This window comes from Thalassophryne amazonica, chromosome 13 (assembly GCF_902500255.1).
Source record: "Thalassophryne amazonica chromosome 13, fThaAma1.1, whole genome shotgun sequence".
Taxonomy (NCBI): Eukaryota; Metazoa; Chordata; class Actinopteri; order Batrachoidiformes; family Batrachoididae; genus Thalassophryne; species Thalassophryne amazonica.
The window spans coordinates 913,635-1,055,318 of record NC_047115.1 but is presented as its reverse complement, the minus strand read 5'-3'; the positions used below and the strand labels follow the sequence as shown (position 1 = coordinate 1,055,318).

General features: G+C 42.4%; 3 protein-coding genes and 1 long non-coding RNA gene across 6 annotated transcripts in view; 2 read left to right on the top strand and 2 right to left on the bottom strand.

Moving 5' to 3' along the window:
* slc22a15 (solute carrier family 22 member 15) overlaps window positions 1-7,878 on the top strand; it is a 58,081-nt gene extending 50,203 nt beyond the window's left edge. For both annotated transcript variants that reach the window (XM_034185152.1, XM_034185154.1), the window contains exons 10-14: window positions 3,199-3,284; window positions 3,755-3,863; window positions 3,944-4,016; window positions 6,053-6,211; window positions 6,900-7,878. In XM_034185152.1, the coding sequence (XP_034041043.1) occupies window positions 3,199-3,284; window positions 3,755-3,863; window positions 3,944-4,016; window positions 6,053-6,211; window positions 6,900-6,944 (472 nt within the window). In that variant the 3' untranslated portion in view covers window positions 6,945-7,878. The remainder of the gene's footprint in view (window positions 1-3,198; window positions 3,285-3,754; window positions 3,864-3,943; window positions 4,017-6,052; window positions 6,212-6,899) is intronic.
* A 5,814-nt stretch (window positions 7,879-13,692) lies between these two features.
* LOC117523589 lies at window positions 13,693-24,080 on the bottom strand. Its single transcript, XR_004564550.1, has 3 exons — window positions 24,069-24,080; window positions 21,098-21,100; window positions 13,693-13,909 (listed from the first exon to the last, which is right to left on the bottom strand). It is a non-coding gene; the product is annotated as an uncharacterized LOC117523589 (long non-coding RNA).
* Window positions 24,081-45,400: 21,320 nt separating this feature from the next.
* Window positions 45,401-45,999, bottom strand: LOC117523597 (solute carrier family 22 member 15-like). Its single transcript, XM_034185162.1, has 2 exons — window positions 45,821-45,999; window positions 45,401-45,610 (listed from the first exon to the last, which is right to left on the bottom strand). The coding sequence occupies exons 1-2, from the start codon at window positions 45,947-45,949 to the stop codon at window positions 45,416-45,418; spliced, it is 324 nt and encodes a 107-aa protein (XP_034041053.1). The 5' UTR covers window positions 45,950-45,999; the 3' UTR covers window positions 45,401-45,415.
* Window positions 46,000-52,320: 6,321 nt separating this feature from the next.
* Window positions 52,321-103,963, top strand: tbc1d12a (TBC1 domain family, member 12a). Of its 2 annotated transcripts, XR_004564467.1 has the most exons (14): window positions 52,321-53,505; window positions 66,793-66,934; window positions 76,996-77,120; window positions 78,908-78,990; window positions 82,704-82,821; window positions 82,905-83,011; window positions 86,254-86,337; window positions 86,434-86,528; window positions 86,601-86,672; window positions 94,044-94,172; window positions 96,386-96,495; window positions 96,599-96,857; window positions 100,058-101,565; window positions 101,652-103,963. XR_004564467.1 is itself a non-coding variant. In XM_034184787.1 (13 exons), the coding sequence occupies exons 1-13, from the start codon at window positions 52,610-52,612 to the stop codon at window positions 100,127-100,129; spliced, it is 2,292 nt and encodes a 763-aa protein (XP_034040678.1). In that variant the 5' UTR covers window positions 52,321-52,609; the 3' UTR covers window positions 100,130-103,963. The 2 variants fall into 2 exon arrangements, 1 of the variants encoding a protein (XP_034040678.1); XM_034184787.1 differs by having other exon boundaries at window positions 100,058-103,963.
* The last annotated feature ends 37,721 nt before the right edge of the window (window positions 103,964-141,684 follow it).

Here is a 141,684-nt window from a genome sequence, read left to right as displayed (position 1 = left end):
AAGGCCAACTATTATCATGAATAGCTCTGAAGACAAATATACAGGTCAGGAAAATATTTATATGATAGATATTTAAGAGCTGCAATTTAAAAAAAAAAACAAAGGTGCACTAGGAGCGATTGTGCCTTTTGAACCAATTGGAGAGCCCTAATGCTGGACTGCGGTAAACCAGAAAATAGAACATTGCAGTAGTCCAATGTAGAAGAGACAAATGCTTGAATCAGGGTCTCACCATCAGCCATAGACAGGATGGGACGAATCTTCGCTATATTTCGCAGGTGGAAGAAAGCAGTCCTCGTAATATTTCTAATGTGGAGGTCAACGGGCATTCTAGGATCAAAAATTGCCCCAAGGTTCCTCACTTTGTCAGTGTGATGTATGACACACGAGCCTAGGCTGAGCGTTAACTGGTCAAATTGATGCCGATGTCTCACTGGACCAAGAACCATCATTTCAGTCTTATCAGAGTTTAAAAGTAGGAGACATCCAGCTTCTCACTGATGCAAGGCAATCTTCTAAGGAGTTTATGTGAACGAGATTACCAGCAGTTATCGGCATGTATAACTGAGTATCATCTGCATAGCAGTGAAAGGTAATCCCAAAACTCCGCAATATGTGCCCAAGGGGTGCTATATAAAGGGAGAAAAGCAGCGGGTCTAAGACAGACCCCTGTGGAACCCCAAATTTCATGTCACTAAGGTTAGAGGTAGAGTTACTCTACAAAACACAGTGAGAACGACTGGTCAAGTATGATGTCAACCATGCAAGGGCACTTCCAGTAATCCTAAAATGATTCTCCAGCCTATCAAGTAGAATATGATGATCCACTGTATCAAATGCAGCACTGAGATCTAACAGCAACAGAACCGTAGTGGTGTCCGAATCCATTGTAAGCAGAAGATCATTCACCATTTTAGTGAGAGCCGTCTCTGTGGAATGATATTTTCTAAAAGCAGACTGCAGTGGCTCAAAAATATTATTCTTAGTAAGATAGTCTACGAGCTGCTGTGACACCACTTTTTCTAGAATGTTAGAGCAAAATGATAGATTTGATATCGGACTACAGTTTTTCAATACACTAGGGTCAAGATTAGGTTTCTTAAGTAATGGTTTAATCACTGCAGATATGAAACATTTAGGAACAGATCCAGAAGTTAATGAGAGATTAATAATTTCCAGCACAGTCGGCCCAAGAGTGGGCCACAGGTCCTTAAACAGTTTTGTTGGTATAGGATTAAATAAACAGGTTGTGCTTTTTGTTGACATTACGAGTTTCGTGAGCATGCCTAGTGAGATACTATTACATTCTGTAAATCTAGGTAATACCTCAGTAGTGGTGCCCACCTCAATAGCAGGGTGTAGTGGCTGGATTAAGGCATGCTGGGATATGTTTAACCTAATGTCTTCTATTTTCTTCTCAAAGTAATCCAAGAAATCTTGTGCTGTAAAAGGAGAGCGAACTGCAGGTGGTTGTCCATGAATAAGTGTTGCCACCGTGTCAAACAAGAACTTTGAGTTATGCTTGTTTTTGTTGATCAAATCAGAGTAGTAAGTCCACTTTGTAGCCAATAATGCATGCTTATAGTCTAAGATAGTATCACACCACGCAAGGTGAAATACTTCTCATTTTGAACAATGCCATTTCCGTTCTAGACCTCTTGCCTTATGCTTGAGGTCACGCAGGTAATCATTGAACCAAGGTGACTGTGTTTTGGGGGGCGCGGTTTTAACACAGGTGGTGCAATCATGTCTATTATAGTTTTGAGCACTGAGTTTAAACTATCCACAAGTCTGTCTACTGATTGGGTATTTGCCAAATGTGAAGCTAAGGCATCAGGCAGTCTCGCGAGTTCAGTCTTAGTTGAGGAGTTGATGCATCGCCGTAATGATATATAAGGTTGTTGTTCCACTAAACATGGCAGCGAAACTGTAAACTTAATAAGTGAACATTAAAGTCACCAATGATCAGAATGTTATCTGCACTAGTTGACAAGTTAGAGATGAACACACCAAATTCATCTAAGAATTCAGAATATGGGCCATGAGGTCTATATACAGCGACAAAGTAATACGGCTGATTTTTATTCTTCTGACCATGGTAATGCGTAATATCCTGAGCAGAGCAGAGAATCAGATGTTCAAGCGAGTTATATTTGTGACCCCCAACAGCTAATAAGCTCAACCTAAATAAACCTAGCAGCACCCCGCCTTACTTCGCATCACAAGGGACGTGACTAAATGTATATGCTGGTGAGCAGGCCTCATTCAAGGGGAGGACAGCGGTAGGATTAAGCCAGGTTTCACATAACCCAATCATATCTAAGTGATGATCAATAATTAGATCATTAATCAACAGTGATTTTGAGGACAGTGATCTTATCTTAATGAGACCCAGACTCAGGACCTCAGTGGGGTTGACAGTTGAACTGTTTGGGTTTTGGGGTGGTTCCAGAGTAGCATATATAAGATGCCTAGAAGTAGGTTTAGGTTTGAGACATTCCATGCGCGTTGTAGGTAGCAGACACAAAATCTTTGATCTTGCTGGAACAACCACTGGGCCATCCTCAATTTTAACATCATCCAGTGTTGTAATAGGTATTAAGTTTTCAAAGCATATCCCCTTATGATTTTTATGGACACGTCTACAGAAACAGGCCACAGTCTCAACTTGTTGAATTTCCCTCCCTGGCAGATAAACTGCACTATCTCCATAGTGGATTTTCTGCATTAATTTCCATGTTAAGATAATGGATTCCACATCCACATTTGTCATAAGCCTTACAGGGTCTCTAATCACCTGCTCCATGGCCTGCTATAGATTCCTAATGTTACCCTCCCTGTAGAGCTCTATCTATGTTCGCAGACAAGATGGTGGTGCCTTCCCCAGTAGGGTGGAGGCCGTCCAGCATCAACGAGCCACGGCGGCCCCAGAACAAAGGCCAGTTATCAGTAAAGCTAAAGCCTTGCTGTCTATAAAATTGCACCATCCACCTATTTAATGATGTCAGCCTGCTAAACGCCTCATCAATTAATGAAAGACTGGCTCGTGGGCCTTGACCAGCTCCCGAGTCACCAGTTTGTGACCACTGGTTTTTGTGTTAGTTGACTGATTGTTAGTGGTGTGTGATGTCACGAGGTGTGCACCATGTGGCGCAGAGGAATTGTGGGTAACATATGTGCTGTATTGTTGTGTTTCAGGGCTGGCAGGAGAAAAAGCATGGCAGGTTTTCTGTGTCTGGCGGGATCCGCCTGCCTGGGTACCATTTTGATCCCAGAGAACACGGGTGAGAACGCCCGAGGAGCTCAGTGATGGGGTGGATTAATACAGTGTGAACAAGGACACCAAAAAAGTGTTCCAAAAAACAGTTTCCTAAAGTGTGGACTGTGTCCCTCTTGTGGACCTTGAAGGTACTGCATGTGGGCCATGAGTTATTAAAAATAAATGAATAAAAGTTTTCTGTTTTGTAATACAGATTAAAATTATACAAAAAGTTTGATTATTTTTTTAATGTTATTAAATGTAATAACAGTCATGGGGAAAATGAATTAATTAATCAGGATCATTGTGGTTATGGATTAGCGATCGTTGATCAGATCTTTTGCATTCCAAATCACATTTTTTATTGAGTTTTCTTAATATTCATCTCTGCTCATTAGAATAAAAATTTTCATGTCTGTTCTGCCAGTCAGTCTTTGTTTTTGTTTTTTTTGTTTTTCTTTTTCTTTTGGCTTCATAATTAAATTTCATTTTCAGGGATGTTGCTGAGTGTTACATCTTTGGCGTTGCTGGGAAAACTGATGGTCAGTGCAGCGTTCAACATCGCCTACGTCTACACCTCTGAGCTTTACCCCACAGTTATCCGGTAAGCTAACACCGTTAGCACAAGCAACGCCAGCAGGAAGTGTTTGAGTTTTGAAATTCGTCAGGGTTTTTGTGTTTCAGGAATGCTGGTTTGGGGGTGTGTTCCATGTCGTGCAGAGTTGGAGGAATCCTTGCGCCGTTTATCCCCTCCATGGTTAGTGGCTGTGTGTGTCCTCGTTGCTTCACAATAAAAGCTTGGCCGTGCCTGTCCTCGTCGCTTCACAATAAAAGCTTGGCCGTGCCTGTCCTCGTCGCTTCACAATAAAAGCTTGGCCGTGCGTGTCCCCTTCCCTTCACAATAAAAGCCTCCTGAATGAATGTCGTTGACAAACTCTACCTGTATTAATTGCACCTGTTTGAACTTGTTACCTGTATAAAAGACACCTGTTCACACACTCAATCACACTCCAACCTGTCCACCACAGCCAAGACCAAAGAGCTGTCTAAGGACACCAGGGACAAAACTGTAGACCTGCACAAGGCTGGGATGGACTACAGGACAACAGGCAAGCAGCTTGGTAGAAGACAACAACTGTTATGATTATTTATTAGAAAGTGGAAGAAACACAAGATGACTGTCAATCTCACTCAGTCTGGGATTCCATGCAAGATCTCACTTTGTGGGGTAAGGATGATTCTGAGAAAGCTCAGAACTACACAGGAGGACCTGGTCAATGACCTGAAGAGAGCTGGGACCACAGTCACAAAGATTACATTAATAACACATGATGCTGTCATGGTTTAAAATCCTGCAGGGCAGCAAGGTCCCCCTGCTCAAGCCAGCACATGTCCAGGCCCGTTTGAAGTTCACCAGTGACCATCTGGATGATCCAGAGGAGGCATGGGAGAATGTCATGTGGTCAGATGAGACCAGAATAGAGCTTTTTGGAATCAACTCCACTTACCATGTTTAGAGGATGAGAACAACCCCAAGAAAACCATCCCAACCGTGAAGCATGGGGGTGGAAACATCATACTCTGGGGGTGCTCTTCTGCAAAGGGGACAGGACGACTGCACCGTATTGAAGGGAGGATGGATGGGGTCATGTATTGCGAGATTTTGGCAAACAACCTCCTTCCCTCAGTAAGAACATTGAAGATGGGTCATGGCTGGGTCTTCAGCATGACAATGACCCCAAACACACAGCCAGGGCAACTAAGGAGGGGCGCCGTAAGAAGCATTTCAAGATCCTGGAGTGGCCTGGCCAGTCTCCAGACCTGAACTCAATAGAAAATCTTTGGAGGGAGCTGAAACTCCAAACCTGAAAGATCTAGAGAAGATCTGTATGGAGGAGTGGACCAAAATCCCTGCTGCAGTGTGTGAAAACCTGGTGAAAAACTACAGGAAACATTTGACCTCTGTAATGGCAGACAAATGTTTCTGTACCAATTGTTAAGCTCTGTTTTTGGGGTCAAATACTTATTTTATGCAATAAAATGCAAATTAATTATTTAAAAATCATACAATGTGATTTACTACATTTTTTTTTTTTTTTTTTTTTTAGATTCTGTCTCTCACACTTAAAGTGAACCTATGATAAAAATTATAGACCTCTACATTCTTTGTAGATGGGAAAACCTACAAAACTGACAGGGGGTCAAATACTTATTTTCCCCACTGTATTTTTTTTAGCACCTCAAAGGAACCGGCCGAAGTCACTGACGATGAGTTTCAGAACTTCAGATTGTGATCGGCACCGACAGTGTCATTATTTCAGAACCTTCAAAGACAAAATAATAATCCAGATTACAGATTAGATTAATCAATGAGACGTCATCAGATGGGGGATCAAAGCGCCCCCCAACTGTGCCTGTCTGCACGTACCTGTGAACATGCATGTTGATTTAGTGCGCACAGGAAAAACTCTGGCTTCAGACTTGATGTGGACAGGAATCTGATGACTACATGAACAGAAAATGTGAGGGTGCGGCTCTTTATGATGTCATCGGGCATTCCCTTTAGAGCTTTTTCTTCTATCTCAGTGTTCAAGAAATTAAAACATTCTCTTCAGAGTTGAGTCAGTCTGTTTGAGGTTGAGGTCATGTGACCTTTGACCCACTGCTTGTGGCCATAACTACACAGGCTGAGCGGTTCTGGAATTTTATATTTTTATTTTTTGTGACTAACATTTTTTGATGTTTATAGCTTTAACCAACCTCAGAGGACTTTTGTCCGTTTGTCCGTTGCAGCGCGCTCTGCACAGCTCAGCGCCCTTCACCGTCTTCTGTCTGAGTGGTCTGACCGCAGGCTGCGTCGGCCTCCTGCTGCCCGAAACCCTGGACGGACCCACAGCTGAAACTCTGGAGGAGCTCAACAGCGCCACCTGCAGCCGGGTGCTGGAGAACAAGGTGTTAAACTGTAACACTGCAGTGTTAAAGTCCTTTTGGAAAACAAAAAAACAAAAACCTTTTTTTGGTGCATAAACCTATTATTTTGAATATCGTGACACTTATTTTTGAAAGTGAACCACATTTTTAAAAAATGTTTCTATATCCTCCACATTTTTCCACTTATTTAGAATTTTTTAACTTGATTGTATTTCATGGTATATGAAACATGCCATGAATCCTGTTTATTTTTGACTACAAACATTTTTAAACTACGCTGCCATACGTTGTTTTGATGGTGATGAGTAAAATCAGTGCTTGTCAGTGTTTGACTTAGATTTATTTGTGTCCCAGAATTTAACTAGCAGCGCGCTGTAATTGAACCTGCACTTTAAACACACTTGCCCCTCTGTCAGCCATAAGGGGTGTGACTGTGGCACGCTTTACTGGGTACGAGCTGGGTACCTGAGCAGTGCCCGGGTGCGAGATCTTGTCGACATTTGATAATGTGCCAGTCAAACATGGATATACCCGCGTACGGGGGCTGTGTGTTGCTTAGCAACAGGCAAGTCATAGACACACACAAACATCTGACTTTTAGATGTCTGATTCCTGCGTTCTGAGTCCGATGCCTCATTTTGGAGCTGCTGTAGCGTGTCGGTGTTTCTGAGTTGTGTTTTACTTTTTCTTTCTTTTTTTTGTCCTCCAGGCTTTGCTTTATGGAGACAAATGGAAGAAACTGAACCACAAATGAAGTCTCACCTTTAACATAATGCAGCTCATAGCAGCGAGACAGTGGAGAGGCCACGCCTTCATCTTCACTGTCTGTGAACTTTGAACTCTTTAGATGCAGCACAGAAACAGTGGAAGATGGCAGCTTGAAGGTTGGGGTGAAGTGGGTTATCCTCCAACCAAAAGGTCAGGTGACTGAATGTCAGCGTTTTTTTTTTTTAAGAGTAATCTGTATCTGATGTGAATCCTATTTTATAAAATAATCCTGCAGAAGCGGTGATGGAAACATTTACTCAGCTCAAAACCACCAGTATGCGGTGCTGCTGCTACGGCGTTGTCCTTTAGCAACAGAATAACATGCTGTTTGGTGCACGCTTCTCACAAAAATGAGACATGACACTTTAGTGATTTGCTGGAATGGACTTTTATTTTATAAATCAGCTTTTCCAGCCGCAGTTAAATATTCCTGGAAAAAATAATCCAAACAACACGCCTATGTGGTGGAATTCACTTTAAACATTTCATTCTCAAAATGTGTTTTATGTTGTAATTTTTAATGAGCTGCAGTATTTTTTTGGGGAGTGTGTGAGCGGAGTTCATGTTCATCAACCCTGGGTGACCTGAAAACTGATTGAAAGGTGACAACACAAAATAAGGTGAACTTTAAAAAAGAAGTCTGAATTTATGTTTCTAAATTTGTTCAGTAATATTTGGGAGATTATGATGTGAACGTGATGAAACTGGACAGAAGGGATTTTTGGTTTGAGTTTCGTAGTCGGCCTGCCACGGCCCCGGCTCCTTCAGAAGGATAGGTTACCATGGGTACTTAGTGGGGGATTCCTGTTAACCGCAATGATGGAACCCAGCTCTCACGTGCATAAGTTAGACATAGCAAAGTAAGCCGGGACTTCACTTGAACCATGCGGATGGAATACCCCCCCCCCCCCCCCCCCCCCGTGTATGTGTTACTGTGAACATGAATGCTAAAAAAAAAAAAAAAAAGCAACCGTGTGTGTGTGTCTGTAAAGCAAGAGCACTTGACAAAATACAGGCTGCTGTGGGACATAATGGCGATCCAGTTACTCATTGTTGCCAATAATCAGGTGGCCTGATTTAAAAATGCAGTTGTATATAAATGTTTGGTCACCCCTGATAATTTTCATGATTTTCTTTTATAAATGTCTGGATCAGAACTTTCAGTTTAACATATCATATAGCAGATGATACACACTAATATTTGAGAATTGAAATGAAGTTTCTCATATTTACAGAAAGTGTGCAATAATTATTTAAACAAAATTGGGCAGGTGCATAAATTTGGGCACCCTGGTCATTTTATTGATTTGAATACATTTAGCAGTAATTATTGGAACACAGAATTGGTTTGTTAAGCTCATTGACCCTTGACCTCCTTACACAGGTGAATCCAATCATGAGAAAGGGTATTTAAGGTGGCCATTTGCAAATGTTTCTTCTCTTTGCATCTCTTCTAATGAGTGGCAACATGGGAGCCTCTAAACAACTCTCAAATGACCTGAAAACGAAGATTATTCAACATCCTGGTTTAGGGGAAGGATACAAAAACCTATCTTAGAGATTTTAGCTGTCAGTTCCACTGTGTGGAACATAGTGAGGAAATGGAAGACCACAGGCACAGTACTAGTTAAGGCCCGAAGTGGCAGGCCAAGAAAAATCTCAGATAAGATGAAGCGAAGGATGGTGAGAACAGTCATAGTCAACCCACAGACCTGCTCTAAAGACCTACAGCATGATCTTGCTGCAGATAGTGTCTCTGTGCATTGTTCAACTATATAGTGCACTTTGCACAAAGAGATGTTCGATGATGCTGTAATGCAGAGGAAGCCTTTTAAGGTGCTGTGGACTGATGAAACTAAAATTAAGTTATTTAGACATAAGGGGTGGTATGCATGGCTGAAAAAGAACACAGCATTTCAAGAAAAACACTTGCTACCTACAGTAAAATTTGGAGATGGTTCCATCATGCTGTGGGGCTGTGTGGCCAGTTCAGGTTCTGGGAATCTTGTTGAAGTTGAGGGTCACATGGATTCCAGTCAATATCAGCAGATTCTTGAGAACAGTGTTCATGAATCAGTGACAAAGTTGAAATTGTGCCGGGGCTGGATCTTTCAACAACACAACGACCGTAAACACTGCTCAAAATCTACTAAAGCATTCATGCAGAGGAACAAGTCCAACGTTCTGGAATGACCATCTCAGTCCCCAGACCTCAATATTATTGAAAATCTGTGGTGTGATTTTAAGTGGGCTGTCCATGCTCGGAAACCAACAAACCTGATATGTTTTGTAAAGAAGAATGGTCCAAAATACGTTCAACCAGAATCCAGACTCTCATTGGAAACTATAGGAAGCATTTAGAGGCTGTTATTTCTACAAAAGGAGGATCTACTAAATATTGATGTATTTGTTCTGTTGGGGTGCCCAAATGTATGCACCCGCCTAATTTTGTTTGCACACTTTCTGTAAATCCTATAAACTTCATTTCACTTCTCAAATATCACTGTTTTTGTCTGCTATATGATATAATTAACTGAAATTGCTGATCCAAACAACCAGTGATTTATAAAGGGAAAATCATGGAAAACATCAGGGGGCACAAACTTTCACATACAACTGTACATAAAGTGTAACTTTTTAGCACTCTGGTCATCCGTTTAAACTGCTGGACTTTGAACATTCCACATTAAAAATACAAGTTTGTGTTTTTTTCTTTAACCAATTGCCCCTGCAGTGCCCCGCCCTCAAATTATCACAAGTGGGAATATGGTTGTAATTTTCTGTTGAAGTTTATGTGTTATTGAGTACTGGTGGGAAAATAGTAATCAGTTAACATTGTGTTCAACCCCCCCCCCCCCTTTTTTTTTAATACAGAAACATTACACTAGCGGGGGGTGGGGGGGGGGTGCATCACGAGGGGGTTAAAAGTCTTTTTCAGTTTTGTCTAAAATGGTACATTCCAAAGCATTGCTTTAATTTGTTCATGTAAATATCAAGTTAATGCTTATGCACTTGATGATGTTGCTTTTTTTTGGGGATAATGTAATTCTGATTGACATGATTTGTGCTTTTTGAAATATTAAAATGTGCAGTATTATGTCATTTATTATGTATTATGTGAAAATTTAACAAGTTTTCAGTTCCTTGTTCAGCTGCCTGGGGTTGGTAAAAATATTTTTTTCTGATCTTAAAATGTTTTAAAATATCATTTTTGTTTGATCTATAACAGTTAATGGGAAGAAGCAAACATTCAACCTTCTGTGCCTAAAATATTGCCTTGCCTTAAATATTTCTGTCAGTCTAGTTCATGTGATTGTAAATTGTTGAAATGTTTAAGTTTTCTTTGAAATCACACGTAAATATGCTGTCAGTACAGAGGTGTCTGCAGACTATTAAAATATAATGGTGTGTGTGTGTGTGTGTGTGTGTGTGTGTGTGTGTGTGTGTGTGTGTGTGTGTGTGTGTGTGTGTGTGTGTGTGTGTGTGTGTGTGTGTGTGTGTGTGTGTGTGTGTGTGTTGTTTTTAAGCTGCCAGATCTCTTCAATGTGTAATTTCATGTATTTGGTCCTGTTTTTGGCATTTCTGATATTTTTTCATTTGTTGTTCAGGAGTGGTGCTCAGACATTCACAACAATAAGAAACTGAGTCAGAAAAATGTATCTGTTGTCCAGATGTTTCAGTATTCAGCTGCCCATAAACTAAAAAAATTTATGAAAATGGTAAATGGACTGCATTTATATAGCACTTTTCCATCTGCATCAGACACTCAAAGCGCTTTACGTCGGGACGCAGCCGGCGCGGTGTGGCGGCACAGGAAAAACACCTCCGTGTTGATAACCATTTGTAAAATCCAGGTGGTTTTTGATGGCTTTCAGTGGAGTGAGTATATGAGAAATTGTTTAACAGCTGGACATGTTCCAACTTGTCCTTAAGGCTTCCAGCAGAGGTGTTTTTCCTCTGGCGGAGCATTGCGTCGGCTGCGTCCCGACGCTGCAATCCGTCCGCACGTCTTTCATTAAAAAAATCTCCTTTAACAGTGGAATATCCGGATAAAATGCTGAAACCGACTTCTTCTGAAACTTCTCTGTTCTCTCACGACGTCCTGGATCAATAGAGCCTGAAATGTGGAGGTTTTCAGCTTGAAACAGGCTGACGACAGCGCCTGAGAGCGCTGTGCGACGTCTCGCACCGTGGGAAGTCCTTAAAGCGACAGTGTCACCTCAAAATCTCTCATCAGCCGTTAAAATTTTCACTGAAAACCAGCTTAATTTTTCAAACCGTGTCCACTTCAATGTGTCTCACAGGTTTAGAAAAAATTTTGATCAAACAAAGCGCCAGTCTCTCAGCAACTTCTCAGACAAAGGAATTCTGACGAGGGGCTGGACGACTCCTCCCACATGGAGTGCTCACAGGCGAATGACGTCACCGACAGGCGTGGAAAAACTCACGCATGCGCACGAGGGTTCAAGCATGTCTGACGTAAAAACATATGAATGAAATCCATATAGTTTTTGAAAAAAATAAAAAGAACCTATACTTTATGGACAGACCTTGTATATATATATATATATCCTAAAACTATATATATTCTGAATCCTCATGACACGGGGTACAAACTGGTACCATTTTTAAAAAGTTGAACGTAACCAATAATTTTTTGCTTTAATCTATTCTCTATCTATTTATCTTTTAAGGAATTACTGGGCAACCGGGTCAAGCTGCCCTGGTTGCCCAGGTCTATAGCTCTATAGACCAGGACCAGGGCCATAAAGGATAAATAGACCCCCCCCCCCCGTCTGTCTGTCTGTCTGTCCAAGATAAACTCCAAAACTATAATATGTAGCCCTAAAAACTATATATTCTGAATCCTCTTGACATGGGGAGCAAACTGGTACCATTTTTAAAAAAGTTGAACGTAACCAAAAAATTAATGCTTTAATGTATTCTCTTTATCTATTTATCTTTTATGGAATTACTGAGCAACCGGGTCAAGCTACCGTGGTTGCCCAGGTCTGTAGAGCTATAGATCTATCGACCTTTAATTATAGAACTACTGAGCAACCAGGGCCATAAAAGATAAATAGACTGAGGATGACGTCCAATCCTGAGGATGTCATGAAGAAAGCCTGAGTACAAAAAGTATAAAGCAGTCAGAATTCTAATTTTGATTAAAGTTCCCCATGTCATGTGTATTCAGAATATATATAGTTTTTAGGGCTACATATTATAGTTTGGGTGGGGTGTAATTAAAATTGACCACTTTATACCAACCAATAATTTAATGCCTTAATCTATTCTCTTTATCTATTACAGAATTCAGCTTTAATCATTATTGCTAGAAATCTTAGACAAAAAGAACTTTCACTTTAATTCTTTATGGTTACTGGACTAATGCAAAACAAAGTCTGCATGAAGGACTTCAAATGTGTTTGTCTTTTAACCAAGTATTTCCACTTAGTTTGGGGGGTCCACCTCTTATAGTTCTGCTGGACAAACTTTAGCCCTTTAACTATTGCATTTGTAAGACATCAGCATTACAAAAACAAATTTTTCGCAATTGTTTTGATTTAAATGATTGGCATTTGGCCTATGTCTAAAACAGGTGTGTGTGTGTGTGTGTGTGTATATATATATATATATATATATATGTATGTATATCTATATGTATATATATATATATATATATATAATATACTCGTACACACACACACACACACATGAGTGAGTGACACAGAATGCTGTAAGAATGCACTAAGATCACAACTGCTGGAGGAATGCAATCAATTTCCACACAATGTCTACAAGTCTGGATGGCAAACACAGGGAGAGGACGATGTGGCCCCACACATGATGGACCCTCTGCACTGTGACGGGACACAGCGCAGTGATGTGATGATTTGGGGCACATGAAGGGGCCGTGCATTGCATTGTCTGGTTGGATGGTGAACGTCACACCATGGGACAGCACGTCATATGGGATATATATCCCATACTCATTTAATGGATGAGGCATTTGTGTGCCGGTGGTGCCAGTTCACGGTGCAGCCAGGATGAGAAGGGAGTTCATCACAGGCTGCAGCTCCTGGCTGATGTTCAACCTGTACTGTGAGACACATCTGGAGCATTCTAAAGGTGTGTTTTTATTTTTATTTACATTGTAATCGCCTGGAAAAACAGTTACACCGTCAGTCCTCCCACAGAGTGACATAGTGTGTGTGTTATAATATGTGTATTACAGCTGGGGCACTCCGATCAGCTGTGTTGTGACGCACTGCACCAAGCCTCAGAAGTGCATTGATGCCCTGGGGGGCGCCAGTGCGACGCAGTGCTTTTGCAAGTGGTGTTACAGCAATGATGATGATTATATTTCATATACATCATCTAACCCCATGAGAGGGAATGCAGTGCATCTGTAATGTAAGGTTTATTATGGATATAACACCCCCTTGAGAAGTGGTTTGCTGGTCCGGGGCTGCGCAACACTTTGACTCGCAATGACAGATGGTGATTTCAGTGTAATTGTACAATGTTCACGTCTAGTGCACATAATGATTCTGTGCCACAGACTTTGTACAGTACAATATGTCCTTAGCACAACAAATGGGATGCACCAGGGTGCTGTCCGGCTCATCCATTGCACACTTGAGACGTGCCTGACCACGGTGAATGAGGCTGTCAGAACATTTAGAACACAGTCAGAATGGAAATGATGTTTAACTTTGGCAAGAGGACAGCACAGCACCTACCAGTCAGTATAGACAATGTGGGCATTGAGGTGGTCCACATACAAGTACCTCAGAGTCCACATTGACAATAGACTGGACTGGTCAGTGCAGCTAAATGCAGCGTATAAAAGGGGACAAAGCAGACTGTTCTTCCTCAGAAGACTGAAATCCTTTGATGTCTGTAACAATATGCTTTTCCTTTTTTATCAATCTGTGGTGGTCAGTGCTGTATTCAATTAATCAATCAATCAACATTTATTTATAGAGCGCTTTACAGCACTGACTGGTGTCCAGAGTGCTTAACATTAAAAACACAAATTCCCAAAAATAAAACATGTACAGTAGTGTTCAGAATAATAGTAGAGCTATGGGACTAAAAAGATTAATCCAGGTTTTGAGTATATTTCTTATTGTTTCATGGGAAACAAGTTACCAGTAGATTCAGTAGATTCTCACAAATCCAACAAGACCAAGCATTCATGATATGCACACTCTTAAGACTATGAAATTGGGCTATTAGTAAAAAAAAAAAAGTAGAAAAGGTGGTGTAAGGAGTATCTATCTATCTATCTATCTATCTATCTATCTATCTATCTATCTATCTATCTATCTATCAATCATTAGACTGCACTTCAACTGCTGTTTGTGCTTTCTCCACCTCAAACGCACCTCCACAGGTACATTCGGGCCGGCCGCGTGAATGTGCTCAAGTGTTTGGGCTGCACTCAGATTGCTGTCGGAGGCTTTCAAACGCACACCGACGTCGGCCTCTAGTGTGATGGAGGTATTAACGTGATAAGGAACCTTGAACATTTATTTTAGACAAAAAAGCATGAAAAGTAATGTATACATTTGTAAGTCTGGTAGATTCATTCATTCATATCTGCATTTCAACCTGGAAAAAAAAAACCCCACTGTAAATAAATATCAATATTTATTCTAAACACAGCAGGAGATGATGCAGCAGTGACTGCAGTGTGTCTTTTGTTAGGATTTCTCAATGTGGCGTCAGTTTTCAGAGACCACAGGTGAGCTGGACCCTCAGGACGCTGAACCAGATGAAGGTTTCCTCTGCAGTTTCAACTTCTTGAGTTTTGGGAGACACTTTCATCACATTTTGAAGAGCAGAGATGTTCTTTACTTCCTTCTGGACTTCAGGTTTAGGTGTTCAGCTCCATCACTGGAGGTTTTTGAAGGCTTAGTGTTCTTTGCATCAAGCTCTCCATGTTCATGTGAGGGTAGCTTCAATCACTTCCAGCTTTTGTGATCATGTGCCCCATGACAGACATCCCTTAAAGTTCCTCTGTCATGAGTAACCTGCTGACTCACGCCATCAAATAATCAATATCCTGTAATTAGGAACCGTGAAATACGAAACAAGGGAGTCATCAAACACCAGGGCTGCCGGTTCGTCTCGACAGTGTTCATCTTGTCTCCAATAACACAGATCTTTTGTGCTGTATTTTCTACTTCCTGCTTGATGGGTCTTTCCACCGACTTGCAGATAACTTCATGTTCTTCCTGCTGACACTTCAAATGCCTTTTGAGGGTCTTATTTTCTTCAGAAAGTGTTTCCTCCTTCGGATGAGCTTTGGGCTGTTCGATGTCAAAGAGCATTTTTTGAATATCCAGCTTTGCCTGTGCTGTATTTTCTACTTCCTGCTTCCTCCACTGGTAGATAAATTCATATTCTTCATGCAGGCACTTCAACTGCCTTTTGAGGGTCTCAATTTCTTGAGAAAATGTTTTCTCGTTCTGAAGAGCTGTGGCCCATTTAATGTCATGGAGCATTTTGACTTCCTTGAGCTCTTTTTGCAACTTTTCCTTGACCTCCTCAAGATCTTTTATCAGCTTATCCTTAACATCACTTTTCTGCCTTAACTGCTGAATCTCTTCTAGGAGGTCCTTTTCAGTTTGCTTTTGCAAATTGAAGTAGAGTTGGAATTGATCACATTCTTGAAGCTCCTGTTCCTTCTGATTATCATGCATTTCTTGATGGTATTGTCGTGGGTAGTTTTCCGTTTGCTTTTCAAAGTGATGCTGTTCTTTCTGAGTTCCATGGAGACAAGTAATCTCTTCTTTCATGGTGACGATGACACTGTTATATTCTTTGTTAGTGATGTGCAGCTGCTTGTCCTTTAGCTCCAGCATTTCACATAGTTCTTTAATGACCTCTTCTTGTTCAGAAACCTGCTTGTTTAGCTGCATAACTTTTCCTTTCAGGTCATCATTTTCTTTGATTAGAGCCTCTTCCCTTACTTGGCTCTGCTCCTGATCCATGCTTGTCTCCCTGTTATAGAGATCAAACACAGGTTGAGAAATGTTCTCATCCATCGTGCTTCGTGATAACGTCTGTTTCTCTGTGATGCCAAATGTCTTTTCCACTGCTGCTAAATGTCTTCCCCACTCTGCTTCTTCTTGTCGTTCAGACTACATAATAAGACATTAAAGTCAGGAGCTTCATCTTAGAAAAACATAAAAGAAAAAATTTAAGTAAAGATTATAAGATCTGTACTTTTATTCTTATTCCAAGATCAATACCAGGCAAAAACATAAAAAAGGTCCAAAATTCTAAAACTTGAATACAAAACAGGAAGTGATGTCATAACGGGGTTGTTTTTTTTTGTTTTGTTTTTTTGGTCATATATACTGCTTGTAGCAGCCACATGGGGTGTGCAGCCAGTACATTCTGAGTGCCGGTCCCAAGCCCGGATAAATGAGGAGGGTTGTGTCAGGAAGGGCATCCGGCGTAAAACAAGCCAACCTAACTATGCAGACTCAGAATCGAATTCCCATACCGGATCGGTCGAGCCCAGGTTTACAACGTCCGCCACCGGTGCTATTGCCCAACAGGGTGCCGGTGGAAATTGGGCTACTGCTGGGTGAAGACAATGAAGAAGAGGAGGAAAACGTTGCCACGAACAGCGGGAGAAGAAGAAAACTAGAAGGGTGGAAATGAGAGTGGGGACTTTGAATGTTGGTAGTCTGACTGGTAAAGGGAGAGAGCTGGCTGATATGATGGAGAGGAGAAAGGTAGACATATTGTGTGTGCAAGAGACCAAGTGGAAGGGAAGTAAGAGCAGGAGCATCGGCGGTGGGTACAAGTTGTTGTACCATGGTGAGGACAGGAAGAGAAATGGTGTTGGGGTCATTTTAAAGGAAGAGTATGTTAAAAGTGTGTTGGAGGTTAAGCGAGTGTCTGACAGGGTGATGAGTGTGAAGTTGGAAATTGAAGGGGTGATGATGAATATCATCAGTGCATATGCCCCACAGGTAGGTTGTGAGATGAAGGAAAAAGAAGATTTCTGGAGTGTGTTAGATGAGGTGGTGGAGAGTGAACCCAAGCATGAAAGAGTGGTGATAGGAGCAGACTTCAATGGGCATGTTGGTGAAGGGAACAGAGGTGATGAGGAAGTAATGGGTAGATATGGTATCAAGGATAGGAATGGGGAAGGACAGATGGTAGTTGATTTTGCAAAAAGGATGGAAATGGCTGTGGTGAATACCTACTTTAAGAAAAGGGAGGAGCACAGGGTAACATATAAGAGTGGAGGAAGGTGCACACAGGTGGACTACATTCTTTACAGGAGATGCAAGCTAAAAGAAATCACAGACTGTAAGGTGGTAGCAGGAGAGAGTGTCACTAGACAGCACAGGATGGTTGTTTGTAGGATGACTTTAGAGGTAAAGAAGAAGAAGAGAGTGAGAGCTCAACAAAGGATCAGATGGTGGAAGCTGAAGGAGGAAGACTGTTGTGTGAAATTTAACGAGCAGGTGAGAGAAGCACTAGTTGGAGGGGAAGCAGTTTTGGACAACTGGAAAAGTACTGCAGATGTGGTGAGGGAGACAGCTAGGGCAGTACTGGGTATGACATCTGGACAGTGGAAGGAAGACAAGGAGACTTGGTGGTGGAATGAAGAGGTCCAGGAAAGCATAAGGAGAAAGAGGTTGGTGAAAAAGTTTTGGGATAGTCAGAGAGATGAAGAAAGTAGACAGGAGTACAAGGAGATGCGGCGTAAGGCGAAAAGAGAAGTGGCAAAAGCAAAGGAAAAGGCATATTGCGAGCTGTACAAGAAGTTGCATAGTAAGGAAGGAGAAAAGGACTTGTACTGATTGGCCAGACAAAGGGACAGAGCTGGAAAGGATGTTCAGCAGGTTAGGGTGGTAAAAGATGCACATGGTAATGTGCTGACAAGTGAGGAGTGTATGCTGAGAAGGTGGAGGGAATATTTTGAAGAGCTGATGAATAAAGAAAATGAGTGAGAGAGAAAAGGCTGGATGATGTGGTGAGAGTAAATCAGGAAGTAAAAGAGATTAGCAAGGAAGAAGTGAGGGCTGCTATGAAGAGGATGAAGAGTGGAAAGGCAGTTGGTCCAGATGACATTCCAATGGAGGCATGGAAATGTCTAGGAGAGATGGCAGTAGAGTTTCTAACCAGATTGTTTAATAAAATCTTGGAAAGTGAGAGGATGCCTGAGGAGTGGAGACGAAGTGTGCTGGTTCCTATTTTCAAGAACAAGGGTGATGTGCAGAGCTGCAGTAACTACAGAGTCATAAAGCTGATCAGCCACAGCATGAATTTATGGGAAAGAGTAGTAGAAGCTAGGCTTAGAAAACAGGTGAAGATCTGTGAGCAGCAATATGGTTTCATGCCGAGAAAGAGCACTACAGATGCAATGTTTGCTCTGAGAATACTGTTGGAAAAGTACAGAGAAGGACAGAAAGAGTTACATTGTGTGTTTGTGGACTTAGAAAAAGCTTATGATAGGGTGCCAAGAGAAGAGTGGTGGTATTGTATGAGGAAGTCTGGAGTGGCAGAGAAGTATGTTAGGGTAGTGCAGGACATGTACAAGAATAGTGTGACAGCGGTGAGATGCGCAGTCGGAATGACAGACTCTTTCAAGGTGGAGGCGGGATTACACCAAGGATCAGCTCTGAGTCCTTTCTTGTTTGCAGTGGTGATGGACAGGTTGACGGATGAGATCAGACAGGAGTCCCCATGGACTATGATGTTTGCAGATGACATTGTAATCTGTAGTGAGAGTAGAGAGCAAGTTGAGTCTAGTCTGGAGAAGTGGAGATATGCTTTGGAGAGAAGGGGAATGAAAGTCAGTAGAAGCAAGACTGAGTACATGTGTGTGAATGAGAGGGAGCCCAGTGGAATAGTGCAGTTACAAGGAGTAGAAGTGGTGAAAGTAGATGAGTTTAAATATTTGGGGTCAACTGTTCAAAGTAATGGAGAGTGTGGTAGAGAGGTGAAGAAGAGAGTGCAGACAGGGTGGAGTGGGTGGAGAAAGGTGGCAGGAGTGATTTGTGACCGAAGAATATCAGCAAGAGTGAAGGAGAAAGTTTACAAGACAGTAGTGAGACCAGCTATGTTGTATGGTTTAGAGACGGTGGCACTAACAAAAAGACAGGAGGCAGAGCTGGAGGTGGCAGAGCTGAAGATGTTGAGATTCTCTTTGGGAGTGACAGAATGGACAAGATTAGGAATGAACATATCAGCTCAGGTGGGACGGTTTGGAGACAAAGTCAGAGAGGTGAAATTGAGATGGTTTGGACATGTGCAGAGGAGGGACCCAGGGTATATAGGGAGAAGGATGCTGAGGATGGAGCCACCAGGCAGGAGGAGAAGAGGGAGACCAAAGAGGAGGTTCATGGATGTGCTGAGGGAGGACATGCAGGTGGTTGGTGAGACAGAGGAAGATACAGAGGACAGGGTGAGATGGAAACGATTGATCTGCTGTGGAGACCCCTAACGGGAACAGCTGAAAGACAAAGAAGATATACTGCTTGTAGCAAATTGTGCTCCTGGTAAATGTCAACACAGACACATAAAAAAATAAAGAAATGACTCATTCAATCACTTACTTGTTTTTGTTTGTTATTAGCTATTTGTTAGTTGAATCAGTTATTTGTGCACGCATTATGTGATCAGCTATTTTATTTATTCAGCACCAAATCACAACATTGCTGGCTCAAGGTGCTACACACACAAGTAAGATCTAACCTTCCCAATCTCTCCCCACCGAGCAAGCACATAGGTGTAAGCGGTAAGGAAAAACTCCCTCTGGTGATAATGAGGAAGAAACCTCAAGCAGACCAGACTCAAACCGGTGACCCACTGTGTAGGCCATTCTAACACAAAGTTTTTACAAATTTTACAAGAATTTCCTTACAAACAGAAAAACTAGAAAACAAAAACAGAAAAAGTGAAGAGCAAGAAAAACAGAGTCTTTAATTGAAATAAAAAAAGCAGTCCATCATGGGTCTTCAGGAGGTTGAATAGGTAAGTCTTGGAAGTGTAGTCTCCTGGGTTCAGTCCAATGTCTTGGGGTGCAGGGCAGCATCGTTACTGTATAGTTACGTTACTGTAACAGTGGTCTAAAATATGTGCCCCCCTTGTGGGGAGTTTCACATGCTGATAATAGTTAGGTGAGACCGTTTTAAAGTTACTTTTATTAAAGTCCCCAGCCACAATAATCACTGAGTTTGGGTGAGAGTTTTCATAAGTATGTATGATGTCACTCAAATCACTAAGAGCATCAGAAGTGTCAGCCCGTGGATGGATGTAGACAGTGCATAAAAACATTACAGAAAACTCTCGGGGGAGATAAAAGGGGCGACATTTGATGACAAGGCACTCCAGGTTAGCTGTGCAAGTTTGATTCATTATAACGGTGTCCGTGCACCAGCGTTCATTAATAAAAAAACACACACCTCCTCCTTTTGACTTCCTGGTGCATTCTCTCACTCTGTTGGAGCGGTAAATAGAGAAGCCCGGCAGCTGAATGGCAGAGTCTGGCACCTCACTGCAGAGCCATGTCTCCGACAGGCAGTACACGGAGCAATCTGTGGCCTCGCGCTGGGTCTGGATGCGGCTCAGCAGATCATCCATCTTGTTTGGCAGAGACTGGACGTTCGCCAAATAAATAGACGGCAGCGGGACTTTGCAGGGGCATCCGCGGAGTTTAACGAGCAGACCTCCTCGCTTTCCCCTGTGCTTACGCTTCCTACGCTGATGGCTGTAGGCGTCCCCATCGTGGAGCTCAGGTCGGCAGCATACATGGCGTTGGCTGTAGGCGTCCCCATCGTGGAGCTCAGGTCGGCGGCATACACGGCATTGGCTCCGCCCGGTCCCCTCGCTCTGCTCTCGGCTTCCCTGACTTGACTCTTGGCCCCTGTAGCCTCGCATGAGGCAAACATTAATGTCAGCACACCTCAGTTCAGGGATTACATGGGATAGGCCACCAACTTTATCCCGGATCTGAATAAGTAATTCACGATCATACGTGACAGTGGCAAGTGTTCCAAAAACGAATAAAAACAACATAAAACACACAGCACACAAGTGAGCTCTTGCTCTTGCGACGGCGCCTTCCCTCAGTGCCATCTTGACACACCAAAACCACACCCGCTTGGCTGATGCAAAGCAGGGTGTTTGATCCCTCGATAGGAACAGGGTGCGTCATCCCTGATACCCAGGTGTTCGAACCTGGAAGGAGGGTGTTTGATCCCTCGATAGGGTGCATGATCCCTGATACCCAGGTGTTCGATCCTGGATGGAAGGTGTTTGATCCCTCGATAGGAACAGGGTGCGTGATCCCTGATACCCAGGTGTTCGATCCTGGAAGGAGGGTGTTTGATCCCTCGATAGGGTGCATGATCCCTGATACCCAGGTGTTCGATCCTGGATGGAAGGTGTTTGATCCCTCGATAGGAACAGGGTGCGTGATCCCTGATACCCAGGTGTTCGATCCTGGAAGGAGGGTGTTTGATCCCTCGACAGGAACAGGGTGTGTGATCCCTGATACCCAGGTGTTCGATCCTGGATGGAAGGTGTTTGATCCCTCGATAGGAACAGGGTGTGTGATCCCTGATACCCAGGTGTTCGATCCTGGAAGGAGGGTGTTTGATCCCTCGACAGGAACAGGGTGTGTGATCCCTGATACCCAGGTGTTCGATCCTGGAAGGAGGGTGTTTGATCCCTCGACAGGAACAGGGTGTGTGATCCCTGATACCCAGGTGTTCGATCCTGGATGGAAGGTGTTTGATCCCTCGACAGGAACAGGGTGTGTGATCCCTGATACCCAGGTGTTCGATCCTGGAAGGAGGGTGTTTGATCCCTCATTAAAAGTGCCTATCTGGTTTCATCACAAAGCTGAGTGTGTGTGATCTCTGACGAGTCTCTCTTAAATGTTTGTATGTCTCAAAAACAATTCTAGAATAGAGTAATAAGGTGCATAATAATTTATAATAGATTTAGTTATATATAATTAGTTTTATATATTTCATTCATTTATATATTTAGTTAATTATAATTAGGTTCAGAAAAACTAAAAGAGAACAAGTATCTGTTGATCCGTTGGTCCTGTGTTACAGTATAATTGCTATTTTGTTTGGGTTTGTATTTTCTGGTGGTACTTTGTGCTGGGCTGGTTCGCTCCTCAGTGATAAGTCCCCTAGATACCGAAGAGTGTCGTGTTGAGAGGTACCAAAGAAGAATTCAACATTCCTCCACGACTGAAGATTCCTGAAACAATAAAGGGCGCACTGAGGAGTTTCTGTGGGTATTTAGTGTGGGTGGTTGAATTGTCGGACTGTTCCCTTTGTTAAAACCAGATCAAGATTGTGAAGTAACAAGAACTGAAGAATTGATCCGCTGCAATCAGGGGTTCTCCCCGTTGCACGATTGTAGTAGAAGCTTGATCATTGATCTTGATCTGAGGCCACGGGAGCACAAGGGGGACATTACCGGCAACTGTTAAATTTTACGTGTGTTTCCGAGAGCAGTTTGTTTGTCTCCGTATCAGTGATATAACACTAAAATTGACAATGTCTGAACCCAGATCATTTATGGACCTTTGGTCCACTTTCAAGACATTCTATTTGAAATCTGTAGAACAGAAAAATCGTAAACCAGAAGAAAAAATTTTTTAGTGATAATTCTCAGTGACATGCAGGGAGGAGAAGAGTTAAAATGGCCTGAAATGAAAAATGCTCTCAGTACTCATCAAAAAATGCTGACTGCATTGGAACACCAGTACAGAGTAGGTCTGAATAAAAAATTATTAGAAGCACAAAAATTAAAAGCAGAAAATAAGGACCTGTTTAAAATAAAGACCAACAAATTGTGCAAAACAGCTGAGAAAAATCATATTCATTATCACAATGCTGTAATACAGCTTCATGCCTGTAAATCCTGGGAAGAAACTGTGGCTCAGTCAAAGATGATCAACACAGAGAAAACTGCAGAACAATCTGACACATCTGACACAAAATCTGAAAAAAATACCACTACCTCTAAAGGGTGAAGTGGCACCTGTGGTTCAGAGAATTTATCCTACATTGACAGACATCGACTCACCACCTTATAATAATGTTATGGTGATTCAAAATGACACACTGCCAATGAGTCCACAGCCTGTCCAAGCTCCAATTCTAGTGATCAAGTCTGGACTGATGGACTGTGAGGAGAATCCAGGATTTGACAGCATTGAGGGTCCTCTGGGTCCTCCACCGTCTCCCCAGGGAGATACTGCTGGTGACCTGAGGGGCGCCTCGGGTTCTATTAGAGGCTCAGTAAGATCCTCTACTCTACAGGGTCCATCAGCCCAAAGGAAACAGAAAGAGAAACAAGCAGGAAGGAGGATTCAGAAAGTCATGACGACAGATATGACTTCACAGGATGGGAAGGTGGAACATATGGGGGAGACTTGCTTGACCCTGACTCACATAAATTTCTCAGACAAGACAACACAATAAACATAAACGTGAGGAGAAATATGAAAAATGAGGAGTCATGAGTCATGAGTTTCATGAGGAGTACATGAAAAAATGTATCAGAAATTCGAAAAACATCTCAAACACATGAAACAATACAAAAATTAACTCAGACAGTGAGGATGTCGACCAATGTGGAAGTCCACCCCCTGTTTCTGGAGTGGTTAAAATAAAGCGTCCAAAGGTGTACAGATTATACAAACCACGAAGAGGGTTAGAAAAACTATCTAAAAGACTCAATGAGTTGTCTCTGGAGGACAAGAAACAGATACTCAGAGATACTGAAGAAGAAATATACCTCCAGAAGAAAGCAACAGACAGGGGGAGACAAGAGGAAAAGTTAAATCTCATACATCTAACAGATGAGGACAGTGAGGGGAAGGAAGCTGATCAAAATGAGTCTCAAAACATTAATGCTAGATCTCAAATGGCCGACTGCTGCTCCCTAGTGGTAAATAGTGATAAACACACCCATGAGACATTAGAGTCCAGCAAAAATTTTCATCACAGCTTGACAACTGTAAGCAATCCCATGGTGACTAGACAAAAGACTAAAAATAAAGCATTAAGTGAAATTGATTTACAAACTCCTCTGAATGCACCATTGTTTGAAGGAGTAGGAGGACGCCAGGTCTATCAAGCCTGGAAAACACGTGACATGTATGCAATCAAAGATAGGCTACCGCCCCTGTCTGGGGGTGCAGGTTCCTGGATCAGGCAATTGGAAGACCTCACAGGAGGTATGTATTTAGCATTGGGTGATGTGCGCGCTCTGGTGGCAGCCTGTGCATCCAGAAATGAAAGTGTGGTACTGGAAGAAACAGCTAAAATGACCACATTTCCTGATGATATGCCATTTGATAACGTAAGGCGCGAGTATTATGTTGCACTGAGAGATAAATACCCTTACAATATAACATCTGGCACAGCCTCTTACTCACCAAAAGAAGATGAGTCCCCTGAAGGATTAATACAAAGAGCCGTAAATCACTGGATTGACTTAACTGGCCGACATCCAGGTACAGGTGACGCTGGTGCACAGATCCTGTTTAAACAGGCTGTGTTTTCTGGCCTCCCTGCTCCTCTAAAGGCTAACTTGGACAACACACCTGAGATTTCTGTTATGCCGATGGATAGATGGAAGTTACATGTGATACACTTCTGAAAAATTGCAGTGTAAGGCGAGCAGAAGACCAGAGTGAGAAAACAAAAATGGAACTGAGCTGGCTCAAGTGCCACAACCTGTGGCTGGGGCCTTTGAACAGAACTGGCCATATCCACCCTATGTACCACCACCTCCATGGCCTGGCCAACAGCAATGGCCATCAGGCATGAATCAAAATAGGGGTGGAAAAGGTAGAGGCCGTTTCCGCCCGTGAACAGGACATGGGGGTCGAGGAGGTTCTATAAGCGGAAGAGGGACAGGTCAGGGTGGACCACAGCCCGGTGTGTGTTACAACAGTGGTCAACCAGGACACTGGGCTAAGAACAGCTCACAAGCTGCCCAGGATTATGTACAGCAACCCCAACTGTTATGTGTTGACGCGGGTTGAGGAGCGGACCTGCATCTGACTGAACCCAGCGCTAAAATAACCAGAAAGCGGTTTCAATAACAAAACAATTTATTTTCCCCCTTTTGTGCAATACTCGGTGTACAAACATAAAACGCGTCTGTCTGGCGGAGTGAAGGACGGCGCGCTCTCCAGCGCCCAAAGGGATCGAAGCCCGGCGCCTCTGGACCCACGTTCACCGCCAAACACCCCCCAGGTGGACACGACAAACCGACTCTGTGAAGGATAGAAAAGGTGAGGTAAGTCAGCAGCTACAACTAATATCCTTCAAAGGCACACACTATCAGCAACACATTCAGGTCTGAATTTAAGCTTTATGTAAATGAGCAGCTTCTCACAACAGGTGGAGGATCATCTGTCCGCACGCCACGGCCGTGAGAAGCAAGCTGCACAACTCTCATCAATATTCACATATACTGCGTAACAAAATACCAAATTACTGTTAACAATTATTCAGACAATCAAATCACCTCTGATGTGTGCTGACAGCATGTGTCCCTCACCCGTCCTCCTTCACAGGTGCGATGTGTCAAACCCAGGCGCGGTCCTCAGCGTCTCACAAACGAACATCACAAGGTCGAGTTCCCGGCAATTCTGCTTGAATCACACATGGCTTAAATGCAGAACGCCATCTCATTATCTGCTTCAGCTGAAAGTCTTTAAGGTTGCACGTGAGCACCATCCACAGGTGCTGCATATCACGTTGATGAGGGTGAAGGACTCTTCTGCCAGCACCCTCTCCACAGACAATAAATCAGTTTGCATACCACCTGGAGAGCAAAGAAAAGAAAAGAACACCCAAATGTCCAGCCAAACCCCCCCAACACACAACAGTACCCCCCCCTTTAACGGGAAGCCTCCCGGCGACCGAACAGACCAGGCCCGAGAACAGCACTTCCTTCTGGGGTCCTCGTCAGGAAGCAGACAGCGTAACGCTCCCAAGGTCCACCGCAGACAGCAGGACAGGGCACCGCATCTGGAAGGCCAGCTGGCATCAAACAAAAACCCCAAAACAGTCCCTAGTACAACCCAACATACAAGAAAAACATAACCCCCCCGCAAAACCTCCCCAGGGGACCGTCCCATCCAACCCCGGGAAGAAAAGAAAAACTCCCAAATGCAAAAACACAACACAGCCCCACAAACACAATACAAACATAAATGCACAAAGAAAAATAACAAACAACCCCCCCCAGAACGACTTGCAGAGCCCAACACCCCCCAGAAGGCCTTTACCACCAATTCCAGGAGAAATAGCCAAAGCCGGAATCCCACAGAGGTCCCCAGGTACACATGGAGCAACGGTGCCCCCCAGAGGACCGTACCATCAAACCCCAGGAGACACCCTCCCCACAACCCAGGAACCCCAGACCCGGCCACACTTGGCTAGTCGGCCCCACAAGCCAATTCCCCCCCAGAGGACCGTCCCATCAACCCTGGAGGTGGAACCTGGAAGGAAACAGAAGAAACACAAAATTCCAACCCCCGGTGGACTACATTAAACAACCCCGGGGGCAAATAAAACAACCGATAAACCCTGTTACCTTCCCCAGCACCCCGAAAGACCCCAGATCACTCCCAGAGCCCTCCGTCGGCTCAATTTTGGCGAACGGCAACAAAATTATCAAGCCGGGGAAGGGAACAGGAAAAACTAACCCGGCCCCAACTCCAAGGTGCAGCGGAAAACCGGAAATACGTCCGGTGCCCCAACCCGACCATACCACCAGCCTATCGGGAGGGGTGGAACTACCGAAATGGCGAACGGCAACAGATCGGCCCACCCCTCCGACTGAGGTATGTTCCCGCTGCACCACACCCCGACAACACCAATGACGAACGGTACAAAGGCCCACCGAGGCTGGAGTGGAACCGGGCCCTAACCAAACCAAAAAAAACGCCCCTGACAAGCCCCCCCTAGGTGCAGAGGTCTTCTGAGAACGCTCAGCGTGACCAACCTGCACCACCCCACAACCCACAAGACGAACGGTCTTGGGGCGAGTGAGGTTGGGGTTAGGGAAGCAGGGAAATAAAAAACAACAAAACAACCCCAGACCCAAACAGAAAATACCTAAATACAAATAATAAAAACCAACGATCAACTGAGTCCAGCTGAGCTCCGAACTGCCTGTCGTTCACTCCACCAGAACCGCCTCTGAATCCCCAAACAATTTATAATCCCTTTCAAAAAAACAACAAAAAAACAAAAAACATAACAGCCCAAATAATTTTTTTTTTTTTTTTTTTTTTTTTTGTGTGTATTATTTTGCCTGTCCCAGAACACCTGGAGATACGTCACCACTATTTTCTTGACGCTTCTATGACGGGGCAATATAGCGGCTTCAGCTCGTCTGAGCTGCATGGGCTCATCTGCAAGAGGAGCCAGAGGTCCCGTCGGAGGAGTCTCAGTGGGGCGAAGAAGAGGCAGCCCAGATCTGTGTCGGGGAAAGCCCCGAGACGAAAAGACCCGTTCTGATGGCCGCCCTCTCTCGCGTCCACGCTCCTTTATCTGATCTTCTAGACGAATCACCAAAGATATTAGCTCATCTAAATCGTTTGGTTCGTCACGGACTGCTAGTTCGTCTTTTAATGAATCATTTAAACCATCCACAAACACTCCTCGTAAAGCTGCGGCATTCCAACCGGACTGAGCAGAAAAAATTCGGAAATCCACGGAATACTCCGCCGCACTCCGCCTCCCCTGCCTGAGATTCAGCAACCGTTGGGCAACGGTATTCGTTTTCACCAGATGGTCAAAAACCAGTCGGAACTCCCGGGAGAAATCCTTAAAGGATCCTAACAATGGCGAGTTATTACTCCACAACGCAGTGACCCAAGCTAAGGCGTCACCTCGGAGCAAATTTGTCACATATGAGACACGGCTACCATCAGAAGAGAAGGAAGCCGGTCGTTGAGCAAATACCAGAGAACATTGCATCAAAAACGGAGCACAGGCTTCAACGTCTCCCGCATAAGGCTCCGGATGACAAATAATCGGTTCGGACGCCGAATCTCTGGGTGACGGAGTTATCTGCACCGGTATTGAAGGTGCTGCAGCTGGAGCAGCAGGAAGCGGAACGGCTTGCGCTGCAAGCTCTGTAACGCGGGCATCTGTTTGTTTAATTTGGTTTGCGAGATGCTGTAATTGCTCCCATATTTTCTCCAAGTGTTCTTGAACTCTTTCGGCAAATGGAACCGCCTCTGCCGCTGGGTCCATTTTGGAATGGCCGGGAACTACTGTTATGTGTCGACGCGGGTTGAGGAGCGGACCTGCGTCTGACTGAACCCAGCGCTAAAATAACCAGAAAGCGGTTCCAATAACAAAACAATTTATTTTCCCCCTTTTGTGCAATACTCGGTGTACAAACATAAAACGCGTCTGTCTGGTGGAGTGAAGGACGGCGCGCTCTCCAGCGCCCAAAGGGATCGAAGCCCGGCGCCTCTGGACCCACGTTCACCGCCAAACACCCCCCAGGTGGACACGACAAACCGACTTTGTGAAGGATAGAAAAGGTGAGGTAAGTCAGCAGCTACAACTAATATCCTTCAAAGGCACACACTATCAGCAACACATTCAGGTCTGAATTTAAGCTTTATGTAAATGAGCAGCTTCTCACAACAGGTGGAGGATCATCTGTCCGCACGCCACGGCCGTGAGAAGCAAGCTGCACAACTCTCATCAATATTCACATATACTGCGTAACAAAATACCAAATTACTGTTAACAATTATTCAGACAATCAAATCACCTCTGATGTGTGCTGACAGCATGTGTCCCTCACCCGTCCTCCTTCACAGGCGCGATGTGTCAAACCCTGGCGCGGTCCTCAGCGTCTCACAAACGAACATCACAAGGTCGAGTTCCCGGCAATTCTGCTTGAATCACACATGGCTTAAATGCAGAACGCCATCTCATTATCTGCTTCAGCTGAAAGTCTTTAAGGTTGCACGTGAGCACCATCCACAGGTGCTACATATCACGTTGATGAGGGTGAAGGACTCTTCTGCCAGCACCCTCTCCACAGACAATAAATCAGTTTGCATACCACCTGGAGAGCAAAGAAAAGAAAAGAACACCCAAATGTCCAGCCAAACCCCCCAACACACAACACCCAACAGGACATGGCACCATCAGCTGGAAATCCCTTCTGGTCACCACAAGGAGGCCAGTTTCCTCAATAGGGAGGCCCAGAGAACCCTACGCAGGGAGCCTTAGCCCCTCCCATGCTGACCGTGTCTGTGAATAACAGGGAAGTGGATTTCATGGTGGACACTGGTGCGACCTACTCCATGCTGACCAAGGCTGACTCCAATATTCCACTGTCCTCTACTGCTGTGAGGGTCAAGGGGTTCTCTGGGAAATCTGCGGCTATACCAAAAACTGTGCCAGTTCAAGTGACTATGGGAAGCCAGAGATTCATGCGTCACTTTCTGGCATCAACAGACTGTCCTGTCAATCTTTTGGGAAGAGACATCATGGTAAAGTGTGGTGTGGAAGTGTCCTGTTCAAAGGCTGGGACTATAGTGACTCTGAGAGATGGCAAAGTGTTGCCCTGCCACTCCCAGCTCAATGGAGGGATGATGTTGCTGCAACCTGACACTGCACCCACTATACCCAACGAACATGCTGAGATCTATTGGGAACTGCTTTGTTCAGAACCTGCCACGGCCACAGGCATATTGACTTTCTATCGTAAGTGGGAGCCCTGGATCAAGTCTCTCCAGCCTTATGTTCCTCCACCAGACCCTTTCCATGTCACCCTAAATTACACAAGGCAAACTGACCTTGTGTATGATGAAGCATCTCAAGAGCAGCTTGACCAGACACGTTGGTTCATTGTCTCTGATGGGTTGTTTGTCGGTCCTGAAGGTGTTGTTGCAGTGGTGGAACTAGATGCAGAACAAAATGAGTGGTTTGCACTCTCTGATGTTTCTTACCCTCATGTCTCGCTTGCATTGCATTCTGGACACCAAGCAAAAGAATTGGGTCCCATGACTAAGAGGCTAAAAGAAACTATGGACTGGCAGAACTCTCATTTACCTCAAGTCAAGTACTCACCGTCCCAGAAAGCCTACTACATTCCTTGGTCCTTACGTGATAGTGTATTTTTGGAGAAACAGTTTTTGGAACGACATCATGGTGCCGAACAAACTGACCATGAGAATACCATACCTCTGTTGGACAGCATGCCCCAGAAATTGCGGGCCACCTCTCCAACAGATGTTGGACGATGTTTGAGGTCAAACCTGGTCCACCTGTTTGGATTCCACAGTATCCCATTTCAGACACGGCTTCACAAGGCATAAAGACCACCATTGAAGGGCTAATTGACTCCGGTGTTTTGATCGAGACTGCCTCTGTCAGTTCAACTCCAAAGATTTTTTGCATTCACATATTTGGGAAAGCAATACACATACACTTCTCTGCCACAGGGATTTGTATTGTCTCCAGGTTTATTTAATCGTGCTCTCAAACAGCTGATTAAAGATGTCCAGCTCCCCTCTGGAGTGCTCCTTGTCCAGTATGTGGACGACATCCTTATTGCAGCTGAATCAGACAGCTCCTGTTTGGAAGCTACACGCATCGTCCTGCAAACATTAGCAGACAAAGGTTTCAAGGTCAGTAAGGCCAAACTACAAGTGGCAAGACCTCAGGTTTCATTCCTGGACAGAGTAATCTCTGCTGCTGGTAAATCAGTTTCCTCTGGACAGCTGGAAACTCTTCTGCATCACAAACGACCTGAAACAGTGACAGAGATACTGTCATTTTTAGGACTGATTGGATGCAGCAGAAATTATGTACCATCCTATGCGACAACACTGCACTCCTGAGGGGCCTGGTTAAAGAAAAAGGGCACAGAAACCTGAAAGCAGCTTTGAACTGGACTACAGAAGCAGAGCAACAGTTTATTCAGGTGAAACAACATTTAACAAAAGCAGCCTCGTTGGCTGAACCCAATTATGATGATCCCTTCTTCCTGAATGTTTCTGAAAAAGGGGGAGTTGTTAATGCTGCCCTATATCAGAAAAAAGGGGGTGAGAGAAAGGTACTAATGTACTACAGTTCAAAACTTGACTCAGTGGAAGAAGGACAACCTCCATGCACAAAACATGCAGCAGCAGTGGCTAAAGCAATCACAAAAACAGCACACGTCGTGACGTCTCCTACTGACCTCACATACGGTCGCATCATTTGTCTCATCCAAGGCTTTCACCATGACTAGCCTAAGACAAACCAGACTGCAAGCCATGTTGTTGCAGCCACACATCACCGACAGCACTGAAGGTGTAAATATGGCCGACACTATGGATCCTCTACCTGCACACAGATGTGAAGAAAAGGTGGAAGCAGATGTGAAATTAAGGCAGGATTTACAAGCAGAACCACTGTTGGGAGCAACAAGGGTTCTGTTCACAGATGGATGCTGCTGGAGAAGCCCAATGAAAGGGCTAAAGGCAGGATTCGCTGTAGTTGAACTCTACCCAAACTCAGGGACATTCAGGACAGTAGCATCAGGACAGATCCTCAACAAGCCATCCACAGCTGAAGCGCTAAAACATTCAAAAGGTGAAAATGTGACAATCTACACTGACTCTGCCTATGCTTATGGTGTAGTTCACTATGAGTTGGCAAGATGGTATAGGACTGACTTTCTGACAGCAGCAGGACAACCTGTAAAACATTATGACATAGTGACTCACCTGGCAGAAGCCATGATGGGACCTAACAAACTGGCTATAGTAAAATGCAGAGGACATTCAAAAGACCAAGCAGTAAATGTCTATGAAGGAAACAATCAGGCAGCAAAGGCAGCTGCAGGCTACCAAGGAGAGTTGATGATGTACTCAGAAGAGGAAGAAGCAGAGTTGCAAGGACACACATTAACAAAGTGGGATGTGCGTGAGATGCAAGATGATGCAGGAGCATATGAGAAATCATTGTGGAAACAATATGGAGCAATAGAAAAGGATAGACTTTGGAGATTTATTGATGGGAGAATCTGCCTACCATCAGCATTGGCACATATCATAAATGATGGAGCACATGGTCTGGCTCATTTGTCAAGAAGGCAGACAGACAAAATTGTGTCAGAACACTGGTGGCAGCCCAGACTGAACAGAATAAACATCATTTGGAAAACTGCAAGGTATGTCTGGAGTACAATGCGCGTCCAGGCATGACCCCCACAATGGGGTCATATCCGGTGCCAACTGCTCCTTTTCAGGACATAGTAATTGATTACACAGACATGGGCCCAGAAAACCGAACTCAAGGTTACAGGTACTTGCTGGTCATTGTCGATTGCTATACAAAGTGGGTAGAGGCCATCCCCACCAAAAAGGTGGGTAGAGGCCATCCCCGCCAAAAAGGAAGATGCTGCATCAGTGTGCAAATATCTGATCAATCAGTTCATACCTAGACATGGGTTTCCAAGATCAATCAGATCAGACAATGGTTCACATTTCAAAAATGAAGATTTGACTAGAGTCGAGAAAAGTATGGGCATTAAACACAGATTTGGCTCCAATTATCACCCACAGTCCCAAGGACTGGTGGAGAGAGCAAATCGGACACTAAAGGAGAAGCTGGCTAAAATTTGTGCTGACTCAAAACTGACCTGGGTACAGGCATTGCCAAATGCCTTGATGGCTATCAGGGCTTCTGTTAACTCATTGATGGGATTCTCCCCGCATGAACTTTGCACAGGAAGGACTTTTCCCAATCCAGCTGCCACTGGCTTAAGGGGGACACCCCTAGATGTCAACCAAATACAACACACTATCTATTACACTACGAGGTCTATTAGAAAAGCAACCGACCATTTTATTTTTTTCAAAAACTATATGGATTTGAATCACGTGCGATTGCATCAGACAAGCTTGAACCCTCGTGCGCATGCGTGAGTTTTTTCACACCTGTCGGTTGCGTCATTTGCCTGTGGGCAGGCTTTGAGTGAGCACTGGTCCACCCCCCTTGTCAGAATTCCTTTGTCTGACTTCTTCCTGAGAGACTGGCGCTTTGCTTGATCAAAATTTTTTCAGAAACTGTAAGGCACATCCAAGTGGACACCATTCGAGAAATTCAGACGGTTTTCGGTGAAAATTTTAACGGCTGATGAGAGATTAAGGAGTGTTACTATCGCTTTAAGGACAGCCCACAGCGCCGGACATCGCGCAGCACTCCGAGCCGCCGTCGTCAGCCTGTTTCGAGCTGAAAACTTCCAAATTTAAGCCTCTGTTGACCCAGGACGTTGTGAGAGAACAGAGAAGTTTCAGAAGAGGTCGGCATCAGCAGTTTATCTGGACATTCCACTGTTAAAGGAGATTTTGTAATGAAAGACGTGCGGACGGATTCGTGCGTCGCCACCCAGCCGCTCATGGCGTGGCGCCACAGCAAAACACCTCCGTGTTGATAACCGTTCGTAAGATTCAGGCAGTTTTCGATGGCTTTCAGTCGAGTGAGTATCCGAGAAATTGTTTAACAGCTGGGCATGTTAAAACTTGTCCTGTAATGCTTCCAGCGGAGGTGTTTTGCTGTGGTGCCGCGCGATGAGCGGCTGGGTGGCGACGCGCGAATCTGTCTGCACGTCTTTCATTACAAAATCTCCTTTAACAGTGGAATGTCCAGATAAACTGCTGATGCCAACCTCTTCTGAAACTTCTCTGTTCTCTCACGACGTCCTGTGTCAACAGAGGCTTAAATTTAGAAGTTTTCAGCTCGAAACAGGCTGACGACGGCGGCTCGGTGCGCGGTGCGCCGTCTGGCGCCGTGGGCTGTCCTTAAAGTGATAGTAACACTCTTTAATCTCTCATCAGCCGTTAAAATTTTCACCGAAAACCGTCTGAATTTCTCGAATGGTGTCCACTTGGATGTGCCTTACAGTTTCTGAAAAAATTTTGATCAAGCAAAGCGCCAGTCTCTCAGGAAGTTCTCAGACAAAGGAATTCCGACGAGGGGGGTGGACCAGTGCTCACTCAAAGCCTGCCCACAGGCGAATGACGCAACCGACAGGTGTGAAAAAACTCACGCATGCACACAAGGGTTCAAGCATGTCTGATGTAATCACACGTGATTCAAATACATATAGTTTTTGAAAAAATAAAAAGGTTGGTTTCTTTTCTAATAGACCTCGTATGTAACAAATTTTTATTTTTGTTTTGTTCCTGGGTACACAGTGTGTTTTCCTAACCTGTTCTGCCTTAAATAAATAGAAAATAGCTGTTATTCCACAGAAACTTTGCTTCTGTGATCAGGACAGTGATATTTTGAAATTTGTCTGTTTTCAAGAATATTCTCGATTCACCTTCACTACTACTGAGTAGTCTTCTAGAATATTCTTGAACTGCTAGAATTGTCCAGAATTTTCTAGAAGTTTCCAGAATTATCTAGAAATTTCAGGAAACTTTTAGAACTTTCTAGAATGTAAAAAAAAAAAAAAAAAAAAAAAAAAAATCAAAGTTCGTGCTGAATGTAGTCATTTTTCCATAAACTTTAGACATAAGCAGTTGAAATATAACACTTAGAAGCCAGGAACAAAAATTGTGTTACATAGTGTTATTTGCTGCTAACTGCATTGGTAGCCTTGGTCTTGTTCCAGGTGCAGCAACGAGAAGACAATCCTCCACAGGGACCTGTGGGGGATAAAGTAGATCCAGGAGATTGGATCTGGTTGAAGGTAAGTGTGGGACCTGACTGTTGTACATTCATTCCAGACAGTTCAGGCGACAGTGGTGTCACTGTTCAAGCCAAAGCTAATCTGACTCAAATTCGGGATGCAATTGAAAAGGGATATGTGCAACATGAAGGGGGATTTTTTAACTGGTTATTTTCAGGAGATTAGAGACAATGGATGATCAAGATGGCTATGATATTTTTGTTTGTGTTCTTAGTAATGACATTGATTGTATGTTGTGTTGTTCCATGCCTTAGAACTCTGATCACTGATACTCAGTTCATTGATAGTACGATTGTTAGTCAGCTACTTGTGTTGGGAATTAATCCTGGGGAAGTAGATGAATTATTAGAAGTTGATGAATGTCTATAAGGTGTTGTCCATAGTTTAACTGTGGACAAAAGGGGGAATTGTAAAGAATAAATGAAAATATATGCTATTTTACTCATAATTAGCTTTGCGTGCTAACAATGCTAAAAGTTACCAAACTGAATAAAAGGTTTTGTGTTCATTATTTTCAAAAAGTAACAAATGTTTAGAAGTATGTACATCATGCAGGTTTAAATGAACTAGATACTGTATTGAATGAATGAAGTTGAATAGAGTGTATTCTTGTGCCATAATGTGTTTAAGGGTTTTATCATGATGTCAAATGAATGAAAATGTGTATGTCTATGCTTTGACAGGTGTTCTACTGATTTATGATGGTTTTGAAATGATACAATATTATACAGTTTGATTAATGATTGAAATATGTGCTTATGATGAATTGTATTGAACATGTTGAACTGCTGACAGATTTGTTGACTCTCAAATTATTTAAAGTGTTTTGGTTTAAGGTTTTCATAAATAACATGTGCTTAAGTCGGGTGTAACATGTTGGTTTAAAACGTGTCAGACATTGACCATTTTAATAAAGTCATTTTTATGCCTGACATGATGTTTCAAGATATGTTCAAAGGTCATGAGGTCAAGATGTGAACTGCAAAATAATATTGTTGTTGCCTCTGTTTATAATCAAATGGTTTGTACATTTAAGATTGAACTATGCTGATCAATAATGAACAGTTGAATGACTGTATTGTTCAAAATGAATTGCTGCTTCTGCATTCTGTAAAATGTGAGTGATTTCATACTTTGACTGTGAAAGAACTTTGTTTCCAGAGAGAAACAATGACTGAGTTATTTGTTATCAGGGAGGCAACCTTGAAAGTGTCTGGAGAGACACAGCAACGCCACTGAACTGAACACACACTTGTTGTATGGCTGGGGGGGCCTGGCTGCCTTTTTGTTTCTGTCTTTTGTTTTTCCTTCCAGGTGGCTTGCATTTGGGACTGAGTGGCTGTGTAGCTGAGGTTATCAGGACCTCACCCTGATCACCTGCGGCTCATCAGGACTCACAGCTGAGGTGCATCTATATGGATTGGAACATGGTGGCATTTAAGACTGGAGTATACAGTGTTTATTTGCCAGAGACTCGACCTTGTGACCAGACGGGTGAGATCGTCGTCTCGGGAGCCATCTCATCATCAGTGGATGCAGAGAACGTCCAGGGTTTGATGCACGGTCTGTGAAAGAGGAGGGGGTGAGGTCTCACGCTCGTCAGCACACTTCCTGAGGTACGTTAGATTTTGTGACTAACATTTATACAGTCAGTAAATGTGGTGTCCCTCACACCTTTATTATATTGAGCTGTATGTTAGTCATGTATCGGCTTCCACTGCAGTGGAGTTTTGTGAACTGGATGTTCCATGCCTGCAGGTTGGGAAGCTGATTAGTAATCAAGCCAGGAAGTGTTTGCTGTTTGTACACCTTTGAGTGGTCTCTCTGTGTGTTGAGTGTGGACTCACATAATGGTTCCTTCTTTCACAGACTCGGTTTGTTGCGGCCACCTGGGGGGTGTCGGCGGGGTCCTTGAGTCCGAACAGCTTCTGGCTCCGGACCGTTAGCGCTGCTGGGAGCGCACCACGCCAGACCGCACTTTCTTTTGTTATTTTTTGTATCACTGTTATGTATTAAATTCAGTTAGCCTTTGTACCGTGCTGTGCTTATTTCATACTGGGTCCTTCAAACGCTGGTCAGTTCTCCGAGCTGCGTCCGACACATAACAACACTGTTCTCATACGGAGCTACATTATTAGTTACACTTTGCCACGAAGGCAGAGTGGGGGTGTATGTGCTGGCAACCTCTGCACCCAGGGCGATTATCAAATCACTTCCCATCACAATGTTGGATGATTAAGGATTAACAAAGCCTGCTTTATTTCTTCTTTCTACCATGGAGTTACATGTTTTGTGCTCAGACTGAGGACGTGTGGGACTGGGCGCCCCGCCCAGACAGATTTCTGAACTGCAAGCTTAAAAACTCTGTTTTTGAAAAGAAGAGTGTTCTTTTTGCTGCACATGCTGTGGGTATCGGTTTTGTGGCATTATTAAAGATGTGTATGCATTCTGGACCCATTTTTGCACAAAGATGAATGATTTTTGACAACTGATCTGCTCTGCTGTTTTAATAAACCCGGTAGGATTAACTTGAATTCAAATTATTGTTGTCTGTGTATTCTGTTTGCACTGCCCATGGACTCATGAGGGGAAACCTGAGATTTTCTATGTTTTGACAAAAGGTTATTTTTGTGTTTTTTTTCCCCAACAACTCAGACCGGTGGTCCACTGTGTAGGCCATTCTAACACTTACAGGTTTTTACAAGAATTTCCTTACAAACAGAAAAACCAGAAAACAAAAACAGAAAAAAGAGAAGAGCAAGAAAAACAGAGACTTGAATTGAAATAAAAAAGCAGTCCATCATGGGTCTTCAGGAGGTTGAATAGGTAAGTGTTGGAAGTGTAGTCTCCTGGGTTCAGTCCAACATCTTGGGGTGCAGGGCAGCATCCATTAAAGCAGGAGTTTTCAAAGTGTGGGAGAGTGAGCCCCCCACTGACACACATACCACATACACACAATTTCAACATTGTGTGTTTTACACGTTAAACACATTTTAAATATATTTATGTGTTTTTAAGGAACTGTCTATGCATTTACACATTTTACAGCCTTTGTAAACATTTTAAACATGTTTTTTTAAAACACTTTCTATTCTTTCACACATTTTACACCCTTTTCAGACATTTTGAACATGTTTTAAAAAAAACTTTCCTATTTTTACCTTTTGTCACATTTAAACATTTTTTTTTTTTTTTACATTTAAACATCTCTGTGTGTTTTTTAAACTCCTTTGACATAACTAACACATTTTAACATAAATAATATTAATTAAACTTTTAGACATATTTAGTCTCTCATCCAGTCTCACCTCTACTTTAGTGTGAGCAGTGACTCTGATGCACTATGGAGAGGAGCAAATGAAGATCCTCCTCTTCTTTTTTGGTTGCCCCAAACTCTGTCTTCTCACTGGTAGATTTACACACTAAAAATTGATCAATTTGACTCCTGGCATGTTAGCTAACAATGTTTTCTATTTCCTTTTTTCCCCTTCTTCTTTTGTTAGTTAACAGTTTACAGGGTTTTTTTTTTTTTTGCCCCCCCACGCCCCCGAAGCACTCTGGTGCCCCCAGAGGGAGCACGCCTCACAGTTTTAAAACCACTGCATTAAAAGTCTCATCAGTGGCTCGGGCAAAGAGAAAAAGAGCAAAATCATTTGTCCAGAAATAACTGCACCTGCGGCATTAGTTCACAGCAGTAAATCAACGGGGAAGTAGACGGATTACTAAGGTGATTGCTGACAGCTCGCCCTGTACTTCATGAACAGACCCAGAATTTACATATAATGAGACCAAGAGCTGTTCCATTGCTAATAATATGAATTAAAAGGAGAGGAAATATAATTCCATACTACACTGGTATGCTAGGCATACGAGAAGGAGAACAGATGTGTCAGATGTGTCTACGAATTCTGTTTTATCTCTGCAGGGAGATCATTCCACAAGATAGGCACATGATAACCGAAGGCTCTGTGGCCTGCTGACTTGTTTTTTTAATCTTAGCGACACAAAGCAGTCCTGCATCCTGAGATCACATGAGCACGGGGCGGTACGTAGGGTGTAATAAGGTCCGCTACGTAGGGAGGCACATTTTGAACCAATTGGCGACCCCTTAATGCTGGACTGTGGTAAGCCAGAGAATAGGACATTACAGCAGTCCAGTCTAGACGAGACAAATGCAAGGATCAGACTGCATCTGCATCAGCCATAGACAGGATGGGACGAATCCTCGCTGTGTTACGAAGGTGGAAGAAAGCAGTTTGTTATGTGCCAACGCGGGTTGAGGAGCGGACCTGCGTCTGACTGAACCCAGCGCTAAATAACCAGAAAGCGGTTCCAAAAACAAAACATTTATTTCCCTTTCTGTGCAATAATTGTGTACAACATAATATATGGTTTGTCTGGTGGAGTGAAGGACGGTGCGCTCTCCAGCGCCCAAAGGGATCGAAGCCCGGCGCTTCTGGACCAAACACCCCCCAGGTGGACATGACAAACCGACTCTGTGAAGGATAGAAAAGGTGAGGTAAGTCAGCAGCTACAACTAATATTCTTCAAAGGCACACACTATCAGCAACACATTCAGGTCTGAATTTAAGCTTTATGTAAATGAGCAGCTTCTCACAACAGGTGGAGGATCATCAGTCCGTACGCCACGGCCGTGAGAAGCGAGCTGCACAACTCTCATCAATGTTCAAATATACTGCATAACAAAATACCAAATTACTATTAACACTTATTCAGACAATCATCACCTCTGATGTGTGCTGACAGCATGTGTCCCTCACCCGTCCTCCTTCACAGGCTCGATGTGTCAAACCCAGGTGCGGTCCTCAGCGTCTCACAAACGAACGTTACAAGGTCGAGTTCCCGGCAATTCTGCTTGAATCACTCATGGCTTAAATGCAGAACGCCATCTCATTATCTGCTTCAGCTGAAAGTCTTTAAGTTTGCACGTGAGCATCATCCACAGGTGCTGCAAGTCATCAGGCCTGCACGTGACCATCCTCCACAAGTGCAGCCAATAATGCTGATGAGGGTGAAGGATTCTTCTGCCAGCACCGTCTCCACAGACAAAAACCAGTTTGCATACCACCTGGAGAGCAAAGAAAAGAAAACAACACCAAAATGTCCAGCCAAACCCCCCAACACACAACACAGTTCTTCTGATTTCTCTGATGTGTAGGTCAAGGACAACATTTTTGGACATCCTGCTACACACTAAATTTAATTTTTAACGATAAATAAAGTGAAACTTCAACTTAGACCAAAAATCACTCCAAGGTTCCTCACTATGTCAGTGTCAATTCAATTTATTTTCATTTATATAGCGCCAATTCACAACAGAGTTGCTTCAAGGTGCTTCATACAAGTAAGGTCTAAACTTACTAACCCCCAGAGCAACAGTGGTAAGAAAAAACTCCTTCTGAGGATGAAACCTCAAGCAGACCAGACTCAAAGGGGTGACCCTCTGCTTGGGCCATGATACAGACATAAATTACAGAACAATTCACAAAAAGAATATACAGGAAATGCTGTTGGTGCACAGGACAGGAGGGTCTCCAGCACAAATACCACACCCATCTCTGGATGGAGCTGCACCTTAAACAGAGAGAAAAAACAGAATCAGGCATCAGAAAGACAAGAAATACAGTATAATTTATCAGCATTAAACAACAAGAAAAACAGAAGAAATACTAAGGTGATCGCCGGTCACTAGCCCTAAGCTTCACTAAAAGACCCAAATATTATGTAAAGTTGAGGCCGCGGCCCGCTCCAATTACTAATAAATGAATTAAAAGAGTAAAAAGCGTAAAACAAAACTGTACCAGTATGCTAGCCGTATGAAAGGGAAAATAAGTGCGTCTTAAGTCTGGACATAAAAGTCTCCACAGAATCTGATTGTTTTATTGTTGCAGGGAGATCATTCCACAGAACAGGGGCACGATAAGAGAAAGCTCTGTGACCCACAGACTTCTTATTCATCTTAGGGACACAAAGTAGTCCTGCACCCTGAGAACGTAAAGCCCAGGCCGGTACGTAAGGTTTAATTAGGTCAGCTAGGTAGGGAGGTGCCAGTCTGTGAACAATTTTATAGACTAGTAGCAGAACCTTAAAATCTGATCTCACTGGGACAGGAAGCCAGTGAAGAGACGCCAAAATGGGTGTAATGTGGTCAAACTTTCAGCTTCGTGTCAAAAGTCTGGCTGCAGCATTTTGAACCAATTGGAGAGCCCTAATGCTGGACTGCAGTAAACCCGAAAATAAAACATTGCAGTAGTCCAATCTAGAAGAGATAAATGCATGGATCAGGATCTCAAAATCTGCAAATCATTGTATTCTGTTTTTATTTACATTTCACATAACGTCCCAAATTCATTGGAATTGGGGTTGTACGATGCAAAATTCTAGGTTAAGCATTAGCTGGCCAAGCTAATGTTGATGTCTCACTGGACTAAGAACCATCATTTCAGTCTTCTCAGAGTTTAAAATAAGAAATTACTCAACATCCAGCTTTGCACCGAAGCAAGGCAGTTCTCTAAAGTGTTTATGTGTATGAGATTACCAGCAGTTATTGGTATGTACAACTGAGTATCATCAGCATAGCAGTGAAAAGTAATCCCCTAACATCACAGTATATGCCCAAGGGGTGCTATATAAAGGGAGAAAAGCAGGGGACCTAAGGCGGACCCCTGTAAAACCCTGTATTTCAGGGGAACAAGGATTGAGGCGATGTTACTGTACAAGACACAGTGAGCGAGACATTTCCAGCAATCCCAAAGTGATTCTGCAGCCTATCATGTAATATACGATTGATTATCCAAAGTATCAAATGTAGCACTAAGATTTAACAGCACCAGAACTGTAGTGGTGTCTGAATCCATTGCAAGCAGATCTTTTACTACTTTAGGGCCCTGTCCCAGTGGGGAGAGGATTAATTGCGCATGAATTGAGTATACAAATTATGGGCGTTCGTTGTCGTCCGCAACAAAAATGGCCAAAAATGACAAATGTCCCAGTATGAATTATGGTTATATAAATAATATATAGTAAATATATGCTGAACAATCATGGTTATAAACAGATCCGACACATTGACATTATCACGGCAGTATTACGGGTGTATTATGAATGCATCGCGCACATGTTGCGCGTGCACGGCATCTGCATTGCGGTCATAAAAGAAGCACACTCAGGCCGTCGGCATCACTATTCACACCAACAATACAGCCTTTGGAGCATTTGCTGGACTCGGACAAGTTGATCACAGAGTTAATGTTCATTTTGTCATGCGAGGGTTAACTGTTCATGAGTTTGGGGAGCGGGAGGGGAGGAAGCCACTTGGGGTGTGAGACGGTGTTTTTTCTTTCTTTTTTTGATAACGTCACAGAAAACAGACTTCAGCGTGAGTTGTGGCTAAACAGCAACTCTTCCTTTTGTTGGTATTAAATAAAACTCCTGGATTGCAGCAGCTACGTCTTTGTGGATCTACACAGCCGCACCGGCACTGACTGGCAGGTATGTCGCTTTCTGCCACATATAGTACTTTACGTTATGTGTTTGTTATGCATTCACAGACTGTCTGCAAATCAGCTGCAAAGCAGATGTAATAAAAACGCTTTATTAGTGGCCAATCTGTATGCATTTGCTACAACATATTTTAGTTTGTGATGTGGACATGATGGGCATGATATATATCTGTTTTACACACTGTCCCGGTCCGCTGCCAAGCCGCAAATCCCCGTCAGTTGCGGATATCAGCGGTTAACAGCAGATATACAGCGCATAGAGTGAGTATGTATTGTGTATGAATTTAGTATATATGGAGTATGTGAGGTGGATGTTATCCGCATTCAGATTTTTGTGTTGGGAAAGTGTAATGACACAGACCCACAACAGGGGGCGTAAATGAATGGACAATAGATGAGCCAAAATACAACACTTTACTGTTGTGAAATGTGCACAACGAGAATACAGACAAACACAGAATTTGGGTTACAATCAAAATATACAAGGTGACGTGTGGGCAGGCTCGAGGATAGAAGACATCCATCCAGAGAGGAGTTGGCACCCACACGATTTCCACCGCCACTGAACCCGGAGAATACTGGAGCCGCCAAGTCCCGAGTCCCCAGGTGGTCACCAGCTCCGGCTGTCGGATCTGGTACTGCTGGCAGGAAGCAGAAACAATCAAGGGTGGGTGTGAGCACACACCCAGCAAACAGTCAGCAAGACGTTATTCCAGGTGGGAAACAACACCTCCACCTTTTAACACAGAACACAGGTAAGCAGAGCCAAAGAGCTACTTAGCGTTTTGGCGTGAGGGTGAAGAATGTCACTTTCACAGAACCACAAAACGCTGCACCCAGCAGACAGCAGCTACAGCAACTCCTGCAAACACTCAGAAAGGAATTACGTGCGTAACGGCACAGTCAAAATGGCTGAGAATTTACTTTCTCGGTGTTGTGTGGGCCGCTGAAGAGGAGGTACTGCTGGCCCACCACCATTAGAGGGCGCCCTGCCTGGAGTGCGGGCTCCAGGCACCGGAGGGCGCTGCCGCCTTACAGGAGCAGCCAGGATGACAGCTGTCACCCATCACTGGAGACAGCTGGTTCTAATCAACAGGGAGGTATATCAGCAGGACGGCATCTCCACCTCATTTGCCGAGATATCGCCTAATCAAAGAGGTAACGATCTCTGCCCGAACATATAAATAACCATTGTTGTATTTCTTGTTGAGTATTTGTAGGACAGCAGACTACTGGACAACAGTTGGATAAGTACTCACCTTCCTACACTCCTGCATTGTTGTTAACGAGAGGTGGAGGTGGACTCTCCACCCTCCGTGTTGCTGGGTGCAGCCGCATCCACACCTGACTTTTTGTTCCTTGCCAGCAGTACCGGATCCGACGAGCGGAGGCAGTGGCCACCTGGGAATTCGGGACTTGGCGGCTCCAGTATTCCCGGGGTTCGGTGGCAGAGGAAATCGGGTTGGTTCCGGTTCGACTTGGACAGACGTCTCCTATCGTCGAGCCTGCCCACACGACACCGTTGTAATTGGACTTAGTCTCAATATTGTAATCGGTTGTGTTGTTGTGCCTGTTTCACAACAGTAAAAACAGTGTTATTTGACTCCTCCATTGTCCGTTCATTTGCGCCCCCTGTTGTGGGTCCGTGTTCCTACACTTTCACAACACTCGGTTTGAAGATATCTCGGCAAGGAGGTGGAGTTGCTGTCCGGCTTTTATGATGATGTGGTGATGAGTGACAGCTGTCAGATGGTGATGAGAGACAGCTGTCACTCCCGGCTGCTCCCGTGAGGCGGCTGCACCCTCTTGTGCCTGAAGCCCGCACTTCAGGCAGGGCGCCCTCTGGTGGTGGGCCAGCAGTACCTCCTCTTGACCCTGAACCATCCCTTAGTTATGCTGCTATAGACGTAGACTGCTGGGGGGTTCCCATGATGCACTGAGTGTTTCTTTCTCTTTTTGCTCTGTATGCACCACTCTGCATTTAATCATTAGTGATCGATCTCTGCTCCCCTCCACAGCATGTCTTTTTCCTGGTTCTCTCCCTCAGCCCCAACCAGTCCCAGCAGAAGACTGAGCCTGGTTCTGCTGGAGGTTTCTTCCTGTTAAAAGGGAGTTTTTCCTTCCCACTGTAGCCAAGTGCTTGCTCACAGGGGGTCGTTTTGACCGTTGGGGTTTTACATAATTATTGTATGGCCTTGCCTTACAATATAAAGCGCCTTGGGGCAACTGTTTGTTGTGATTTGGCGCTATATAAATAAAATTGATTTGATTTGAATGGATCAATAACTAAAGATCTGACGAGCTGAATGTGACTCGTCCATGTGTGAGACAAAAAGCAACGTTTTCATACAGAAACAATAGCGGCAAGAACATTTGATGAACTGCTTTAACTATTTACACACGTTTGCATGCCGTCTGTAGCTGGAGAGGCTGTGCACCACAGACAGCTGTGCCCCAGATTAAAGGTCCACTTTTGAAGACATTTTTCATACTATTACTACTACTAATACTACTTAATAAGAATAATTTCAACAACTATTTAGAAAGAATTTAAATGTTAGAATGAATGTAATAGTTACATTTATAAACAATGTAGGTTAGAAACTAAGTTTTACAGTAACAGTGCTGTCAACAGTTAAACACAGTGGAACCTCGACAAACGAGCAAATCAACATATGAGTTTTTTGAAATACAAGCCGTCGTTCAGTCCACATTTTTCTTTGAAATACGAGTGTAAATCTGAATTACGAGTCACGCTTTGGGACGCCACCGGAGAGAAGAAGGAGAAGTTTGTACTGCAGATGATAACGCAGCGGATGAATACGTCACATGTTTTGCTGCACTTGTTGAGAAGGAAGCCTATGTCCCGCAACAAGCGTTTAACTGTGACAAAACTGGATTATTCTAAAAACAAAAATGCCAGAGGATGAATATAACAGCAGAGGAGGAGAAGCTGTGGGAGACGCTTTCAAGTTTCACTGAAAAGAAACACCCAGAAAAAGTGTCCACTGGTCGTGCTTCAGCACTTTTTAATGACACTCGTCCATCACATTTCTGCAACATTTTGAAAAGCAGGCAGAAGCAAACCTCCTTGGCTAGGTTTTTATCCAAAAGACCTGCAAGTTACATCTGTATGATCCTTTTAAGGATCTACAGTTTAATCATACTTTCTTTAATTCTGTCACACGGTTCCAGTCCAGTGAGCACAATGAAGCCAGCATTCAGATTTTGAAAGATCCTCACCTGTCAGGAAAACGGGTCTTCTACCAATCCTGTCGGAGAGCGGCCCGAAGACGACGTTCCCGACCAGAAGACCAGCAAAGAACAGGGATCCAGCCAAGCTGACCTTGTAGGCCTGCTGCTGGACAAGGAGCCACTGACGTAGACAAAACACAGAGCAGATTTTCAGTTTGTTGTTCAGCCAAGAGCTTATGAAAAACTGACTTCTTCTGTTCCATTTGATTTTTTAATGATTGTTACATTTCTGTTTTACGTTACCTTTTTATTGTTCTATAGTTAACAGTTATTTTATTAAAAACAAAAATCACAATATAAACCAAAACATTACTGCTGTGTAAATTCTGACCTCAGTCACTACAGAATCAACATCTTCAGTGAAGGTGACGTGTTGGTTCGGCGGGACGCCCTCCTGCTGCTCGATGTGGTACTGCGGTGTTGATCCAATGAGAACAATCAGCATGGACTGACAGGCCATGTACACCTGGAACACACAGTGACACCAAACTGCTGACAGTCTGCTGACAGCAACAACAACAACAACAACAACGCAACAATCACCATGGTCTGAAAAAAAGAAAAAATAAAAATCACTAAATCCAAACGTGGGTGTAGCTGTCAGGTTTTCACACAAACTGAACAGAATTTTGAGATTTTGAGACAATATTCTGTACTGTAAAAAAGGAACTTGTATGTATGATGCACATCAAACCATAGTTTTTGCACAGATGCTGGAAGACACATGTTATGGTAACTGACCAATCACAGTGTGTCTTCTTACAGAAACACCACATCACTCTGTGTCCTGTCGCAAAATGTGGTGTACCGCAGAAACATGTCCTGGGCCCCTCTACTGTTTCCACTGTACACTGCTCCTTCACTAAATTCGCCAGTTACAGAACAAATGCTCACTGCTATACTGATGATGCTCCACTCTACATGACTGTCAATAAATCGCACTCTTGTTCCAAACCTGTTTGTCTGCACTGAAAGACTGAACCCCTAAAACCCCTGACTCCTAAGAGCATCCAGCTTAAAACTTGTACCAAATCTCAATGTGGATCTATGCTGCATCTGCTGTGGCAACCCTGAAGAAACAGGAGCAGCTGACAGAGAAATGACAACATGAACCTCCTGACTGCTACATTCAGATGACAGATACATCAGACACATGGCTGCTGAATCAGACAGAAGCTGTCTTGTGGTTTTATACGACTGTGGCTCGCTGTGCTTTAGAAGCAGCAGATGTGGGTCTGTTGTCTGAACACAGACCTGCAGTAAACTGAATGAATCCATTTAATGATAATATAAAGCGCCTTGGGGCAACTGTTTGTTGTGATTTGGCGCTATATAAATAAAATTGATTTGATTTGATTTGATCTGCACATCTCCCAGTTACGATCCTGAGTGGGGATCTAACCCTTCAGGCCCCAGCACTGGTGGACACGGGGTCAGAAGGGAATCTGCTAGACAGCAGATGGGCAAGGGAAGTAGGGCTCCCTCTAGTGGCGCTCACTTCACCATTGAAGGTGCGGGCCCTAGATGGCACCCTTCTCCCTTTTATCACACACAAGACACTGCCGGTAACTTTGGTAGTGTCTGGGAATCATCGGGAGGAGACTGAGTTTTATGTGACTCCTTCTAACTCCCGCGTGATTTTGGGCTTCCCATGGATGATTAAACACAATCCCCGGATTGAATGGCCGTCTGGGGTTGTGGCTCAGTGGAGCGAAACCTGCCACCGGGAGTGTTTAGGATCCTCGGTTCCCCCTGGTTTGAATGCAAACGAGGAGGTAAAAGTCCCCCCCAATCTGACGGTGGTGCCGATGGAGTACCACAATCTTGCTGACGTTTTCAGCAAAGATCTGGCGCTCACCCTTCCCCCGCACCGTCCGTACAATTGTGCCATTGATTTGATCCCGGGCGTTGAGTACCCGTCCAGCAGGCTGTACAACCTCTCATGTCCTGAGCGCGAATCAATGGAGACCTACATCCGGGATTCGTTAGCTGCCGGGCTGATCCGGAACTCCACCTCCCCGATGGGTGCTGGTTTCTTTTTTGTGGGCAAGAAAGACGGCGGACTCCGTCCATGCATTGATTACAGGGGGCTGAATGAGATTACGGTTCGCAATCGATACCCGTTGCCCCTGTTGGATTCAGTGTTCACGCCCCTGCATGGAGCCCAAATATTCACCAAATTAGATCTTAGGAATGCGTATCACCTGGTTCGGATCCGGAAAGGAGACGAGTGGAAGACAGCATTTAACACCCCGTTAGGTCACTTTGAGTACCTGGTCATGCCGTTCGGCCTCACTAACGGTTGTTGGAGAACCGGCTGTTTGTGAATGGCGAGAAGTGTGAGTTCCACCGCACTTCTTTGTCCTTCCTGGGGTTCATCATCTCCTCCAACTCCGTCGCCCCTGATCCGGCCAAGGTTGCGGAGGTGAGAGATTGGCCCCAACCCAGAAGCCGTAGGAAGCTGCAACAGTTCCTCAGCTTTGCAAATTTCTACAGGAGGTTCATTAAGGGCTACAGTCAGGTTAGTAGTCCCCTGACAGCCCTGACCTCCCCAAAAGTCCCCTTCACCTGGTCGGATCGGTGCGAAGCCGCGTTTAGGGAGTTGAAACGTCGGTTTTCGACTGCACCAGTTCTGGTGCAGCCCAATCCTTGCCGCCAGTTTGTGGTTGAAGTGGACGCCTCTGACTCAGGGATAGGAGCCGTGCTGTCCCAGACCGGGGAGTCTGATAAGGTTCTTCACCCTGGTGCCTACTTTTCTCGCAGGTTGACCCCGGCTGAACCGAACTATGACGTGGGCAATCGGGAACTCCTTGCGGTGAAAGAGGCTCTTGAGGAGTGGAGACACCTGTTGGAGGGAGCTTCGGAGCCATTCACAGTTTTCACAGACCATCGGAACCTGGAGTATATCAGTACCGCTAAGCGGCTGAACCCCAGGCAAGCCCGCTGGTCACTGTTCTTCGGGCGTTTTGACTTCCGGATCACCTATCGCCCCGGGACCAAGAACCAGAGATCGGATGCCTTGTCCCAGGTACACAAAGACGAAGTCAAAACAGGGCTGTCGGATCCTCCGGAGCCCATCATTCCTGAGTCCACTATCGTGGCCACCCTCACCTGAGACATGGAGAAGACCGTCCGGGAGGCCCTGGCACGGAGCCCGGACCCAGGAACCGGTCCAAAGAACTGCTTGTACATCCCACCAGAGGCCAGGGCTGTGGTCTTGGACTTCTGTCATGGTTCCAAGCTCTCCTGCCACCCAGGGGTGCAAAGAACCATGGCAGTGGTCCGGCAGCGCTTCTGGTGGGCGTCTATGGAAGCCGACGTCCGGGAATACATCCGGGCCTGTACCACCTGTGCCAGGGGCAAGGCGGATCACACAAAGACACAAGGACTCCTAAATGAATGGACAATAGATGAGCCAAAATACAACACTTTACTGTTGTGAAATGTGCACAACGAGAATACAGACAAACACAGAATTTGGGTTACAATCAAAATATACAAGGTGACGTGTGGGCAGGCTCGAGGATAGAAGACATCCATCCAGAGAGGAGTTGGCACCCACACGATTTCCACCGCCACTGAACCTGGAGAATACTGGAGCCGCCAAGTCCCGAGTCCCCAGGTGGTCACCGTCTCCGGCTGTCGGATCTGGTACTGCTGGCAGGAAGCAGAAACAATCAAGGGTGGGTGTGAGCACACACCCAGCAAACAGTCAGCAAGATGTTATTCCAGGTGGGAAACAACACCTCCACCTTTTAACACAGAACACAGGTAAGCAGAGCCAAAGAGCTACTTAGCGTTTTGGCGTGAGGGTGAAGAATGTCACTTTCACAGAACCACAAAACGCTGCACCCAGCAGACAGCAGCTACAGCAACTCCTGCAAACACTCAGAAAGGAATTACGTGCGTAACGGCACAGTCAAAACGGCTGAGAATTTACCTTCTCGGTTTGAAGATATCTCGGCAAGGAGGTGGAGTTGCTGTCCTGCTTTTATGATGATGTGGTGATGAGTGACAGCTGTCAGGTGGTGATGAGAGACAGCTGTCACTCCCGGCTGCTCCCGTGAGGCGGCTGCGCCCTCTTGTGCCCGAAGCCCGCACTTCAGACAGGGCGCCCTCTGGTGGTGGGCCAACAGTACTTCCTCTTCAGTGGCCCACACAACATTTTGAACAGCTCAAAAATCCTGACTGTGGACATGCGTGCCTCTGCGGATGATCACAGGTGTGTTCGGATGACGGCCGACTCATACAGGCATGTTACACGGATATTGCGGATGTTTTGTGAATATGGGCCAATTTTGTGCGCAATCCATACGCAAATCCTCCTAAACACCGGTGGGACATGGCCCTTAGTGAGAGCCGTTTCTGTGGAATGATTATTTTCTAAAAGCAGACTGCAGTGGCTCAAAAAGATTATTCTCAGTAAGGTGATCCACGAGCTGCTGTGAAACCACTTTTTCCAGAATTTTAGAACCAAATGATAGATTTGATGTCGGCCGTTTATCAGTAGACTGGGGTTAAGGTTAGGGTTTTTTTTTTTTAAATAATGGCTTAATCACTGCAGATTTAAAACATTGAGGAACAGATAAAGAGGTTAGTGACAGATTAATAATTTCCAGTCCAGTAGGCCCAAGAGTGGACCACATGTCCTGAAACAGTTTTGTTGGTATGGGAAAAGAGAGGCTGTGTATTTAGTGAAAGTGGCCAGTTTCATCAGCATGACCAGTGAAATAATATCAAATCCTGTAAATCTTTGTGAGGCATCAGTGGTAGCAGGTAAAGCTGATTGTGATTCTGTGAAGTGTTGGGGGTGACCCGTGTGACGTTTGGGTGTTCGTCCTTGCCAAAAGGGAGAAAGTATCAAAGAAGGAGGGCTGGAAAAGGGCTGATGCAGGAATGGACAACAGCAGAGAAGGTCTGACTGGATTATTGTGGCCTGAAGAGGTGGCTGGTTTCTTGCAGCATGCCTTTGAACCTGTCTCTGTATCCCTCCCTCATCCTCTCACCTCCTCTCTCTCTCTCTCTCTCTGCCTCCTTCCTTGTCTCCTTGCCCCCACTCCCACCCCAAACCCCCACCCTTAATACAACCCCTGTCAAAAATGATGGAATCACCGGCCTCGGAGGATGTTCATTCAGTTGTTTAATTTTGTAGAAAAAAAGCAGATCACAGACATGACACAAAACTAAGTCATTTAAAATGGCAACTTTCTGGCTTTAAGAAACACTATAAGAAATCAAGAAAAAAAGATTGTGGCAGTCAGTAACGGTTACTTTTTTAGACAAGCAGAGGAAAAAAATATGGAATCACTCAATTCTGAGGAAAAAATTATGGAATCACCCTGTAAATTTTCATCCCCAAAACTAACACCTGCATCATATCAGATCTGCTCGTTAGTCTGCATCTAAAAAGGAGTGATCACACCTTGGAGAGCTGTTGCACCAAGTGGACTGACATGAATCATGGCTCCAACACGAGAGATGTCAATTGAAACAAAGGAGAGGATTATCAAACTCTTAAAAGAGAGTAAATCACGCAATGTTGCAAAAGATGTTGGTTGTTCACAGTCAGCTGTGTCTAAACTCTGGACCAAATACAAACAACATGGGAAGGTTGTTAAAGGCAAACATACTGGTAGACCAAGGAAGAGATCAAAGCGTCAAGACAGAAAACTTAAAGCAATATGTCTCAAAAATCAAAAATGTACAACAAAACAAATGAGGAATGAATGGGAGGAAACTGGAGTCAACGTCTGTGACCGAACTGTAAGAAACCGCCTAAAGGAAATGGGATTTACATACAGAAAAGCTAAACGAAAGCCATCATTAACACCTAAACAGAAAAAAACAAGGTTACAATGGGCTAAGGAAAAGCAATCGTGGACTGTAGATGACTGGATGAAAGTCATATTCAGTGATGAATCTTGAATCTGCATTGGGCAAGGTGATGATGCTGGAACTTTTGTTTGGTGCCGTTCCAATGAGATTTATAAAGATGACTGCCTGAAGAGAACATGTAAATTTCCACAGTCATTGATGATATGGGGCTGCATGTCAGGTAAAGGCACTGGGGAGATGGCTGTCATTACATCATCAATAAATGCACAAGTTTACGTTGTTATTTTGGACACTTTTCTTATCCCATCAATTGAAAGGATGTTTGGGGATGATGAAATCATTTTTCAAGATGATAATGCATCTTGCCATAGAGCAAAAACTGTGAAAACATTCCTTGCAAAAAGACACATAGGGTCAATGTCAATGAGCAGATCTGATATGATGCAGGTGTTAGTTTGGGGGATGAAAATTTACAGGGTGATTCCATAATTTTTTCCTCAGAATTGAGTGATTCCATATTTTTCCCTCTGCTTGGTCTAAAAAAGTAACCGTTACTGACTGTCACAATCTTTTTTTCTTGATTTCTTATAGTGTTTCTTAAAGCCAGAAAGTTAGCATTTGAAATGACTTTATTTTTGTGTCATGTCTGTGATCTGCTTTTTTTCTACAAAATTAAACAACTGAATGAACATCCTCCGAGGCCGGTGATTCCATCATTTTTGCCAGGGGTTGTAGATCACATGACTGCTGTGATACCAGATGGCTGACTGCTCATTTGCATGTTTCAGCTTCACTCCCTTTTTAAAGAGATGGGAGGTGGTGGAGGGGTGAGGTTAGGGGGAGGAGAGGAGCCGAGTGACTGAGGGGCACGTGGAGTGTGTGTGTGTGTGTGTGTGTATTTTTTCCAGGGTCGGCGGTCAGGGATCTGTGGTGTATTTACACGCAGTAACCTGTAGGCGTCACTGTAGCCCTATGCTCAGCAGAGTGAGTGAGCATGACGTCATCTTGGGGGCGGGGGATATTATTATTTTCAAAATGGCGCTGGGGAGCATCCGGATAAATCCGACGGGGTTTAATTAAATTTCTTCCAGCGGCGGCGCCGAGCTCCACGTCAGGGTCGAAGATTCTACATTCAGACAGCAGACATGGAGGCCGTCCGCCCGCTGTACTGAGGTGACACCGGAAAATGGTTGCTTGTTGCTCGGAGAAGGAGTGCGGAGCTCGGCCGAGTGGCCGGCGGGAGTCCAGACCCGCAGCCGAGGCTCGTCTGGCGGCCTGAGCGGCGATGGCAGCTCCGGGGCCGTCTGGAGGAGCGCTCACAGTCGACCTGAATGAGAACGTGGGAGCTCCGGAGGTCGGGAAGGCTCGTGTTTTTGTGGCCGCTAACGGCTCCGTCGTGCTGAATCTGGAGGAGCTTCTCCCCGGCCGCGGAGTGAACGGATTCACTGAGTCAGCCGGTCAGGAGGAGCGGAGGATGGCCGGGTGGGAAGGAGGAGAGGAGGAGGAGCAGGAGGGGCTCCGGGAGGGCGGAGGCGAAGGAGCCCCGGTGTGTATCCGGACTGCGGTCCCCGGTGTCCGGCTGCCGTGCTTAGACGAACACCGGCAGACTGCAGACTGCTGCAACATGACCAACGGACAGTCCGACTGCTCTACTGCCGGTCCCTTACCGGACCGGACACACCTGAAAGTAGCCAACGGTGGGTTCCATATCAGCACCGACAGAGACACAGACTGTTTCCCCGAATCCATTCTGTACGACCTGGAGCCGAGGCCAGACTCTGACGCTGGTCCCCGGTTCGGGTCTTTGTCCTGTCGGGACCCGGAGGAGGATGCACCAGCAGCGGCCGAGCTCTCCGCCTCCTCTTGCAGCCCGCTGTCCGAACCCAGCACCGGGGCGGATGACGAGGCCTTCCCCGGGGTCACTTTACCCACCAGACCGCAGACTTTGAGGACGAACCCCAATCTGGTGGTTTCCCTCAGCTGCGATGCCACCCCGCTGTCCCCGAACGACGATGGGGGCTTTTATTTTTTAGACGAGGACATGCAGGACTTCCGGCATGTTTTGGAAGCAGGTCGCAGGCAAAGTGCCCCAGACAACCTGCCAGACCTGACCGGACAGACGGACGGATCGGAACCAAAGATGATGCCAAAGAGGTTCGGCCTCGCAGAGTTCTTCACCAGGTAAAAGTTTTGTGGGTCAAATGATCTACTTACTGGGCAGGTGCAGGTCTAGCTTCGTGGGGTGGGGTATTAGTAAGGGGTCCGTGGGCATCATCCCCTCGGAAAAAAAATCAATAGCCTTTTTCCTGCATTCTAAGGCAGTCTCTGAAACTAGTCATAGTTTTAATACACAATTTTTATTTTAAACACCGTAAATCATTTGATTTGCTCTTTCCTTCATTGATAATTGATCTTTAAAATAATTTTATTCTGTCTCAAATATCAAGTGTGTATAAAAATAATACTAATAACAACCTTTTACTTAACCTGATAAAATCCCATTGAGATGGAGACCTCTTTTACAATGGTGACCTGGCTAAGAATGGCAGCAGCACACATAATGGACAGGTTAACATCATCAATAGAACATTAATAACAAATAAAATACGATCATCTTGGACATTGTGGAGTTGTAATGATGAATTTAAAGACACAAACATAAATCAGGGATAGATATACACACCGGTATAGATCCAGACCCATTAAACAGCCATACTATTGAGGTTTTGTACCAGTGTTCAGTATTGGAAGATGGATCAAATCCAGACCTGCCCCCAGTCTGCGAAACCTCCTCCACAAAAGTTGTGCGCAACAAACTTACTACACACATGCTTTTTGATTGTGACCATCAGAGGGTGCTGTGGAAGTGGTGACAAAAATGTGAATAAAAATTGTCCACACCTGAGTTCTTTGTTTTATATCATCTGGTGCAGAAGAATCCAGGGGTCTGTTCCATAAAACAAGATTAACAAATAAGACATGCTTATTTTGTTAGTCTGGTTTATAAGGTAGACTAACGAAATAAGCCTGTCTTATTTGGTAATCCTGTTTTTTTGGAGTGGGCCCCAGATCAGTTAACAGTTTCATTACCTGTTGTAGATTTTTCTTTGTTTTCACAGTTTAATTTGTCTTAGTTTTATGTTGGGGTATTTACTATTACAGTGAAAACTGACCATATTCCAAGTTTACACTTCAATGAATTTTGTGTTTAAAAGTGCATAAAATATTAGTATATCAAGGTAGAAATTAAAAAATTTTCTTCCCGCTCCCTGTGCCCTAGTCACTTCCCTCCCTTGCTTCAGAGGATTCGTTTACTTAAATGTTTTCTGATCATGGTCCTGGAAACGGACTCTCTGGTTGTTTGCTGTCATTGCGTTGAATTGATTAAAGTTATTTATTAAAACCTCTGCTTCCCTACTGGAAGTAAGAACCTTATTGCCAACATGACAGGCTAAAATGAGAGCTGGTAACATTCCTGAAGAAGTGCTGAGGAGGAAGTTAGGGCAGGCTGCACTTGTTATCCTGAACCTACGGAGGCATTTCTGCTGCCTGGCAGCTGTTTGTGTGTCTAGTTTGGGTCTGGACTTGGGGCTCCGGCAGCTGGTCTGAATATCATCTCGTCTCAGAGGAAATCCACACAGACGGAAGGGTTTCGGCGCTCTAACAGGCGGTTTGCTCTGAGCTCACACAAACTCGTTCAAATCATCTACACAACAACACACACACACCGACAGCACAGTTGTCTTCTGCAATGATATTTGTCATGTAACTGAATCCAACTCCAAGTCTGTCAAACCTGAAACAAGCTCCAACATACGAACCGCCAGGTTATTACAGTCCCTTCTCCTGCCACACACTCCTACCTTCTCTGGAGTAGCTGTTTCATTTATTTTTTGGAAGTGGTTTGTTGTGGTGTTATTAAAGGACATGTCTCACGTTTTTTTTAACATCCCAGTTAGATAGATAGATGGATAGATACTTTATTCACCATAAAAAAAACATAAAAATCAATATAAAATCAAGGAGTGTATTGACATGTAACTCCCCCTACCTCCATAAATGTAACTTTCTTAAAGCATTCTTAAATTAAATAACATTATTACAATTCACAATATTTCTGTCTGAGTTCCAGATTTTTGCAATCCTATTAGCCCAAAAATGTTTTTGAATATCAGTTCTATAAAAATGGAACAAATTGTGTTCATGACCTCTGCTACTTCTGTAAGGTTTCATACAATTGTTGCTGTTTAGTGTAATGAGACCATTCAGCACCTTAAAATACAATAACAGATCTGCTTTAGTGTGTCTGCATTGCAAGGATTCCAACTTCAAAAGTCTGAGTCTGTCTGGGTAAGAAAACCCTGTACAAACATTTAATCTACGAGTGAAATACTGCTGGACGGTACTGCTTCAGTGTTGTCTACATTTGTTTTCAACCTAGGTGACCATACACAATTGGAAGTTTCCAGGATAAGCTGAACATAACTTTTGTACAAAGATACATAAAACATATAATTGTGCCCCTTGAATGTGTTAAAAATATGTCTAATTACAAAATGAGCTTTTTGAATAATAGAATTACAGTGGTTTGAGAATTTCAAATTAGATTGTATAACAACCCCAACATCACAAATACTGTCAACATTATCAATAACGCAATTGTCCAAACAATTTTCGATCCATCTCAAGGCTGATCCCTGGAAACCATACCTGCCCAATTTATAAAGTAACTTTGAGTGTACAACTGAATCAAAACATTTAGAATAGTCCAAATATATAACATCTGTTTGCAAACCCTTGTCAAAATTTGAAGTACATTCTTCAAGACATTCCAGTAAATTAGTTACAGTCGACTTTTTAGGAAGGAACCCATGTTGATTTCTACAAATAACACCATTTTCAAACAAGTAAGTCAGCATTTGTTCACGAACTACTTTTTCAAGCACTTTGCATAACAGTTTGACTATCTTGGCAGTTTTGTACAAATTTCCAGAATTTGTTAATTTTACAAACATTAAACCTTAAACCATTTCAGAACAAGTGAGAGGTGAGAGATCAGTTTCAAGTTTTGTTCTGATTCCAGAAATGCACAGCACCCTTCCAGAAGTAGTCATCACAGTTTCCAACGCACAAGAACCGCTGATTTGGTCCACCTTCCATTATTGTGCAGCACACACTGATTTAAAAAAAAAAAACTCCACAAATTCATTGCATATCTGACATTAACCTTTAAATTTTCTCTGATATTCTTTTCTTTCAGAATTGAAGATTCTGAATTGGTACAAAATAATAGTGTCAGCAGTGTTGGTGGACTCTTGTCCTAAAAACAAACCTTGAAGGTGTTGCTGTCTGAGCACACAGTGTTGACGTCATGGAACTCCAGCTAATTAATGTTCAGCCAAACGTTCCTGACAAACTGTTGGACGCTTTTAGTCTCCAAACTCCCGCTTGTTGTTCCGCGGACGTCTGAACCCAGTGTGTGCTCTTACATTTCAGCTGTTCTGGATCTTTTCTGGCATCATCAGCATCTTTACCTTTTTACCTTTGATGTGTGTATTTGCCCTTTTTGTCAGCATGGCAACAAGACGAGCGGCACACACACACACACACACACACACCTCAGTGTTTTTGGGACACTGTCTTTGCGAGTTCTCCACATGTGGAGGGATGATATAGTTTGTGGTTTTCTCTTGTTCTTCTTTGTTCTTGCACTTCTCTTTTCTCTCTCGTCTGTTTCCGTTCCCTCCCTCCCTCCCTCCTTCCCTGTTTTTCTTCCCTCCCCCTGATCAGCAGAATCTTTGCTGATGTAAATCTGTCGAGCTGGCAGCTTTTTCTGCATCACATTAAAACTCTTTATTACTGCACTTTGTCTTCTTTCATTGCAGAATTTATTCCTGTTGGACTTTTGCATCTGTGATTTTAAAGGATAAGTTCTCTCTTTTTTTTTCTTTTAAACATTTGTTGTTTATCATTTCGGTGCGCTTTTGCAAGAAATTCTTTTTGTGAAAAACTGAGGACATTAACCTTACAGACTAAATAGTGCAGCATTCCCAGAGTTGCACATCCAGCGTACACTCAGAATAACTCTAATAACACACAGTTTTAAAATCACCACTAAAACTTAAAATCAACACTAAACATCAGCAAATATAGTCAGTTCTGTATATTTTGAATTTAATTTACTTATTTTTGTCGGTGCTGCATCGGTGTTGAGGCCCATTGATACTCAATGTTAAATGCTGATACTGATGGAGCCTCCTGTCTGCGCAGTGTGTCCATTTTGTCTGTCTTTGTGTCCATTTTCTGAAAACTTGCAGATCACGACAAAATGAAAAATACCACCGGAGCAGTGTAGCCAAACTTCAAATAATGCACAAAATTAAAGCAAAAGTCCACAAAGGAGACTGTTAACAATAGTGAAATAATTGTGTGTGTGTGTGTGTGTATATATATATGTAAAATCTTGTAAGTTGTAATGGTCGTAGAGCTCACCTCCTACGCTTTTGTTTCTCTTGCAGTAGAAAAATGAATACGTCTTTTTCGGCTGTCGCTGTGTTTGATGTCATCAGAAACTTTAGAGACTGCCTGTAGTGCCCTCTAGTGGACATTTTTCTTTGTATCCGTGCCAACATAAAGGACATGTGGGCGTATGTGAGCAGTAATGACTAAATCACATTAACAACTGATAGGTTTGCATATGTGAGCGGAGCATAAATCAGGCCACAATAGCTACAAATGTGGGTGACAAGCAGTTGGTGCTTGTTGCTTGATTTGCGCTCTCAGGGCTTGGCCAGCTCATGGTTACTTTGCATTAATGTGCATGATGTTAAGGGCCCCTTCACACATAGTGTGAAAGTGGTCGATTTGCACATGGAGTGCCCATAAAGCAGGAATTGTGTGCAAAACATGTAAAATCGTGGCTGCCTCATTTACCTGTTGCTACAACTATTTGCCCACATCACCGGGTGAAAGGCGGTGTGTGTTGTGTGAGCCCATTGAACCCTCTCACGGCAGGTGTCGGCCAAATTCCAGGTGACAAGCACGAACAACTAACACCGCTCACATGGCACTTAGAAAATGTGTGGCCATTCGTACGATCATCACAAAAACAGTCTGCAGACGATCACTGTCGAGGTGGATGTGAAATTTGTCTAAGTGCCCCATGAGTGTGGCTTTGCAAACGGACGCAGTGACACGCTGGTGTGTGCACTGAACTGACAGGAGGTGTGGCCGCTGACAGGAGCAGCTGTGGGGAGCTGTGCATCTGGACATCACAGCTGGGGACAGCTGTCCTGCTGTCCACAAGACACGTGTGTTGGGCAGGACATGCACACAGATGTGAACATACGAGCGCCCTGCTTCTCATTCATGTCATTTCATGATGTACGTCTGTGACCATGGGTCATCTACAGAGGAACAGATGGATATTTGTATTGTCCGCTTGGTAAGAGGGATTTAATACAGTGCGGTGTTTATATATGGTGTGTGATTTTATTTTTTAAATACATCCATGTCCTTCCTGATATCAGGCAGTTTCCTGTAGCTTTCACAGAACAGCGATGGTAGCTCAGTGGTAAAGTTTCTGACTGGGAATCAGAGCTTTTGGAAAGTGTGGGTTCGAACCCTGTGGATGGCATGTAATTTAAATTTTATATTTTTTTATTTTTACAGCAGCTGCGTGATGTGGTTACACCATTGGCACGATGTTTCATGGTTCGCTCATATGAGCTGTTATGATGTGAGTTGTCCTGAGATGTACATATTATATCACAGAGAGTGAGTTGCAGCCTGTACAGTCCTTATTAACGGATGCCTCACCCGAGGTGAATGAGGATGGTTGAGTGCATATCGGTCAAAAACACCATGAACAAGTGCTCAACCTGGCTCAAGATGTCTGCCATGCTGTTGCAGGTATTCATGTATTGTGTGTGTGTGTGTGTGCCTCCATGTATGATATTTCCATTTGTAGTGCTGTGCCTTCATCCTCACTTTCAGGCTGACCTGCTCTGGCACTCTTCATTGCCTTCTTCTCTCCCTTCCATTGATCCTTGAGTTCCTTCTGTATTGTTTTTGCAGTGTGGTAGGAGTAAGAGGAGATCATGGAATCATCAATTGCAATCTCATCACCAATTTCTTCTCCATACTCTGACTCTTCTACAGTCTAAGTTTCTGTCATTTGGACATCAGGCAGCCTATGCTCAGGTCTGTAGAGCATACCAAGCTAGAAGATCCCTTCTGTGGCACAATCTGTATTCTGCAGTTGCCATCTACTTCATAGTATTTTCGGAGTCCGACTGCCAAGTAGTGAGATCTGTATGACTGAGCATTGTCCACCCCATATTCTTCAAGGTACTTTCGGAATTCATTCCTCAGACCTGTAATGAAGAAAACAGCTCCATGTCTGAAAAGAGGCTCTTCTATCTGAGATACCAGCTTATTCAGTGCAGCATCATATGGACTTGTGTCAGTGCTTGACTTGACCTGTATTTGAGCATGTCTGGTCAAGTAGGAGCTCATGCAGATTCTCTGGTACCGAAAGTCCTCTGCCACCATGTCCATGCATTTGTTGTCAGAACCACGGATTTTGCGTAGCATATCTTCATCTCCTAGTTCATTTGCTTTATTCCAGACTGAATTTTGTCTGTCTAATGTTGAAACCAAAAGGAGGGATCTATCAATCAATTTCAATCAATCAATTTTTTTTTTATATAGCGCCAAATCACAACAAACAGTTGCCCCAAGGCGCTTTATATTGTAAGGCAAGGCCATACAATAATGATGTAAAACCCCAACGGTCAAAACGACCCCCTGTGAGCAAGCACTTGGCTACAGTGGGAAGGAAAAACTCCCTTTTAACAGGAAGAAACCTCCAGCAGAACCAGGCTCAGGGAGGGGCAGTCTTCTGCTGGGACTGGTTGGGGCTGAGGGAGAGAACCAGGAAAAAGACATGCTGTGGAGGGGAGCAGAGATCGATCACTAATGATTAAATGCAGAGTGGTGCATACAGAGCAAAAAGAGAAAGAAACAGTGCATCATGGGAACCCCCCAGCAGTCTACGTCTATAGCAGCATAACTAAGGGATGGTTCAGGGTCACCTGATCCAGCCCTAACTATAAGCTTTAGCAAAAAGGAAAGTTTTAAGCCTAATCTTAAAAGTAGAGAGGGTGTCTGTCTCCCTGATCTGAATTGGGAGCTGGTTCCACAGGAGAGGAGCCTGAAAGCTGAAGGCTCTGCCTCCCATTCTACTCTTACAAACCCTAGGAACTACAAGTAAGCCTGCAGTCTGAGAGCGAAGTGCTCTATTGGGGTGATATGGTACTACGAGGTCCCTAAGATAAGATGGGACCTGATTATTCAAAACCTTATAAGTAAGAAGAAGAATTTTAAATTCTATTCTAGAATTAACAGGAAGCCAATGAAGAGAGGCCAATATGGGTGAGATATGCTCTCTCCTTCTAGTCCCCGTCAGCACTCTAGCTGCAGCATTTTGAATTAACTGAAGGCTTTTTAGGGAACTTTTAGGACAACCTGATAATAATGAATTACAATAGTCCAGCCTAGAGGAAATAAATGCATGAATTAGTTTTTCAGCATCACTCTGAGACAAGACCTTTCTGATTTTAGAGATATTGCGTAAATGCAAAAAAGCAGTCCTACATATTTGTTTAATATGCACTTTGAATGACATATCCTGATCAAAATGACTCCAAGATTTCTCACAGTATTACTAGAGGTCAGGGTAATGCCATCCAGAGTAAGGATCTGGTTAGACACCATGTTTCTAAGATTTGTGGGGCCAAGAACAATAACTTCAGTTTTATCTGAGTTTAAAAGCAGGAAATTAGAGGTCATCCATGTCTTTATGTCTGTAAGACAATCCTGCAGTTTAGCTAATTGGTGTGTGTCCTCTGGCTTCATGGATAGATAAAGCTGGGTATCATCTGCGTAACAATGAAAATTTAAGCAATACCGTCTAATAATACTGCCTAAGGGAAGCATATATAAAGTGAATAAAATTGGTCCTAGCACAGAACCTTGTGGAACTCCATAATTAACTTTAGTCTGTGAAGAAGATTCCCCATTTACATGAACAAATTGTAATCTATTAGACAAATATGATTCAAACCACCGCAGCGCAGTGCCTTTAATACCTATGGCATGCTCTAATCTCTGTAATAAAATTTTATGGTCAACAGTATCAAAAGCAGCACTGAGGTCTAACAGAACAAGCACAGAGATGAGTCCACTGTCCGAGGCCATAAGAAGATCATTTGTAACCTTCACTAATGCTGTTTCTGTACTATGATGAATTCTAAAACCTGACTGAAACTCTTCAAATAGACCATTCCTCTGCAGATGATCAGTTAGCTGTTTTACAACTACCCTTTCAAGAATTTTTGAGAGAAAAGGAAGGTTGGAGATTGGCCTATAATTAGCTAAGATAGCTGGGTCAAGTGATGGCTTTTTAAGTAATGGTTTAATTACTGCCACCTTAAAAGCCTGTGGTACATAGCCAACTAACAAAGATAGATTGATCATATTTAAGATCGAAGCATTAAATAATGGTAGGGCTTCCTTGAGCAGCCTGGTAGGAATGGGGTCTAATAAACATGTTGATGGTTTGGATGAAGTAACTAATGAAAATAACTCAGACAGAACAATCGGAGAGAAAGAGTCTAACCAAATACCGGCATCACTGAAAGCAGCCAAAGATAACGATACGTCTTTGGGATGGTTATGAGTAATTTTTTCTCTAATAGTTAAAATTTTGTTAGCAAAGAAAGTCATGAACTCATTACTAGTTAAAGATAATGGAATACTCAGCTCAATAGAGCTCTGACTCTTTGTCAGCCTGGCTACAGTGCTGAAAAGAAACCTGGGGTTGTTCTTATTTTCTTCAATTAGTGATGAGTAGAAAGATGTCCTAGCTTTACGGAGGGCTTTTTTATAGAGCAACAGACTCTTTTTCCAGGCTAAGTGAAGATCTTCTAAATTAGTGAGACGCCATTTCCTCTCCAACTTACGGGTTATCTGCTTTAAGCTACGAGTTTGAGAGTTATACCATGGAGTCAGACACTTCTGATTTAAAGCTCTCTTTTTCAGAGGAGCTACAGCATCCAAAGTTGTCTTCAATGAGGATGTAAAACTATTGACGAGATACTCTATCTCCCTTACAGAGCCTAGGTAGCCACTCTGCACCGTGTTGCCACATGGCATTAGAGAACACAAAGAAGGAATCATATCCTTAAACCTAGTTACAGCGCTTTCTGAAAGACTTCTAGTGTAATGAAACTTATTCCCTACTGCTGGGTAGTCCATCAGAGTAAATGTAAATGTTATTAAAAAATGATCAGACAGAAGGGAGTTTTCAGGGAATACTGTTAAGTCTTCTATTTCCATACCATAAGTCAGAACAAGATCTAAGATATGATTAAAGTGGTGGGTGGACTCATTTACTTTTTGAGCAAAGCCAATAGAGTCTAATAATAGATTAAATGCAGTGTTGAGGCTGTCATTCTCAGCATCTGTGTGGATGTTAAAATCGCCCACTATAATTATCTTATCTGAGCTAAGCACTAAGTCAGACAAAAGGTCTGAAAATTCACAGAGAAACTCACAGTAACGACCAGGTGGACGATAGATAATAACAAATAAAACTGGTTTTTGGGACTTCCAATTTGGATGGACAAGACTAAGAGACAAGCTTTCAAATGAATTAAAGCTCTGTCTGGGTTTTTGATTAATTAATAAGCTGGAATGGAAGATTGCTGCTAATCCACCGCCCCGGCCCGTGCTACGAGCATTCTGACAGTTAGTGTGACTCGGGGGTGTTGACTCATTTAAACTAACATATTCATCCTGCTGTAACCAGGTTTCTGTTAGGCAGAATAAATCAATATGTTGATCAATTATTATATCATTTACCAACAGGGACTTAGAAGAGAGAGACCTAATGTTAATAGACCACATTTAACTGTTTTAGTCTGTGGTGCAGTAGAAGGTGCTATATTATTTTTTCTTTTTGAATTTTTATGCTTAAATAGATTTTTGCTGGTTATTGGTAGTCTGGGAGCAGGCACCGTCTCTACGGGGATGGGGTAATGAGGGGATGGCAGGGGGAGAGAAGCTGCAGAGAGGTGTGTAAGACTACAACTCTGCTTCCTGGTCCCAACCCTGGATAGTCACGGTTTGGAGGATTTAAGAAAATGAGCCAGATTTCTAGAAATGAGAGCTGCTCCATCCAAAGTGGGATGGATGCCGTCTCTCCTAACAAGACCAGGTTTTCCCCAGAAGCTTTGCCAATTATCTATGAAGCCCACCTCATTTTTTGGACACCACTCAGACAGCCAGCAATTCAAGGAGAACATGCGGCTAAACATGTCACTCCCGGTCTGATTGGGGAGGGGCCCAGAGAAAACTACAGAGTCCGACATTGTTTTTGCAAAGTTACACACCGATTTAATGTTAATTTTAGTGACCTCCGATTGGCGTAACCGGGTGTCATTACTGCCGACGTGAATTACAATCTTACCAAATTTACGCTTAGCCTTAACCAGCAGTTTCAAATTTCCTTCAATGTCGCCTGCTCTGGCCCCCGGAAGACAATTGACTATGGTTGCTGGTGTCGCTAACTTCACATTTCTCAAAACAGAGTCGCCAATAACCAGAGTTTGATCCTCGGCGGGTGTGTCGTCGAGTGGGGAAAAACGGTTAGAAATGTGAACGGGTTGGCGGTGTACACGGGGCTTCTGTTTAGGGCTACGCTTCCTCCTCACAGTCACCCAGTCAGCCTGCTTTCCCGGCTGCTCGGGATCTGCCAGGGGGGAACTAACGGCGGCTAAGCTACCTTGGTCCGCACCGACTACAGGGGCCTGGCTAGCTGTAGAATTTTCCACGGTGCGGAGCCGAGTCTCCAATTCGCCCAGCCTGGCCTCCAAAGCTACGAATAAGCTACACTTATTACAAGTACCATTACTGCTAAAGGAGGCCGAGGAATAACTAAACATTTCACACCCAGAGCAGAAAAGTGCGGGAGAGACAGGAGAAGCCGCCATGCTAAATCGGCTAAGAGCTAGTAGCTACGCTAAGCTAGCGGATTCCTAAAAACACGCAAAGTGAATAATGTGTAAATAATTTAGAGGTGATTCAGCAGAATGAGTGCTTTAGTTAAGGCACGTAAAGATTACACTGGGAAACAAATCGTAATCTAGATAACTAGATCAATCTAACTGCGCAGATTAAACAGCTAACAGATACAGAAAAACACCGCTGTGCTCCGGAACAGGAAGTGATACAATACCGCAGTGAGAGCCAACCACCAGTAGAGGCAAGCAAGAGCTCCAAGAGCATGTAATTGCTCTATTACAGATTAGATTAATTGTAATCTATCACCCTTGGTAGTGCGGGCTCTTCCACAAATGAAACATTCCTCTTTGTCGATAATAGGCTGTGGTGTGAAAGACCGTGTTATTCTTGGGGCATAACTGCCATCTGGTTCAGTTGATTGTCCTGCTGTAGGTGAGGTGCAAGCCTGCTTTGCAAACTTGAATTTCTTTTGATCAACAGTTTTGCGGTTTGTGTACATGGAATGACATCGAGCATGACACACAGGATTCTTGTTGAGAAATTCAGATTGAGATTTTAACTCATCTTCAAGTCTGAAGGAGACATCATCCTTCCTGTTAGTTACAGCATATAAGAGTGCAGGATAACCTTGATCTGTCAGTTTTTGCAGGGGTCCAGAGTTAGTGTCTGTTTTTTTCTGGCATATTAAGCAGTATAATTTGTAACTGCTTTCTCTTTGGTTGCTTTGTTGAAAATTCTGGCTCGATGATTCAGGATTTTCACCTGTCTTCATTACCTGCAACAGTAATATATAATGAGTGAATATTATAAGACAGGCAAGCCAGATCCTTATCTACTGTTTCTTACCACTAATTGCAGCACAACTCCAGAAACTTGCAGAACACAACAAAGTATATACATATACATTCATTGTATTTTATAGGTACATTGTACAGTGCAACTAGCAAGGTAAGTGAAAGACAGGGCATTTGCCTCATGCCTATTCTGTAGTGTTTTAGAAAACATTGTTTCCAATATGTAGCTGCTAGTTCCTGAAACAAGTGTAAATAGCATAAAAATACCATAATTATAAAATATTTTAAATTTATACAAATTTGTATTACATTGAAGTAGCCCTCATGTATGTTTATTGCTATTTATTAGCTGGAATTCTCCTGTTTACTTCTCTTATTTATTCTTAACAGCAGTAGTTTTGGTCAAATTGCAATATGAGGCCTGAGGGTGAGGCTTACTAAAATCATCACTGATCCTTTATTTTTTTGTCAATTTTTCACATTTTTTTTTTTACAGAAGAGTACATTCTGCACATGAAAGAATGACACATTGCTTGATATGATTACTAAAAGGAAAAGTTTATTAAAAGTGATGAAAATTGGGGTTAATTTTCAGATTTTTCTGGTTATAAGTAATAAAAAAATGTTCTTTAAATGCATATTTGACCTTGATGATGTCAGTACATGTATTGTGTGTGCCTGGGGTGCATTTTTTGGTAGCCTACCCAACCCACTAAAGAGTTTAAGAGTAAATACCATTTTTCACTATTTTTGGTGAAATGACCAAAGGTGCATATACAAAAATGGCCACAGTTTCAGTTTGCGATATTTTCAGCAAAGCAGACCACTTTTTCAGGTGTCCTTAGGGGTCATACTAAAAGAAAAAAAAACAAGAAAAAAGTGTAGCAAGTCGAGACCGGTCCAACCCTTTTTTTTGAGCTTTGAAGTCGGTGGGGCCCAGACTACTTGTAGCTAACGTGAATGTGGGGTCGCGGAAAGTGTGACACACATTAAATAGTCCAGTAATAATTTCAGCTGATGTTAAGAGTATGCATGAGTAACTATACTATGCAGTTTTAAGGTTTTGATTCAGAAACCAGTAGACTGCAGGTAATGTTTTCTAAGAACAAAGGTTGGATCAAGACGAGCTAGTCCTCCAAATCTGACACGTCAGGTCTAGGATCCTTTCTGCCTCTCACCCAGTGCATGCTGGGAAAGACTCTGGTGACCCCGTAACCTCTTGCTATCAGATTACTTTTACATAACGAAGTGTGTGTGTGTGTGTGTGTGTGTGTGTGTGTGTGTGTGTGTTTAGAAAATAATCTTAATGGTTGTGAGAACATTAACAGCATTGAGAAGCACTGTCGTGGAAACATCCTTAGTTATTTTTTTAATATATTTGTGGCTTTATGTGTAGAATCCTGCAGTTTTCACATCGACTCACAGGAACGTCTTGGATGAAAAAGGAGACAGTTTGGTTTAAGATGTTTTTATAGGAAACGTTTGTCCCGTGAATCTTGAATTAAATCAAATGTTTGAATAATTTTAGAGAATGTTGAATAGAATCCTTACAGAAATTTAACACACATTATGAAAAACTGTTTTCCAGGAGCCTGTTTTCTCGGAAGGCCAAAGAACACAAGGCACAGTCCCATAATGCAACTGGGTGGCGACTCTTCAGCAAGTCAGGGGCCAGAGACGGCAGTGTGACGAAAGAGTCTGTGTCCCCACCTTCGTCGTCCACTCAGCAGGTCAGTGTGGTGCCTTTTTTTTTTTTTTTTTTTGTCACAGGAAAACCTCTAATAAAGTGTCTTTAGCTGTGTTTGTTTGATAGTGGGCGGGACTTAAGGAGTACAAAGGACCCAGTGACTCAAAGTTCAGACCAAAGCACTGCCACACTTTGGCCACTCCTCCTCAACCCCCAAATGTGGAGAGGTGCAACAGGTTCACGTGCATGTGCATCCAGCTTGGCTACGAGAACAAGGAACAGAAAAGCTCAGGTCCCCACACAGACAGAGGATGTGTTGTCTCATTGTACGCAGGACGCTGTTACGCTGCTAAATCTTTAAACAGAAAATCGTTGTTGGTTGTTATGTTAATGTTGAAAATGTCATTTATAACACCTTTAAAGACACAAGTTAACTGGACTTAATTTGTTCCAGCTTGTTAAATGTGAGGGACTGGTGTTGTACACCAATAGTACAAAGATTATACACTTTAAACTAGACTTCACGTCATTTTTTATAACTGACTGTAAATCGATAAAAATCATCAAGAAGATATTTCAAACTCTTCATCCAGTTATATTAGAGCCACTTGAAGTTTCGAATGAATGAACAGATTTAAGAACTTTTAGAATTGTCACATATAGTGGGCGATTTTAATATCCACACAGATGCTGAGAATGACAGCCTCAACACTGCATTTAATCTATTATTAGACTCTATCGGCTTTGCTCAAAAAGTAAATGAGTCCACCCACCACTTTAATCATATCTTAGATCTTGTTCTGACTTATGGTATGGAAATAGAAGATTTAACAGTATTCCCTGAAAACTCCCTTCTGTCTGATCATTTCTTAATAACATTTACATTTACTCTGATGGACTACCCAGCAGTGGGGAATAAGTTTCATTACACTAGAAGTCTTTCAGAAAGCGCTGTAACTAGGTTTAAGGATATGATTCCTTCGTTATGTTCTCTAATGTCATATACCAACACAGAGCAGAGTAGCTACCTAAACTCTGTAAGGGAGTTAGAGTATCTCGTCAATAGTTTTACATCCTCTTTGAAGACAACTTTGGATGCTGTAGCTCCTCTGAAAAAGAGAGCTTTAAATCAGAAGTGTCTGACTCCATGGTATAACTCACAAACTCGTAGCTTAAAGCAGATAACCCGTAAGTTGGAGAGGAAATGGCGTCTCACTAACTTAGAAGATCTTCACTTAGCCTGGAAAAAGAGTTTGTTGCTCTATAAAAAAGCCCTCCGTAAAGCTAGGACATCTTTCTACTCATCACTAATTGAAGAAAATAAGAATAACCTCAGGTTTCTTTTCAGCACTGTAGCCAGGCTGACAAAGAGTCAGAGCTCTATTGAGCTGAGTATTCCATTAACTTTAACTAGTAATGACTTCATGACTTTCTTTGCTAACAAAATTTTGACTATTAGAGAAAAAATTACTCATAACCATCCCAAAGATGTATCGTTATCTTTGGCTGCTTTCAGTGATGCCGGTATTTGGTTAGACTCTTTCTCTCCGGTTGTTCTGTCTGAGTTATTTTCATTGGTTGCTTCGTCCAAACCATCGGCATGTTTATTGGACCCCATTCCTGCCAGGCTGCTCAAGGAAGTCCTACCATTATTTAATGCTTCAATCTTAAATATGATCAATCTATCTTTGTTAGTTGGTTATGTACCACAGGCCTTTAAGGTGGCAGTAATTAAACCATTACTTAAAAAGCCATCACTTGACCCAGCTATCTTAGCTAATTATAGGCCAATTTCCAACCTTCCTTTTCTCTCAAAGATTCTTGAGAGGGTAGTTGTAAAACAGTTAACTGATCACCTGCAGAGGAATGGTCTATTTGAAGAGTTTCAGTCAGGTTTTAGAATTCATCATAGTACAGAAACAGCATTAGTGAAGGTTACAAATGATCTTCTTATGGCTTCGGACAGTGGACTCATCTCTGTGCTTGTTCTGTTGGACCTCAGTGCTGCTTTTGATACTGTTGACCATAAAATTTTATTACAGAGATTAGAGCATGTCATAGGTATTAAAGGCACTGCGCTGCGGTGGTTTGAATCATATTTGTCTAATAGATTACAGTTTGTTCATGTAAATGGGGAATCTTCTTCACAGACTAAAGTTAATTATGGAGTTCTACAAGGTTCTGTGCTAGGACCAATTTTATTCACTTTATACATGCTTCCCTTAGGCAGTATTATTAGACAGTATTGCTTAAATTTTCATTGTTACGCAGATGATACCCAGCTTTATCTATCCATGAAGCCAGAGGATACACACCAATTAGCTAAACTGCAGGATTGTCTTACAGACATAAAGACATGGATGACCTCTAATTTCCTGCTTTTAAACTCAGATAAAACTGAAGTTATTGTACTTGGCCCCACAAATCTTAGAAACATGGTGTCTAACCAGATCCTTACTCTGGATGGCATTACCCTGACCTCTAGTAATACTGTGAGAAATCTTGGAGTCATTTTTGATCAGGATATGTCATTCAAAGCGCATATTAAACAAATATGTAGGACTGCCTTTTTGCATTTACGCAATATCTCTAAAATCAGAAAGGTCTTGTCTCAGAGTGATGCTGAAAAACTAATTCATGCATTTATTTCCTCTAGGCTGGACTATTGTAATTCATTATTATCAGGTTGTCCTAAAAGTTCCCTAAAAAGCCTTCAGTTGGTTCAGAATGCTGCAGCTAGAGTACTGACGGGGACTAGCAGGAGAGAGCATATCTCACCCGTGTTGGCCTCTCTTCATTGGCTTCCTGTTAATTCTAGAATAGAATTTAAAATTCTTCTTCTTACTTATAAGGTTTTGAATAATCAGGTCCCATCTTATCTTAGGGACCTCGTAGTACCATATTACCCCATTAGAGCGCTTCGCTCTCAGACTGCGGGCTTACTTGTAGTTCCTAGGGTTTGTAAGAGTAGAATGGGAGGCAGAGCCTTCAGCTTTCAGGCTCCTCTCCTGTGGAACCAGCTCCCAATTCAGATCAGGGAGACAGATACCCTCTCTACTTTTAAGATTAGGCTTAAAACTTTCCTTTTCGCTAAGGCTTATAGTTAGGGCTGGATCGGGTGACCCTGGACCATCCCTTGGTTATGCTGCTTTGACGTAGATTGTGGGGGGGTTCCCATGATGCACTGTTTCTTTCTCTTTTTGCTCCGTATGCATCACTCTGCATTTAATCATTAGTGATCGATCTCTGCCCCCCTTCACGGCATGTCTTTATCCTGGTTTTTTCCCTCAGCCCCAACCAGTCTCAGCAGAAGACTGTCCCTCCCTGAGCCTGGTTCTGCTGGAGGTTTCTTCCTGTTAAAAGGGAGTTTTTCCTTCCCACTGTTGCCAAGTGCTTGCTCATAGGGGGTCGTTTTGACCGTTGGGGTTTTTCATAATTATTGTATGGCCTTGCCTTACAATATGGAGCGCCTTGGGGCAACTGTTTGTTGTGATTTGGCGCTATATAAGAAAAAAGTTGATTGATTGATTGATTGATTTTCTGGAATACAAGACACCTTTCTTTTTTGTGACTAGTTTGGCATATTCTGCAACTTTTATGCTGAAAAGTCACACTTTGTCAGTAATAATAATTTATATCTGTCTTTCCACTACATAAAATCAGTTTTAACAATGCAACAAATGGCAATAATAAAAGTACACTACAACAATGCCCATAAATCCCAAATTATAAAAGTAAAAAAAAAAAAAATTCAAATATTTCTAACACCGTGGATCAACAATCCGTGTTCATCTGATGATTTCTTTTGTCCAAACTGTGTCACATAACATCCAATATGCTGTCCAACAACCATTTATTTTTCCATATTGCTTACTTGTATAATTTAAGGCTAGTTATGTTAAGAAACAGCACAGACTGTGGTGTGCACACTAGGGCTTGACAGATTATCGGTGCCAGTATTCGGTATTTTTTCAGATATCAGTATCAGCCATTTATACCAACCGATACGCCAGTTTATTTTTGCAGCGCTGGATGTAGCGACTCATTGGTCACAAAGTTCTGCCTTCATGCCTACATGTTTTAAAGAGAGATCACCAGTCAGCGACTTTAGTATTCCATGAGGCCACAGTGCTGTGTAACAGCAGCTCAGAGGAGAGAAGAGCTGAAAACAGCATCTGTGTCTGCTTGAGTGAAAGAAAAAAAAATGCCATCAAAATCCTTCATTAAATAATCCAAAGCTCCTCCTTATGTCCGTAGCTCCTGCTACATTCAGAAATGAATGACTGTAAATCCCCGTTCACACCGGGGCTTATTCCAGTTGCGTCATGTGTCATCAGGACGCCGCTGCGTGGAAGCAACCTAGTGCCAGGACGATGCAGCTCGACGCCACAACAGCATGTGGGATGCAAAGGACGAAGCAAATCAGACGCCAAAAATTAAACATGTTTAATTTTTGGCGTCCTCTGCTCGACGCAAAATTAAGTGGTTTCAGTGCAAGTCAGAGCAATAGGATGGTACTCAGCGTGACTGGAAGCCACATCCTCACAAGACAATGTTACCCGACACCAATTTATGATTCCTGCTGTGTTCCATTGTTCCTGAAGTATAAATCATGCAGGATTGTTTTTATACCGTGTACACAATGCAGTAAAAACTACACGCTCAAAAAAGAGCACAGAAAAAAAATGCTGATTGCAGCTGCTCGCTCTTCTCTCACAAAAGTGCTTAAATAAAATCCATAAGTCCTGCTCACAGACTGATTACCAGAGACAGGACATGCCCACATGCAGTAAAAAGTCCGGACACCTCCAGTCCACTCATGGACAGTTTGTTCACGTGCACACATGTGAACAATTAAAAGAAAAAATAAAGGCTGGCTGTGCTCCTCGCTCTCCCCTCAAACTCTCTCATCATTGTGTTAAAGGACATAAGTCATGCTTACAGACTGATTGCCAGAGACAAGACATGTCTACATCAAGTATAACTCCAGACATCTCCACATTTACTCATGGACAGTTCGTTCACATCTCACAGTCAAAGGAGGAAAGATAAACTATAACAGAACTCAGAGCGCAGACCTGCAGCTCAGCACAAGAACAAATATAAACTAGAAAAGAAGTCAGAGTGCACAGTCTGGCTGCAGCCAAACTGTGCACTTTGATTCCTCTGTGCAGGGAACCTGCAGGCTGCGCTCTCACCTCCTCTCTGCCCCCTGCTGCGCGCACCTGCCGCAGATATTCCTGCGTCGTCATGACGCCACAGGAAGCAACTCGAAGCAGCCCCAGTGTAAAAGGGGCTTAAATGATTCGCATCTCCAGAGGAATCAAAGTGCACAGTTTGGCTGCAGACAGACTATGCACTCTGATTTCTCTTCTAGTTTATATTCGTTCTTGTGCTGAGCTGCAGGTCTGCGCTCTGCATTCTGTTATAGTTTATCTTTCCTCCTTTTGCCGCGAGATGCGTGCGTGTGCGTGCGAATGAACCGTCCGTGAGTAAATGTGGGGATGTCTGGAGTTATAGTTAATGTGGACATGTCCTGTCTCTGACAATCAGTCTGTGAGCAGGACTTGTTAACATGTGCGCGCGTGAACGAATCATCCGTGAGTGGACTGGAGATGTCCGGACTTTTTACTGGATGTCTCTGGCAATCAGCTTGTGAGCAGGACTTTTATGGATTTTATTTAAACACATTTGTGAGAGAAGAAGCTGCTTCACAGTGCCTCTCTTCACCAGACAGCTCCACACAGAGAAGCTGCAATCAGCAATTTTTTTTTCCTGTGGTCTTTTTTTAAGCATGTAGTTTTACTGCATTGTGTACATGGTATAAAAACAATCCTGCGTGATTTATACTTCAGGAACAATGGAACACAGCAGGAATCATAAATTGGTGTTGTGTAACGTTGTCTTGTGAGGGTGTGGCTTCTAGTCACGCTGAGTACTGTCCTGTTGCTCTGACTTGCGCTGAAACCACTTAATTCTGCGCCGAGCAGAGGACGCAAAAAAATTAAACATGTTTAATTTGTGTTTGCGGCCCTCGCGCTGTTGTGGTGCCGAGCTGCATTGTCTCGGCACTAGGTTGCTTTCACGTGGCGTCGTCATAACAACGCACGATGCAACTGGGATCAGCCCCGGTGTGAAAGGGGCTTTAAGGTGCGTTTACACATAACCAAGACGCGTTACAAATGTCATTTTTCTGTCATTCCTGACACATTCCTGACATTCTTAATGTGACTTAACTCATCTGAATAGGTTTCTTAATAGTGCGTGTTGGTGCATGATATTCTTGATATTCGTGGAGCATGTTTTTGCCTGTCAAAAAATCTTCCACGAATGTCACACACCACCCTCATTTCGTCTCACGTCGTGGAGGTCACAACTGAGCATATTGATCCGTCTTGATGAGTATTGATCCTTAATAGAACATGACAACGTTCGTAGTGGTTCCTGTGATGGTTCTTGGAGCCCAAACTGTCACGCGTTATTACGAAGTGACACGGAAACTGTCAAGTTTTGACATGACTTGTAACGCGATGTCACATTTCACTGCGCGCCATGACAAATCAGTTTTCTGTCACGTGCGCACAATTAAACTCGGCTCCAAGTGTCGTTCCACAGTTCCTGCTGAAGCTCCTGCAGGTGTTCCACCTGATGTTGTAACCGATGAGCGGGAGAATGAGTCTGAGCAACCAGAGGCGCAAGAGGAGACTTGCGTGCAGCCAGACATCTCTGCACCTTCTCCAGTACGCTTCTGCCCCGAATATTCACATTTGTGATCAGCGGCCAAGCATGTGTACTTTGTGGCATTCGTGACTTGTCGTCATTATGTGTAAACGCAGCATTCGAGAAGAAAATGGGGGGGTGTTTCACTCATTTTCACATGAAAAGGTAATGGTTTTCATTGGAACTGTTTACTGTTTACAAAGGATCATCCTTTGTAAACAGTGAACTTTAGCGCTAAATGCTCATTAAAAGGCAGCGGACCTTAACAATCTTAAATGATCATCTTAAGCTCACAACCTCAGTGAAACAGGAAAGTGTGAAGAACTGATTCAGAAAGTTTTTCATCCAGGTTTCATCCCTAAAAGAGCAGGCTCGACAGTAAAGTTAGTCCAGGTTCAGCTCTTGTTCAAATCAGATAATTATTAAAGAGGTTATATTATTAAAAATAAAACTAATGCAATCCCACTCAAAAATGCTGAAATACAAAAAAATACTGTCAAGATGACAGAAAACTGTCATTTTTGAAGAAGAAAGCAAATGCTATGTCTGTAATTTGTTTTTAATCTTTTTAATACTATCTTTTATTGTAGAATTACTAAACATTACAAATCTTCAATTACTTTCATTTATTTTGCCCACTGATTTGTGTGAAGGTCCCATCATACGGAGCCAATGGGCCCTCACATCAGGCACTGATCGGCTGTTAGCCCAAACCACTCTTTGAAAATACGAGTCCCCGCTTTCTGGTTTGTAACTAAGTCCCGCTCACTGTTCCACACGTTCAGCCTGTCAGTGCTGAAGGCTGCTGTCCCACAGACAGAGATAGCAGAAGACAGCAGTGTGCAGACTGGATCTGTGTCGGCTGGATTTATTTATTTGTTCAACCTCATAATAATGCTATTTTTTAGCTCCTTGCACTTTTTGTAGGTCATGTCGAAAGGTTCTGTGAATTAAATATATGTTGCAAAACATTTGAAAGAATTTTTAAGAGTGTGTTATACTAAATTTTGATACCTTTTACTGCAGGCAAATATCTGCCTCAGATATCTGTATCAGCCCCCAAAGCTTGTCTTTAATCGGTATCGACCCTTAAAAATCCATATCGATCGACCACAAGTGCACACGTGCCACACTGAGGTCCTGTCTGCTGTTAAACCTGCTCCCAGGGAAACCAAAAGTAAACTGGTTCAAACTTTCAAACTGTTAATTTGTGATACAACAACAGGATGTTTAGTTTTTGGAGTCTTTTCATCATTTTAAGAAGAAAAAAAATGTAATTTGATGTTTTGGAGACTAGATAATTTATTGATTACAAATGAATAGTCGGGTCATAATCAGTAATATAGTTGATTATTGGTTGCAGGCTGATTGTGATGCTGTGTTTGGTTTTATTCAGACGCTGCGAGTCTCTTTCTGGCGTTTACATAACGGACGCACGAGACTGAAAAATAGATTTACTGTGTGTGTGTGTGTGTGTGTGTGTGTGTGTGTGTGTGTGTGTGTGTGTGTGTGTGTGTGTGTGTGTGTGTGTGTGTGTGTGTGTTTTGGCGGTTGCCAGACGATGATGTATGCTGTCACAGCTGACTAATCAGGCAGAATTGTAGTTTCTGTCAAACAGTAAAATCAGCAATAACGATGATGCGTCTTCCCGCCGTGAGCACATGTGCTCGCTGCGAGTCAGATGATTCATCTGGAAAGCAGCTGCGGCCAGATGTGGTTTGGCCTTGGCAGCGTCCACGCGTCAGGCAGAAAATAGAACCGCAAGAAAAAAGATGAGGGCAGATTTTGTCATTGTGTCCCAAACAGTCATCCTGATGACACTCCCTGTCGTTTCAGTGAATATCAGACAGGATAATTTATTTATTTTTTTGTTTGTTTTTTTGATGGAAAAAGATGCAGTCTGCTGGCATGTGGCATTTTGATGCGGCTTCGGGATAAATGTTACGGTCCAAAACGAGCTCAAAGCCAGGATCAACTGTTTCTGAAGCTCCAGTTTGAGTGGGAGCCGAGTTAAAACTGGAAAAATACTTTTTTTTTGCACTTTAGAAATAAAGTGTATAATATTACTATCATTATTTTACTGTTATTTTAATATAATTTTAAAAACTTTTTTCAAAACTATTTTATGATAATTTAACTCTTTTTCTAAGTGAACACTGTTGTGGTTTATCTCTGCAAAAGTCACATGATTTGTAACTTGTGACTGAGTAAAGTCAGAAACTGAGTTTCCACTTTCACAGTCTCAGAATATGTTGCCCTCTGCTGGTGACATTAAAAAAAACCTACGTTTTGTTGTGGCAAAAATCTTATGTTTTTGTCTCCAGTAAATTATATTTACTATCTACTACTACTACTGATGGTGATGATAGTACTTTATTATTTTTTCATGTGTAAAAAAAAAGTTAATGTACTGTTTTTATTAAAGCAAATGTAAAAATGTCAGGAGTCAGGACAATACTAATGACCCTGTGATGGACTCACGGTCTGTCAAGGATAAACCCCGCCTCTCACCCAGTGACCACTGGGATAGGCGCTGGGCCTCAAATAGAACAGGCAGGTTCAGAGAATGAATGAATAATAGCAGATTAAAAAAAAAAAAAAGAAAAACGTAAGAATACAAAAGGAGTATGTTTTAGGTTTGATCTTGAAAGATTTAACAGAATCAGAATCACCTTTATTGTCATTGCACAGCGATCAACACAACGAAATTTGCTTGTGCATCCTCAAAAACAGTGACCACCCTCAAACACACTCACCCATACACATATTTCAATAAATATAAAAAAAAAAAACATCAGGAGATTGGGGGGGGGGGGGCAAGCTCGGAGACAAACATAACTCGTATTGCACTAATCCCACATTGTCATTATCCCATATTACACTTATCCCATGCTGCACATGTCCCATATTGCACGTATCCCTCTAAAACATCAATTAACAGTAAAAATACCCAACTTAATAAAAGCCCTTAAATAGCATAAAAACAGTAATAAATATACCTAAAATTAAAAAATAATTAAAACAATTATTGCACATGTCCGTCCTTATTTTAATTAGAATAATGCAGTTGTTTCAACTGAAGCTTGGTCGTGTCTGTTCAGTTCTGTAACAGCTCAGAACAGAAACAGAAATGGACTTGCTCAGTGTTCCATAAAACAGAAGCCCGAAGGCGCTGTGGCCTGCAGGCTTCTTTTTAACATGATGTACACAAAGGGATCCTGCTCCCGAGACTGTCAAATGCATTTCATAAAGTTGAGTTTGAAAACAGAATGTCTGTCAAGACTTCTGTGAATGTTTTCTGGTTTTATTGGGGTTCTGAACACATGCTAGCATAGCTGTTAGCGGCACAGTGTAAGAGATTTATTCTTTTCTTTTTCTTCACAGGAGGGGCAGGTGAAGGCCTCAGGCCTGTCTTTGTGTCCACAGCACCTCCCAGTGGCAGGCAGGAGGAAGAACCTGGAATTTGAACCTCTCTCCACCACAGCACTCATCCTGGAGGACCGACCAGCGTGAGTACTGAGTAACGCCCTTGATTGATCAGTCAGTCGATTCAATCGATCACAGAACATCTGTAAGCTTTTCAGGATCCACAGAAGACTAATTTTCTAAACTATGTATGTTTGTTTTCATTTTTAATCTTCATTATGGGAAGGTGTCTACATTATGATGGTGGTCTCTGTGTGCCCGTGTATGGCTTCAATCACGGAGAAACCTGGGAGAGCTGGCATTTGCTGTTTGGTATATTTATGTATTTTGGATCAAGGATGAAAGCTGCAAAAACGGAAAGTTGATAGGACAAATATTTTTGGAGAAATCAGCGATATTAGGTAACAGTGAACAATGGACTTTGTGCTACAATGCACCATGGGAGTTTGGGGCTTTGGGGTTTTAAATGTTGTTATTGTGGTTCATGTTATACTGAACAAAAATATAAATGCAACACTTTTGTTTTTGCTCCCATTTCTCATGAACCGAGGTCAAAGATCTAAAACATTTTCTACATACACTAGAGACTTATTTCTCTCAAATGTTGTTCACAAGTCTGTGTAAATCCGTGTTAGTCAGCACTTCTCCTTTGCTGAGATAATCCATCCCACCTCACAGGTGTGCCTTAGGCTGGTCACAATAAAAGGCCACTCTGAAACAGAAGCTCTTCTGTTTGACTCTTCAGTCTGAATCGTGATTGGTCACATAACTAACTTGGCATGACTTGATTTCATGATTAATTAGTCTTGTAATTATTTTTTAAGTTTTTAATCTCCAAAGAGGCATTTTAAAATTGATTTCACCAAATATGCCAAAAATCTCAAAGATATTCACTCCAAGTTTGATCATTGAGAAACAAAGGTATCACTCCAGAGTGGATCAGAACCCGTTCACACGCAGCTGATATCTGGTTTAAAATTTAGTCTTAAAAGCACTTTTGGCATGTCCTTGCTGTGGAACTGCTTACTAACCAGTTATAAGTGGATTAACCTTTAAGCAGGTTGAAGCAGGGTTAAGACACTTTAATCTGGATGTAGAGATAAATAAAGTCGGGAAAACCTGGATCAGACCTGATTTTTAACCCATGTGAAACAGGTTGTTCTTGTTGTTGAACATTTAAAAACAGTGTCAACAATTTTATCCAAAATGAAACAGATAATTCTGCTCAGAAGCTTCAGTAGGTCAAACTTTGGCATTTCTCTTGTTTTATAAATGAATTTATATATATATATATATATGTATATATATGTGTGTGTATGTATTTATTTAAGCACACTAGTAAACCAGCAAAATCTTGGTTCCAAACCAACAAAATTAATGCCTCGCAGATGTGAAGAAATCATGAAAAACTGTGGTTATACAACTAAATACTAGTTTAGTGATTCACAGGATTGATAAAAAAAAGCAGTTTGAACATAATAGTTTTGAGTTTATAGCGTCAACAGCAGATGCTACTATTATTGTGAACACCCCCTTTTCTACTTTTTTTTTTAACTAATAGTCCAATTTCATAGCCTTAAGAGTGTGCATATCATGAATGCTTGGTCTTGTTGGATTTGTGAGCATCTACTGAATCTACTGGTACCTTGTTTCCCATGTAACAATAAGAAATATACTCAAAACCTGGATTAATCTTTTTAGTCACATAGCACTACTATTATTCTGAACACTACTGTACATATGTATGTGTGTGTAAACCCCACTTCATCTGAGCTGATCTGGATTAGACTTAAGTCTCCTTTAAACTGATTCCCAATAACAGACACACACACACAAAAAAAACCCTCCTTAAAGCTCTTTTTCCTTTCAGGAATCTTCCAGCAAAATCTTTGGAGGAAACTCAGAGACACAAACTGGAGTACGAGGAGATGGTGGCCGGCGCCAAGAGACGAGGTAACCACCTGCATCCTTAATTTATGGAAATGAATTTGGAGTGTGTAAGCAGTCCAGAAGGATTGGAAAGACCTTTTTGAAGCCGCGACAAAATGCTCTCAGTGAATCGGCTTTGAAGCAATGCGGTTTGAATACGAAATAGCAGAAATGATCTTCAGCCCAACATGAGGTTTTTCAGATCGAACAAACGTTCAGATGTTTCTGACGACCTGAACAACAGTCAAAAACAACAGGCTGCTGGAGGCGGGACTACAAGCAGTGGTATAGATTCCTGGCAAATAGATTTATATCGTTTTGTCACTTTAGTGTTTGTATGTCGGGTCTCTAAATGTTTTTATTTTCACAGTGAGTGAGCTAAGCTTAGCCCATGCTAAGCGCCTGGTCACACGGCACGCGGTGTTAGCTGAACGAAGGAACAAAGTCCCAAAGTCACAAATCGTCGACAAAAAGTGGATAAATGAGCCTGAACTTCTCTCATCACAGAAAAGCCTTGAAGCTTTAATACAAAATCAGTATGAAGCTTCAACGTGTGAGCATTTCTGCAGCGAGTCTGTGCTGCGCACAGCCACCTACAGCTGCGTTGTCTTGACAACGTGTGCACGTATACATGTTGCAGCCAGAGACGTTGAAAGGCTGGGGGGGGGGGGGGGGGGGGGGGGACTGGAGGTTGGACGAAGTTGGACAACAATCAAACAGAACGCTGACGGTATGGAAACTACGCAGACGATGAGGAACAGTCAAGACAGAAAGCAAAACGGATGAATTGAGGTTGTCATCAGGATTCGTTCACGTTTTTCAGTAAGTCCCTTCGGCTGCTCCCTTGTTTGCACTCGGGGTCGCCACAGCAGATCCAAGGTGGATCTGTATGTTGAATTGGCACAGGTTTTACGCCAGATGCCCTTCCTGACGCAACTCCACATTACATGGAGAAATGTGGCAGGGGTGGGATTTGAACCCGGAACCTTCTGCACTGAAACCAAGTACATTATTTTTCAACAGTTAGAAAATTCTGTCGAAGCGCCAGCTATAGAAACAAAGTTGTATGATGGTTAAACGATGTCTCCGAAATTCCACGTAAGTCCAGATTTCTTGTTTCGTTTTGGCTTCGGTGTGACCGGGGCTTTAGGTGACGCAAATAAATGATGCAGAAGTCCATTTTTACTTTTTGTTTTATGTCACTGGTTAAAATGAAAGTTGCACAAACAATTTGAACAGACTTTTTACAAAGTATTTGCAGATGACTTTAATGTCTGTGTTATGTCTTTGTTAGTTTTTGGCACAATGTTAAATATTTTACATTTGATCTTCTGGGAACAGCAAAATAAATACAGAAATAAAATCTTTTGTGAAGTTTGTGTATTTTTTGTAAACATCTCAAATTTTAGGCAGAAACTTTAAAATTTAGGCATGAAATTGTCAGAATTCACTTTCGCTGACCTCCTCCCCTGCAATGAGTTCTTTATTACATTATAATAAAAAATGGTCACAATGCAGATAGCTGTTAGAATATGTGCTATAGTCTCCAGACTCTATAAGTTGTGTGTATGTGTGTTTTTTTTAAAACACTAGTTCAGTAGGTTCTGTGATTTATATTCAAAAGTGACTTTTATGAAAAGTGATACTACATTATCTATGGCCAAAACATTGCACCATTGCCTGCATGACAAGCTGCTCCTGTATACATTACTGAATGAGGTACTGTGATTCACACTTTGGAGCAGAAGGTGGCAATAACACAGCATTAAGCTGGATTACAACTGTTGTAAAACAAGAAGCAGCAGCGCTGTATGAGTAAGACAGTCTTTATCTTACAGAAGGAGTGAATTTAAAATTAAGGGAAAATTAAGCAAAAGAAAGAAAGAATAAACGAAACAATAGGTCGAAGCATTGCTTCAATCTGTGAACCACTGCTTTGATTGGTTCAAAATCCATTCCTTTATCTTCATTGATCCATGTTTCTGATATAGCAATTATGTTAAATATTTTTTAAATTGACTTAAATATTCTTTAATGTTGTTAAAGTTTGCATACAGACTTCTGCTGTTGAAATGGATTATTGATAATTTGTTATCCGTTTTAATGATCCGATTAAACTGTTCCTCTGTATAATAGCAACAACTGTCATTAATATTTGAGACGAAATTATTGTCCGGGTCTATATCGTGCTCCAAGTCCAGTACATTGTGGTCTGTGTATTTAAATGTTCTCAGTTCTACTTTTCCATGATCAGCAATCCTTTGAGTTATATCCTTCTTGTCTCCAGATGTAGATGATGTAGCAGATGAATAGGCTCCTCTGGTCTGTGTCATGGTGTTGTGATGTGTTTGTGTCCTCATACCTTATTGGTCGTATTTGTCCAGTTCCTCGATGTTCCTGATTACCATAACCTTCTCTTGTTCTGGTGTTCCGTTCAGTTTGATGAATGTTTTGCAGTTGGATGTCCATGTCTGTTGAATTTTTCCCTGCTTTTTTAAGAGACGAGCTTTCCTGATGATGTCTGCGTTTCTTTTGGTCAGATGTTCATTGATGAATACGTTTGTTCCTTTGAGTTTCCGTCCCTGTTTTAACAATGCCATTTTATGTTTTCTGTTGACAAACCTCATTATAACAGCTCGCTTGTCTCCATCCTCTCTCCTGGGCAGGGGGTGGCACGCTTCAATGTTATTACAGTCCATTTGAATACCTTTAGATTGCAGGAAGTCAGCCACCTGTTGTTCCACTGAGCTGGCCTCCTGCTCGCTGGCCTCCCCTCCGCTGTCTTCTGACACCGCCCGTGCGTAGGATCGAGGTTTAATATGAATTCCTGTAATAATAACGTCGTTCATCCTTGTGTACTGTTCCAACTCCGCAACACGGTTCTCCAGGTACACCAGATGCCGGTCTTTCTCGGCATTCTGGATTCGGAGAGCCTTCACTTCTTCCACCAGCTCCATAATGGATTTCTGCTGCATTTTAACAACAGAGATTTCCTCAGACAAAAAGTCCAGGGACTTCTTGATATCGTCTCCCTCCTCTGCCGTCAGTGCCTTCTTCGGACCCATGGTCAGATAACTCCGTGCTGGCTCCTCGGTAAAGCCGCGCCGGTGGATGTGCGCTGGTACCTCGAGCTTCCGGTGGATGTGCGCTGAAGCCAAGAGTAACGAGGCTGTTTGTTTTAAAAATGTAAGGAATAGAAAGTACAGATACTTGTGTGAAAATGTAATAAGTAGAAGTCAGAAGTAGGCAGAAAAATAAGTAATGGAGTAAAGTATAGATACCTAAAAAGTGTACTTAAGTACAGTAACGAAGTATTTGTACTTCGTTACTTGACACCTCTGATAAACCATGCTCTCACGCTGAAAGACCACACTCTTGAAATAAAACCAGGGAATATAACCTTCGTACTACTCAGGATTCCACTTGTTTGGATTCTGTGAGAACAAGAATAACAACATGCAGTACATACAGCTAGGCTAAGCTCAGGGAAAGCTGTTATGTTGTACATATGCTTTGCAAAAGAGGTTTCAGACATTGAATTACATTGAACAGAGGCAGTCGTGACAAGAGCAGTTTATGCTGAGATTATTATGCCTTGTACAGTAACATTAATTAACCCGTTAACTTCTGCTTGCTAACACAATGTTTGTGTTATAATATGGGGCTAATGAATAAAAATTAAAAGTTTTTCCTTGCATGCCATTTGCTAAATGTTCTATAATGTTTGTTTCTGTCAGAGCTGAAGGAAGCCCAGAAGAAGAAGCGTCAGATGAAGGAGAGACATCGACAGGAGGACAGCATCTCTAACGCCATGGTCGTCTGGAACAATGAGATTCTACCGCACTGGGACACCATGTGCGTCTGTTTACATCATTGTGCGACCTAAGCTTGTCTTTTCCGCTGATGGAAATGTGATGTCGGCTCTTCTGCGTGTGCAGGAAAGCAACGCGGCGAGTCAGGGAGCTGTGGTGGCAGGGACTTCCTCCCAGCGTCAGAGGAAGAGTGTGGAGTCTCGCCATTGGCAACGAGCTCAACATCACACCAGGTAAAAAACAAAAAACAACAACAAAAAAAGTTCCTGGTGAACCCAGTCTGGCATACGGGTTTAGTGTCTCTTTCATGTTTTACACACTATTGGTTGTGTGTTGGTAAAGACTGTCCACGTGTGTCCATTTATGATAATGGAGCAGAAATATGAACGTGCGTGAGAACCTTCAGCCAAGAAGGACACTAAAAACAGAAAAACTAGAAGCTCCATAAGAAAGTATTAAAGTCAAAGATCAAGTGTTAGGAAACAAAAGAAGACATTTGATTCCAAGAAGGTTAAAATCAGTGTTGTGCTTGGATGGATGAAGGCGGAGCTAATTCTGTGTAAACATTCAGATTTCACTGACGAGCTGAAGGAAGTGTGAGTACGCAATGGAATTCAATTTATCTTATTAGCTGTGCTTGTTGACATCCTAATAAATGATTATGTTGTGCTCTGGTTATTTGTATCATGTTTGCAGGATTAGTTGAGCAACTAACAGCGAGCAGAATATTTATTTTATTGTTAAGAGATATCAATTGCGTTGTGAATTAATTGAACCTCTGAAACTGCTCTTCTGATTTTCTGAGTTTTATATCTTGCTCAGTGAAAGGGGCATTTTGTTGGTCAGAATATTTAGTGATGTCATTGTGGAAGACTGTGATATTACTGAATTTTTTCCTGATATTTGCAAATTAAAATAGGAGAGAGCAATAATGGAAACAATATTAGTATTCCTGCCACCTGAAGGAGAACAGCACAAATTCTGACTCTCACCAGGGCTTTGTGATGTCATAGAGTGGAAAAAGAGCAAAGGAAAAATGCGTGTTCTTACTGCTTCCAAAAACAGTCACACAACAACAAGTACAGTAACTTTATTTTTACGGCAGCTTTCATACAGGAAAAGACAATTAGTGTTTTACATCACTGACACTGAAGGCACAAATTAAAATGAAAATGCAGTAGTGTTCAGAATAATAGTAGTGCTATGTGACTAAAAAGATTAATCCAGGTTTTGAGTATATTTCTTATTGTTACATGGGAAACAAGGTACCAGTAGATTCAGTAGATTCTCACAAATCCAACAAGACCAAGCATTCATGATATGCACACTCTTAAGGCTATGAAATTGGGCTATTAGTAAAAAAAAAAGTAGAAAAGGGGGTGTTCACAATAATAGTAGTGTGGCATTCAGTCAGTAAGTCCCTTCGGCTGCTCCCTTGTTTGCACTCGGGGTCGCCACAGCAAATCCAAGGTTGAGCTGCATGTTGAATTGGCACAGGTTTTACACCGGATGCCCTTCCTGATGCAACTCCACATTACATGGAGAAATGTGGCGGGGGTGGGATTTGAACCCGGAGCCTTCTGAACTGAAACCAAGCGCATTAACCACTTGGCCACCACCCCTGCAGTCAGTGAGTTGGTCAGTTTTGTGGAACAAACAGGTGTGAATCAGGTGTCCCCTATTTAAGGATGAAGCCAGCACCTGTTGAACATGCTTTTCTCTTTGAAAGCCTGAGGAAAATGGGATGTTCAAGACATTGTTCAGAAGAACAGCGTAGTTTGATTAAAAAGTTGATTGGAGAGGGGAAAACTTATACGCAGGTGCAAAAAATTATAGGCTGTTCATCTACAATGATCTCCAATGCTCCAAAATGGACAAAAAACCAGAGACGCGTGGAAGAAAACGGAAAACAACCATCAAAATGGATAGAAGAATAACCAGAATGGCAAAGTCTCACTCATTGATCAGCTCCAGGATGATCAAAGACAGTCTGGAGTTACCTGTAAGTGCTGTGACAGTTAGAAGACGCCTGTGTAAAGTTAATTTATTTGCAAGAATCCCCCGCAAAGTCCCTCTGTTAAATAAAAGACGTGCAGAAGAGGTTACAATTTGTCAAAGAACACATCAACTGGCCTAAAGAGAAATGGAGGAATATTTTGTGGACTGATGAGAGTAAAATTGTTCTTTTTGGATTCAAGGGCCGCAGACAGTTTGTGAGACGACCCCCAAACTCTGAATTCAAGCCACAGTTCACAGTGAAGACAGTGAAGCATGGTGGTGCAAGCATCATGATATGGGCATGTTTCTCCTACTATGGTGTTGGGCCTATATATCACATACCAGGTATCATGGATCAGTTTGGATATGTCAAAATACTTGAAGAGGTCATGTTGCCTTATGCTGAAGAGGACATGCCCTTGAAATGTGTGTTTCAACAAGACAATGACCCCAAGCACACTAGTAAACCAGCAAAATCTTGGTTCCAAACCAACAAAATTAATGCCTCGCAGATGTGAAGAAATCATGAAAAACTGTGGTTATACAACTAAATACTAGTTTAGTGATTCACAGGATTGATTAAAAAAAAGCAGTTTGAACATAATAGTTTTGAGTTTGTAGCGTCAACAGCAGATGCTACTATTATTGTGAACACCCCCTTTTCTAATTTTTTTTTACTAATAGCCCAATTTCATAGCCTTAAGAGTGTGCATATCATGAATGCTTGGTCTTGTTGGATTTGTGAGAATCTACTGAATCTACTGGTACCTTGTTTCCCATGTAACAATAAGAAATATACTCAAAACCTGGATTAATCTTTTTAGTCACATAGCACTACTATTATTCTGAACACTACTGTACCATTGAAATATTAAATTACATCATGTAAGACATCACTGTAAGAGATACACATAAAATGTCCAATTAAAAGCTTTTACTGTGATGGTAAAAGTGGAGTTCCTCCATCTGTCAGTCACTCTGTTTGTCCTTTGTTGACTTTTGAAGATGGATTTTACTCACATGTTCAGGTGTAATTAACACTGACGCTTCAATCTGATTTATGAACCACCAGTGGAGTCGTCAGTCATCCTTTTTGTCGTTCTGTTAAAACGATCAAGAAGATAAATGATGGCTCTGTATTTTGGGAACTGTTCATGAGGTTCTAAAGAGTCATGATTCCTTAACAGCATTCAGATGGAGCTCGTTACAACATGTTTCTCCAACATCAGCAGAATCTGTTCCAATGTGAATTTTAACTTTGAAGGCTCCGCCTTCCTTTATCCAGACGTTTCACCAGCTTTTGTAAAAATGAGTTTGTGTCACATATGTTTATTTTTCAGTCACAGGAAGTGACACTGTGTCTGACAAAACAAAAACAACAAAATTTTTTTTAATTTTTTACATTTCAGAATTAACACTTTAATCTCTGTCCGTCTGTGTGTATTTTGTGTCTCTGTCTGTCTGTGCGTGTCTTTAGAGCTGTATGAGATCTTTCTGTCCAGAGCTAAGGAGAAGTGGAGGAGTTACAGTGAGACCAGTTCGGTCACAGACAGTGAGAGCGGTACGACTCTTTACTTTCACCTGCTCAACTTAAAACACATTTAACGCCTGTCAGTCAAACTGTTTTTATTATTTGTTTGTTTGTTTATTCTGTCAGATGGAGGCGCGTCGCTCGCTGATCGAGAATCCAGTCTGGATCTGATCAAACTGGACATCTCCAGGACCTTCCCGTCCCTCTTCATCTTCCAGAAGGTAACGGCTGTGTGGCGAATGGTGTTTTTGGCATCTTTGTGGCGGTCTGTAACCACCGCTGTGTCTGTGCAGGGCGGGCCGTACCACGACCTCCTCCACAGCGTGCTCGGCGCCTACACCTGCTACAGGCCCGACATCGGCTACGTGAGTCTTTCATCTCCTCTGACATGGTCTGAAGACATTTACACAGAAAAAACATCTTCACATTTGAATCAGTAACTTCAACCACAGATACATTTATAAAAACACACTCAAACACACATCAGAAAAAATTTGTCAGTAAATACAAAATGGAGATGATTACACCAACGTTGTAGTTGTTGTTGGCAGTTTCCTCGCTTGCGAGGATAGTGGGAAGGCCTTTTTTTTTTTTTTTTTTAGTTTATTTTCTACAAGCCCTCTGGTGGCTGAAAAGTCCGATGTGGGATGCACAAGACTTGTTACACTTGGGGCAAATGAACACTTGAGTAGGCTGGGCTTGTGCTGCTGCCCGCTCTTTCTGTCTTTGACGCTTCTGGCGTGAGGCCTCTCTTCTTTCTGCCTGAAACTTCAGGCTGGCAGATTTGATGCTGGAATGCCAGCTGAGTCTATCTGTAGCTAGATGCTGCCATGACTGATGCTGAATGCCTGCAAGGAAGAGCTGTTTCTTCAGCTGGTCCTTATAGCGCTTTTTGGGGGCCCCTTGGTTTCGTCTCCCTTCCTTGAGCTCGCCAAAGAGAATTAATTTCGGCATGCGTGTATCATCCATCCTGGCTACGTGACCTGCCCAACGAAGCTGTTGTTTGAGTATAATAGACTCCATGCTGGGCAATTTGGCTCTGGTAAGGATGTCCTCATTTGAGACGTAGTCCTGCCACTTGATCCCGAAGATGTTTCGGAGACAACGCTGATGAAAGCGTTCCAGTAATCTGATCTGCTGGCGATACAGAACCCAGGTTTCAGCTCCATACAGGAGGGTAGGGACCACAATGGCTCTGTAGACCTGCACTTTTGTGGAAAGGCGCAGTGCATGATTCTGCCAGACTTTCTTAGAGAGTCGACCAAAAGAATTGCTGGCCTTGGCAAGGCGACTGTCTAGGTCCTTGGCAACAGATGTGTCATTTGAGATAACACTACCGAGATACGTGAAGTGCTCTACTGCATTCAGGCTGGTACCCTCGATGTTGATTTGGGGTGGGGTATATGCTGTATGGGGGACCGGTTGATATAGCACTTTATAGCATATTTGTCTAATAGATTACAGTTTGTTCATGTAAATGGGGAATCTTCTTCACAGACTAAAGTTAATTATGGAGTTCCACAAGGTTCTGTGCTAGGACCAATTTTATTCACTTTATACATGCTTCCCTTAGGCAGTATTATTAGACGGTATTGCTTAAATTTTCATTGTTACGCAGATGATACCCAGCTTTATCTATCCATGAAGCCAGAGGACACACACCAATTAGCTAAACTGCAGGATTGTCTTACAGACATAAAGACATGGATGACCTCTAATTTCCTGCTTTTAAACTCAGATAAAACTGAAGTTATTGTACTTGGCCCCACAAATCTTAGAAGCATGGTGTCTAACCAGATCTTTACTCTGGATGGCATTTCCCTGACCTCTAGTAATACTGTGAGAAATCTTGGAGTCATTTTTGATCAGGATATGTCATTCAAAGCGCATATTAAACAAATATGTAGGACTGCCTTTTTGCATTTACGCAATATCTCTAAAATCAGAAAGGTCTTGTCTCAGAGTGATGCTGAAAAACTAATTCATGCATTTATTTCCTCTAGGCTGGACTATTGTAATTCTTTATTATCAGGTTGTCCTAAAAGTTCCCTAAAAAGCCTTCAGTTAATTCAAAATGCTGCAGCTAGAGTACTGACGGGGACTAGCAGGAGAGAGCATATCTCACCCGTGTTGGCCTCTCTTCATTGGCTTCCTGTTAATTCTAGAATAGAATTTAAAATTCTTCTTCTTACTTATAAGGTTTTGAATAATCAGGTCCCATCTTATCTCAGGGACCTCGTAGTACCATATCACCCTAATAGAGCGCTTCGCTCTCAGACTGCAGGCTTACTTGTAGTTCCTAGGGTTTGTAAGAGTAGAATGGGAGGCAGAGCCTTCAGCTTTCAGGCTCCTCTCCTGTGGAACCAGCTCCCAATTCAGATCAGGGAGACAGATACCCTCTCTACTTTTAAGATTAGGCTTAAAACTTTCCTTTTCGCTAAGGCTTATAGTTAGGGCTGGATCGGGTGACCCTGGACTATCCCTTGGTTATGCTGCTTTAGACGTAGACTGTGGGGGGGTTCCCATGATGCACTGTTTCTTTCTCTTTTTGCTCTGTATGCATCACTCCGCATTTAATCATTAGTGATCGATCTCTGCCCCCCTCCACAGCATGTCTTTTTCCTGGTTCTTTCCCTCAGCCCCAACCAGTCTCAGCAGAAGACTGCCCCTCCCTGAGCCTGGTTCTGCTGGAGGTTTCTTCCTGTTAAGAGGGAGTTTTTCCTTCCCACTGTTGCCAAGTGCTTGCTCACAGGGGGTCGTTTTGACCGTTGGGGTTTTTCATGATTGTTGTATGGCCTTGCCTTACAATATAAAGCGCCTTGGGGCAACTGTTTGTTGTGATTTGGCGCTATATAAAAAAAAAGTTGATTGATTGATTGATAGCACTTCTGTCTTTCTCAGGCTGATGGTGAGGCCGAAGGCTCTTGCTGCTTCAGCTAAACAGTTGACAATGTGCTGCAAGGCTTGCTCCGTATGGGCGACGAGGGCGCAGTCATCTGCGAAGAGCAGCTCCATGATTAGCTGTTCTGTGATCTTAGTGTAGGACAGAAGGCGCCGCAAATTAAACAGACTTCCGTCGGTTCTGAAGCAGATATAGATGCCGTCTGTCAAGTCTTCTTTGGCCTCACGAAGCATCATGCTGAAGAAGATGGAGAACAGAGTGGGTGTGAGGATGCAACCTTGTTTGACGCCATTTGAGATGGGGAAGCTGCCGGACAGAGTCCCGTTGTACTTCACTTGTCCCATCTGGCCTTCATGCAGCTGGCGGATGATGGTGAGGAGCTTTGGAGGGCAGCCAAGGCGTGCAAGAATCTTCCACAAACCCTCTCGACTGACCGTGTCAAAAGCCTTGGTTAGGTCTATGAAGGCTGCATAAAGGGCCATGTTCTGTTCTCTGCACTTCTCCTGGATCTGTCTCAGGACGAAGATCATGTCGGTGGTTCCCCTGTTGGTCCGAAATCCGCACTGACTCTCTGGAGTATTTTCATGCGCTATGGTAGGGGTAAGCCTGTTGAGCAGCACTTGAGCCAAAATCTTACCTGCTATTGAGAGGAGAGTGATGCCCCGGTAATTAGAACAGTCGGACTTGTCGCCCTTGTTCTTGTAAAGGGAGACAGTGACCGCATCCCGAAGGTCATGTGGAACCATTTCCTTTTCCTAGCAACTGGAGAAGAGAATCTGAAGCTTGTCAAGGACTGCCTCACCTCCATTTTGGTACACCTCTGCTGGGATGCCATCTATGCCAGGAGACTTCCCTGGATTCAGCTGTGTGGTGGCCTTTCGGATCTCTTCAAGTGTTGGGGGGTCATCAAGTTCCCATTTCACCTCCACCTAGGGAATCTTCTCGATTGATGACTCTTGCACAGTGCGCTTGTCACTGAAGAGGTTTTCAAAGTGTTCTGACCAACGCTGCATAATGGTTTCCTTGTCCGTCAGAAGGGTGGAGCCGTCTGAGGAGCGTGAGGGTGCTTGCACTTGATGTGCTGGCCCATGGATGGTCTTAAGGGCTTCATAAAAGGAGCGCATGTCTCCGGCATCGGCATGTTGTTGTGTCTTCTCCGCAAAAGCTAGCCACCAGTCGTTCTGCAGTATGCAGAGCTTGCTTTGCAGTGTGGAGCAGGGATTTCTGTAAGCTGTCTTGGCAGAGTGGTCATCAGGTTTAGCTAAGAGTCTTGTGGCATGCACGTTTCTTTTCTAGTAGTTCGTGGATATGTGCATCAGACTCATCAAACCAGTCTGAGAAGCCCACTACTTCTGCTGCTGTCTCCTGAAGGATGGTCTTTAATCTCATCCACTGTTGTTCAGGGTCATCAGGCAGGCCTTCTTCTCCACCCAGTCTCTCCTCTAGTTTGGCCTGGAACTCCATTTTTGTGTCTTTGTCTTGCAGCTTGTGGACTTGTAGCTTCTTAAACTGTGGGCCTTTCTTCTTAGGAGGGGGCTTGAAAGTGAAAGCAATCTTGGAACAGACCAAGCGATGATCCGTATAGCAATCCGCGCTAGGCATCACCCTGGTATGTAGTACGTCTCTTCTATCACGCTGTCGCATCAGAACGTAGTCCAGAAGGTGCCACTGTTTGGAGCGTGGGTGTCTCCAGGTTGCTTTGAATCTCTCTTTCTGTTGGAACAGGCTGTTGGTGATCGTCAAGTCATGTGCAGAGCAGAACTCCAGCAGCAGGCGGCCACTGTCATTACAGTTGCCTATGCCATGTTTCCTTAGCACATCCTTCCATACATCAGAGTCGCGGCCCACTTTGGCGTTGAAATCTCCCATGATGTGGAGCTTGTCCTGGGTGTCGACGCACTGTAGAAGGTTGTGCAGATCGCTATAGAAAGCCTCCTTAACTCCAATGTCGGCCTGCATGGTTGGGGCATACACACTAACAATAGTGGCAAAATCCTTGTTGTTGATGGGGAGCCGGAGTGACATGAGTCGGTCAGAATGTCCAACTGGCAAACTGTGTAACCTATGTGCTATGGCGCTCTTAATCACGAACCCGACCCCTGAGAGTCGACGATCTTCTTTAGCCTTCCCTGACCAGAACAGTGTGTAGCCTGTGCCTTCCTCGGTGAGTGACCCTTGGTCTGCAAAGCGCACCTCGCTGAGTGCAGCAATGTCTATGTCAAGCCTTGCTAGCTCTTTGGCGACTAAGGCTGAGCGTCTTCGAGGACGATCGCTGTTATCTGAGTCCATCATTGTGCGTACATTCCAGCACGCGATTTTCATGTTTTTTGTTTTTCTTTTCGCACCGCGTGTAGTGATGCCCGTTGGCAGCGGTGAGCCAACCGGGTCTAGTGAGACAAGCCATGTTTAGACCACCTTTTCTAGGTCTGTCTCCATGTGGAGCAAGCAGGGCTATCCCTAAACAGGGCTGCTTGGTCACCCAGGGCCCTGCTGGATGATGCTGTTGTCTCGGGTCAGCAATCAAACGACCATAGCTCCTGAGCCGCCTGCATGCAGGATCGAGACTGCAGCTCCCACTGCCATCATGCACCTGCTGTTTTCGCCTCTTCCCATCGCTGCAGGGCTTTCCTTCCCGCCTGCGCTCGTTGCTTAAAGTGGGGATCAGCTCACGCACACCAATTCCACTCTTTAGGCAAGGTGGCACTCCACAGTGGCACAGACAAGCTGAGACGGCTGTGGCAACCACCAGGCTGTAGGTTTTACATCAGAGTGACCTTCTCCTAGCCTCTGGCTAAAGAACCTTCCTCAGAGGCACGGGGGCAGTAACCCAGGCTGGGGGTTTATCATCAGGGTTTTCCTTCCCCTAGGTGGACCGCCTTAACAGGGCTAATGAGTCCCATCTACCCACTGCTATAAGCCAGTCAGCTGGGAGGCTCGTGATGGCAGGAGCGCCTAGATCCCGTATAGGTCATGGACCTACCACTGCCATACTTGAATAAACAATATCTGTGTTGTAAAACAACAACAAAAACACAAAGCCAACCTAATCAAAACCAAAGTGAGTGCAGCTCCAGGAAAACCTACCTGAAACAATCCAGAACTGACTGAAAATAAATCTGACTCGATCTAAACCTAAAACAATTCATCTAGCACAATGTAACTATAGCTTGTAAGCTAACAAACGGAATATCAAATCAAATTTATTTATTTATTTATATAGTGCCAAGTCACAACAAACAGTCGCCCCAAGGTGCTTTATATTGTAAGGCAAGAGCCATACAACAATGACAGAAAAACCCCAACGGTCAAAATGACCCCCCTGTGAGCAAGCACTTGGTGACAGTGGGAAGGAAAAACTCCCTTTTAACAGGAAGAAACCTCCAGCAGAACCAGGCTCAGGGAGGGGCAGTCTTCTGCTGGGACTGGTTGGGACTGAGGGAATATAAAGCTAACCAAATCTAAATGCATTTAAAACAATCACAGTTGAAACCTTTATCACTATGAAAACAGATAAGTGTGTATAAAGCTAACTGAATCTGAAAGTAACTGAAAAACAGGTAACTGAACATAAATTAATGCAAAGATATGCAAATTGTTAAATGAATATAAAGCTGGCAATCTAAAATGTACTTAAAATCACACTATCTGAATCTAAAAATGTATTTATCACTATGAACATAATTTCATGCAAAGCAATAGCTAAATGGATATAAAGCTAACAAAGTAAAATTGTAAAATAACACTATCTGAATCTAAAAATGTATTTATCACTATGAAAACAGTTAAGTGTATATAAAGCTAACTGAAAAACAGCTAACTGAACATAAATTCATGCAAAGCTATGCAAAGAGAGAGTTAGAGAAGTAGAAAAAAAAATCATACTTACTTACTTACTTATACTTACACATATATATATATATATATATATATATATATATATATATATATATATATATATATATACATACACACACACACACACACACACAAAAAGTAACCAACATTACAAGCTGCAGAAACCACACGTAATAATAAAAATAATAAAACTTAAAACTGTAAAGCTGCAAATGATACTGAACCCATAAATCCTAAATCCCCAGTTATGATGTCATGGTGCAGTCACACTCTGACGATTTGCTGGACGGAGACTGAAAAGTTGACTTCTGTCGACCAGCACCGAGATCTGCACGACTCCACAGGAGCCACGTGGGCGTCAGTCGGGCAACACCGATGTTTGTTGTGGTCTCGAAAAATGTTCAACATGCTTAAAATTTTTCAGCATTCATGCCAAAATGCCAGCAAGAGTTTTGCTCTGTTCACCACCGCTACCGCTGCATCACCACCGCTACCGCTGCATCACCTGCATCACAAATGGTGAGTCGACAACCAGTTCTGTCAAAACTACGCTCCTGCCCTACGGAGTGTGCTACCAGTACACCCGCCCGATGACCTGCCTCCTATAGTAAGCCAGTGGACCGTCGCCAAACGTGGCACTCCAACAGTGCAACGTCGCCCTCTGCTGAGCAACGTCGACCTGCGTTGAAGACGGGAAGTTTGGACCTCTGGAGTGAACATTCTCTGGCATTTCAGAGATTTTTGAGCATCTGCTGTGTCAGCCACATCACGTCTTAGTGTGAATGGACCCTAAGAAAAAGGCGGAGCCATAAACTGTGAAACGTTCTATAAAGGTTATACCATTACTGCAGCTTCCATTAAGTCAGTTATTGCTTGTTAATTACTTGTTATCGCTTGCTGCTGTAGTTTTTTTGTTTTTATACTGGTGAAACACCGCCCGTTATTGAAGGGCTGGTTTGAGGCGTTTCCATGGTTACAGGTTCAGGGGATGTCATTCATCGCTGCTGTTCTGATCCTTAACCTGGAGGAAGCCGAAGCCTTCATCACCTTCGCCAACCTGCTCAACAAACCCTGTCAGATAGCATTCTTCAGAGTCGACCACGAACTGGTAACCACACACACCGTGACAGCAGGCACCAGTTAGCAATGCTAGTTTTAGCTGTATGTGCTGGAAAAATGGCTGGGATCAGTCTGGCGCTAATCAGAATGCATGAGTATCTGAATCATGTCTGCAAAATTTAACAAACTTATAACAGCAAGATCAACACATTATTTTCAAAGTAGCTACATGCTACCTAGCATAGCTATCTAGCACAGGTGCTAACTGAATGAGTTAAATATATTTTTACTGTCCATGCTTGAATATTTTGATACATTTTTAAAAAGTATTTTATACATTTTTGTGTTTAACTTTACTACATTTTGTATTATTGTATATTTTATTACATTTTTAGTGTTTCATATTTCATTATATTTTGTAGTATTTTATGGTTTATTAGATTTTTTATATTTTATACTTTTTTACATATTTTAGTATTTTAAACTTGGTTACACTTTTTAATATTTTAAACTAACATTTTATTATTTTTTTATTATAGTTACATTTTTTTTGTATTTTATATTTTTCTTAGTATTTTATACTTCATGACATTTCTTAGTATTTTAAATTTGTTAGATTTTTAGTATTTTAAACTTTTTTTTAAACATTTTTTAGTATTTTATACTTTATTACATTTCTTATATTTTAGACATTTTTTGTGGTATTTTAGACTTTATTGCATTTTTGTAGTATTTTAAGCTTTGTTGCACTTTTTAATATTTAAAGTTTTTTTGTATTTTAGAATTTTTTTAGTATTATAGTTACATTTTTATTTTTTGTATTTTAGACTTTATTGAATTTTTTTTAGTATTTTAAACTGTTTTACATTTGTTTTAGTGTTTTATGTGTGTATATGTATGTATGTATGTTCACAGGTTAGACACCACTGACCATTTGAACAATGAAGCTACCTTTTGTTTGTGTGTCAACAAAACTTTGTTAAAGTTCACAAATGACTCAAATTAATATTTCGCTTTCTTTAGTAAAATGAGATTAAAATGAGACTTTTTGCAGCGTGGCTTACCGTAATTTCCGGACTATAGAGCGCACCTGAATATAAGCCCCACCCACCAATTTTAAAAAGAGAAAAGAAATTGTACATCAATAAGCTGCACTTGTCTATAAGCTGCGGGTCTCCACGTTGTAACATGAGATATTTACACAGAAAGATGTTAGAGAGATTTCTTAAATTTTAATTAAATATGCACCATAAATGCCTTTTCCTGACGAGCACGTCATCCAGCGCGTGCGCACATTGTCGTGCAGCATCTCTGCTCCACATGGAGAATGGAGTCATTTTAACTATTTTTTTTCTTTGTGAATCATGAGGTAATGTCATCGTGTGTGTGCAGCCAGCATGGCCTGCTGTCTGTGGTAAATGAGACGAGGCGCTGTGACTTTTCCAACTTGTAGCACAAAGACAGAGACTTTGGGGGGGGGGGGGGGGGCTGATCTGATGGTGGTGCAACTGTAGCACAAAGTACCAGAGGGAGTGGAATTAAAGTATTTTTGGACGTCATTTTCTGCAGGACATGTTGATGAATCCACTAAAACTAATGAGTAAGACTTTATATTTATTGTGTGTGTGAATTTACGCCGCCTGAGGACGCAGCTTACAGCCAGTTAATGAACAGAATCAGTTAACGTATTTAAACTTATGAGAGAGCCTGTAAAATCCATCAGTTAGTTATATGATTGTTTAAGTCGCAAGGTTCAAAGCGTGGGGAAAAAATGTAGCGGCCTGTAGTCCTGTGTCACAGACCAAATGGCCCCCCTAAAAATCAGTCTGTCCTGCCTTCACTGCGCAGGCGTCATTAGCCGCGGTTCACTGAGTATCGCCTCGTTTCTGCTTCAGACTAACTTCAGAATGATTTCCGAGGTTTTACTTTGTCATCTGATGGCTAATAATCTCATTAATCCATTTGATCACTTTGGGTGGAGAGACTCTGTCTCAGAGCAGCTGCGCAGTGGAGGCAGGGTGGACCGATTTTTGGGGGGGGGCATTCGGTCTGCAACACCTGAAATGATGGTATATTTTCTGTTTATGGGAAACATTTTGAAGTTTTTTTTTTTTTTTCGCAGTAAACACAAACGGTCCATGTTTGTTTGTTTGTTTTCTCGATGAGTAAACATACTTTATGTTTATGAATGTTTTCGTTTGCTCCGTGTGGCCACGCCCACTCCACGGTGGCTCATGTCTGCTTTCTTGCACTTCCTGTCAGATGTTGAAGTATTTCTCAGTATTTGAGGTTTTCTTCGAGGAGAATCTGCCTCGCCTCTTCGGCCACTTCCAGACCAACAGCTTGACCCCTGACCTCTATCTGATCGACTGGTGAGTCGTTGCACGCTGGAAATATTTTGCAGTGACACTGGAGACTCTGGCGGGTTCGAGGCAATGTCTGCACGCTGTTGACACGCAGTGTTTTTGTTTGCAGGATCTTCACGCTCTACAGTAAGTCCCTCCCTCTGGACGTCGCGTGCCGGGTGTGGGACGTCTTTTGCCGGGATGGCGAGGAGAGCTTGTTCCGGACGGGACTGGGGATCCTGCGCCTGTACGAGGATGTCCTTCTGCAGATGGACTTTATCCACATCGCCCAGTTCCTCTCACGCCTTCCAGAGGACCTGCAGGCACAAATGCTCTTCAGCGCTATGGCCAACACGCTCATGGTCAGCAGGAACCGCCGCTGGCCTCAGGTCAGTGTTGCACCTCAAAGGACACACTGCTTTGATGTTTTTATGACATCATTTCCTCCCTCTTTGAGGACAGAATCTGCATCTGTCCAGGAAAACAGCAGCTTAGGTGTTGGCGAGGAATGGACACCCTGATTACAGTACCTTGTTTTCCAGAGTTGAAGTTGCTCCTACTTTTGTTCCTGTATGTGAAACTCACTTTTCAACACAGCATTTTGCTGGAAACAGGCAGCCCAGTCTCACATCTTTTTTTTTCTTCACGTTCCCATCATGAGGTGACATTTCCATGATGCGTTTTTTTTTATTACTGTTCTAACCTTAAGCCCCTCCCCCTCCCCCCCCCCCCCCCCCCCCCCCCCCCCCCCCCCCCCCCCCCCCCCCCCCGGTGTCACCCCGCATTTCGTGCCCCATCTGGCACGTGCTCGATGAGTAAGTATTTTATTTGCGTAATTGTTCCGAATGAAAGCCAGCTCTGTCACATTTGGGCATGTGCGCATTCAAATATGTATTTTTTTTTGTTGTAATTTTTTTTGGTTTTTGTTTGATTGTGAAACTAGAGCTTCCTAACAGGCCCCCTGTGTTCAGTATTTGTCAATAAACACGTGTGTAAAGTTGTGAGGTCACACGCCGTCAGCCGTGGTGCCCCTCACTGTTTTAACTTGTGTGTGTGTGTGTGCGCTGCTCTGAGCTCACAGCGTTGCAGCCTCACACACCCAGGGCCTATTTACATGGATTACATGTACCACAGGCTTTTAAGGTGGCAGTAATTAAACCATTACTTAAAAAGCCATCACTTGACCCAGCTATCTTAGCTAATTATAGGCCAATCTCCAACCTTCCTTTTCTCTCAAAAATTCTTGAAAGGGTAGTTGTAAAACAGCTAACTGATCATCTGCAGAGGAATGGTCTATTTGAAGAGTTTCAGTCAGGTTTTAGAATTCATCATAGTACAGAAACAGCATTAGTGAAGGTTACAAATGATCTTCTTATGGCCTCGGACAGTGGACTCATCTCTGTGCTTGTTCTGTTAGACCTCAGTGCTGCTTTTGATACTGTTGACCATAAAATTTTATTACAGAGATTAGAGCATGCCATAGGTATTAAAGGCACTGCGCTGCGGTGGTTTGAATCATATTTGTCTAATAGATTACAATTTGTTCATGTAAATGGGGAATCTTCTTCACAGACTAAGGTTAATTATGGAGTTCCACAAGGTTCTGTGCTAGGACCAATTTTATTCACTTTATACATGCTTCCCTTAGGCAGTATTATTAGACGGTATTGCTTAAATTTTCATTGTTACGCAGATGATACCCAGCTTTATCTATCCATGAAGCCAGAGGACACACACCAATTAGCTAAACTGCAGGATTGTCTTACAGACATAAAGACATGGATGACCTCTAATTTCCTGCTTTTAAACTCAGATAAAACTGAAGTTATTGTACTTGGCCCCACAAATCTTAGAAACATGGTGTCTAACCAGATCCTTACTCTGGATGGCATTACCCTGACCTCTAGTAATACTGTGAGAAATCTTGGAGTCATTTTTGATCAGGATATGTCATTCAAAGCGCATATTAAACAAATATGTAGGACTGCTTTTTTGCATTTACGCAATATCTCTAAAATCAGAAAGGTCTTGTCTCAGAGTGATGCTGAAAAACTAATTCATGCATTTATTTCCTCTAGGCTGGACTATTGTAATTCATTATTATCAGGTTGTCCTAAAAGTTCCCTAAAAAGCCTTCAGTTAATTCAAAATGCTGCAGCTAGAGTACTGACGGGGACTAGCAGGAGAGAGCATATCTCACCCGTGTTGGCCTCTCTTCATTGGCTTCCTGTTAATTCTAGAATAGAATTTAAAATTCTTCTTCTTACTTATAAGGTTTTGAATAATCAGGTCCCATCTTATCTTAGGGACCTCGTAGTACCATATCACCCCAATAGAGCGCTTCGCTCTCAGACTACAGGCTTACTTGTAGTTCCTAGGGTTTGTAAGAGTAGAATGGGAGGCAGAGCCTTCAGCTTTCAGGCTCCTCTCCTGTGGAACCAGCTCCCAATTCAGATCAGGGAGACAGACACCCTCTCTACTTTTAAGATTAGGCTTAAAACTTTCCTTTTTGCTAAAGCTTATAGTTAGGGCTGGATCAGGTGACCCTGAACCATCCCTTAGTTATGCTGCTATAGACGTAGACTGCTGGAGGGTTCCCATGATGCACTGTTTCTTTCTCTTTTTGCTCTGTATGCACCACTCTGCATTTAATCATTAGTGATCGATCTCTGCTCCCCTCCACAGCATGTCTTTTTCTTGGTTCTCTCCCTCAGCCCCAACCAGTCCCAGCAGAGGACTGCCCCTCCCTGGGCCTGGTTCTGCTGGAGGTTTCTTCCTGTTAAAAGGGAGTTTTTCCTTCCCACTGTAGCCAAGTGCTTGCTCACAGGGGGTCGTTTTGACCGTTGGGGTTTTACATAATTATTGTATGGCCTTGCCTTACAATATAAAGCGCCTTGGGGCAACTGTTTGTTGTGATTTGGCGCTATATAAAAAAATTGATTGATTGATTGATTGATTTGCATATTTAAATCGGGGCGTGGAGAGGGAGCGTGTGCATGTGTGCTCAATTCCACATTCAATGGGATGTACTAACTGAACGTGCTTGGATCCATGCGTACGCACACTTTGATACATCTGGATATTTTTGTGCTTATGCCAGTTTCTGGATGTTGGCAAACGCCATGTTTCAGTGGGAAATTCAAGCAAGGTCCCTGGTGCTTCCTGTCTCACTGTCTGGTTCTCAGACTTTGACTCTAACCAGTGTCCTAAGGTGAGGACTGGATGTCTTTGGTCCCAGGCCTCTGGTGAGGACCTTTGGGTCCGCTGGAATGACTTTGTGTCCAATGGACGGTTACTTAGTGAGACTCAGATGAGGAGGATCGCTGACACTGTGAGGGACATTTAGTCTATGTGGTGAGTTTCTCTGGACATCATCCAGGACACAGGTGTCTCAGTGTTCAGGAGTTCAGAGACTGGAGAAGGTCAAGGACACGCCATGTTTCACTGGGCTGCAGCAGGTAGATGGAGAGGAGGGGATGGACCGGTTGTCTGTCTGGGTGGTTGCCATCCAGGGCCCAGATCGTTCTGTGGTGTGGCACCTTGCTGAAATGACATGACATGTTGACTTTGGCCCCATGTCTTCCTTCAGGTCTTCTCTGCCATGATGAAGGATGGAAATAAAGAACCAGACAAAAGCACCAGCCCAGCTCTGAGAAGCTAACAGTGGCTAACCTTGATATCAACACCGTCTCACTTCAGACGTATGCCAAAGGTCAGACACGAACTTTGCAGATCGTGCCGGCAGCCAACGTTGATGCTAGAGCGGATGCTTTCCATGAACCTCGGCGCTACATAGTCTGATGCTAACATTGGCTCGCTTGAAGCAGATGTGAGCCGGTCCAGGAAGTGGAACGAGCTGGCTTCCTGTTAGCCTGCTCAGCTAGGCGCCGTTTCCTCAAACGCACATCTGGATCGGAGCAGGAGGTGCTCGGGGTATTCCAGACTTGAACAGCCAGTGCCAGTATTCAACAGCAGAGATGAACTCTACGTTGGACTAAGATTTGTTTTTGTGAATCTCGGTTTTTTTGTTTGTTTGTTTTTTTGAGCCAATAAGAGTTTGAGTACTGAAGCTTTGAGGTCACGTATGTTAGCGGGCGGTCACAGTAGCAGTTAGCAATGCAATTTTTAAAATGTTGTTCAATCAAATATTAATAAAATTAATTATTTCAGTAAGTCAGCTTTTGAGCAGTTGCATGCTAACTAGCCAAGCTAGGTAGCTAGCGAGCCATTATCGAGGCACGCTACTGGGCATTTACATGTGTAGTTCATTAAATCACATTAAAATGACACGAGATTTGTGCCAAAATATTGTGTTCAGAATGCTAGCGTGACCATCTGATAACATTACGGCTCAGAGGATAAATGCACTAAGTGGCCAATTGAATGGCTGCAGCTGTGTTTGTGACGACACGGCGTCTGTTCAGCATGTTTAACTGTTAGCAGCGTTTCCACTAACACGGAACAGGTTCCGTTCTGCTTCATTTATTGTTTTGATTTGGAACCCAGAAGTTGAGTTTTCATTATGAAGCAGAAACGGGCCCAACTTGAAGTAGGAACAGTGATGACATCATAAGTGGGCGTGTTATTCCACATCTCCAAAGGCTTTATTACAAATTAAGGATCTGCAGTGAATCATAACCTCAACTTTTTAATTTTATGGTGAAACAAAACTGAAACTATTAACATTTATTTTCATTATCAATTAATCTTTTTTTAACAATTAATTGATTGTTTACTCCAAAATCAAAAACAATGTTCTGAAATCCAGTTTCTTAAATGGATCCATTTTAAATCCTGTTTTTAAAATGGATTCAGTTTAAATCCTGTTTCTCAAAATTGATCAATTTCAAATCCTGTTTTTAAAATGGATCCAGTTTAAATCCTGTTTCTCAAAATTGATCAATTTCAACTCCAGTTTTTAAAATGGATCCTGTTTAAAACCCGTTTCGAAAATGGAACCAGTTTAAATCCCCTTTTTCGAAAATGGATCCATTTCAAATCCAATTTTTAAAATGGCACCAGTTCAAATCCTGTTTCAGGAATGGCTCCAGTTTAAATGGAGTTTCAGGAATGGATGCAGTTTAAATCCAGTTTCAGGTATAGATCCAGTTTAAATTGTGTTTCAGTAATGGATCCAGTTTAAATCCACTTAAAAAATGGAGCCAGTTCAAATCCAGTTTCAGAAATGGAGCCAGTTCAAATGCAGTTTCAGAAATGGCTTAGTTTACACTTGTTCCAATTTAAAATAATAATTATAAAACTAAAAAGCTGATGAAATGAAGAAGAAAACAGCCTTTACATTTCATAAACTGGATCAAGTTGAAATTTGACTTTTGTTAATAAATGACTAAATACTTATCTTTTTTTTACATATTAATTTTTTTTGTTGCACTAACAGACACCTGAAGCCTCTTTTGCATCATTAACATTAACCTTTAATGAGAAAATGAGAAATAATTTTTTTTGTGAATCAGAAAAATTCTCTGCGCTTAAATGATTGATGTTATCCTCGTAGCTTGGATTATTTCCTGTTTTTATCTTAAACCAGGATGTGATGGTACTAACCCAGTTGATGTTTCATATATATATATATATATATATATATATATATATATATATATATAAGCTCTATTAAGCTGTTACTTTAAATAATTTATTGCTTATTAGAATCAGGAATGAAAACTTGTAAATCAGTTTTAATTTAGAAATGTTATCAGGACTTCACTCATTTCCATTTGTTGATTCTTATCTTTAACAAGTTGATGCTGATGAAGTGTTTCATGATTTTTTTTTTTTGTTTTGTTTTATAAAACTAATTGTTGAGCTCAAGAATAAGAAATGCAAAAGTCGTTGGCGGCAGTAATCAGAAACAAAACTGTTTTATGCTCAGAAAGCGTCCGTTAGTTCTGTTTCTCCGCCTACGGATCCACTTTGACGCGTGGCGAGCTGTCATTTTATCGTCTGGGTGAATTCTGATCCATGTTCTTGAGAGTCAGGTTTCCTCTTTTTAAACAAGTTGCACCAAAAACCACTTTCAGATTCTAAAACACCACCAGCTAAACTCAGCGCACCAGTGCCTAGGTCCTGAACCAGCTCACGTTCTAGCGAAGTGAATAAAGACAAAACAGAAAAACAAATTTAAAAACTAGCCCTCGGAACCCAGCAGTGGGTTTACTACAACAACTTCAAAACAACCACTAAATACTGTTACCAAACAGCTGCCATTCTACCGGATCCACCACCAGATGGCACTACAAACACCAAACAACACTGAAAGAGCAAGCACAGATCCTATAATCTGACGTCATCCAGTCATTGGCAACCCTGAAGTTCTAAACTTTACTTCTCAAATTCATTTGTGTGAACTGATGAGGCAGAAGAGTCGCCCTGCTCGCTGACGGGCCCACGCATTGTGACTCTTTGTGCCCAGAAGCTGAAACGCTAAATGTTGTGTGGCCAGAAAGGTGGAGGTCTGAGTGTGAAGGGACTCGGCATCATCATTTTATCTGCACTGTGGTCGGCGTCGAGGACTTCCCATCACCCAGGTTACGGGTGTGACCGTTAGATGAGCGGTCTACCTCAGTGTGTTAGCAGTTAAAATACGAGTTCAGAAATATTCTGGGTGATAAATTGTGACTTAAACATTGATTTTTCATTGAGTTTTTGTTGTTCGGTGGGGCTGCTGTGTTTATTAAAAAATAAAAAGTAAAAGTTAGATGAGAATGTTTCCGCTTTGTATACATGCTGACTGTTAAATGTTAACAAAGAAATAAACGCCAGTAATTTAAGATGGTTTTTCATCCTACAAAACATTTATCATGTTTTCTGTTCAGCCATGTTTCAAAATAGATCCAAATTTGTCAGTGCAACCCATTTACAGCAACTTGCCCTAAAAAAAATTTAAGGTCATCTCTTCAAGGGATGAAAGCCAAAAAAAGAAGAAATTATTAGTAAAATCATAGTGTAAACAAACAAAAAATACACACCATCTTCAACCTCTTAGTCCAATAAAGAGTCGTGGGGGCTGGAGACAATCCCAGCACTCATAGAGCGCGAGGCGGGTTCATCCAGGACAGGATGCCAGTCTGTCCAAATGCAATATACCCATCCTGTAATCAGTGTCTGTGTTTGAGGGTAAAATGAATTTAAAACTAAATTTCTGGCATGTCTGTAATCTTTCTCACATTATAACACTTTGTTGAAGTTCCTCAGCTGCTTGGTTTAGAGAAATTTTCACATCAAAAATCACACTAACATGACTAACATAACCTTCAGAATAAAAGCTCTTCTGTGTACTTTCTGTATTTAAGTTGTACTTTTTGTACATTATTATTATTATTTTTATTTTTTACTTTAATGTAAATTACTTTAGCTTTTTGTTCAGTTTCAGTGTACAGTTTTTTCACACTGCCTTACAGGTGCTGTAAATAAACTGTAAAGTTTTTTTCATATAATGGTCACAAGTTTAAAGGTGTAAATAAAAATAAAATAAATCTCAGCAAACTGATTCTGTGTTTCCTTTCAGTTTGCAGATATGATGTAAAAAATTCTAAACTCAGAAGAAAGACACCCAGTGACCTGAAACAAACAATGAAACTAGAAGAAAACAAAGTTTCATTAAGAAATCGAAGAATTTGTGTTTTCAGGGTCAGTGCTGCTGCTTTTTGTAGCAGAATGTAAAATATTCAAAAAGAGAAAACAAAAAATGTTTGTCTTAATATTTTTGTTTTACTTATGTTCCACATTTTCATTTTAATATATGATGTTAATAATAACATAATATCAAATTAAAATGTGCTGATAAATTCTTATTTAGCTAACAGTTATTCAATCAAATCAGCATTTTAGTCCATGAAATGACTGATTTGTACCAAAATTCAGTAATAAAAACTAGTAAGTTATTAATACAAGTACGTTGCCCATAAGGGCAATGAACACAACTGTCAGTTGGTTTTTGGTTGTCAGTCAACTTATTTTCACCAAGGGTGAATGAATATAAGTAGTCGAAACCTTGCAGCACATTTGAGCAGCTTTTGTCACCAGCTAGTGGGCAATGTGAGCATTTCAGGGCTTCTGGTATATTCCCAATTGAAACCCAAAATTCAGTAAAAATAAATAATCTCACTTGGGAGGAGCTCGGAGTCGAGCCGCTGCTCCTCCACGTCGAAAGGAGCCAGTTGAGGTGGCTCGGGCATCTTTTCCAGATGCCCCCTGGACACCTCGCTGGAGAGGTGTTCCGGGCACGTCTCATTGGGAGGAGGCCCCGGAGAAGACCCAGGACACGTTGGAGGGACTACATCTCTCGGCTGGCTTGGGAACGCCTCAGGGTTCCCCCGGAGGAGCTGGGGGAGGTGTGTGTGGATCGGGAGGTCTGGGCGGCTTTGCTTGAGCTGCTGCCCCCGCGACCCGACTCCAGATAAAGTGGAAGAAAATGGATGGATACATAAATAAAACAATAATAATCAAGCCATTTTTGTAAACTTAAGAAATACATGATTTTTTTCTTTTGTCTTGCACAACTTTGACCTCCCAGTATTAATGTCTAAAAATTTAGATTTTTCTGGTGAGAGCTTTACGGTTCTTGAGGTTTAAGATATGATGGTTTGCTGGAAGGACGGTACAACTTGACAAGTACAACTTACAGTTGTGAATGAAATATATTTAAAGTAATAAAGTTTATGTCAAGTATAAATGGGGAAAAATCATTCCACATACTACAGGTATTTTAATGCCAACAAATTCCGAATTTCTTCTTATTTCATTCTAATTACGCAACTCTTTAACAGCACAATATATTTCTTCATTTTGGGTTTATGTTGCTCTGATAACGTCATTACATGTTGGCGATCAAAGTGCCTCAAAATAGTGTGAAATATTAATATCTGACTTACTTGTCAAAAACAAAGTTGTAAATTTGATAATTTTTGTTGCTGAATTGTTGTAATATTATATTTTAGACATCCAGACTAGATGTTTGTTTTTCTGTCATGATTTTTTTTTTTTTTTTGTGACATTTTTATTTTATGATCTCAAATTAAATTTCTTCTGTTATGTACACTTCAATCCAGTAGGTGGCGGTTGACGACCAGTTAAAATGTGCCGCAAACTTAAACGTGATTATAAACTTGTTTAAAAATAGATTGTTTAACCCATTCTCACAAAAGATGAATTTTAGTTTTAATTGCAGTTAAACAATAAACAGTGTTTAATGATGAATTTTAGTTTTAATTGCAGTTAAACAATAAACAGTGTTTAATCCTCCTGTTGTGAAAAGAAAGTGAAAGTCATGATAAAAGATTTATAACTGTCCATGAAATACTTGTATTTTTACTCTACTGTTGCTATAACAATTCAAACTTTATAATCCCAGTAGAAGCAAATTTCAGGGGCGCAGAGAGGATTTTATGAAGGTTGAGGGGCACATGCAAACATACACCTTTAATTTTTTTTTATTATATATTTGATATTCTAAAAATATTAAGAAATTTGAATGACTGCTGCAAAACTACAGGGAAGGGGCGGAGCTTAAGGAATCAGTTGTGTCTGTTTGCATTTACCAAACACCAAGATGTGAACAAATCAACCTGAACTTACAGTTGTCCGGGTGGGTTACTGTCAGGGGCCCGGTCGTCCTGATACTGGTGGGTTATTGTTGGGGTCCGGTCACCTTGGTCCTTATGGGTTATTGTCTGGGGCCCATAAAGGTTCTGTTGTGATGTTAAAATGAAGAATTATGCATTTTTCTGCTAACTGATTTACAGTTGTATGTAAAAGTTTGGGCACCCCTGATAATTTTCATGATTTTCCTTTATAAATCACTGGTTGTCTGGATCAGAAATGTCAATTAAATATATCATATAGCAGACAAACACAGTGATATTTGAGAAGTGAAATGAAGTTTATAGGATTTACAGAAAGTGTGCAATAATTCTTTAAACAAAATTGGGCAGGTGCATAAATTTGGGCACCCTTGTCATTTATTGATTTGAATACATTTAGCACTAATTATTGGAACAAAAAATTGGTTTGGTAAGCTCACTGACCCTTGACCTCCTTACACAGGTGAATCCAGTCATGAGAAAGGGTATTTAAGGTGGCCATTTGCAAATGTTTCCCCTCTTTGCATCTCTTCTAATGAGTGGCAACATGGGAACCTCTAAACAACTCTCAAATGACCTGAAAACAAAGATTGTTCAACATCATGGTTTAGGGGAAGGATACAAAAAGCTATCTCAGAGATTTCAGCTGTCAGTTTCCACTGTGAGGAACACAGTGAGGAAATGGAAGACCACAGGCACAGTACTAGTTAAGGCCCGAAGTGGCAGGCCAAGAAAAATCTCAGATAAGCTGAAGCAAAGGATGGTGAGAACAGTCATAGTCAACCCACAGACCTGCTCCAAAGACCTACATGATCTTGCTGCAGATAGTGTCTCTTTGCATTGTTCAGCTATACAGCGCGCTTTGCACGAAGAGATGCTGTATGATGCTGTAATGCAGAGGAAGCCTTTTCTGTGTACACGCCACAAACAGAGTCGCTTGAGGTATGCTAAAGCACATTTGGACAAGCCAGCTTCAATTTGGAATAAGGTGCTGTGCACTGATGAAACTAAAATTGAGTTATTTGGACATAACAAGGGGTGGTATGCATAGCTGAACAAGAACACAGCATTCCAAGAAAAACACTACCTACAGTAAAATTTGGAGGTGGTTCCATCATGCTGTGGGGCTGTGTGGCCAGTGCAGGTACTGAGAATCTTGTTAAAGTTGAGTGTCACATGGATTCAGGTCAATATCAGCAGATTCTTGAGAACAATGTTCATGAATCAGTAACAAAGTTGAAGTTGCGCCGGGGCTGGATCTTTCAACAAGACAACGACCCTAAACACTGCTCAAAATCTACTAAAGCATTCAAGCAGAGTAACAAGTCCAATGTTCTGGAATGACCATCTCAGTCCCCAGACCTGAATATTATTGAAAATCTGTGGTGATTTTAAGCGGGCTGTCCATGCTCGGAAACCAACAAACCTGAGATGTTTTGTAAAGAAGAATGGTCCAAAATACCTTCAGAATCCAGACTCTCATTGGAAACTATAGGAAGCATTTAGAGGCTGTTATTTCTACAAAAGGAGGATCTACTAAATATTGATGTATTTTTTCTGTTGGGGTGCCCAAATGTATGCACCCGCCTAATTTTGTTTAAAGAATTATTGCACACTTTCTGTAAATCCTATAAACTTCATTTCACTTCTCAAATTTCACTGTGTTTGTCTGCTATATGAGATATTTAACTGAAATTACTGATCCAAACAACCAGTGATTTATAAAGGAAAATCATGGAAATTATCAGGGGGCACAAACTTTTACATACAACTGTATTTCCCAGCATTTAGCATAAAGTGAAAATAAGGTAAAATGGTGTGGTTGTGACACTTGTACATCCTTTAATGATGACTTCACAACATTATGACATCATACTTTTTATTGGCACTGCTTCCTGCCTTCATGGCATCATAAAGGACTTTAAGGTCTCAGTGGTCTTACAGACACCTTAAGAAGATTTCCAGTGTTGTATTTGCAGGAATTCTATAAGTGCAGCTAAGCATGATGGGAAAAAGGTAAGAATAATGACCTTTTTGGTCAGATGACTGAGTTAATAAGGATCTGAGTCATTTTAACTCCTCTGAGAGTTCTTTTCCAGTTCTTCAAGCATTTACATATTTTAATTATCATCTGTTATCTGTTTTTCGAAAACACAAGTTTGGACTCAGAAGTCTTCATCTGATCCTCCTGGTGGTGACTTTGGGTTGGTGAGCTCACTCTGGGGTCTCTGTTATTTCCGTGGCGTGGCGAGGGGCCTCTCAGCGCCTCCGAGCGAGGAGGAAGAATTCCAGGAGGTGTTTGGCAGCAGTCTGGGGGCTTTCCTGTGGAGGAGGGGCTGGAGGGGAAAAGGAGTCCGCTGCCCCGGGGGCCTCTGGGATACCACAGCAGGAGGCGTGGAGGTCAGGGCACAGCGCGAAGCAAGAGTGGTAAAAATAAAATACCAACGCCGAGCGCAAGTCTGACCGCCAGTTCACATCTTCTCTTATCAAATGGATATTATTATTATTATTATTTTATTATGATTATGTTGACAAAAAACCCTCCACATATTTGGCATTAAACACAGAGTGCCTGAAGGTCAGGTCCATAAGTATTTGGATGGAGTCCACCATCATGGTGGAGTTTAAATGATGTTCTCGTCGTGTCGACTTTCAGCTTTAATCCAAAAATATCACATCAACCGTTCAGTTATCACGTTTACATCCACAGTCCCTGAAATCCAATGAAACCTAACCATGCCTTTAATACAAATCATCACTTTTACAGCCAGATTTCTTTAATAACATGTCAAAGAGACTCCTGAGGGAAGCCACCAAGACCCCATGGGATCGAAGGAACTGTCCACAAAGCAACTTACAGACCCAACTGTAAATGTGGAGGAGAGATGACAGATGGAGGAGTAAATACTGGAGGAGGTGTACAGCCCGTGTGACTCCATCACACACACACACACACACACACACACACACACACACACACACACACACACACACACACACACACACACACACACACACACACACACACACACACACACACACACACACACACACACACACACACACACACACACACACACACACACACACACACACACACACACACACACACACACCTGTTAGGGGGCACCACAGCAGATCAATCATTTCCATCTCACCTCTTTTCGTTCGTACCACCGTCTGTAAGCCGTGCTTGCTGCACTCGGTACCCGTCTGTGACATGTCCTCCGTCTGTCCTCACAGGATGTCAGTGTAAGAAAGAGAGATATCTCGACATGAAATTCTTATTTCAGAATGAAAGAAATGTTTTAAAATTGAGCATTAGTTAAAAAACACCAACATTGTGATGTAAAATGCATAAAAAAAATGAATAACACAAAATAAACACTGCTTGATAAATCGAATTTACAGGTCAAATCTAAAAATTTCAGTACCTTTATTTTGTGTTTGATATCAAATACTGAATAAAAATAGAGGGAAAAAAATCAGAAAAATATTTAAAAAGCACTAAATTAAATGCAATTTTAACATTTTAGTAATATAAAAAATTCTCCTTCTAGTCATCTTCAAATCACAAATATAACACAATGTTAAAATACCCTCGTCCGCATGAGCTTTGTCTTCTTTATAATTTGCAGTTGTTTAATTGATATCCCAGTGCAAAGTACATATATATAAAATATGCATTTATTGTTATTTACATTAATTATTAAGATCCTATTGTCTTATGTACAATTTGTACATTTAAACATCTATCAATCAGTCATAAGCAATATTTGCATTTTAACAGTGTCTGCAGGAGGACGTGCATGTACATGAGCTTTTTACAACAGCGGAAGTTAGCTTTGAGCGTTACCATGTATGCCAGGGGTGGCCAAGTTCAGTCCTCGAGAGCCACCTTCCTGACACTCTTAGTTGTCTCTCTGCTCCAACACACCTGAATCCAATGAAAGACTCGTTAGCAGACTTTTAATGAGCCTTTCATTGGAGTCAGGTGTGTTGGAGCAGAGAGACAACTAAGAGTGTCAGGAAGGTGGCTCTCGAGGACTGAACTTGGCCACCACTGATGTACGCTAACATCTGCGAAATGTCTTGTAAATCACTCCAGAGGTGTTATCAGGTTAAAAAAAACCAGCGTTTTCAGTTTTAGAAGTGTTTATTTCTTGCAAGCTTCTACATAATATATGACAAAGAGGTTGTATTTATACACAACCCAAACAGAGTTCGCAGCTAACTAGAAAAGCCACTGACATCACAGTGCCACTCTACTCTGATTGGCTGTCGCTCCGCCACTAAAAAAAACAAAACAAAAAAAAAAAACATAATGTGCCATTTTAACCTCTTAAAATAGGTCAAGGTTAGCCATCTCTAAACCTGTCCAAGGTCCGTGTCCCAAGAATGTTCCCTGTGAATTTGAAGACTCTGGCAGTAACAGGACTGAACTTATGATGAACACAGACAGATGGACACAAAGTCTTTGTAATACCTGATGGCCATATTTGATGTTCATTGGGTAAAAATGAGTTTAATAAGATTTAAAAGTGGATGAGAAAAGAAGCACTGCTCTGCTCTAAACACCGCTGGTGCTACACAGCTGCCAACCAGTCACCTTGTCCTGTCACCCTGCATCACTGGGGTCATCCGACCTGGAGCCCTCGCTGTACTCCCCAAACTCCCACAATGCTGCAGGAGACAGAGGCGCGTGTCTTTGTGGCAGCATGTGAAGCTGCAGCTTGGACGTTGGTGATCTTGCTGGTTGGCAGCGCCGCGCGGCGCTAACGAGTGCGGTTTTATCAAAGAATAAACAAAAACCGCATGTGTGAGATGAAAATGTACATTTGCAGGTTGTGAGTTCATCTTCAGGTGACGCTAACTGTTCGCCCCTGTGATCAGATCATACCCGCTGAAGGGTTGCGAACAAAGACATGTAAATTCTAATTAAATGTGCAGCATTGGGTCGGGCCCCGTTTGATCGCTGAGGCCTTTCATGCCCCCTAATCACTCCTGACAGCCCCTTCCAACAGATTCTGTGACAAACTTCTCGATTGAACTGAAGAGGATTTTTGAACTTTGCTTGCTCCCGCTGCCACGGCGCGGCTCTGTCAAACAATCCAAATCAATGACCCAATTGACCAGTGGTCCCCTTGTTGATAACCTCAGTGAGCTCTATGGAGCCGCCGGGCGAAATGACGAGAGCAGTTTATGGTAATTAAACGTTGGGTCCCGAGTTTTGAATGCTAACACGAGGGAGCGGGGGTGCAGGTGCTGGGAAAGGACAAGAGGGATGCAGGGGAGCGCCAAGAGTTGGGCATGACCTCAGGACTTTCCCACCAACACGGCCCGGCACCAGCACCGCCCTCATTAGGTCATGACAATAAGCAAGGAGGCATTTTTTTGTTTTATTAAAAATCTCATTAATCCCTTGACAATAAGCACGTTGTGACCCCACAGGTGCCCCTCTTATCTGAATGTGCCTTAACAGAATGGGACATCTAATTGCAATCTGGCGCCGAGCAGCTTTCCCTCCATCTGACCCGATGGGATTCGCTGGGCGACGACCGAAAGCTGAGCTAAAGAGACCTGGTTTGAGGGTGGACGCTGATCGGACCTGGGACATTCTGAGTTTGGACGGTGCAGTTGGGTCCTTAAGTAGCTGGACTGTGAATGGTAAATGGACTGCATTTATATAGCACTTTTCCATCTGCATCAGATGCGCAATGGCACTTTACAGTAATGCCTCACATTCACCCCGATGTCAGGGTGCTGCAATACAAGGTGCTCACTACACACCGGGAGCAACTGGGGGATTAAGGACCTTGCCCAAGGGCCCTTAGCAATTTTCCGGTCAGGCTGAGATTTGAACTGAGGATCCACTGGTCTCAAGCCCAACGCTTAACCACTAGACCATCACCTCCCCACCCGTGGTCTACACTTGGACCGACTCTCTTAAGAAATCCAACCCAGAGCAGGCTTTGCTGGAAAATGAGGGACTGACTAGTATCAAAGCTACCTTTCTGCTTAAAAATTCTTCAAAAGTAATTTCAGGGCAGCTTGTGGAGTATCTGATGATGACTTCTTTGAGCTACTGCAGTCGGTGTTTCGAACTTACCACTCCACTGAGACGGCACTTACTAAAGTGGTGATTGAGCTTCTGCTAATGATGAACTCTGATACTGCCACAGCTGCTACTGCTGGATCTTAGTGCCGCGTTTGATACCGTTATAGGCTTGAGTTATTTTGGTATCGATGGCCGGGCTATCTCCTATTGACATGGCATTTATTTCATCATTCTCATTGTCTTGTATAATAATGCTACATCAAAACTTGCTTCAGCAAAATATAGTGTACCGCAGGGTTCTGTATTAGGTCACCTGCTGTTTTGTCTTTATAAAGCATCTCTTGGAGCAGCGGTGGGCAATTGTGCCATGAAGGGCTGAGACACTGCAGGTTTTCCTTTCTACTAATCACCTCAGCAGGTGATTTCAATGACGATCAGGTTTTTATGTTCAGGGGAGAAGCTCATCAGCAACCCACCTGCTGAGGTGATTCGTAGCAAGGAAAACCTACAGTGCCTCTGCCCTCATTGCCCACCCTGTCTTGGCATCGGAGGAAAACTGGATGTCCTGTAATTTCTTACTATTAAATTCAGACAGTCCTGGTATATGATGGTAGTGCAGGTAGCTCAGTGGATAAGAAGGTGGTCTGTGTATATCTACAGACCTGGATTTGAATCCCACTCATGTTGCTTATTTGCATCCTTAGACAAATCACTTAATCTGCATTGTCTCAGTCCAGCCAGCTCTAAATGGGTACTGGGTTTGGCTGAGGAAGCAACCTGAGTCTCACTGGCGTTCCCTCCAGGGGGAGTTGTATGGAATCTGGAGATATGCACAGCCACCAGTGGGCCTCAGGGCCCATGCAGGACTTACTTCTGGGGTGATGGTCACTGGTCTTGTGAGACACAGACACAGGTTTGACTCGCCAATGCTAACCTTTGACTCGTGTGTTATTCATCATAGCAATAAAGCCAAAAGTCTTAGAGTGACTATTGATCCCACACTGTCCTTTGACATAAACGTCCATGTGAGGTCAGATTTTAAGGTTTGATTAACTGACAAAATCCTTCATGACTAGCGCCCCCTATTTGGCTGGTCTAATTAAATCTTACGTACCAGTCTGTCCTCTGTGTTCTTGCTGAGATAAAACAGTCTGATTTAAATCCAGATTCAAGACTCACCTGTTCTACGTTATAATTCATGTGGACTCAGTTGAACTGAATCATTCTTTTCCTCCAACTTCAACTGATGCCATTAGTGGTGAAGCAAGACTTGGTCTTTCATCGCATCCTGATTCTGGGGAATGTCAGTGAAGCGCAGGACGATGTCGGTGGGAATCTTCATGCAGCTCGTAATTCAATTTGCTAACGATTCAGATGGTTTTGATTCGATGATAAAACAATTATACGTCTCCTAGTCTCAGGAACACATTAGTAACCCCTGCTGGGAACTAGTTCCGGCGGATTGGTTCTGATCTTTCTTCAAGGTGCTGCTGCAGTGAAGGGCTCCTCAGGTTTTACTGCCCCCTGCTGGAACCCTGGTTGAAAGTCCAGCTGCTTGCTTACCCGTGACTCCTGCCCTACGGACTCTGATGGGACTTTCTTGGTTTTGTTTTGCATGTTTTTGATTCTTTGTTGTAATTTGTTTATCTGATCTCTGTTCCCATTAGAACCCGTGCCCCTCTGAGTCCGGTCTGCTGGGGGTTTCTTCCTGTGAGGGACTTTTTCCTGACCACTGTGCCCTACATGTTGGCTCAGAAAGTGGCTATGTTTAGTCCGTTCTCATGTAAGGGGCCTCGGGGTCACCTATCTTGCAAAACATAATATAAATAAAATAAATTATGATTTCTGGCATAATTTAGACATAAATTAAATTATGTCTAAATCATAACGCAACGACACTTAGCGAGAACACAACTTCAGAGTCTGAAGTGAGAAAGTGCTGAAATGACGAGACGGAAACACGGGAAGTGCAGTTTGTCCACAATGATGTCATCATGCTGCTCTGCAGGGACAAAGGATTCAGCTCTAATCTGCCCTCTGGTGGACACACATTTAAATATGTGTGTTTAATGTCATGTCACAGAGTGAATTTAAAACATTTTTACTATTTCAGCTGCTCACAGCAGCTTTACCACCTACTGAGGGTGAAAAAAGTCACTTTAATTTATCAGGAATATGTTTGGAAAACCTAATAAATGCTTTATGGTCATAACAACATTAGATCAAATATATTTATGATGCTTCATTTACCGTGTGCTTTGTTGTCTTTTTTTAATTACCTCATGCTTTGTTTGCTTTGTGCTTTATTTACCTCGTGCATCTTCTTCTTCTTTTTTTTTTTGAACACTGTTTTTATTGAGATTTATTTTACTCGGACACATCATCAGTACAATTTATCAAAGTACCAAAACATTAAAGCGGTGCAACAGTCCAGTTCCATCCTGTGGTGTAGGTTACATAGGTATGTTGTGAGACAGAATATCAGATTTAATAGAACTGTACTTTAAAAAAAACACACACACTAAAAAATAAAAAAGACACCAAAACAAAACAAAAAGCTCTCAGATGAAATACACCAGTCAAAAGGTTTTCAGATTTCTTACAAACTTAAGGTCCTTCACTGGTTCATATTATGAAGCCATACGAGGTCTGTCCGTAAAGTATAGGTCTTTTTTATTTTTTTCAAAAACTATATGGATTTCATTCATATGTTTTTACGTCAGACATGCTTGAACCCTCGTGCGCATGCGTGAGTTTTTCCACGCCTGTCGGTGACGTCATTCGCCTGTGAGCACTCCTTGTGGGAGGAGTCGTCCAGCCCCTCGTCGGAATTCCTTTGTCTGAGAAGTTGCTGAGAGACTGGCGCTTTGTTTGATCAAAATTTTTTCTAAACCTGTGAGACACATCGAAGTGGACACGGTTCGAAAAATTAAGCTGGTTTTCAGTGAAACTTTTAACGGCTGATGAGAGATTTTGAGGTGATACTGTCGCTTTAAGGACTTCCCACGGAGCGAGACGTCGCGCAGCGCTCTCAGGCAGCGTCATCAGCCTGTTTCAAGCTGAAAACCTCCACATTTCAGGCTCTATTGATCCAGGACGTCGTGAGAGAACAGAGAAGTTTCAGAAGAAGTCGGTTTCAGCGTTTTATCCGGATATTCCACTGTTAAAGGAGATTTTTTTAATGAAAGACGTGCGGGCGGATTGCAGCGTCGGCTCGCAGCCGCCGCGACGCTCCGTCACAGGAAAAACACCTCTGTTGGAAGCCTTAAGGACAAGTTGGAACATCTCCAGCTGATAAACAATTTCTCATATACTCACTCCACTGAAAGCCATCAAAAGCCGCCTGGATTTTAACAAATGGTTATCAACACGGAGGTGTTTTTCCTGTGCCGCCGCACCGCGCGACGTCTCGCACCATGAAAAGTCCTTAAAGCGACAGAATCACCTCAAAATCTCTCATCAGCTGTTAAAATTTTCACTGAAAACCAGCTTAATTTTTCGAACCATGTCCACTTCGATGTGTCTCACAGGTTTAGAAAAAATTTTGATCAAACAAAGCGCCAGTCTCTCAGCAACTTCTCAGACAAAGGAATTCCGACGAGGGGCTGGACGACTCCTCCCACAAGGAGTGCTCACAGGCGAATGACGTCACCGACAGGCGTGGAAAAACTCACGCATGCGCACGAGGGTTCAAGCATGTCTGACGTAAAAACATATGAGTGAAATCCATATAGTTTTTGAAAAAAATAAAAAGGACCTATACTTTATTGACAGCCCTCGTATAAGCCACAGTTATAACAGTTAGTGCTCAGATGTCTTCTCCTACTAAATCCAGGTCTTTCAGGTCCCCAAATCTTCTCAAACAAGTCTGATTTTCCTCTCTGCATATATGTTATTTATTTATTTTTTCAGAAGTAGAACTTGTAACCAGTCCAACAGGTAACATTCAGTCTAGTCATTTTTTTCTAAAATAATGCCATCAATGTTTTAGCATTTAAAAGGCACAAATCTATCACTATTTGTTCATTTTGTAACTTCTTCCCAGAAAGCCTTGATTTTCTGACATTGCCACATACAATGAAATAATGTCCCCTTTTCTTCCCTACATTTTGTGCACCAGTCTGGAACATTGCTGTCACATTTATTTAATTTAACTGGTGCGATATAAATTTGCATTATCCATTTATATTGTAATAATCTTAACCTTAACTGTCTGAGTGTGAGTTTTATTACAAATACACTTCCATTCCTCCGGTGAGATCTCTGTGCCAAAATCCTCACTCCACACCATCCGTTTATCATCACAGTTTCTTTGTGCGTATGACATTATCAAATTGTCCAACTCAGATATGGTTCCTTTGCTCACATTGTACTTAGACGTTTTTCCACATTTGAGTCTCAGGGTTTGGTTTGGGGCCATATTAACTCATCCTAATAAAACTCCTGAGTTTAAGGTATTTAAAAAAAATTCTTAACTATGCTATATTTACTTTTAAGTTCTTCAGATGACATCATATTATCAGAGTCAGACGGATACACGTCTTGAATCTTCCTCAGTCCCTTGGATGCCCATGTTTTAAATACAGCATCTCCCAGGAGTGAAGTTTTGGTTTCTCCAGATCGGTTTGTATTGAGACAACACATTAGGCTCTTTCAGGAATTTTTTTTTTAACCTCAAACCATACTTGGATCATATTTCTAACTGTTGGGTTAGCAACAGTTTGTTTGATTAATTTTGACAGTTTATCTGAGTGCAAATACAAGCAGAGGGGCAGATTTAAATTTTCAGATTCCATTTCAGTCCATTGTGGGACGTTTCCTACTGCAAAGTAGAATTTAATTGTCCTTAATTGTGCAGCCCAGTAATACCAGCTTATATTTGGACTTTTCAGTCTAACTCTAGCCCGGTTGTTTTCCCATATAAATTCTCTAAATAATTAATCAATTTTATGAAAAAAATCCTTAGGTGGGGAAAGAGGAACATTTTGAAATAAATACAGTATTTTCGGCAGAATGTTCATTTTTAAAAGATTTATTCTAGCAATCATGGACAAGGGCAGGGACATTCATCTATTTATTGATCATGTTACTTCTTCCATTAAAAGTTCATAGTTAATTTTAACAGTCAGATCAATTCTTGGCCCAATTGGTATTCCCAGATAATTAAGTTGGTCTACCACTTTAAACGGAAAGGCCTCTAGAAACAAGTGTTCCCGAACTTTCCTCACTGAGTAGAATGATAGAGGAGTTTGTGCTATTAATCATACATCCTGAGATGCCACTAAACCGATGAATTAACTTCAGTAAGGCAGGGTTGGTTCTGCCAAGATGTGATAAAAACAAAATAACATCATCTGCATAAAGAGCAAATTTATGTTCTACTTGTCCGATTTTTATTCCTGCAATCTCTGTGTTCCCGCGCCACTATAGTTAGAGGCTCCATCACTAAAGTGAATAAAAGTGGTGACAAGGGACATCCTTGATGACACCTTCTTTCAGTTGAAATTTGGTCTGATAAATTCTTATTCATTAAAATTTTAGCAGTAGGGTTACTATACAATAATTTAATCCAACATATGAAGTTATTTTTTATATCCAAATCTTTCCAGAACATTAAAAAGACAGGGCCACTCCAACCTGTCAAAGGCCTTGTCAGCATCTAGAGACAGGAGGGCCGTATCTGATATGTCCTTCAAGCCTTGAACAATGTCGAGGACTCTCTTGACATTATGAAACCCTTGGCGACCAAGTATGAACCCATTTAGATCCCTATGTATTACACCGGGTAGTGTATCCTTTAGCTTCCTTGCTAATATTTTGGATAAAATTTTGAGATCTGCATTTAATAAACTTATTGATCTCATATTACTGTATCTATAACTAGGTTTTCCTGGTATTGGAAGCAATACTGTTAATGCATCTGTCATGGATTTGGGTAGATTACCTGTTTGAAACGCTTCCAGAAACATCTCCATCATTGGCTGAAGTAATTTAGTTTTAAATGTTTTATACAAATCTGCTGGGATCCCGTCAGGTCCCGGTGTTTTACCCGCCTTCATGCCATCTATAGCTGTACCTCCTTGTTCCGGTGTAAGGTCTGCCTCAAGTTGCTCAGCAAACCCCTGTGAAATAGTCGGGATATTTAACTTGTCCATAAATACTCTTTGGGTTTGTGGATCCAATTCAGTTTGAGAGTTATACAAGTTATAATAATTTCAAAATTCATTATTTATTTCTATAGGGTCTATTATTGTGTAATGTTCAATTTATTTTCAATTTATTTTCATTTATATAGCGCCAAATCACAACAGAGTTGCCTCAAAGCGCTTCACAAAGTTAAGGTCTAACCTTACCAACCCCCAGAGCAACAGTGGTAAGAAAAAACTCCCTCTGAGGAAGAAACCTCAAGCAGACCAGACTCAAAGGGGTGACCCTCTGCTTGGGCCATGATACAAATACAAATTACAGAACAATTCACAGAACAATTCACAGATGAATATACAAGAAATGCTATTGGCGCACAGGACAGGACGATTGCCAGCACGAATACAACTACCATCTCTGGATGGAGCTGCACCTTAAACAGAGAGAAAAAACAGAATCAGGCATCAGAAAGACAAAAAATACAGTATAATTTGTCAGCATTAAACAACAAGAAAAACAGAGAAATACTAAGGTGATCGCCGGCCACTAGCCCTAAGCTTCACTAAAAGACCCAGAATTTAGGTAAAGTTGAGGCCGCGGCACGCTCCAATTACTAATAAATGAATTAAAAGAGTAAAACACGTAAAACAAAACTGTACCAGTATGCTAGCCATATGAAAGGGAAAATAAGTGCGTCTTAAGTCTGGACTTGAAAGTCTCCACAGAATCTGACTGTTTTATTGTTGCAGGGAGATCATTCCACAGAACAGGGGCACGATAAGAGAAAGCTCTGTGACCTGCAGACTTCTTATTCACCTTAGGGACACAAAGTAGTCCTGCACCCTGAGAACGTAAAGCCCGGGCCGGTACGTAAGGTTTAATTAGGTCAGCTAGGTAGGGAGGTGCCAGTCCATGAATAAATTTATAGGTTAGTAGCAGAACCTTAAAATCTGATCTCACTGGGACAGGAAGCCAGTGAAGAGACGCCAAAATGGGTGTAATGTGGTTGTACTTTCTGCTTTGTCAAAAGTCTGACTGCAGCATTTTGAACCAATTGGAGACCCCTAATGCTAGACTGCGGTAAACCAGAAAATAGAACATTGCAGTAGTCCAATCTAGAAGAGATAAACACATGGATCAGGGTCTCAGCATCAGCCATAGACAGGATAAGGCGAATCTTCGCTATATTTAACAGGTGGAAGAAAGCAGTCCCAGTAATATTTCTAATGTGGAGGCCAAAGGACAATGAAGGATCAAAAATTACCCCAAGGTTCCTCACTTTGTCAGTGTGATGTATGACACACAAGCCGAGGCTGAGCGTTAACTGGTCAAATTGATGCCGATGTCTCACTGGACCAAGAACCATCATTTCAGTCTTATCAGAGTTTAAAAGTAGGAAGTTTCTAGACATCCAACTTCTCAATGCTGCAAGGCAATCTTCTAAGGATTTTATGTGAACGAGATTGCCAGCAGTTATCGGCATGTATAACTGAGTATCATCTGCATAGCAGTGAAAGGTAATCCCAAAACGCCGCAATATGTGCCCAAGGGGTGCTATATAAAGGGAGAAAAGCAGGGGGCCTAAGACAGACCCCTGTGGAACCCCAAATTTCATGTCACTAAGGTTAGAGGTAGTGTTACTGTACAAAACACAGTGAGAACGACTGGTCAAGTATGACGTCAGCCATGCAAGGGCACTCCCAGTAATCCCAAAATGATTTTCCAGCCTATCGAGTAGAATATGATGATCCACTGTATCAAATGCAGCACTGAGATCTAACAGCAGCAGAACTGTAGTGGTGTCTGAATCCATTGTAAGCAGAAGATCATTCACCACTTTAGTGAGAGCCGTCTCTGTGGAATGATATTTTCTAAAAGCAGACTGCAGTGGCTCAAAAAGATTATTCTCAGTAAGATAGTCTATGAGCTGCTGTGACACCACTTTTTCCAGAATTTTAGAGAAAAATGATAGATTTGATATCGGCCGATAGTTTGTCAATACACCAGGGTCAAGATTAGGTTTCTTAAGTAATGGTTTAATCACTGCAGATCTGAAACATTTAGGAACAGATCCAGAAGTTAAAGAAAGATTAATAATTTCCAGCACAGTCAGCCCAAGAGTGGGCCACAGGTCCTTAAACAGTTTTGTTGGTATAGGATCAAATAAACAGGTTGTGCTTTTTGTTGACGTTAGTCTTAGTTGAGGAGATGATGCATTGCCGTAATGATATATAAGGTTGTTGTTCCACTAAACATGGCAGCGAGACTGTAAACTTAATAAGTGAGTGATCAGACACCACTGATGTAAGAGGCATGATGTCAATATTCGTGACAGCAATACCACGTGTGAAAACTAGATCCAGGGTATTTCCACTAATGTGCATCAAACCCCGAATGCATTGCTGAAATCCTAATGCATCCACAATTTCCATAAATGATTTGCAGAGGGGATCAGAAGGCTTATTTATATGAATGTTAAAGTCACCAATGATCAGAATGTTATCTACCCTAGTTGACAAGTTAGAGATGAATGCACCAAATTCATCTAAGAATTCAGAATATGGGCCAGGAGACCTATAAACAGTGACAAAGTAACATGACTGATTTTTATTCTTCTGACCTTGGCAATGTGTAATATCCTGAGCAGAGCGGAGAATCAGATGCTCAAACGAGTGATATAAAACATGTTATCATTAATAACTGAAGTGATGGTCCTCCTGGTTTCTAGCTGTTTAATCTGCCAGGCTAATGGTTTTCCAGGTTTTTCCCTGTGCTCGTAAAGAGTTTGGTTGAGCCTGAGGAAACTAGCTGCTCTAGTCGCTGAGAATTTTTCGTACTCTGCTCTCAAGAGCATTAGTTCTTTTCTTGCCTCAGGGGTTTTATTTCTAAATACGAAGGTCCTTTGACATAAATAAAACGTCTGAGAGTATTAACACGTTTAAACATTAAAACAAAGTGAACCAAACTGAACAAACACCATTTATCCAATTTAATGGGAACCGGGGCAGATCTCCGGATAAGTCCACCAAGCTTTAAAGTTGTTACGAAATAAAAATAAAAGAAATAATATCTTATTTGATTCTCCTGCTTTACATTCCTGATCCACATAAACACTGTTGGATAATATGTATGACTGTGCACATCTCACATTGAATGAATGAATGAAAACTGTTTATTTCGAACATTTGATACAACAACAATTACAAGATAGATCAGTAAAGACAACAACAAAAAAGTTCCTACTGTGTACCCAACATGTCCGAAAAGGGGTAGGGTGAAGCATCAGCTTATTTATCCCTACCCCTTCTTCCCCACAACCAGTAATACCCTTTGCCACATATACACATAGATTCCTACACACCTAAACCGATATCAATATATATATATATATATATATACACAAACATAAATATACACCTACACATACCTACTTACATACAAAATACTATATATTTACAAGCCGAAGCAAAAAACAAAAACACCCTAATCCTCATTATTCAACATCAGCAAGTAAAAGGAAAATCACTTTTTCTTTTTTAAATAAAAAATAAATAAAAATAAACTGAGGGCACTACTTCATGATATGCTGGTTGTATAAAGATGTTTTCTCTGAACTTAATTTAACATACAGTAAAAATGCAAACTTAAGGTGCCCATGATCAAAATGTCATCTCAGTCTTGATCCCAGGACATAAATAAAATTCACTGAAGTGTATATGAACATGTCCACACACACCTCAGCACCAGCATTCAGTATTTCTCCATCCAGCTTCCTCCTTTATCTTGTTTTTGAAGACTTGCTCCTCAGTCAGGCGGCCGAACGTGTTTTTTTCCCTGAATGTTACCATCAGCTCAGCTGCAGGGATGAAGCCGTGTCTGAGTCTCAGGCTCTGAAGCCGCTGGCGCGCTGAGTTCTCCTGCCTCCGTTGTTTGTGAACTTCAGTTGTGAGGTCGTTATAGAATCGCACATGTTGGTTTTTATAAAGGACGTCTTTTTTTAGCCTTTGCTGCCTTAATCACAGCCATTTTGTGCTTGTAGTTCACAAACCTCATAATCAAAGTTCTTGGTGGTGCATCGTTGCCTCTCCTCGGCCTGACCCGGTGCACGCTCTCTATTACTAGTGGACTCCGCAGGGAGGACATGTCCAGCACCTCCGGTATCCAAGCTTCCAAAAAAGAACAGGGGTCCAGACCTTCAGCGCCTTGGAGGAGGCCCACCAGCCTCAGCTTGTTCAGACGCGACCTGGTCTCCAAGTCGATCATTTTCTCCTCCAGTACTTTATTTCTCTCTGTCAGCGTGCTCATCCTCCACAGTTGACACTCATGTCTCTGGTTGAGCGTTCCGTTCAGTACCGTCCTCCAGTTCCTTCTGAGTTTCCTCGATGGCAGTCAGGATTCCGTCCAGTCTCGTCAAAAATTCAGACTTTAAGCTGCTTATCACATCAGAATTTCTTCTTTAGCCCCGGCGAGTTCACTGCTTTTTTGGCCCAGAGCGTCAGCGTTGCCGCTTGCCTTGGGGCTAGCACTAGCCTCTCTGCTAACTTTATGCTACATGCTATGTGCTCCGAAATCAGTCATCTTCGCCTGCACCTGTATTTGACTGGTTTCCTCGTTCGGCTTTGTTTGCTTTGGCATCGTCACTTCTGTTGAAAGTTTCCTGCACTCAGGAGAAATTATGGTGTTATACGAGGTCTATTAGAAAAGTATCTGGTGTGTCTGTTGTGTGTTTGTTGTGTGTTTGGTGTGTATGTTGTGTTTACTGTATATGTTGTGTTTGGTGTGTGTCTGTTGTGTGTGTTGTGTTTATTGTACGAGGTCTATTAGAAAAGTATCCAACCTTATTATTTTTTTTCAAAAACCATATGGATTTGAATCACGTGTGATTACATCAGACATGGTTGAACCCTCGTGGACATGCAAGAGTTTTTTCACGCCTGTCGGTTACGTCATTCGCCTGTTGGCAGTCTTTGAGTGAGGAGTCGTCCACCCTCTCGTCGATTTTTTTTCATTGTTTATGAATGGCTCAGAGACTGCTGCTTTGTTTGATCAAAATTTTTTCAAAACTATGGACACCATTCGATAAATTCAGCTGGTTTTCGGTAAAAAGTTTAACGGCTGATGAGAGATTTTGGTCTGGTAGTGTCGCCGTAAGGACGGCCCACGGCGCCTGACGGCGATCTGCTCTTCGAGGCGGCAGCGTCTCACCGTTTCAAGTTGAAAACTTCCACATTTCAGGCTCTGTTGACCCAGTAAGTCGTCAGAGAACAGAGAACTTTCAGAAGAAGTCGGCATGAGGAGTTTATTCAGACATTCCATTGTTAACGGACATTTTGTAATGAAAGAACATGCGGGCAGAGTCGCATGTCAGGCCGGACCTGACCGCGGGGGGTCGCGACAGGAAAAACCTCCGTTGGAAACCTTAACAGGCAAGTTGGAACATGCCCAAGCTGTTAAACAATTTCTCAGTTACTCACTTGTTGAAAGCCATCAAAAGCTGCCTGAATTTTACAAATGGTTTTCAACACGGAGGTGTTTTTCCTGTCGCGGCGCAGACAGATTCACCGAGTCGTCATGGAAACGACTCGGCGAATATGTGCGCACGTCTTTCATTAAAAAATGTCCTTAAACAGTGGAATGTCTGCATAAAGTCCTCATGCCGGCCTCTTCTGAATCTTCTCTGTTCTCTCACGACGTCCTGGGTGAATTAAGCCTTAAATTAGGATGTTTTCAGGTCGAAACAGGCCGACGACGGCGCCTGGAAGCGCTGCAGGACGTCCCGCTCCGTGGGAAGTCCTTACAGTGACAGAAACACCCCATAATCTCTCATCAGCCGTTAAACTTTTCACCGAAAACTAGCTTAATTTCTCGAATAGTGTCCACTCGGATATTCCTCACAGGTCCAGAAAAATTTTTGATAAAGCAACGCGCGCCGTCTCGAGCAGCGTGTGAAACAAAGGAATTCAGCCGAGAGGGCGGGACCACATCTCACTCAAGGCCTGCCCACAGGGAAATGACATCACCGACACGCGTGAAAAAACTCACGCATGTGCATGAGGGTTCAAGCATGATTGGTGTAATCGCACGTCATTCAAATCCATATAGTTAAAAAAAAATAAAAGGGTCGGTTTATCTAATAGACCTCGTATATCAGGATTTACCCAGGATTTCAACGGAGCGGAGAAAAGCGTGACTTACTAGCATGCGGCCATAACCAGAAGTCTCAGTTTCATTTACTTTGTGTTTCATTTAATTTGTGTTTCATTTACTTTGTGGTTCATTTACCTCATTTTTCATTTACTTTGTGTTTCATTTACTTTGTGCTTCATTTACCTCATTTTTCATTTATTTTGTGTTTCATTTAATTTGTGTTTCAATTACTTTGTGGTTCATTTACTTTGTGTTTCATTTAATTTGTGTTTCATTTACTTTGTGGTTCATTTACCTCATTTTTCATTTACTTTGTGGTTCATTTACCTCATTTTTCATTTACATTGTGGTTCATTTACCTCATTTTTCATTTAGTTTGTGTTTCATTTACTTTGTGCTTCATTTACCTCATTTTTCATTTACTTTGTGGTTCATTTACTTTGTGCTTCATTTACCTCATTTTTCATTTATTTTGTGTTTCATTTAATTTGTGTTTCATTTACTTTGTGGTTCATTTACTTTATGTTTCATTTAAATTGGGTTTCATTTACTTTGTGGTTCATTTACCTTGTGGTTCATTTACCTTGTGATTCATTTACTTTGTATTTCATTTAATTTGTGCTTCATTTACCTCATTTTTCATTTACTTTGCATTTTATTTAATTTGTGTATCATTTACTTTGTGGTTCATTTACCTCATTTTTCATTTACTTTGTGTTTCATTTAATTTGTGTATCATTTACTTTGTGGTTCATTTACCTCATGTTTCCATTATTTTGTTCTTTAGTCACCTCGCGGGTAATATTTTACTTTGTGGTTCATTTCTCTCATGTTTTATTTACTTTGTGCTTTATTTACTTTGTGATTTATTTACCTTGCACTTTATTTATGTTGTGCTAATTTTATCTTGTGGTTCATTTACTTCTTGTTTTATTTACTTTGTGCTTTATTTAACTCGGGGTTTTATTTACTTTGTGGTCATTTGTGTTTTAGTTATGTTGTATGTTATTGACTTTGTGCTTCAATTGCTTTGTGATTTATTTACCTCATTTTTCATTTACTTTGTGTTTTATTTACCTCATATTTTGTTTACATTGTGTCATTTACTTTGTGCTTCATTTACATCATTTATACAAGCGAAGCTTGCTTGTGGCGCGAAGCTAGCTTATGGTAGCTTATGGTAGCTTACAGTGAATCCCAAAAAGGAAGTACCAAATTTTGAGTCCACAGTGAAACAGGAAATGTCAAATGTTGAACACTTTCTGGATCTCGTGGGAACTCAGTGGCAAGCTCACACTGAAACAGGAAGTGCCAAATTTGGAGTCCCCAGTGAAACAGGAAAGGGTGAGACTAACACACGGGTTGAGTGTGCGGTGTCGGCACAAGCCATTGGGAGGAAGGGGGTGTCGGCGCTCGGTGGCCAGTATACTGTGGCCGAAGTTTACAGAGTGCTAGGTGGCGAAAAAAAAACCTCTCAAATGCCATGTAAAACATGCATAATGCAAAATCAAATACATAAACCCAAATTATGGCAGTAAAATCCCTCATCAATGTCAAGGATGATAAACCTAATAAAAAAAACCTCTCTCATCAATGATGATAACCTTTTTTTTGGGGGGGGGGGGGGGGGGGGGGTAATTGTTCCTGAGGTTTCACTGCAAAGCTTCCTTAGGAACAATTAGGCCCCATTAAAAAAAAATTGCCATCAGGAAAAAGTGATTTCTTTCTTCTTAGAAACAGAGAACAAAGAATACAGTAAATTTTTGAAGTTGGGAAATTCCCCTTGTAATATGAAGTAACATAAGTTGATACACTCAACAAAAATATAAAAGCAACACTTTTGGTTTTGCTCCCATTTTGTATGAGATGAACTCAAAGATCTAAAACTTTCTCCACATACACAATATCACCATTTCCCTCAAATATTGTTCACAAACCAGTCTAAATCTGTGATAGTGAGCACTTCTCCTTTGTTTAGATAATCCATCCCACCTCACAGGTGTGCCATATCAAGATGCTGATTAGACACCATGATTAGTGCACAGGTGTGCCTTAGACTGTCCACAATAAAAGGCCACTCTGAAAGGTGCAGTTTTATCACACAGCACAATGCCACAGATGCCGCAAGATTTGAGGGAGCGTGCAATTGGCATGCTGACAGTAGGAATGTCAACCAGAGCTGTTGCTCGTGTATTGAATGTTCATTTCTCTTCCATAAGCCGTCTCCAAAGGCGTTTCAGAGAATTTGGCAGTACATCCAACCAGCCTCACAACCGCAGACCACGTGTAACCACACCAGCCCAGGACCTCCACATCCAGCATGTTCACCTCCAAGATCGTCTGAGACCAGCTACTCGGACAGCTGCTGAAACAATCGGTTTGCATAACCAAAGAATTTCTGCACAAACTGTCAGAAACCGTCTCAGGGAAGCTCATCTGCATGCTTGTCATCCTCATCGGGGTCTCGACATGACTCCAGTTCGTCATCGTAACCGACTTGAGTGGGCAAATGCTCACATTCGCTGGCGTTTGGCACGTTGGAGAGGTGTTCTCTTCACGGATGAATCCCGGTTCACACTGTCCAGGGCAGATGGCAGACAGCGTGTGTGGCGTCGTGTGGGTGAGCGGTTTTCTGATGTCAGTGTTGTGGATCGAGTGGCCCATGGTGGCAGTGGGGTTATGGTATGGGCAGGCGTCTGTTATGGACAAAGAACACAGGTGCATTTTATTGATGGCATTTTGAATACACAGAGATACCGTGACGAGATCCTGAGGCCCATTGTTGTGCCACACATCCAAGAACATCACCTCATGTTGCAGCAGGATAATGCACGGCCCCATGTTGCAAAGATCTGTACACAATTCTTGGAAGCTGAAAATGTCCCAGTTCTTGCATGGCCGGCATACTCACCGGACATGTCACCCATTGAGCATGTTTGGGATGCTCTGGACCGGCGTATACGACAGCGTGTACCAGTTCCTGCCAATATCCAGCAACTTCGCACAGCCATTGAAGAGGAGTGGACCAACATTCCACAGGCCACAATTGACAACCTGATCAACTCTATGCGAAGGAGATGTGTTGCACTGCATGAGGCAAATGGTGATCACACCAGATACTGACTGGTATCCCCCCCCCCCCCCCCCCCCAATAAAACAAAACTGCACCTTTCAGAGTGGCCTTTTATTGTGGGCAGTCTAAGGCACACCTGTGCACTAATCATGGTGTCTAATCAGCATCTTGATATGGCACACCTGTGAGGTGGGATGGATTATCTCAGCAAAGGAGAAGTGCTCACTATCACAGATTTAGACTGGTTTGTGAACAATATTTGAGGGAAATGGTGATATTGTTTATATTTTTGTTGAGTGTAACAATGTACGATTGAATCTCTCAGGTTGTGGACTGGTAGTACGGACTGGTTCAAGCCTTACCGACCCCGAGCCTTCTCAGCAGGTCCTTGATCAACGTACTCTCAAAATCCCTCCCTTGATCTGAATGAATGCGTGCACGGAGGCCATAATGCACAAAATACCTCTCACACAGAATTTTTGCCATGGTAGCTGCCGTCTGATCCTTCGCAGGAAAAGCTTGCACATACCAGGTAAAATGATCCGTCACAACCAAGATGTTAGCATAACCTTGAGAATCAGGTTTGAGTGATAGGAAATCAATACAGACAAGATGTAACGGGCCTTGACTGGTAATCTGGTTCAAAGGAGCTGCTCGTTGAGGAAGTAGAGTAACAATCGGCCACAATTCCTCACATATTGCTCCACATCGGCTCCCATCTTAGGCCAATAAAACCTGTCTTGAATGAGTTGTGTGGTTTTCTCCATCCCCAAATGTACAGACTCCTCATGCAAAGATTTCAAAACCATAGGGACATATTCCTGGGGGAGTACCAACTGACACGTTTCAGCCATCCATGGATCTTTGAACTTTCCTATACAACAGATTATCTTTGATCACCAATCTACCTGCCTCCCTATTCAACAACATAACACTATTATTCTCCGGTGAAAATGCTGGGCCCCCACCAAGGTCAGATCCTTATCCTGAGCCTGCCTGAACTCAGTAGTGCTGAGTTGGATCAAGCAACCTGAATCAAGGCGGGCAGAGTAGGCAAAACACCCTCAGGTGAAAACCCCAAGCATTCCGCCATATGAACAGTATTTTGGGCTCCCCCCGTCAGGTGAATCTGCTTGCACATGCTTTCACGCTTACCAGTGGCACATTCTGCCATTCCCCCTCATCGCAGTAAGAGGATTCCGAGATAATGCATCAGCATCAGTATTATTAGCCCCGGGTCTATATTTCAAGGTGAAGTTATAGGTGGCAAGAGCTGAAAGCCAATGATGCCCGGTTGCATTCAGCTTAGCAGCAGTCAGGACATATGTAAGGGGATTATTGTCAGTTCCAACAGTAAACTGTTGTAAAAAGGTTCATAGTCATGAAATTTATCCACTGCTGCCCATTTCAGAGCCAAAAACTCTCAACTGATGTCCAGTAGGGCTGTTCATGTTATATAGTGAAAAAATAAAAGTTGTGAGAGACTTCAGGTCACATGTTGTTTCTGTTCCACTTGGGGTTTTATAGGTGCAGACCAAATTTGAACTCAATCAGATAAGATTTAGAGGTCCCCCAGAGTGACACATGTTCCTCTCCCTCCGCTGGCAAGACAACGTCACCCTAACGGGAGAAGACTCCGATGCCATTATTTTTCTTCTACAGATACATGTGATGGCTTCTAATCGCAAAAAGTGGTGGTTGACTGGTCACCCAGAAGAGAACATTACTGGAATTACTACATTGTTTATTTGGAGAAAATTGTTGCTTTGTGGGGGACCCCTAAACAATGTCCAATTACAGTAAAATTTGGCACAGATCTTTTATTTTATTAGTGGAACAAGAACAACACATGGCCAAAAGATTTTGTAACATTTGACATGTTGAACAGGTCTAATGCACAAGATAGTTCCTTTCTGATGCACAAAGCCTCCGGCTAGCATATGTGACTGGCCTGATACCTTCAGGATGTTCTTGATTAAGAACAGCCTCCAACCTGCAAAGACTAGCATCAGTGTGAAGAATGTACAGCTTTGCCGGGTCAGCAAATGCCAATACAGATGCATTAGTCAGACAGTGAATAATAGTCTGGAAAGCTTCCATACATGATTGATCCCACCGATCTCCAAAAGGCTCATGGACTTTATAATAAGTCACCAAGGGAGCAGTCCTTCTCTTCCTCTAAGTGGGTGGATATCCCTTGCACAGATTGGTTAAGTGTTGAACCAGAATAGAATAGTTCTTTATGAACTGATGATAATACCCACAGAATCCCAGAAAAGACTGCAAGGAGGGGAGGTCAGTGGACTGTGTCCACCAAGTCACCTCTTCCACCTTAGCTGGGTCTGTGGCTATACCCTGTGCTGACACAATATGTCCAACATAAGTCACTTTGGAATGGCAGAACTGACACTTATCCAAGGACAGTTTCAGTCTGGCTTCTTCCAAACGAGTCAAAACCTTAAGTAACCTTCTTTCATGTTCCTCCAAGGTAGCACCAAACACAATCAAATTGTCCAAATACACTATCACCTCCAGCATGTGCATATCCCTGACAGCCTTCGCCATTAACCAATAGAATGTTGCCGGGGCTCCGTTACACCCTGCGGCATACGGTCAAACTGGCGAAATCCCAAAGGGCAGATGAAAGCTGTCTTCTCCTTGCCCTCCTCTGCCATAGGGATCTGATATTAACTGGTTTGCAAATCTAACACCAAGAACCACTTACTACCAAATAAACAATCCAGGGCATCCTCAATGCATGGTATGGTATACTGGTCTGGGATAGTTCACCGATTTAGGGTCCGATAATCCACACACATATGCAATTGTCCATTCTTCTTCTGGGGAAGGGCAATAGGCATAAGGGCTCCGAGACTCTGTTATGAGCCTTGCAGGAAGTAACCCCTGAACATAACACCTGAGGTCATCCAAATCAGCAGGAACTACGTGACAAGACCACTCCTGAAATGGAGTATCATCCCGCAAATCAATACGATGCTCCGCCCCCTTAGCCAAACCTACATCCCATTCCTCCACTGAGAAAATGTTCTGACAAAATGTTCTGACAACTTTCTCCACAACCTCTCCTTCCATTCCTTACTAATGGGAGAATCCACAAATTCCAATGATGATGAGTCCAAAACTTGAGCAGTGCCCCCCTCAGACCTGAGGCATCCATCATGTCTGCTACATGCAGATGAGCAATCACTGTCCCCATGGAATAGCAACCTGCTTTAAGGACTCATTACACAAAAGCACCAAAAATCGATTCTTATCAAGCAACTTTGAAAACATCACACTGGGCTGGGCCAAAACACTAACAGGAAGGGCAACTGACACAGCCCGTTCTGTAATCAATATACTATGTCCCACTGGTAAATTCTGTTTCACTTTGCATATTGCCACCTGCTTTGCCCCAGCAGGAATCACCAGGGGACCAGGCACCGTCCATTTGTCTTCCCCCACCGGCAACTCACGACCATGATCTGGTGACAACGAAAAATAAGAGACCGCCACACTCTCTTGATCCTGCACCTGCACTTGAGCAGCCTGACAATACTCCACCCCTTGAGGCGAAGAACACGACTGAATGGATCGCACCTCATTGACATTAGTACCCAGCAAAACTAGTCCTGAATCGAAACAACCAGAATCTGGACATACCAATGCCAAAATTGATACTGACTTGGTTTTCCTAGCCCCTGCATGTCTAGGCAACTCAAGATCCACAAGAATATTACCATTATATGTGCTTCAACCACACCACCACTGCACGGATCTTTGCACACCACCTGGTCACAGCTTGGATGCCATACACCTTCTGTGCTGCCAGGTTGAGTGTGTGGGCAAAGCATCCAACTTTTAAAAATTTAAAATTTTTCAGGGCAACATCCAAGTTGCTTGCATTGTCTACTGTGGCAGCAAGGACTTTTCCAGTCAACTTGAACTCCTGAAGAATTTTGTGGATTTCCTCTGCCACCACTAGCCCTGTCTGAGCCTCATAAACTGCTTCAGTGCTCAGAACTTTCTGCTGGATGCTGCCCTTGTAAATGTAGTGAACAGTCACTGTCAGATAGTGGTCCTGTGCCACACTGGTCCATCCATTGCAAGTAATTGCAGTTTTGCTGATGTGTGCAAGCTGTTGGATGACATTCTGTTTCACAACAGAATACCATGCAGGTATTAAGGTGTTGGATAGGTCATCCCTGGATGGTGGTTGATATTTAGGTTCAGGGCAATGCTCATCTCCCTTCAAAAAAAACAATATGTATGTGTGTGTGTGTGTGTGTGTGTGTGTGTGTGTGTGTGTGTGTGTGTGTGTGTGTATATATATATATATATATATATATATATATATATATATATGTGTGTGTATATATTAGTCTATTTTAATATCTGCCACATTTTCACCTAAAAGATAGTAATTCCACCGTGGAAAATGGATGAAGCCCCATCACCACAAATTTGGTGACTGCCCTGTGGATTTCCTCCACCTTCTCCTTGGGTAGTGCATTCTTCTTTGCCAGGGTGAAAGGAGTCACTGTGGTTACTTGAAAGCCAGAAATAAAAACATTACTATCAAAATAGTTAATAATATACACCTGTTACTCATTAAACGAAAATTGATACTGATGTAAATATACTGAAAGTTCAACATTTTGTTTACACACCTCTCTGCAGCTTCTCTCCCCCTGCCATCCCCTCATTACCCCATCCCCGTAGAGACGGTGCCTGCTCCCAGACCACCAATAACCAGTAAAAATCTATTTAAGCATAAAAATTCAAAAAGAAAAAAATAATATAGCACCTTCAACTGCACCACAGACTAAAACAGTTAAATGTGGTCTGTTAAACATTAGGTCTCTCTCTTCTAAGTCCCTGTTAGTAAATGATATAATAATTGATCAACATATTGATTTATTCTGCCTTACAGAAACCTGGTTACAGCAGGATGAATATGTTAGTTTAAATGAGTCAACACCCCCGAGTCACACTAGTCAGAATGCTCGTAGCACGGGCCGGGGCGGAGGATTAGCAGCAATCTTCCATTCCAGCTTATTAATTAATCAAAAACCCAGACAGAGCTTTAATTCATTTGAAAGCTTGTCTCTTAGTCTTGTCCATCCAAATTGGAAGTCCCAAAAAACAGTTTTATTTGTTATTATCTATCGTCCACCTGGTCGTTACTGTGAGTTTCTCTGTGAATTTTCAGACCTTTTGTCTGACTTAGTGCTTAGCTCAGATAAGATAATTATAGTGGGCGATTTTAACATCCACACAGATGCTGAGAATGACAGCCTCAACACTGCATTTAATCTATTATTAGACTCTATTGGCTTTGCTCAAAAAGTAAATGAGTCCACCCACCACTTTAATCATATCTTAGATCTTGTTCTGACTTATGGTATGGAAATAGAAGACTTAACAGTATTCCCTGAAAACTCCCTTTTGTCTGATCATTTCTTAATAACATTTACATTTACTCTGATGGACTACCCAGCAGTGGGGAATAAGTTTCATTACACTAGAAGTCTTTCAGAAAGCGCTGTAACTAGGTTTAAGGATATGATTCCTTCTTTATGTTCTCTAATGCCATATACCAACACAGTGCAGAGTAGCTACCTAAACTCTGTAAGGGAGATAGAGTATCTCGTCAATAGTTTTACATCCTCATTGAAGACAACTTTGGATGCTGTAGCTCCTCTGAAAAAGAGAGCTTTAAATCAGAAGTGTCTGACTCCGTGGTATAACTCACAAACTCGTAGCTTAAAGCAGATAACCCGTAAGTTGGAGAGGAAATGGCGTCTCACTAATTTAGAAGATCTTCACTTAGCCTGGAAAAAGAGTCTGTTGCTGTATAAAAAAGCCCTCCGTAAAGCTAGGACATCTTTCTACTCATCACTAATTGAAGAAAATAAGAACAACCCCAGGTTTCTTTTCAGCACTGTAGCCAGGCTGACAAAGAGTCAGAGCTCTATTGAGCTGAGTATTCCATTAATTTTAACTAGTAATGACTTCATGACTTTCTTTGCTAACAAAATTTTAACTATTAGAGAAAAAATTACTCATAACCATCCCAAAGACGTATTGTTATCTTTGGCTGCTTTCAGTGATGCCGGTATTTGGTTAGACTCTTTCTCTCAGATTGTTCTGTCTGAGTTATTTTCATTAGTTACTTCATCCAAACCATCAACATGTTTATTAGACCCCATTCCTACCAGGCTGCTCAAGGAAGCCCTACCATTATTTAATGCTTCAATCTTAAATATGATCAATCTATCTTTGTTAGTTGGCTATGTACCACAGGCTTTTAAGGTGGCAGTAATTAAACCATTACTTAAAAAGCCATCACTTGACCCAGCTATCTTAGCTAATTATAGGCCAATCTCCAACCTTCCTTTTCTCTCAAAAATTCTTGAAAGGGTAGTTGTAAAACAGCTAACTGATCATCTGCAGAGGAATGGTCTATTTGAAGAGTTTCAGTCAGGTTTTAGAATTCATCATAGTACAGAAACAGCATTAGTGAAGGTTACAAATGATCTTCTTATGGCCTCGGACAGTGGACTCATCTCTGTGCTTGTTCTGTTAGACCTCAGTGCTGCTTTTGATACTGTTGACCATAAATAACATTTTATTACAAAGATTAGAGTATGCCATAGGTATTAAAGGCACTGCGCTGCGGTGGTTTGAATCATATTTGTCTAATAGATTACAATTTGTTCATGTAAATGGGGAATCTTCTTCACAGACTAAAGTTAATTATGGAGTTCCTCAAGGTTCTGTGCTAGGACCAATTTTATTCACTTTATACATGCTTCCCTTAGGCAGTATTATTAGACGGTATTGCTTAAATTTTCATTGTTACGCAGATGATACCCAGCTTTATCTATCCATGAAGCCAGAGGACACACACCAATTAGCTAAACTGCAGGATTGTCTTACAGACATAAAGACATGAATGACCTCTAATTTCCTGCTTTTAAACTCAGATAAAACTGAAGTTATTGTACTTGGCCCCACAAATCTTAGAAACATGGTGTCTAACCAGATCCTTACTCTGGATGGCATTACCCTGATCTCTAGTAATACTGTGAGAAATCTTGGAGTCATTTTTGATCAGGATATGTCATTCAAAGCGCATATTAAACAAATATGTAGGACTGCTTTTTTGCATTTACGCAATATCTCTAAAATCAGAAAGGTCTTGTCTCAGAGTGATGCTGAAAAACTAATTCATGCATTTATTTCCTCTAGGCTGGACTATTGTAATTCATTATTATCAGGTTGTCCTAAAAGTTCCCTAAAAAGCCTTCAGTTAATTCAAAATGCTGCAGCTAGAGTACTGACGGGGACTAGAAGGAGAGAGCATATCTCACCCATATTGGCCTCTCTTCATTGGCTTCCTGTTAATTCTAGAATAGAATTTAAAATTCTTCTTCTTACTTATAAGGTTTTGAATAATCAGGTCCCATCTTATCTTAGGGACCTCGTAGTACCATATCACCCCAATAGAGCGCTTCGCTCTCAGACTGCAGGCTTACTTGTAGTTCCTAGGGTTTGTAAGAGTAGAATGGGAGGCAGAGCCTTCAGCTTTCAGGCTCCTCTCCTGTGGAACCAGCTCCCAATTCAGATCAGGGAGACAGACACCCTCTCTACTTTTAAGATTAGGCTTAAAACTTTCCTTTTTGCTAAAGCTTATAGTTAGGGCTGGATCAGGTGACCCTGAACCATCCCTTAGTTATGCTGCTATAGATGTAGACTGCTGGGGGGTTCCCATGATGCACTGTTTCTTTCTCTTTTTGCTCTGTATGCACCACTCTGCATTTAATCATTAGTGATCGATCTCTGCTCCCCTCCACAGCATGTCTTTTTCCTGGTTCTCTCCCTCAGCCCCAACCAGTCCCAGCAGAAGACTGCCCCTCCCTGAGCCTGGTTCTGCTGGAGGTTTCTTCCTGTTAAAAGGGAGTTTTTCCTTCCCACTGTAGCCAAGTGCTTGCTCACAGGGGGTCGTTTTGTTGGGGTTTTACATAATTATTGTATGGCTTTTGCCTTACAATATAAAGCGCCTTGGGGCAACTGTTTGTTGTGATTTGGCGCTATATAAAAAAAATTGATTGATTGATTAAAGGTTAGAGGGTGTAACAGTTGTTAACCAGTGTATAAAGGTTAGAGGGTGTAATAGTTGTTAGCCAGTGTGTAAAGGTTAGAGGGTGTAACAGTTGTTAGCCAGTGTATAAAGGTTAGCGGGTGTAACAGTTGTTAGCCAGTGTATAAAGGTTAGCGGGTGTAACAGTTGTTAGCCAGTGTGTAAAGGTTAGCGGGTGTAACAGTTGTTAACCGGTGTTTAAAGGTTAGCGGGTGTAACAGTTGTTAGCCAGAATGTAAAGGTTCATCCAAGGGTTTGAGCCACTATTTTGGTACTGTCAGCAATAACTCACACATAACTTATTATTATTGTAGTAAAGATATATGTCATAGGTAAACAAACTGAAGTTTTGTAAATATTAACGATGAATGATCAAGCAGACACACAGTTACAGGCGCAGAGCTGCAAATACTCACATTCCGTCACTAAAACAGGCGGCCCAATAATCCAGACTGAACACTGAGAACTTCTGCCCAGCAACAAAATCACACCTGGTCTTCACGCTGGGAAACGCCCCTCTGCTCAGAACCAATCAGAGGCCTTCTTCAATCTAATCAAATCTACAACCAATCAGAATATGAAACCTTGGACCAGCAGTTAATATTGGTGCCCCGTCTGGAGTTCACATGTTGTCCCGGTGTCCTCCCACTGTGATGTCAGAACAGAGGTGTCAAGTACTTAAGTACACTTTTTAGGTATCTATACTTTACTCCATTACTTATTTTTCTGCCTACTTCTGACTTCTACTCATTACATTTTCACACAAGTATCTGTACTTTCTATTCCTTACATTTTTAAAACAAACAGCCTTGTTACTCTTGGCTTCAGTTTAATGTTTATATATATATATTTCACGTCATGTGCGCCTGTAATCAACTTTTCTGCAGCACGGCTTTGCTTTGAACCGTGAACCAAGCAGTGGTTCGCAGATTGAAGCAATGCTTCGACCATTGCTTCATTTATTCTTTCTTTCTTTCGCTTAATTTTCCCCCGCTAAAACCCTAAAGAGCATACTTCTGTGAGTATTATTTACCTTTTCTATGTTAAACCGACCTGTTATGGTCTTCTGAAACAGTTGATAGATGTATTTTATAACTTAAAAATGGGAGCGATGTTAACGCGTTAGCATGTCTATGGCATTTTCAATGTTAAAAGTTAGCATTAAGCAGCTCTCATCACGTTAGGGTTGGTTTTGTGTTAGGGTTAGCGTTGTTTTAGGGGTATGGTTAGGGTTGTTTTAGGGGTAGAGTTAGGGTTGTTTTAGGGGAAATGTTAGGGTTGGTTTAGAGGTAGGGTCAGGTTTGTTTTACGGGTAGGGTTATGGTTGTTTTAGGGGTAGGGTCAGGGTTGTTTTAGGGGTAGGGTTATGGTTGTTTTTGGGGTAGGGTTAGGGTTGGTTTAGGGGGAGGGTTGGTTTTATGGTAGGGTTAGGGTTGATTTCATGGTAGGGTTAGGGTTGTTTTAGAGGTAGGGTCAGGGTTGTTTTAGGGATAGGGTCAGGGTTGTTTTAGGGGTAGGGTTAGGGCTGTTTTAGGGTTAGGGTTATGGTTGTTTTAGGGGTAGGGTTAGAGTTTGTTTAGGGGCAGGGTTGGGGTTGTTTTAGGGTTAGGGTTAGGGTTGTTTTAGGGATTGGGTCAGGGTTGGTTTCATTGTAGGATAAAGGTTGTTTTAGGGGTAGGGTTAGGGTTGTTTTAGGGGTAGAGTTAGGGTTCGTTTAGGGGTAGGGTTAAGGGTGTTTTAGGGGTAGGGGTAAGGTTGTTTTAGGGGTACGGTTAGGGTTTGTTTAGGGGTAGGGTCAGGGTTGGTTTCATGGTAGGGTTAAGGTTGTTTTAGGGGTAGGGTTAGGGTTGTTTTAGGGGTAGGGTTAGAGTTGCTTTAGGGGTAGGTTTAAGGTTGTTTTAGGGGTTGGGTTAGGGTTGGTTTAGGGGTAGGGTTGGTTTAGGGGTAGGGTTAAGGTTGTTTTAGGGTTAGGATTGTTTTAGGGGTAGGGTTAGGGTTGGTTTAAGGGTAGGGTTAGGGTTGATTTTGTGGTTGGGTTAGGATGTTGTATTTATGTCATATGAGTCTTGTTGTGGTTGTATATTGGGTTTATCCTACTTCGTCCCGCATTCTCCACATAGGATCATGTAGATGCAGTTTTTGGTGTTGAAATCCCGGATAGGTCTGATTTTGAAGACCGACTTGTTGCTCTTACTTTTATCAAGGGGTGAAATTGTTGGTCCTGAGTTCTGTGACTTGTGGGTTGTAACGTGGCCAGTCTGCTTTTTACCAGCAGGTTTCAAAGATCATGATTTCTCCTCGAACTGAAATCACCCGATGTTTGTGCAAGTGTGTTCTTGAGGAACGTTTTGAAATTCGCCTTCATGTTCCTCCTCAGCTGGACACTGGTCCATGAGGATGTGCTGGCGAATGGGATGATTTTACTTTTAGCATCCTTTGTGTTATCTGGTTGTAAGAATGTTTTGACAGATTGTCTTAAAAAGGGGTGTGAGCACCCCCTGGATTTTCTGGCCCAGAGCAATATCCTTGTGGCCTGTCAGCAATTTGTTGGTGTAGAGCAGATTTTATGGAACCTTAGTAACTGGGATTTGATGAGTCCTCTGTATGTGTGTCTTGGATGAAAACTCATTTTGTTCAGTAGGTGTCGTGTATCCGTCTCCTTGAATGTTCCCAGTTTGCCATGTAGATATTTGCATATGAGGGAGCAAATTTTTTTAAATTTAACTTTTATTTAACCAGGTTAGTACCATTGAGATCGACGTCTTTTTTACAAGGGATACATGGACAGTGGTTAGGGTTAGGGTAACCCTTACCCTAACCCTAGATGTCTTTAAATGTGGGAGGAAACTGGAGCACCCAGAGGAAACCTACACAAACACGGGGAGAACACACAAACTCCACACAGAAAGGCCACAGGTGGGAATTGACCCCATCATTTGACCTCATGCTTTCTCGCGGTTTTCTCTTAAAATATCAAAATCAGACCCTCTGTGACCCTCCCAAACATGTACCAGCCATTCTGAACATATTGAATATCTTGGAAAATCTATAGCTGCTGCAGTTTAGAAAATACAGCTGTACTTGACTCAGACGAAAAAGGGTGTGGCCATTTCTTAAAAGGGCATGGTCATTTTTAAAGGGTGTGGCCATTTCTTAAAAGGGCATGGTCATTTTTAAAGGGCATGGTCATTTTTAAAGGGCGTGGCCATTTTTAAAGGGCGTGGGCATTTTTAAAGGGCATGGCCATTTCTTAAAAGGACATGGTCATTCTTAAAGGGCGTAGCCATTTCTTATAAGGGTGTGGTTATTTTTAAAAGGAATGGCTATTTCTTAAAAGGATGTGGTCATTCTTAAAGGGCGTGGCCATTTCTTAAAAGGGCGTGGTCATTTTTAAAAGGAATGGCCATTTCTTAAAAGGATGTGGTCATTCTTAAAGGGCGTGGCCATTTCTTAAAAGGGCGTGATCATTTTTAAAAGGAATGGCCATTTCTTAAAAGGATGTGGTCATTCTTAAAGGGCGTGGCCATTTCTTAAAAGGGCGTGGTCATTTTTAAAAGGAATGGCCATTTCTTAAAAGGATGTGGTCATTCTTAAAGGGCGTGGCCATTTCTTAAAAGGGCGTGGTCATTTTTAAAAGGAATGGCCATTTCTTAAAAGGATGTGGTCATTCTTAAAGGGCGTGGCCATTTCTTAAAAGGGCGTGGTCATTTTTAAAAGGAATGGCCATTTCTTAAAAGGATGTGGTCATTCTTAAAGGGCGTGGCCATTTCTTAAAAGGGCGTGGTCATTTTTAAAAGGAATGGCCATTTCTTAAAAGGATGTGGTCATTCTTAAAGGGCGTGGCCATTTCTTAAAAGGGCGTGGTCATTTTTAAAAGGAATGGCCATTTCTTAAAAGGATGTGGTCATTCTTAAAGGGCGTGGCCATTTCTTAAAAGGGCGTGGTCATTTTTAAAAGGAATGGCCATTTCTTAAAAGGATGTGGTCATTCTTAAAGGGCGTGGCCATTTCTTAAAAGGGCGTGGTCATTTTTAAAAGGAATGGCCATTTCTTAAAAGGATGTGGTCATTTTTAAAAGGAATGGCCATTTCTTAAAAGGGCGTGGTCATTTTTAAAAGGAATGGCCATTTCTTAAAAGGATGTGGTCATTCTTAAAGGGCGTGGCCATTTCTTAAAAGGGCGTGGTCATTTTTAAAAGGAATGGCCATTTCTTAAAAGGATGTGGTCATTCTTAAAGGGCGTGGCCATTTCTTAAAAGGGCGTGGTCATTTTTAAAAGGAATGGCCATTTCTTAAAAGGATGTGGTCATTCTTAAAGGGCGTGGCCATTTCTTAAAAGGGTGTGGTCATTTTTGGGCTGTTCACTCCGGATAGAGATTTCGACACACATCCCAAGTTGTTCATTGGGGTCATGTTATCGGCAAGAAGTCCAAAATCCAGGGTCTGTCTTGGTCTGGGGTCATGTCAGTGACCTTGTCAAAGGCCATTCCCACTCTATGATGCAGCATTAATGCAGAAATGTTCACTGAGATTTTAGAGCAACATAAGCTGCCTTCAAGGCGACATCAGTGTATTTTACAACAAGATGATACAAAACCACATTCTGCACACATGACAAAGACACGGCTGCGAAGAGGGGACGGGTGCTGGACTGAGCTGCCTGTTGTGTTTGCAGGACGAATGCGACAAAATAACCCCTGAAAGGTTTCACTGCTTTGTGTCATGAACAGTAAAACATCGTTTAAGTCTTGTGAGAGGGAAAGATGACATTACTTTTTTCTTTCTTTTTTTTAAATGGATGAAAATTAATAAATTAAATTAAATTAACCAGAAAAAACCCACAAATATTTGGGTTTGTATTTTGACCTTCTGTGCTGCTGTTTGCTTCCTGGTTGGATTTGGCTGCTTCTCGGCGGGTGTGGACGTGAACTCTGCTGGACCTAATTAGGCCATGTCCCGCTGCAGTCATTAGGACACTCTGCTTAATGGACAAGACACATCGCGGCTAATTGCCTCAATTTGGGTGAAAGCCTGTGACAGCTCACTGGTGAAGAAGGGCACACACAAGGTCAATTGTCCTGTGCCTGAATGCTGGACTCACTTCTGATGTGCTGCGATTGAGCACACAGACACTAACGAAGAGGGACGGGTCATTATTTCAGGGTTCAGGGAGGACAGAGATCGTGCTCCAGCACAAGGAGGACATTTTCTGCTTGGATATGTCGTGCTCACAGAGCAGAATTATATCATTTCAACCTTCGTCATTCAAACGTCAGTCGCTGTCATTTGGAAAATGAGCTGCAGAGAAGATCCACACAGGACAACAAACAAACAAACAAATGTGATGATACAACAGCAAACACGAACCATCCGGATACAAATCTCAGTCCGCTGAGCAGCCAGCTTGAAACAACACTTTAACAAAGTGCAACTAAAAATCAATGATTCATTCAAACTTTGCCCATTTTCAGAGTTGCACAGCACAAAGGAAACAAAACAAGAGGTAATTGAAGCACAAAGTGCATCTGTTCTGTGGAATGATCTCCCTGCATCAATCAAACAGTCGGATTCTGTAGAGAGTCCAGACTTAAGACGCACTTATTTTCCCTTTCGTATGGCTAGCATACTGGCATGGTATGTTACTACTCTTTTTACTCTTTTAAATTCATTTTATTATTAAACGGAGCGTGCCGCGGCCTCAACTTTATCTAAAGTCTGGGTCTGTTAGTGAAGCTTAGGGCTTGTGGCCTGTTGGTGGGCGAACAGACAGAGGAGATGCCTAGTCACTGCAGCTGAGAGCTGGCAGGAATGCTGGACAGTGAGCGGAGAGATGGACGCATTCAGGGCAGCTGGAGGTGCGGATGTACCTGGAGGGTGGAGACGCCATCGAGATGTGTTGAAGAGAGATACAGTGGATTCCAAGATGTCAGTCAGGTAGCTTGGCTCCACCCAGTGGCCGTGGCTGTGTTTTTACAATCTACACATTGTTTGTGTGTTTCATGCCGAGGTTTGCTCATAGTGACGTTTCCATGCAACGCCTGGTGGCTGGAG

Bases quoted from the DNA above. Each gene is read 5' to 3' on its own strand.
- tbc1d12a (XM_034184787.1), top strand. From the start codon at position 52,610: ATGGCAGCTCCGGGGCCGTCTGGAGGAGCGCTCACAGTCGACCTGAAT. The intron at 53,506-66,792 runs GTAAAAGTTTTG...ACTGTTTTCCAG, and splicing joins CTCGCAGAGTTCTTCACCAG to GAGCCTGTTTTCTCGGAAGG. The intron at 66,935-76,995 runs GTCAGTGTGGTG...TTTTCTTCACAG, and splicing joins CTTCGTCGTCCACTCAGCAG to GAGGGGCAGGTGAAGGCCTC.
- LOC117523597 (XM_034185162.1), bottom strand. From the start codon at position 45,949: ATGGCCTGTCAGTCCATGCTGATTGTTCTCATTGGATCAACACCGCAG. The intron at 45,611-45,820 runs GTCAGAATTTAC...TGTCTACGTCAG, and splicing joins TTGATTCTGTAGTGACTGAG to TGGCTCCTTGTCCAGCAGCA.